This window comes from Natrix helvetica (genome assembly GCF_964273705.1).
Source record: "Natrix helvetica genome assembly, chromosome: 1".
In the NCBI taxonomy this organism is placed as follows: domain Eukaryota; kingdom Metazoa; phylum Chordata; class Lepidosauria; order Squamata; family Natricidae; genus Natrix; species Natrix helvetica.
In genome coordinates this window covers 339,660,380-339,776,668 of record NC_138548.1, presented here as the reverse complement: position 1 = coordinate 339,776,668, position 116,289 = coordinate 339,660,380, and the positions used below count along the sequence as shown (strand labels likewise).

General features: G+C 45.6%; 2 protein-coding genes across 15 annotated transcripts; one reads left to right on the top strand and one right to left on the bottom strand.

Annotated features, from left to right (window-relative positions):
- Nucleotides 1-2,319: 2,319 nt before the first annotated feature.
- LOC309383404 (zinc finger protein 18-like) lies at nucleotides 2,320-111,007 on the bottom strand (the record flags this gene model as incomplete). Of its 14 annotated transcripts, none has more annotated exons than XM_081935913.1 (8): nucleotides 110,773-111,007; nucleotides 90,680-91,108; nucleotides 90,186-90,300; nucleotides 89,988-90,055; nucleotides 80,630-80,759; nucleotides 28,644-31,889; nucleotides 21,793-21,883; nucleotides 19,259-19,497 (listed from the first exon to the last, which is right to left on the bottom strand). In XM_081935913.1, exons 1-7 carry the CDS (start codon nucleotides 110,971-110,973, stop codon nucleotides 21,876-21,878), a joined length of 4,197 nt encoding a protein of 1,398 aa, XP_081792039.1. In that variant the 5' UTR covers nucleotides 110,974-111,007. The 14 variants fall into 14 exon arrangements, with proteins under 14 accessions (XP_081792037.1, XP_081792036.1, XP_081792039.1 ...); XM_081935914.1 differs by lacking the exon at nucleotides 19,259-19,497 and adding an exon at nucleotides 19,649-19,762; XM_081935915.1 differs by lacking the exon at nucleotides 19,259-19,497 and adding an exon at nucleotides 20,919-21,458.
- Nucleotides 49,878-52,393, top strand: LOC309383423 (uncharacterized protein). The gene is made up of 2 exons (XM_081935959.1): nucleotides 49,878-50,028; nucleotides 51,104-52,393. The coding sequence occupies exon 2, from the start codon at nucleotides 51,212-51,214 to the stop codon at nucleotides 52,142-52,144; it is 933 nt and encodes a 310-aa protein (XP_081792085.1). The 5' UTR covers nucleotides 49,878-50,028; nucleotides 51,104-51,211; the 3' UTR covers nucleotides 52,145-52,393.
- Nucleotides 111,008-116,289: the final 5,282 nt, after the last annotated feature.

Here is a 116,289-nt window from a genome sequence, read left to right as displayed (position 1 = left end):
GAGGGAGGTGACACAAACCTAGGAGACATAAAACAAGACAGCAGGACAAAAGAAAACTGGGGAAGAACAACAAGGGGCAGAAAAGTTTTTAAACCTTGGTTGAAACCCGAATAAACTTCTCAATATAAGTGCAACTTTCAACTATTAAATTTCCTTGGTTGTTATATAATTATATTAGTCCTCCTGTTAAATGGAAAAAGGTTTCCTCTGCGGGTTCAGATTTCCCGGCTGGGAGAATGAATTTAGGATCGAAGCACGCTGCATTTGAAAGCAAGTTGTCTTTATTATTTCAGGAAAGCAAGACCGACAGGGATGTGGATCAGCGTTCCTGGGTGAGCTGACCCCGACATACAGAAAGTGTACATTTTTTTATACCATTTTCCTCTTTGAAGCCTTTTGTTTTCTTTGTACTATTGTTTTATCCAGTTTTTTGTGTGCCTTTGCTAATGGTTCTAATCTTGTCCTGAGTTTTGTCATTCCTCTGCCCTAAAGTGCTTCCCATGGGACAGGGATGAGCCCTAGTGTCTTCTACTGTATTTTCTATTTTTCCATCTTCGCCCCCGAGCTAATCAGTCTTTGTTGTCACTCTGACCTTCTCCTTCTCTTAAAGGTAGCTTCTTCCTGCACTTCCTAGGTCTTTTGTATTATTTGTACTCTGCAGCTATTTCTAATTGTCCTGATATCCTGGTAATTATTCTCAGGATGTTTCTTTTAGAATGTATGCTGGCTTTGTTATTCTAGTGACTTCTAGTTTGGCTATAGGCTGTACTGGTCTTCCTAATACAACACTGTCTTGGTGAAGTTCTCTTCCCACACTCCCTTGGACTATCTTGTGATCTCCTTGTTTCTCTTATCCACTTTCTATCTTGTCTTCCCTTGCATCTCCTTCATTCATCCATGCTACGCAGAATTTTCTTCTTATTTTAGGTAATTGTTATGTCTTGTGACAGGTCTTATCCCTTCTGGATTACCTCTATGACCCACAAATGCCTTTGAAGAGGCAAGAAAGAACCTGGACCAGCATGAGAAATGATACTGGGATTCATCAAGCCACAGATCATGAATAAACAGAGAAAAACCTTCCAAACACAAGACCAGAAGATTTTCCGATGGTTTGAAGAGTTTCCTCTGGATATGGAGTTGAGGGAAAAAAAGATTTATCTACAATTGCAAGAAAGAATGTAGATGAAAAGAAAAAAGGGGTAAAAAACAGAATTGAATAACCTCTCTGCTCCTTTCAGTCTCTTTATTGTACAGCTTCACCCAAAACTATTACTGACAACTGAGCTTCAAACCAACATGAGCCTCTCAAATCCTGAAATATGCTCCCTTCAAATCCTTCCACAAATCTTGTGTTAATACATTTTTAAAGCAACTAAAGAGTTTAATACACGAGTATAATACATAATTAGAACACAACCACACAAGCCCTCACCACTACAAAAGAGCAAAACATGGCCATAATGCTTGAAAAGAAAATTGCACAAGCACTTGGGGCACTTCTGGCTCCTTTTGTGTGAGAGGAATTGTTCATCCTTTCAGCTCTTCCCACACGCTCTACATTGATCTGCATGTCAGAATTCCCTCACATCATCAGGCCTTTGACTGAGTCATGTTCATTGTTTCTGCATAGATACCGGCTGACTCAGGTCTCAATTTTAACTATGTGGAGGATCCCAATTCTCCCAAATAATGCAATTTGATTATTTTTTTGATATTTCCCTTTTGGGCTTAGGGAAGCAGCATCTGTTAAATGTCTTAACATCTCCGTGAGAGCTATGAATAACTGGGGGAATAATGAGTTGGGGAATAGGAAGCTCATTTCTAAAAAATAAAATAAAATGAATGTATATACCATGGATTTCAAACTCCATGTGTCACGTGGCCATCATGTGACATATTGCAACAGTTTCCCTATTCCCAGAGCTGCCGTGGACGTGTCCTCCATGTAACACAACCAGCCCGTGATCCGCCAGTTTGACATTTCTATATATTGTATATATAGATACATTCAAAAATGTATAAATTATAATTATGACTCATGCCCATTGTTTCATTTTACATTACTAAAAACTCTTTTCAGGGTTAAGTCTGTAAATTTGAAATCCATTCATAGAATCCATTAAATCAATAATTAGCATAGATTCTCATCCAAATGTATCTTTGTTTTGGGGTTTCCCAGTCTATGAATTGTGTTATGGGAAATAAGACTATGGGGTCTACTGAAGCCCTCTCCAAACTCCATGCATATACCGTATTTTTTGGAGTATAAGAAGCACCTTTCCCCCCCCAAAAAAAGAGGGTGAAAATCTGGTGCATCTTATACTCCGAAAAATACAGTATATGGCTTCTCCCCTGTGTGGATCCTTTGATGGGATGTAAGTTTACTGCTTGTTCTGAAGTCCTTTCCACACTCCATGCATTTATATGGCTTCTCCCCTGTGTGGATCCTTTGATGGGTAATAAGGTTCCTCTTTTGGCTAAGGCCCTTTCCACACTCCATGCATTTATATGGCTTCTCACCTGTGTGGATCCTTTGATGGGATGTAAGTTTACTGCTTGTTCTGAAGCCCTTTCCACACTCCGTGCATTTATATGGCTTCTCCCCTGTGTGGATCCTTTGATGGGATGTAAGTTCACTGCGTCTTCTGAAGCCTTTTCCACACTCCATGCATGTATATGGCTTCTCCCCTGTGTGGATCCTTTGATGAGTAATAAGGTGACCGTTTTGGCTAAAGCCCTTTCCACACTCATTGCATTTATATGGCTTCTCCCCTGTGTGGATCCTTTGATGGAATGTAAGTTCACTGCTTCTTCTGAAGCCTTTTCCACACTCCATGCATTTATATGGCTTCTCCCCTGTGTGGATCCTTTGATGGCATGTAAGTTTACTGCTTGTTGTGAAGCCCTTTCCACACTCCATGCATTTATATGGCTTCTCCCCTGTGTGGATCCTTTGATGGCATGTAAGTTCACATCTTATTCTGAAGCTCTTTCCACACTCCATGCATTTATATGGCTTCTCCCCTGTGTGGATCCTTTGATGGGATGTAAGTTTACTGCTTGTTATGAAGCCCTTTCCACACTCCATGCATTTATATGGCTTCTCCCCTGTGTGGATCCTTTGATAGGATGTAAGTTCACTGCTTGTTTTGAAGCCCTTTCCACACTCCATGCATTTATATGGCTTCTCCCCTGTGTGGATCCTTTGATGGGTAATAAGGTGAATATTTTGGCTAAAGCCCTTTCCACACTCCATGCATTTATATGGCTTGTCCCTTCTGCATGTCCTTTTATAAATAGTCATGTTTCCACGTTCATTGCTTTTATTTGACTTCTCTCCCATGTGAAAACTTTCCTGTGACTCAAGAGACCAATTTTCTTGAGAACGTGTGAATATGCAACTGAAATTTTTTCTTTTTTCTTTGCATATATTGGCTCGTTCTTTGGCTTGTGATAGATAGGGTCCATTCACATCTAATGTCTCTCTGAAGATTCTTACACCTTTCTCAATATATTTCTTCTTTAGTTTTTCTTGTTGATCAATAAAGTCCTGCGTCTGAGCAACAATCGAAGAAGTTGAGCTTTCGTTATTCCAGTTATTTGATAGGTTTCTCTCCTGCCTTTGGAATTCTGTTTGAATTGTAGGTTTCTCCATTACATCTCCCTGTCTAAACACTTTGATTGGTTCTGCAGAGTCTTCATTGTAATTCTCATCATCACCTTTAAAGGGAAAGAGATATGAATGTGAGAGAAAGTTTGGGGGAAAAGATCACTCTGTCAGAAGTCATATTGATTGCCTTCAGGTATTGTCCCAAATTCTAATATATACTGCATATTTGTATCCTTATAATGGCATGGTATAGAAATGATAATATCTCTTATTGATGAGACATAAAACCTTTAAAAAAACATTGACATAATACTTGAATGATATGGAAGCATCTGGGCCAAAATAGTTGAAATCGTGTGATGAAGTTTGGCATTACCTCAAACTACGGAATTACTTTGTCACTAAATACAAAAACAAATTGGATAGGATACATCTAAGCAAAATGTCATAGGCCTATTTCCTTCCTAAGAGCAATAGAAAAACAGAACTTTCCCTTCTGCCTCTGAAGAGAAGAGATCAAGTTAGAAATGTTTTCATAAGACCTAGCTAATGGCATCTAACCAGAAAATGTCTTCCTGAACTCTCTGAGGGAGAGTAGGAAACCCTTACCAAGAGAGGCCACATTCTTATAATTCTCCAGCATGACTTCCCAATGCAGAGCTTTTTGGTGGGGATCCAGCTGAGCCCACTCCTCCTCTGAGAAATGAACAGCCACCTCCTCAAAGGGCAGAAGAACCTCCTGAAAGGGGAAAAATACAGAACAGGCCAAGGAAGAATTGCATGATCTTTCCTATTGTTTAGAAATTTCCAAAGCAAAGCTATGCACTAAGGTAAATGGCTATGCTTAGTAAGGATCCATGGTTTAGATGAGCAAATATAAAGAATAAGAAGCATTTGACTAAAGAAAGATTTTAGGGAGGTTCTATCAACTTGAATGATTCTGTAGGACTTTCACTGCCATTCAGGTTAAATAAGCCCTGTTTTCTTCTGGATCAATTGATCTAACAAACTCCCAGTCAGCCATCATCAAAATACTCTTTGTTGTGTATTGAATCGTTATTCACTTTCACTGCCTTGTTAACTCATTACCGAAGCGTTCCTAACCTCCTCCTGTTTGATACTTGTTGCGAAGCCTCCTGCCATAGACTTGCCTTGGCCTCTCCTGATTGGCCAAGACGCACCAGCCAGCCGGTGGGAGAATCCAGCCACCCGATTGGACTGCTGCCTGACAGCTCGAGTATAAAAGAGCTGTCAGCTGTCATTTGCTTCGCTGTTTGCCTTACTGAGTTTGCCGTGATTTTGAGCTGTTGTCTTTGCGTGAATAAAGGTTGTGTTAGCTTCAACCTGCCTTGCCTCAGTTCCTATCTGCCTCGTTCTCCCTACAGAACACTGGCGACGAAGGTGGGATACAGGTCTGAGGTATAGGACAAAGACAAGTCACTGCTGAGCTGATTCTAGTCACGAAGCGACGAGAGGTCGCTCTCCACTGAGAGGAAAAAAATTTTTTTTCTGCTGTCACTGCTTCTTTCCATCCTTTTCAGGATGGCTGCACAACCGGCATTCTCGGCTTTCAGCCCGGACACCGAATCCTGGGACACTTACCTCGAACGGTTTGAGTGTTTCCTGGAGGCAAACGATTTCACGGGTTTGTCCAGCAGCCATAAGAGGGGCTATTTCCTCAGCGCTTGTGGCCATGAAATGTTTGGCATAGCCCAGGCTCTAGCTGCCCCCTTGTCTGTGCACTCCATATCTTGGGAGACACTTCTAGAGAGACTTAAAAACCACTATTCCCCAACTCCCTCTCCTTTGGCCAGGCGCTATTCCTTCCGACAGAGGGTACAGAGAGAGGGCGAGTCAGTGTCGGATTACATGGCATACCTGAGAGCGGCAGCTTTCCACTGTGAGTTCCCTGTGCTGGACGATGCCCTCAGAGAACAGCTGGTCTGTGGCATTAGGGATCTCAGACTTCAGCGTCGTTTGCTGGTGCGAAAAGACCTAACATTACAAGCTGCTGTGGATGAAGCCACAGCTTATGAGTTATCCGACAAATCTACAGCAGAGATGCACAGATTTCTGCCTCCAGCAGGGGCCATTCTGTTCACTTTGATGAGATCGAGGCGTGCAGGCTCTCTGACATCGAGGAGGACGTCAGCCACCTGAATCTCTCCAGCCGGAAAAGCAAGCTGCAGAGAGACCTTTCCCCTCAGCCAGGTTGCCTCAGTTGTGGTGGGAACCACCCCAGAGAGAGCTGCAGGTTCAAAACCGCCTCCTGTCAACGCTGTGGCAGGAAAGGGCATTTGGCTAGGGTATGCAGGGCGGCTTTGCCAGCTAATTTTAGACCTCCTGAGGCCTCTTTTCAGAGGCAAGCCCCAAGGCAAGCTCCCTCACGCCGCCGAGACTATTTTGCTGGGGTTGACTGCCAGCAGCTGTCCGAATGGGCTGTAAGTCACTCTTCTACCTCTAAACCGGCTCAAAAAAAATTTCTGACTGTGCACATCGAGGGGAAGCCCTGTAAGATGGAGTTGGATACAGGGTCTTCAAAATCCCTCATCTCTTGGGCCTCCATCAAGCAACTCCTGCCCAGCCTTACTAAGGCTACCCTGAGGCGATGCCCAATTCGTCTCAGGGATTATCAAAAGCAGCAAATTCCGATCTTGGGCTGTGGCACGTTCCAGGTCGCCTGGAAGAACTTCGAGGGGCCTCTTCCGCTCATCATCGTCAATGGCCAGCTGCCCAGCCTCCTGGGGCTGGACTTGTTCTCCGCGCTAGGGCTCAACGTGTCCGGCGTTCACTCCCTGTCTACAGACCCATTTGCCGTGCTGACCAGCGAATTCGCAGACGTCTTCGACGACCGGCTGGGTAAATATACAGGGACACCCATCTCCTTTAATTTGGACCCCCAGGTGGCACCGATCCGCCTTAAGCCCAGACGGGTGCTTTTCGCCCTGAGGCCAAAAGTGGACACGGAATTGGATAAGCTGATAGCTCAGGGGGTGCTTGAGGCAGTGGACCATTCCCCTTGGGAGACCCCCATAGTCATTCCCATAAAGCAGGATGGTAGCATCAGGATCTGTGGGGACTTTAAGGCAACTGTCAATAGAGGGTTGCAGGCCAACCCCTACCCCGTGCCAGTGGTGCAACACCTGCTCGACTCCCTGGGTAGGGGCAATGTTTTTGCCAAATTAGATTTAGCTAAGGCTTACCAACAGCTCCCTGTGGACGAGGCCACAGCATTGGCCCAGACTATAGTCACCCACAGGGGAGCCTTCAAATGCAATAGGCTTCAATTTGGGATCTGCACTGCCCCAGGCATTTTTCAGAGCCTGATGGAATGGCTCCTCCACGGGCTGCCTGGGGTGGTGCCGTATTTTGATGACGTTTTGGTATCCGCAAAGGATCACACTGACCTCATCACCAAAATTAGGGCTGTTTTGCTGAGGTTCCGCCAGGCAGGGCTCAAGCTCAAACGGAGTAAATGCAAGCTGGGGGTGCCCAGCGTCGAATTCTTGGGATACCTGGTGGATGCTAAAGGCATCCATCCTACTCCTGCAAAGGTGGAGGCTATCAAAAAAGCCCCCACTCCCACATCCAAAGTAGAGCTCCAAGCTTTTCTAGGGCTCCTCAATATTTATGCCATTTTTATGCCTCACAAGGCTTCCTTAGCTGAGCCATTGCACAGATTCTTGGATTCCAAGACCCCCTGGCATTGGGGTCCCAAGGAAGCCCAGGCATTCAGGGCTGTGAAGGACGTGCTTACGTCCCAATCAATACAATACAATACAATAGTAGAGTTGGAAGGGACCTTGGAGATCTTCTAGTCCAACCCCCTGCCTAGGCAGGAAACCCTATACCGTTCCAGACAAATGGCTATCCAACATCTTCTTAAAGACTTCCAGTGTTGGGGCATTCACAACTTCTGGAGGCAAGCTGTTCCACTGATTAATTGTTCTAACTGTCAGGAAGTTTCTCCTCAGTTCTAAGTTGCTTCTCTCCTTGATTAGTTTCCACCCATTGCTTCTTGTTCTGTCCTCAGGTGCCTTGGAGAATAGCTTGACTCCCTCTTCTTTGTGGCAACCCCTGAGATATTGGAACACTGCTATCATGTCTCCCCTAGTCCTTCTTTCTCTTAAGCTAGACATACCTAGTTCCTGCAACCGTTCTTCATATGTTTTAGTCTCCAGTCCCCTAATCATCTTTGTTGCTCTTCTCTGCACTCTTTCTAGAGTCTCCACATCTTTTTTACATCGTGGCGACCAGAACTGAATGCAGTATTCCAAGTGTGGCCTTACCAAGGCATTATAAAGTGGTATTAACACTTCACATGATCTTGATTCTATCCCTCTGTTGATGCAGCCTAGAACTGTGTTGGCTTTTTTGGCAGCTGCTGCACACTGCTGGCTCATATTTAAATGATTGTCCACTAGAACTCCAAGATCCCTCTCACAGTTACTACTATTGAGCACGGTACCACCTATACTGTACCTGTGCATTCCGTTTTTGTTGCCTAAATGTAGAACCTTACTCTTTTCACCATTGAATTTCATTTTATTAGATAGTGCCCAATGTTCAAGTTTGTCAAGATCCTTCTGTATCTTAAGCCTATCTTCTGGAGTGTTGGCTATTCCTGCCAGCTTGGTGTCATCTGCAAATTTGATGAGTTCCCCATTTATTCCCTCATCCAAATCATTGATGAAGATGTTGAAGAGTACTGGGCCTAAAACAGAGCCTTGGGGTACTCCACTGCATAATTCCCTCCATGTAGATGCAGTTCCATTGAGGACTACACGTTGAGTGCGGTTGGTCAGCCAGTTACGAATCCATCTGGTGGTGATGCGGTCTAACCCACATTCTTCTACTTTATCTAGTAGTAGGTTATGGTCTACCTTATCAAAAGCCTTACTGAAGTCCAAGTAAACTATATCAACGGCATTCCTCTGGTCCACTAATTTTGTCACATTATCAAAGAATGCAATAAGATTAGTCTGGCATGATCTGTTTTTGACAAATCCATGTTGACTTTTGGCTATTACTTTGTTTGCTTCTAGGTGTTCGCAAATTCGTTGCTTGATTATTTTTTCCAGAATCTTTCCTTGTATTGAGGTGAGGCTGATAGGTCCTGGTGATTTGAACTCATCTAGGGTAGACAGGTGCTCACTTACCATTTTCTTCCCTATTTCAATTTGTGTTCCTAATCTGATTTTTGTGGTGCTGCTTTTGACAGGTTGGACTGTTTTATCCCTTTATGTAAAGACAGATGCAAAACATGAGTTAAATAGTTCTGCTTTCTCCCTGTTGCTTGTCACCTTCTTGCCACTTTCTCCTAGCAATGGACCAATTGTTTCCTTAACTTTTTTCTTGTTTTTAACATATTGGAAGAAGCTTTTTTTGTTAATTTTTACTTTTGTGGCAAGCCTTTCTTCATTGTGAGCCTTAGCTTTCCTCACTTCATCTTTACAGGCTCGGGCTGTTTGCTGCTATTCTGCCTTAGTTATGTCCCCCTCCTTCCACTTTTTATACTTACCTTTTTTGTCTTTCAGTTTGTCAGATAGTTCTTTATGCAGCCATGCTGGTTTCTTTTGGGAGCTGATATTTTTCTTCTTCATTCGTATTGTGCTAGACTGGGCTTTTGTAATCTCATTTTTCAAAATTTCCCAAGCTTCTTGAGTTGTTTTCCCCTTGAGGATTCTCATCCATGGAATTTTTCCCAAGCTCTCTCTAAGTTTATTGAAATTAGCTTTCTTAAAGTCCAAGACTCTAGTTTGGCTTTGTTCTACTACTTGTTTGTTCTACTACTTCTAATCACTTTGGCTTTGTTCTACTACTTCTAATCACTCTTAGTTCAGTATAGCGACCGCCTCCCTTTAATTTTGGCCTGCGATGCTTCGCCTTTTGGCATTGGGGCTGTCCTGAGCCACATTTTGCCAAACGGCTCGGAGGCTCCAATTGCTTACTATTCCCGCACTTTGTCAGCTGCGGAATACAATTATAGCCAGCTTGACAAGGAAGCCTTAGCCGCTGTCGCTGGCATCAAACGTTTTCATGATTATCTGTACGAGCGTTTTTTTCAGTTGGTCACTGACCACAAACCTCTTCTGGGTCTTTTAGCTGGGGACCGTCAGACTCCGCAAATCCTTTCCCCCAGAATGTCCAGATGGACTGTTTTCCTGGCAGCATATAACTACCAGCTGCTGTACAGACCGGGCAAGACCCTTGGGCACGCTGATGCCCTCAGTCGCTGCCCCTTGCCAGCTCCAGTGGTTGACCCAGCTCCCACTGCTTCTGTTCTTTTAGTGGAAGAATTGGCCATGCCAATTTCTGCTCAGGACATTGCTAAGCTGTCTGCTAAGGACCCGGTGCTATCCCAAGTGCTGGACTGGGTGCACAGGGGGTGGCCACAAGGGCCATTTAGGCAGGAGTTCCAGCCCTTCTCTGTTCGCCAGCATGAATTATCCGTCCTTGATGGATGTCTGCTGTGGGGAAACCGGGTGGTACCTTCCCCCAAGCTCAGGGCGCCAATTTTGAACTGCCTACACACCGCTCACCCAGGCATCGTGCGAAGCTATGTGTGGTGGCCCAAAATTGACCAGCAGATTGAGAACTGGGTTGCTGCCTGCCAGCAATGCCAGCAGTCAAGGCCAGCCCCCCCCATCAGTGCCAGTTAGGGAGTGGGACATGCCCTGTGCTCCTTGGGCACGAATCCATCTGGATCTCGCTGGCCCATTCCAAGGGCAGAATTTCTTAATTGTTGTTGATGCCTACTCGAAGTGGGTGGAGCTGGCACTCATGCCATCCACCACTTCAGAGGCTGTGATTAGGGCCTTAGAAAAACTATTTGCAACCCATGGGCTGCCTGATGTGGTGGTGTCCGACAACGGACCCCAATTCACATCAGCACCTTTCCAAATGTTCTTGAGACAGCTAGGTGTCAGGCATGCGACCACTGCTCCATTCCACCCAGCAGGGAATGGCCAGGCTGAAAGGACTGTCCGGTCTGCCAAAGAGGCGTTGAGCCGCCTGGGGCCAGGCAACTGGCATAACAAATTGTCCCAGTATCTCCTGGCACAGCACACAACGCCGTACCCAGTTACAAATCAGAGCCGTGCAGAGAGGCTCATGGGTCGCTGGCTCTGGACAACTCTGGACCGGCTGCTGCCCAGCTACATCCCAGAAAAGGCCCCATTCTCTCAGGACACAACTCGAGCCTTCCAAATTGGTGATCTGGTCTTTGCGCAGAACTATGGGTCTGACCCAAAGTGGCTCCCAGGGCACATAATTCAGTTGACTGGACCCTACTCTTACAGGGTCCAGCTCGACGATGGCAGAGAATGGCGCTGGCATGTCAACCAGCTATGTCGCAGATCGCCCGGCGCTCCAGACCTCCAGCCAGGACAAGCCCAATCCTGCCGTGGAGAACTAACCCAGTCTGACAGTTCCTTGGCACCAACGCCCATTGCCGCCTCTTCGCCTTCCCTACCTGAAAATCCCGTTGTTCCAGTGATGACTTCGATTCCAGTCGCCCCGGCCGCTCAGTCTCCAGTAGTTCCGCAGGCTCCACCAGCAGAGACTCCTACAATGACAGCTGTCCCAGAGCTGTGGCGCTCCGGGTGACTTAGACGTTGGCCTGCTTATCTTTCAGACTACGCATGGGCCAACTGGGAGGGGAGGGGTGTTGTGTATTGAATCGTTATTAACTTTCACTGCCTTGTTAACTCATTACCGAAGCGTTCCTAACCTCCTCCTGTTTGATACTTGTTGCGAAGCCTCCTGCCATAGACTTGCCTTGGCCTCTCCTGATTGGCCCAGACGCACCAGCCAGCCGGCGGGAAAATCCAGCCACCCGATTGGACTGCTGCCTGGCAGCTCGAGTATAAAAGAGCTGTCAGCTGTCATTTGCTTCGCTGTTTGCCTTACTGAGTTTGCCGTGATTTTGAGCTGTTGTCTTTGCGTGAATAAAGGTTGTGTTAGCTTCAACCTGCCTTGCCTCAGTTCCTATCTGCCTCGTTCTCCCTACAGAACACTCTTCCTTCTCAATCAATATATCTACCGACAATCAAAAGATCTTCAGGGACTTGAGAGAATCAAAACCCACCAATCAGTGATACTAACCCTTCAGAAGTGTGTCTGTAGGCAAAGGGATTTTTGTGGTGTTTTATGAAATGAGTTACAATACAATACAAAAGCAGAGTTGGAACGGACCTTGGTTGTCTTCCAGTCTAACCTCCTGCCTTGGCAGGAAAACCCTACACCATTTCAAACAAATGGCTATCCAACATCTTCTTAATGACTGCGTGTTGGGGCATTCACAACACATGGAAACAAGCTGTTCCACTGATTAATTGTTGTAACTGTCAGGAAATTTCTCCTCAGTTCTAAGTTGCTTCTCTCTTTGATCAGTTTCCACCCATTGCTTCTTGTTCTACCCTCAGGTGCCCTGGAGAAGAGTTTGATTCCCTCTTCTTTGTGGCAATGCCTGAGATATTGGAACACTGCTATCATGTCTCCCTTAGTCCTTCTTTTCATTAAACTAGATATACCCAGTTCCTGCAACCGTTCCTCGTATGTTTTAGCCTCCAGCCCCCTAATCATCTTTGTTGCTCTTCTCTGCACTCTTTCTAGAGTGTCCACATCTTTTTTATACCGTGGCGACCAAAACTGAATGCAGTATTCCAAGTGTGGCCTTTACCATTATAAAGTGCTATTAACACTTCCCATGATCTTGATTCTATCCCTCTGTTTATGCAGCCTAGAACTGTGTTGGCTTTTTTGGCAGCTGCTGCACACTGCTAGCTCATATTTAAATGGTTGTCGACTAGGATTCCAAGATCCTTCTCACAGTTACTACTATTGAGCAAGGTACCACCTATACTGTACCTGTGCATTTTGTTTTTCTTGCCTAAATGTAGAACCATCCTTTTTTTACCACTGAATTTCCTTTTGTTAGATAGTGCCCAATGTTCAAGTTTGTCAAGATCCTTCTGTATCTTTAGCCTATCTTCTGGAGTGTTGGCTATTCCTGCCATCTTGGTGTCATCTGAAAATTTGATGAGTTCCCCATTTATTCCCTCATCCAAATCATTGATGAAGATGTTGAAGAGTACTGGGCCCAAAACAGAGCCTTGGGGTACTCCACTGCATACTTCCCCCCATATAGATGCAGTTCCATTGAGGACTACACGTTGAGTGCGGTTGGTCAGCCAGTTACGAATCCATCTGGTGGTGATGCTGTTTAACCCACATTTTTCTACTTTGTCTAGTAGTAGGTTATGGTCTACTTTATCAAATGCCTTGCTGAAGTCCAAGTAAATTATATCGACAATATTCCTCTGGTCCACTAATTTTGTCATTTTGTGAAGAATGCAATAAGATTAGTCTGGCATGATCTGTTTTTGACAAACCCATGTTGGCTTTTGGCTATTACTTTGTTTACTTCTAGGTGTTTGCTAATTCATTGCTTGATTATCTTTTCCAGAATCTTTCCTTGTATTGAGGTGAGGCTGATAGGTCTATAGTTTCCTGGATCTCTTTTTTCCCCGTTTTTGAAGATGGGAACCATATCAGCTCTTTCCCAGTCCTCTGGCAGTTCCCCGGTGCTCCAGGATCTCTGAAAGATATAGTTCAGTGGTTCTGAGGTCTCGTCTGCCAGTTCCTTCAGAACCCTGGGGTGTAATCGGCCCGGTCCTGGTGATTTGAACTCGTCTAGGGTAGACAGGTGCTCACTTACCATTTTCTTCCCTATTTCAACTTGTGTTCCTAATCTGATTTTTGTGGTGCTGTTTTTGGTAGGTTGGATTGTTTTTTTTCTGATGCAAAAAATGAGTTAAATAGTTCAGCTTTCTCCCTGTTGCTTGTTACCTTCTTGCCACTTTCTCCCAACAATGGAACAACTGTTTCCTTAAGTTTTTTCTTGTTTTTAACATGTTGGAAGAAGCTTTTCTTTGTTATTTTTTTACTTTGTGGCAAGCCTTTCTTCATTGTGAGCCTTAGCTTTCCTCCCTTCATCTTTACAGGCATGGGCTATTTGCAGATATTCTGCCTTAGTTATGTCCCCCTCTTTCCATTTTTTATATTTATCCTTTTTGTCTTTCAATTTGTCAGATAGTTCTTTATGCAGCCATGCTGGTTTCTTTTGGGAGCTGTTATTTTTCTTCTTCATTGGTATTGTGCTAGACTGGGTTTTATAATCTCGTTTTTCAAAATTTCCCAAGCTTCTTGAATTGCATTCTCCTTGAGGGTTCTCATCTATGGAATCCTTCCCAAGCTCTCTCTCAGTTTATTGAAATTAGCTCTCTTAAAGTCTAATACTCTAATTTGACTTTGTTCTACTACTTGTTTTGCATAATGTTGAATTCCAGTATTGCCTGATCGCTTGCCCCCAAGGTTCCTGTAGCTTCAACACCTTCTATCATTTCCTCTCAGTGAGAATTAAGTCCAATATGGCTGATCCCCCTTGTTCTCTTCTCTACCTTTTGGGAAACAAAGTTGCCTGCTAGGTTTGTTAGGAACCTGTTGGATCTTCCACTTGGTGCAGAGTTTGTTTTCCAGTTGATTTCAGGGTAGTTAAAATCCACCATTACTATTGTGGAATGCTTCCTACATGCCTTAGTTAGCCGACTAGCAAAAGGTTCATCTACTTCCTCTGTTTGGTCGGGTAGCCTGTAGTATAGACCTATGGCAATGTCATCCCCCCCCCCCTTTAATGTTGACCCAAATGCATTCAAGATAGTTCTCAACATTGTTTTGCTCAATTTCTGTAGAGATGTAGTTATTTCGTGTATATAGTGTAACTCCACCTCCTCTTTTATTTGGTCTATTTCTTTTAAATAATTTAAATCCTTCTAGCTGTATGTTCCAATTGTGGGTTTCATCCCACCAGGTTTCTGTAATGGCAACAATATCATATCTGCCCTCATTTACTTGAATTTCTAATTCACCCTGTTTATTCCTCATACTCTGTGCATTGGTGCATAGACATTTGAGTCCATTTTGATTGACTCTCTGTTTACTGTCTACACAACCTGTGTTATGCCTGACTGCCCCTATTTTCTTGCCACTTGTATGATTCGTGCACATGGTATGGCACTCACTATGAAATGCTTGGTTTTGCTTGATGGCAGGACTGATAATCTTACCCGCACAAACATCTATGTAACATGCACTGATAATCCTATGAGTTTTAGGTTGCTGGGGACACAAATGTTCTGTATCAATCAATTCTCTCTCCCCGTTTAGTTTAAATGTTTATCCCGAAAATCTGTGAATTTAATGCCAAGTAACTCAGTCCCTTTCTTGGATGGGTGCAAACTATTTTTTTTGTACAGTTTTTCATTGAACCAGCTGCAGGCATCATGACTAATAAAGCCAAACCCTTTCCTTTTACACCGCTCCTTTAGCCACACATTAAATCTGCTACACCCGTGATGGCGAACCTATGGCACGCGTGCTACAAGTGGCACGTGGAGCCATTTGTCAGGGCACGCAAGGTGCTGAGTTCACCTTTTTAAAAGCTATTTTTCGCCTTCCCCAGGCTCCAGAGGCTTTATAGGAGCCTGGGGAGGGCGAAAAGAGCCCTCCCCCCGGAGGCTTCAGGGACCGTCCCTGAAGCCTTCGGAACGCTTAAAACCACCCTCCGAGCAACCCAGAAGTCACTTCCGGTTTGCTCGGAGGGTGGTTTTAAGCGCTCCGAAGGCTTCAGGGAAGCCTCTGGACAGTCCCTGAAGCCTCCGGAGGGCCTCCGGGGGGTCGGGTGAGGCTCTTTTCGCCCTCCCCAGGCTCCTATAAAGCCCCTGGAGCCTGGGGAGGGCAAAAAAAGCATGTAAAAATGGGGGTGGTCGCGCGTTTGCGCGCATGTGCACTGGGGTGGTCGCGCGTTTGCGCGCATGTGCACTGGGGTGGTCGCGCGTTGCATTATGGGTGCGGCACGCCCGCACTCGACCCCCCTGCGCTCCCCCCACTTGTGGCACGCGAGCCAAAAAAGGTTCGCCATCACTGTGCTACACGTTGGCCCTTCCCTTTTTCTTCCCTATATACTGGTATAACCTCTATATAGCATGTAACTTATGTTGCCCTAAGAAGGAGCAATCTTGTTCATCCCCAACACCTTCATGAAAGTGCTGGGAGAGCTCAACCAGGGATATATGAGTGGTTTGCCATCTACCTCCAGAGACTCTGCCCCCCCTCAGATTGCAAGGAAGCTGCTGGTATTGTGAGCCATTAGCTGTCATGTTAATAAGAAAATGGAGAACATTTTCTGAGGAAAACATTTCTTAGCCTTTGCAAAGGTGGATTGTTTGGCCTCCAAGTCCATGCACAAATCAGGGATTAATATTTACTTTGAAAGTGAAATTTATGTTTTCTTTCGGAACAATTTTTGCCTGGGGACATTTCTATATGACCACTGTCCTAGGATTTCATCTTAGAAATTAATCACATCCTTTTCTTATAAATGATGGCAAACATTCTTTTCAAAAATGGTAATTTACCAGTTTGAATATTTAAAGATTTTTGAGGATCCTTGCACAAATCCAACTCCAAGAATTACATAAAAGAAGGGCATCATGAAGAATTCTGTAAAACATTTTTTCTTGAAAAGCATGAATTCCGCGATTCCCAGAAAATACAACCTACCCCAATAATAAGACCTAGCATGAGACTCTATAGCTAATTCTACATATCATCACAGCAGCTAGAATACCATATGCGCAGAAATGGAAGAACAACACAACACCAAATTAGGATGAGATAGTAAGGAAGATCTTAGAATGTGCAGAGATGGATAAATTGACCAAGAAAATTCAAGGAAAGAAGGAAACAGAATACTATCTAATTTTGGAAAAATGATACTAGTGTTGGGTAGGCAATATATCTAAAAAACATAGTTTGTATTGTAGAAGAAGTAGGAATTAGTGATAAGAAGGTAGGAAAAGTAGGATTTACAGAAGTAGAAAAAGGTATTTATTCGTAGAAAAGCAATAAAGACTGTCTGATACAAATAGCCAAACATAGACTGATAAACAAAACAGTAAGAAGTAATAGGATGGTAAGTGGGGGGAAAATGTTTGTAAAAATTCAACAATAAAAATTCAACAACAATAAAAGGAACGGGAAGTTCCAATGTTACTTGTAAGTGTTGTGCATATATTTGTCAATGTGTATAACTGTTTATAATAAACATAATTTAAAAAAAGACCTAGCATGATTTTTCATGCTGCTCATAATATAAACCCTACCCCCCAAAATAAGTCCAAAGTCAGAGTGCCGTCAGGGAGGGTGGGGCAGTGGGCATGGCCATTATAGGAGATGGCAAGCACGTGTGCGGGGCCAGATGGTGTCTGGAAGCAAGTGCAGCCTGGGCGGGGGCAGGGGGTGGCATGTGATCCGTCCCACCATCTGTCTTTGCTTGGGCGGAGTGTGCAGTGGAGCTGGAGGACCAGGCTGGACAGTGGGGGCTGAGAATGCAGGTGCTACACCCTGGCGACACACCCAGCCCACCACTTGCCTCGCCTCATAGCAGTGGCGCGGCTAGGGGGAGAGAGGTACATGATCTGGCCTATCAAATGCGCCGTGTGGACGGTACCCCCTGCAGCCGTCCCGGTTGCTGTGAGTGGACAGCACATCGAAAACCAAAAGTGGACTTGCATGCTGCCTCTTGCACTGCGGAAGACGGGGAAACGCAGAGAAACGCCACCATCCCCTCGGGATAGAAGGACTTGCCCGGGCAGGATTTTCAGGATTTATTCATTTATTTCCCTTCCAAAACATGCAGGGGCAGCACTTGCAGCAGGCAGAGGAATGGAACCAACCCCTTCATGTCCAGCAGTTGCTGCAAGCACATTTCAGGCAGCTGCTGAAAGCCGAGTCCTGCTTTCCCCTTTTGACACACATGCCACTCCCTTGCAGCACCTGGCACGAGCGACTGTCCGTTCTGCTGCTGGGCTCACGGGAGCTTTTGGCCATCCTGGAAGCGCTGCTCTCGGCCACCCTCCTGGGTTGTTCCTGCCTGGTGCAGGGCGGCTCAGGCGGGACGTACGACCTCCAAAGTGCCCTACCACCGCTGGCCTGCCGGAGCCCCTATGCCAGCAGCCACTGCTGCAGCTACACTGCCTTATTCACTACTCACTACCACCTTTGGGCTCCTGAGTGCCTTCCTGCAGATCTACTGCAGGCACTGGGCTATGAGGAGTCTGGCCCTTTTTGGCCCAAGTGGGTGCTAGCTCTTCTGCTGGCAGTAGGAGGCGGGTGGGCGGTTCAGCTCCATCTACAGCATGGATCTGGAACAACTCACCCCGCAGCAGGCAGGAGCAGCCCAGCAGGAGGGCCGAAAGCACTGCTACCAGGAGGCCAGAAGCAGCACAGGCAGCTGCTTGCCAACCAGCAGCCAAAAGTGTCCAGGCAGCAGCAAGGCCAGCAAGCAGGGAAGGTGGAGGCCCAGGTGTGCCAAAAAGTCACCACCTCCCATACGTGAAAAAAAATAAGACGCCCCCAAAATTTAGCCTGATTGCTTACTTCGGGGCATAAGAGAATGTTAGACTGGCTCTTATTTTTGGGTAAACACAGCAATTAGCGAAAGAGTTTTCTTTTTAAAATACTAGTCTTAAAAAAAATTCCTAAAAAGAATCTCCAACCAAAAGCAGAGGGCAAAATGGCAGAAGACACTACATGTAGTTCTCGACTAATAACAGTTTTCAGTTTTTAGTGACTGTTCGAAATTACACAGCAGCGAAAAAGGTGACGTGGCCATTTTGCACACTTATGACTGCACTCCCTCTACATCCTCTGATTTCCTGAAGGAAATGGGGAAAAAAACCAAATCTAGTCAATGAATATTCTTCTCATACCTGAGCTGGAGGTTCAATCCTAGTTTCTGTTCCCCCAAAACAAAGAGTCCACTTCCTTCTATTCTTCCCTGTGAGGGAGACAGAATTTCAAAAAGCATAATGATTAGTAAGATGGGAGGAGTTATGCTATAGAGGAGACGACACAGACAAGATGAGAAAGTTAGGATTTATCAAAGGAGTGGAAGGACCTTATATTACCTCCTGAGGTGTCCTGAACTGGATCTCCCTGAGGGATCCCCCTGAAAGACAGTTCTTGAGGGAGATTTGACGGATGCCTCTTTCTCTCAGGATCTCTGATCTCCATTGCGAAGGACTTGAAACAGGAGAAAAGAATTAGGGTGGGAAGTAAGAAAGAAATTGCTGTGCAAAATCTTTCTTCTAGAATGGATAAGGGAACTATACAAAGATTAGTGAAGCATCTCCACATAGTGTGAATGCCAGGAAATAAATCTTTCATAAAACGATGTATCCTTCTACTTAATACTGATAAACTACCAAAGATATATAAAGGAATTTCAATTACGTGTTTGAAATGTAAATGTAAAAAAGGAATTTTTTACCAACTCTGCTGGACTTGTGACAAAGGAAAGAAATACCGGGGTAAGATGTATATTTCACCTGCAACTCAACCTGCTCCTTCTTCTCCTCCTCCGCCTGGCTCAGGAGGAAGCCTTCCACCAGGGCCACCGCCTGGGAGCTGGTCTCTGCTCCACACTCCCGCACCCAGCTCTCCATCTGCAGGGGCAGAAGGGCCAGGAACTGCTCCAGAACAACCAGGTCCAGCATCTGCGCTTTTGTGTGCTTTTCTGGTCTCAACCATTGACTACAAAAGAAGTGGAGTCAGCTGCAAAGTCCTCGGGGACCTTCATCCTCCTGATATTGGACGCTCCTGAAGTTCCAGGCCTGAACTTGTGAAACGATGGTTCCTTCTTCCAGCATCTTCTGCCCAGTTCTTGCCCAGATCTGCCCACAGATTCCAGACTGAGCACCGGAAGGGCCTTTTCCACTTCCCCCACTTGCTAAAGGAAGGCCAGCCATTCTCTCTCTGCCCTGTAACACAATTCAGAATTAGTCCAAGGAAAGTTGTGTATCTCCAAATGCTTTTTTCATTTCTTGAGAGAAATATCCATCTGGTTCAGTTCTAATACAGGAGGAAGGTGCTGGGAATAAAATGGAGGCTGGAGGCTGATTGGAAAGAAAGCAGAACCACCAACCACATGTCATTCTGGGACGGCTGACAAAATGGAGCTCAGAGTGGGTGGATTTTATACCTTCTGGATTCCTATGGGGTCATGTAGGGCTCATGGGTGGCACTCTATAGGCAAAAGGGGAAATGCAAATCCAAGGTGTTTGTCTGAAAAAAATACAATTTTTTCTAACGTCCACAAGTACAAGTTCTGGGAACAGATTCTCTTTCCATTCACATACATTGAATTTTTCTTTTTAAGATCTGAGCAGGACTGGAGCATTACAGAAGGCACTGGTGTTGCTGTCATATGACCATGCATGGTGGGCATTTCTAAGCTGGAGAACCTTTATAAAAAGTCTCCCATCTTTGTGATCTGCATTCTTACCATCTTGTACGTTTTCTCCCTTCCTTTGGGGACTTCTGCAAAATCTCCAAATGGCTATACGTTATGAAACCTTATGAAAATCCAGGGCAAAGAGAGGACCTTGTCAAGATTGAGAGCACTGCTCTAAAAACACGAAACCACAACCTGTGTTATGCCATTCATATACAGTATTCTTGGAAGGAATGTCCTTCTGGGTTCGGCTCCAAGTGGGGAAAAAGACACCGGAGACATGGAGGCTGCTTGGAAGAAGGTTTAATGGTGGACAAGACCACATGGCTTGAGTCCTGAACAGAAAAGGGGATCACATGCTTCCAGGTGAAGAAGAAGAAGAAGAGCGAGAGGAGGGGCTTGCTGGGCTTTTAATACTCTGTTCGGCCCCACCTCTTTGTTTCTTGTTCCTGTGTAAGAAATGTATTCTGATAGGGTGTCAGACTCCCATGGGGCCATGCAGGGGCAACTCTCTAGGCTGAGTCCAGGTTTGGTTGAGTTCTCAGATGCCATGTGGTGAGTTGGGTAAAGGGCTAATGCCTTGATTCCATCACCTGGAGCTGAAGGGGAGGGGTCTTTGTTATGTAAATACTCTGGCTTGGGCTTCTTAATGGCCCATTGACAAAAGAGGGTGGGTGGGCAGGAAGCTGCAGGAATTTACTTTATGTTTAAAACTTGTTTCTCCCTTTTTCACATTCAGGAAAATATAATATTCTGCCTTTTCAATATTTCCTAGGATATTTCATTTTTTCTAGGAGAGGAGTGGGCTTTAACTTCCTACAGTATCAAGGCAAAGCCCAACTTTGTCAACCTTTGGCTTAATTGTGTTGCGTATCTGAAGTTTCTGCCTGATCCAGTCTTTCTGAATGGATTACCAAATCTGCATTTCTAAAAGCTGGTCCCCTCAGTTTCCCCTTGGGGCAGGGAGACTGAGGCTGCCTTCTGCCTCCCTTAAGAGCATGTTTCTCCATCTCTCCCTTAGGGGAAATATAATATTCTGCTTCTTTTTAATATTTCCCCAAATTGTTCATTCTCCAGGGGAGGGGGGGTTGAGGGGTGGGCTTCCCACACATTCATAGCAATGTTCAGCTACCTAAAGTCCTCTTAGCCAAAGAAATAAGGTTGTCTCTAAAGAAGATGAACAAATGACCTCCATTTTCTGATTCTCTTACAGAAAAGAGAATATATTCAAACAGCCAGAAAGTTGTGGACTGGACCATTCATCAACACTCATCCCCACATATTGAGAAGTATTTACTCAGCTGGTAAAGTGATGACTTCCATCAAGAAGATTGAGTGTATTTGGCATTTTGGATCATTTCAATTTCTTTTTACTCACAAGGAGAGACTTGCTTTTTAAAAGTGTAGATCAAAGCATGAAACTTCAGTTCACATCAAATGAAATGCCGGTCAATTGACCCTGGCTTAGGATGCTGGTTTACTACTCTCCTAAAACAAATTAGAAAGGGAATCCAAACCTAGTTTAGTGTCATCCGGCACACAGTGAGAATGTAGGCATCATCTTCTGCCTCTCTTCCTTGCAAATATATTTCTTATTTCTTGCTTGAGATTTGCCATGCAAGCTCTCCCCCTACACAGGAGCTTTCACCAGGAAAGGGGGTGGAAAGGACTCTCTCCAGGTCCCCCCCCTTTCATTTCTGAGGATCTGGATTTATTCCCGAGGGGAGCATGCATGGTCTCTGCCTTCTCCCCATGCCTGTTACAATTATGGAAAAGGGCGGTTAAGCGGGAGGGAAACATACACACACAAACACACACTTACCTTTTCTACCTCTGGAAATTTAAGATTTTCTTTCTCCCTTTCTAAACTCCTGCGCAGCACACGTGGTTAAAGAAAGAGAGTCTCTAGTATCCTAGAAAGACAAAATCTGAATGACTTCACTGCCTTCCCAACTTCTAACCCAGGTTCAAATCTGAAGTGCCCCCCCTGGTGGATTTTCTTTGCACGGAAGGTGTTCATGCAAAGAGCGGAGAAATGGTGCATTTCCCATGGGGGGGAGGGCTGGTGGGGCTCCTTGATTGGGAAGATTTTGGCAATGTTATACTTCAGTAAAGAGAATTGTATTTAAAGTACTGGTATTAGGGGGAAACATTTTCCTAACAAGAATCTCATTTAAATCTGTTCCTGAGGAAGAAAGGAATAAATCAACCGAAACAAGGAAAAAGGAAAGATGACTGTACAATGTACCCCAGCTTGACTTTCCGAAAGAAAGAGAGAATACAAATCTAATAAATTTCCTTCTCTTGCGTGAGTTGGCACTTTGGCCACTTTTTCAGCTCTACCATATGGATGAGTCAACTTCTTCCTACCCTTCCTTATTAGGGAGACTTAGCAACAAAAATGTTGGGCTCAATCCAGGATTACCGATAATATGTACATCATCCGATTTCTTGTGGGAAAGGGAGATACTAATCTGGTCAGTGAATGTCCTTTTCAATGCTTTTTCAAGTATAGCAATATTTATCTAGCCAGGGCAATAGGAGAGCAAGCCCTTAAGACCTCAACCACACTCATCCCCATTGAAGTATTTTCTCAGATGGTAAATGGTGACTTCCACCTAAAATATTCAGTGTATTTGGCATTTAACAAATGAAGAAAATTCAGTCCACATCAAATGAAATGCCAGTCAAATGACTCTTTTTTCTTCTTCCTACACTCAGCCATACAAGTTCGCACAACATGCCCTGAACACAAACAGGTCAACAAAATTGAAATTTACTGATCGTTTGACTCCTGCCTATAGTACGTGTATGTATAGTATCTATTCTTTTGTAGATAAAATCACTATTTCTTACAAACATTGTTGTCCCCAATTTGGGTCTGAGCCTGGTGCTGAAGCCAATGATGGACGCCAGACACGAGGTGCAGGTTTTCTGTTTGCTTTTTATTGGAGTCCTCCAAGGAAAAGGGTTCCTAGTGAAAAGGCCAAGAACCAAGAACAAAGGATTAAGAAAGCTTTATACATTTTCGCTAAAGGAGAAGGCGGGACAAGTTGAAATAATAAGAAATATAGCATTCTTTGTGTTGTGTATTGAAGTGTTCCTAACTTTTGTCTAGCCTGATACTTGCTTGCGAACTCTCCTGCCATAGACTTGCCTTGGTCTCTCCAGATTAGCCAAGACGCACCAGCCAGCCGGCGGGAGAATCCAGCCACCCGACTGGACTATTGCCTGACAGCTCGACTATAAAAGAGCTGTCAGCTGTCACTTGCTTCGCTGTTTGCTTTACTGAGTTTGTCGTACTTCTGAGCTGTTGTCTTTGTGAAATAAAGGTTGTGTTAGCTTCAACCTGCCTTGCCTCAGTTCCTGTCTGCCTCGTTCTCCCTATAGAACACTGGCGACGAAGGTGGGATCAGGTCTGAGGTAAAGAACGAAGGCAAAGTCGCTGCTTGAGCTGATTCAAGTCACGAAGCGACGAGGCAAACGACTTCATGGGTTTGTCTAGCGGCCGTAAGAGGGGCTATTTCCTCAGCGCTTGTGGCCAAGAGATGTTTGGCACAGCCCAGGCTCTAGCTGCCCCTCTGTCAGTGCACTCCATACCTTGGGAGACTCTTTTAGAGAGACTGAAGAATCACTATTCCCCAACTCCCTCACCTTGGCTAGGCGCTATGCTTTCCCACAGAGTCCAGAGAGAGGGCGAATCAGTGTCGGATTACATGGCGTCCCTGAGAGCGGCGGCTCTCCACTGTGATTTCCCTGTGCTGGACGATGCCCTACGCGAACAGATGGTCTGTGGCATCAGAGACCCCAAACTTCGACGTCGTTTGCTGGCGCGGAAAGAGCTGACACTTCAGGCAGCTGTGGATGAAGCCACAGCATATGAGATGTCTGACAGATCCACAGCAGAGATGCAAAGATTTCTGCCTCCGGCCACCGAAGCCAGCAGAGGGCATGCCGTCCACTATGACGAGGTCGAGGCGGACGGGCTCTCTGACATCAAGGAGGACATTAGCCACCTAAACCTCTCCAGCCAAAAACGCAATCTGCAGAAGGACTTTTTACCTCAGCCAGGTTGCCTCAGTTGTGGCGGGAACCACGCCAGAAAGAATTGCAGGTTCAAAACTGCCACCTGTCAACGCTGTGGCAGAAAGGGACATGTGGCTAGCGTATGCAGGGCTGCCATGCCAGTTTCTTTCTGGCCTCCTGAAACCTCTTTCCAGAGGCAAGCCCCTAGGCAAGCTCCCTCACGCCGCCGGACTATTTTGCTGGTGCTGATTGCCAGCAGCTATCCGAATGGGCTGTTAGTCACTCATCACTATCTAAACCAACATAAAAAAAATTTCTGACTGTCCACATCGAGGGGAAGCCCTGTAAGATGGAGGTGGACACAGGGTCTTCCAAATCCCTTGTCTCCTGGGCCACCATTAAGCAGCTCCTGCCCAGGCTTACTAAGGCTACCCTGAGGCAAGGCCAAATTTGTCTTAGGGATTATCAAGGGCAGCAGATTCCTATCTTAGGCTGTGGCACGTTCCAGGTTGCTTGTCAAGACTTCGAGGGGCCTCTTCCGCTTTTCATCATTGACGGTCAGCTGCCCAGCCTCCTGGGGCTGGACTGGTTCTCTGCGCTGGGGCTCAACGTGTCCGGCATTCACTCCTTGGTTCCAGACCCATTTGCCGTGCTGACCAGCGAGTTCGCAGACGTGTTCGACGACCGGCTGGGGTCCAGCTCGACGATGGCAGAGAGTGGCGTTGGCACATCAACCAGCTACAAAGCAGATCGACCGGCGCTCCAGACCTTCAACCAGGGCAGGCCCAATCCTACCCTGGAGAACGAGCCCCACCAGACAACTTTCCAGCACCAGTGTCCAGCGTGGCCTTCTCGCCAACCCTATCTGAGAGTCCCGATGGTCCAGCGATGGCTCAGCTTCCAGTTGTTCCGGCCGCTTAGTCTCCAGCCATTCCGCAGGCTCAGCCAGCAGAGACTCCTCTAATGGCTGCCGCCCCAGAGCTACGACGCTCGGGCCGGCTCCGACGTCGGCCTGCGTATTTGTCAGACTACGCATGTGCCAACTGGGAGGGGAGGGGTGTTGTGTATTGAAACGTTCTTAACTTTTGCCTAGCCTGATACTTGCTTGTGAACTCTCCTGCCATAGACTTGCCTTGGCCTCTCCTGATTGGCCAAGACGTACCAGCCAGCCGGTGGGAGAATCCAGCCACCCGATTGGACTATTGCCTGACAGCTCGACTATAAAAGAGCTGTCAGCTGTCACTTGCTTCGCTGTTTGCTTTACTGAGTTTGGCGTATTTCTGAGCTGTTGTCTTTGTGAAATAAAGGTTGTGTTAGCTTCAACCTGCCTTGCCTCAGTTCCTGTCTGCCTCGTTCCCCCTATAGAACACTTTGTTGTTGCCACACACACACACACACACAATTACACTGTTCCTGATTTACTTTCAAGTGTGTGCCATGACCTTGCTTTAGCAGCCAGCCCATCAACATGATTCCTGTTATTGCTCCTGAGTTGTCTTATGTAGTAAAGCTGTGCGCACTCTGACAAAATATGGCCCCATTTTACCCCGGATGATATCTATCCTTCTGTCCAACTTGGATTTGGGATGGTGAAGGACACGATAGATGCAATGGTGGTGACGGGGATGGACTGGCTCAGGTCACTCTTCGTTTGGTGCTGCAGAGGACCGCAAACCGTGGGCCCTGAGCCTTCATCAGAGCCTACACAAATCATTCGAAAATGTGGTATGCGGTATCTCTTCTCTAAACTGCCGGTTTTCAAATTTGCAAGCTATTTATATGAAGTTTTTTATCCTTTTCTATGAAGCCTGGATTTTCTTCACATAAGGACAGTATGGAGAGTCTGTAAATTCCTCCACCATCTCCCTCTGGGAGCCTGGCTGGAGACTCTTAAGCTAATTACTGTAGTGGCAGGAGGTTTTTCGTTTTTTTTTAAAGTAACTGCAATCTGAGAGTTCTGTAAATTACCTCCACATCCCATCTGGGCAGCTGTCTGAAGAGCTTGAACTGATGAGCAGCAAGTGGATTTTTTTTTAAAAAACTGCAAATGGAGAGCTCTGTGAGGCTGATTGGAGGCAATTTAGTTCCTCCTTCAGCTGCACCGGAATCAGCTGATGGATGGCAGGAAGTCAGATCTTCATTCATTTAACAAGCCATTTGAGTCAATTAATGAATTTGATTTTAAGAGTTTGTAAAATTGAATCTGATTCATTTGACATTTTTTGAGGGCAGGCTCCATTAGGTTCGTACCTCAAGGAATACTTGTATTTCTATTTTTCCAGATTCACCCATCCTGCTCCTTTAATAAAACCTCCAGATCTACTCACATGGTCTCTTTTATTGGAGGATAGTTGGGTTTAGCTGCATGTCAAGCTGCACGCAGAATAAAATGTAATGAGGACAGAACAGACCTTATAAGATTCTAGGAAACTTTCATCTTTGAGAGGGATGTGTGCATGATTCAGAATTTAGGGTTTCTCCTACACTCCCTGGGTGGTCTTGCCCACCACTTTTTACCTAATTGCAATGTGGTTCTTATCAGAACTTAGGCTGCATAAAGGTGAAGAGGAAATCTGTCAGAAGCTACCATATTGAAATCAAATCTGATATTTTTCAATTTTTATTTGGTGTGCCTTGGAAGAGGGGTAGTCTTATACGGTGAGTATAGCCCAAACCCTATATTTGAACAGGAAAAGTAGAGGGTCGTCTTATACACAGGAAAATAGTGTAATTGCAACCTGGTTCTTATCAGAACTTGGGCTGCATAAAGGTGAAGAGGAAAATCATCAGAAGTGACTCCTCTGTGTTCAGGGAGGGAGGTGAAACAAACCTAGGAGACATAAAACAAGACAGCAGGACAATGTAGAATGTATGCTGGCTTTGTTATTCTAGTGACTTCTAGTTTGGCTGTAGGCTGTACTGGTCTTCCTAATACAACACTGTCTTGGTGAACTTCCCTTCCCACACTCCCTTGGACTATCTTGTAATCTCCTTGTTTCTCTTATCCACTTTCTATCTTGTCTTCCCTTGCATCTCCTTCATTCATCCATGCTACGCAGAATTCTTTTCTTCTTATTCTAGGTGATTGTTATGGCTTGTGACAGGTCTTATCCCTTCTGGATCACCTCTATGACCCACAAATGCCTTTGAGAGGCAAGAAAGAACCTGGACCAGCCTGAGCAAAGATACTGAGATTCATCAAGCCACAGATCGTGAATAAACAGAGAAAAACCTTCCAAACACAAGACCTGAAGATTTTCCGATGGTTTGAAGAGTTTCCTCTGGATATGGAGGTGAGGGGAAAAAAGAGATTTATCTACAATTGCAAGAAAGAATGTAGATGGAAAGAAAAAAGGAGTAAAAAAAAAAGAATTGAATTAACCTCTCTGCTCTTTTCAGTCTCTTTATTGTACAGCTTCACCCAAAACTATTACTGACAACTGAGCTTCAAACCAACATGAGCCTCTCAAATCCTGAAATATGCTCCCTCCAAATCCTTCCACAAATCTTGTGTTAATACATTTTTAAAGCAACTAAAGAGTTTAATACACGAGTATAATACATAATTAGAACACAACCACACAAGCCCTCACCACTACAAAAGAGCAAAACATGGCCATAATGCTTGAAAAGAAAATTGCACAAGCACTTGGGGCACTTCTGGCTCCTTTTGTGTGAGAGGAATTGTTCATCCTTTCAGCTCTTCCCACACGCTCTACATTGATCTGCATGTGAGAATTCCCTCATATCATGAGGCCTTTGACTGAGTCATGTTCATTGTTTCTGCATAGATACCGGCTGACTCAGGTCTCAGTTTTAACTATGTGGAGGATCCCAATTCTCCCAAATAATGCAATTTGATTATTTTTTTGATATTTCCCTTTTGGGCTTAGGGAAGCAGCATCTGTTAAATGTCTTAACATCCCTGTGAGAGCTATGAATAACTGGGGGAATAATGAGTTGTGGAATAGGAAGCTCAATTCTAAAAAATAAAATAAAATGAATGTATATACCACAGATTTCAAACTCCATGTGTCACGTGGCCATCATGTGGCATATTGCAACAGTTTCCCTATTCCCAGAGCTGGGGTGGGCGTGTCCTTCATGTAACACAACCAGCCCGAGGTCCGCCAGTTTGACATTTCTATATACTGTATATATAGATACATTCAAAAATGTATAAATTATAATTATGACTTATGCCCATTGTTTCTTTTTACATTACTAAAAACCCTTTTCAGAGTTCAGTCTGCAAATTTGAAATCCATTCATAGAACCCATTAAATCAATAATTAGCATAGATTCTCATCCAAATGTATCTTTGTTTTGGGGTTTCCCAGTCTATGAATCATGTTATGGGAAATAAGACTATGGGGTGTGCTAAAGCCTTTTCCACAATCCATGCATTTGCCGTATTTTTCGGAGTATAAAAAGCACCTTTCCCCCCTAAAAAAGACGGTGAAAATCTGGTGCGTCTTATACTCCGAAAAATACGGTATATGGCTTCTCCCCTGTGTGGATCCTTTGATGGGATGTAAGATTACTGCTTGTTCTGAAGCTCTTTCCACACTCCATGCATTTATGACTTCCTCCCTGTGTGGATCCTTTGATGGCACGTAAGTTTACTGCTTGTTCTGAAGCCCTTACCACACTCAATGCATTTATATGGCTTCTCCCCTGTGTGGATCCTTTGATGGGTAATAAGGTGTCTGTTTTGGGTAAAGTCCTTTCCACAATCCATGCATTTATATGGCTTCTCCCCTGTGTGGACACTTTGATGGGATGTAAGATCACGTCTTGCTCTGAAGCTCTTTTCACACTCCGTGCATTTATATGGCTTCTCCCCTGTGTGGATCCTTTGATGGGATGTAAGAATACTGCTGGTTCTGAAGCCCTTTCCACACTCCGTGCATTTATATGGCTTCTCCCCTGTGTGGATCCTTTGATGGGATGTAAGAATACTGCTGGTTCTGAAGCCCTTTCCACACTCCATGCATTTATACGGCTTTTCCCCTGTGTGGATCCTTTGATGGGATGTAAGTTTACAGCTTATTCTGAAGCTCTTTCCACACTCCATGCATTTATATGGCTTCTCCCCTGTGTGGATCCTTTGATGGGTAATAAGGTGTCTGTTTTGGGTAAAGTCCTTTTCACAATCCATGCATTTATATGGCTTCTCCCCTGTGTGGACACTTTGATGGGATGTAAGAATACTGCTGGTTCTGAAGCCCTTTCCACACTCCGTGCATTTATATGGCTTCTCCCCTGTGTGGATCCTTTGATGGGATGTAAGAATACTGCTGGTTCTGAAGCCCTTTCCACACTCCATGCATTTATACGGCTTTTCCCCTGTGTGGATCCTTTGATGGGATGTAAGTTTACAGCTTATTCTGAAGCTCTTTCCACACTCCATGCATTTATATGGCTTCTCCCCTGTGTGGATCCTTTGATGGGTAATAAGGTGTCTGTTTTGGGTAAAGTCCTTTCCACAATCCATGCATTTATATGGCTTCTCCCCTGTGTGGACACTTTGATGGGATGTAAGATCACGTCTTGCTCTGAAGCTCTTTTCACACTCCGTGCATTTATATGGCTTCTCCCCTGTGTGGATCCTTTGATGAGTAATAAGGTGACCGTTTTGGCTAAAGCCCTTTCCACACTCATTGCATTTATATGGCTTCTCCCCTGTGTGGATCCTTTGATGGGATGTAAGAATACTGCTGGTTCTGAAGCCCTTTCCACACTCCATGCATTTATACGGCTTTTCCCCTGTGTGGATCCTTTGATGGCGTGTAAGTTCACAGCTTATTCTGAAGCTCTTTCCACACTCCATGCATTTATATGGCTTCTCCCCTGTGTGGATCCTTTGATGGCATGTAAGATTTTCACTTGTTCTGAAGCTCTTTCCACACTCCATGCATTTATATGGCTTTTCCCCTGTGTGGATCCTTCGATGGGATGTAAGTTTACTGCTTGTTCTGAAGCCCTTTCCACACTCCGTGCATTTATATGGCTTCTCCCCTGTGTGGATCCTTTGATGGAATGTAAGTTTACAGCTTGTTCTGAAGCCCTTTCCACACTCCGTGCATTTATATGGCTTCTCCCCTGTGTGGATCCTTTGATGGGTAATAAGATGATTGTTTTGGCTAAAGCCCTTTCCACACTCCATGCATTTATGTGGCTTCTCCCCTGTGTGGATCCTTTCATGGGATGTAAGTTCACTGCTTGTTTTGAAACCCTTTCCACACTCCATGCATTTATATGGCTTTTCCCCTGTGTGGATCCTTTGATGGATAATAAGGGTGTTCTTTTGGCTAAAGTCCTTTCCACACTCCATGCATTTATATGGCTTCTCCCCTGTGTGGATCCTTTGATGGCATGTAAGATTTTCACTTGTTCTGAAGCTCTTTCCACACTCCATGCATTTATATGGCTTTTCCCCTGTGTGGATCCTTCGATGGGATGTAAGTTCACTGCTTGTTCTGAAGCCCTTTTCACATTCCATGCATTTATATGGTTTCTCCCCTGTGTGGATCCTTTGATGGGTAATAAGATGATTGTTTTGGCTAAAGCCCTTTCCACACTCCATGCATTTATATGGCTTCTCCCCTGTGTGGATCCTTTCATGGGATGTAAGTTCACTGCTTGTTTTGAAGCCCTTTTCACATTCCATGCATTTATATGGTTTCTCCCCTGTGTGGATCCTTTGATGGATAATAAGGGTGTTCTTTTGGCTAAAGTCCTTTCCACACTCCATGCATTTATATGGCTTCTCCCCTGTGTGGATCCTTTCATGGGATGTAAGTTCACTGCTTGTTTTGAAGCCCTTTTCACATTCCATGCATTTATATGGCTTTTCCCCTGTGTGGATCCTTTGATGGATAATAAGGGTGTTCTTTTGGCTAAAGTCCTTTCCACACTCCATGCATTTATATGGCTTCTCCCCTGTGTGGATCCTTTGATGGGATGTAAGTTTACTGCTTATTCTGAAGCTCTTTCCACACTCCATGAATTTATATGGCTTCTCCCCTGTGTGGATCCTTTGATGGGATGTAAGTTCACTGCTTGTTTTGAAACCCTTTCCACACTCCACGCATTTAAAAGGCTTCTCCCCTGTGTGGATCCTTTGATGGCATGTAAGATTTTCACTTGTTCTGAAGCCCTTTCCACACTCCATGCATTTATATGGCTTCTCCCCTGTGTGGATCCTTTGATGGCATGTAAGTTTACTGCTTGTTTTGAAACCCTTTCCACACTCCATGCATTTATACGGCTTCTCCCCTGTGTGGATCCTTTGATGGATAATAAGGGTGCTCTTTTGGCTAAAGCCCTTTCCACACTCCATGCATTTATATGGCTTCTCCCCTGTGTGGATCCTTTGATGGATAATAAGGGTGCTCTTTTGGCTAAAGCCCTTTCCACACTCCATGCATTTATATGGCTTGTCCCTTCTGCATGTCCTTTTATAAATAGTCTTGTTTCCATGTTCATTGCTTTTATTTGACTTCTCTCCCATGTGAAAACTTTCCTGTGACTCAAGAGACCAATTTTCTTGAGAACCTGTGAATATGCAACTGTAATTTTTTCTTTTTTCTTTGCATATATTGGCTCGTCCTTTGGCTTGTGATAGACAGGGTCCATTCACATCTAATGTCTCTCTGAAGATTCTTACACCTTTCTCAATATATTTCTTCTTTAGTTTTTCTTGTTGATCAATAAAGTCCTGCGTCTGAGCAACAATCGAAGAAGTTGAGCTTTCGATGTTCCAGTTATTTGATAGGTTTCTCTCCTGCCTTTGGAATTCTGTTTGAATTGGAGGTTTCTCCATTACATCTCCTTGACTAAACACTTTGATTGGTTCTGCAGAGTCTTCATTGTCATTCTCATCATCACCTTCAAAGGGAAAGAGAAATGAAAGTGAGAGAAAGGTTAGGGAAAAAGATCACTCTGTCAGAAGTCATATTGATTGCCTTCAGGTATTGTGCCAAATTCTAATATATAATGCATATTTGTATCCTTATAATGGCATGGTATAGAAATGATAATATCTCTATTGATGAGGCATAAAACCTCTAAAAAAACATTGACATAATACTTGAATAATATGGAAGCATCTGGGCCAAAATAGTTGAAATCGTGTGATGAAGTTTGGCATTACCTCAAACTACGGAATTACTTTGTCACTAAATACAAAAACAAATTGGATAGGATACATCTAAGCAAAATGCCATAGGCCTATTTCCTTCCTAGGACCAATAGAAAAACAGAACTTTCCCTTCTGCCTCTGAAGTAAAGAGATCAAGTTAGAAATGTTTTCATAAGACCTAGCTAATGTCATCTAACTACAAAATGTCTTCCTGAACTCTCTGAGGGAGAGTAGGAAACCCTTACCAAGAGAGGCCACATTCTTATAATTCTCCAGCATGACTTCCCAGTGCAGAGCTTTTTGGTGAGGATCCAGCTGAGACCACTCCTCCTCTGAGAAATAAACAGCCACTTCCTCAAAGGACAGAAGACCCTCCTAAAAGGAAAAAAAAATAATGAACAGGTGAAGGAAGAACTGCAGGATCTTTCCTATTGTTTAGAAATTTCCAAAGCAAAGCTATGCACTAAGTTAAGTGGCTATGTTTAGTAAGGATCAATGGTTTAGATGAGAAAATAGAAAGAATAAGAAGCATTTGACTAAAGAAAGATTTTAGGGAGGTTCTATCAACTTGAATGATTCAATAGGACTTTCAATGCCATTCAGGTTAAATAAGCCCTGTTTTCTTCTGGATCAATTGATCTAACAAACACCCAGTCAGCCATCATCAAAATACTCTTCCTTCTCGATCAATATATCTACCGACAATCAAAAGATCTTCAGAGTCTTGAGAGAATCAAAACCCACCAATCAGTGATACTAACCCTTCAGAAGTGTGTCTGTAGGCGAAGGGATTTTTGTAGTGTTTTATGAAATGAGTTACAAGAGCAGAGTTTGAAGGGACCTTGGTTGTCTTCTACTCTAACCCCCTGCCTAGGCAGGAAAACCCTACACCATTTCAAACAAATGGCTATCCAACATCTTCTTAATGACTGCGTGTTGGGGCATTCACAACATATGGAGACAAGCGGTTCCACTGATTAATTGTTGTAACTGTCAGGAAATTTCTCCTCAATTCTAAGTTGCTTCTCTCTTTGATCACTTTCCACCCATTGCTTATTGTTCTACCCTCAGGTGCCCTAGAGAAGAGTTTGACTCCCTCTTCTTTGTGGCAACCCCTGAGATATTGCAACACTGCTATCATGTCTCCCCTAGTCCTTCTTTTCATTAAACTAGACATACCCAGTTCCTGCAACCGTTTCTCGTATGTTTTAGCCTCCAGTCCCCTAATCATCTTTGTTGCTCTTCTCTGCACTCTTTCTAGAGTCTCCACATCTTTTCTACATCATGGCGACCAAAACTGAATGCAGTATTCCAAGTGTGGCTTTACCATTATAAAGTGCTATTAACACTTCACGTGATCTTGATTCTATCCCTCTGTTTATGCAGCCTAGAACTGTGTTGGTAAGTTACCACCTATACTGTACCTGTGCCTTTTGTTTTTCTTGCCTAAATGTAGAACCATACTTTTTTTTACCATTGAATTTCATTTTGTTAGGTAGTGCCCAATGTTCAGGTTTGTCAAGATCCTTTTGTATCTTAAGCCTATCTTCTGGAGCGTTGGCTATTACTGCCATCTTGGTGTCATCTGCAAATTTGATGAGTTCCCCATTTATTCCCATATCCAAATCATTGATGAAGATGTTGAAGAGTACTGGGCCCAAAACAGAGCCTTACGGTACTCCACTGCATACTTCCCCCCATGTAGATGCAATTCCATTGAGGACTACACGTTGAGTGCGGTTGGTCAGCCAGTTGCGAATCCATCTGGTGGTGATGCTGTTTAACCCACATTTTTCAACTTTGTCTAGTAGTAGGTTATGGTCTACTTTATCAAATGCCTTGCTGAAGTCTAAGTAAATTATATCGACAACATTCCTCTGGTCCACTAATTTTGTCACTTTGTGAAGAATGCAATAAGATTAGTCTGGCATGATCTGTTTTTGACAAACCCATGTTGGCTTTTGGCTATTACTTTGTTTACTTCTAGGTGTTTCCTAATTCATTGCTTGATTATCTTTTCCAGAATCTTCCCTTGTATTGAGGTATCCAGGTCTATAGTTTCCTGGATCTATTTTTTCCCCTTTTTTGAAGATGGGAACCATATCAGCTCTTTTCCAGTCCTCTGGCAGTTCCCCAGTGCTCCAGGATCTCTGAAAGATATAGTTCAGTGGTTCTGAGGTCTCGTCTGCCAGTTCCTTCAGAACCCTGGGGTGTAATCCATCCGGTGCTGGTGATTTGAACTCGTCTAGGGTAGACAGGTGCTCACTTACCATTTTCTTCCCTATTTTAACTTGTGTTCCTAATCTGATTTTTGTGGTGCTGTTTTTGGTAGGTTGGATTGTTTTTTCCCTTTGTGTAAAAATGAGTTAAATAGTTCTGCTTTCTCCCTGTTGCTTGTCACCTTCTTGCCACTTTCTCCCAACAATGGACCAATTGTTTCCTTAACTTTTTTCTTGTTTTTAACATGTTGGAAGAAGCTTTTTTGTAAACTCTCTTTCAGTTTATTGAAATTAGCTCTCTTAAAGTCCAATACTCTAGTTTGACTTTGTTCTACTACTTGTTTTGCATAATGTTGAATTCCAGTATTGCCTGATCGCTTGCCCCCAAGGTTCCTGTAGCTTCAACACCTTCTATCATTTCCTCTCAGTGAGAATTAAGTCCAATATGGCTGATCCCCCTTGTTCTCTTCTCTACCTTTTGGGAAACAAAGTTGCCTGCTAGGTTTGTTAGGAACCTGTTGGATCTTCCACTTGGTGCAGAGTTTGTTTTCCAGTTGATTTCAGGGTAGTTAAAATCCACCATTACTATTGTGGAATGCTTCCTACATGCCTTAGTTAGCCGACTAGCAAAAGGTTCATCTACTTCCTCTGTTTGGTCGGGTAGCCTGTAGTATAGACCTATGGCAATGTCATCCCCCCCCCTTTAATATTGACCCAAATGCATTCAAGATAGTTCTCAACATTGTTTTGCTCAATTTCTGTAGAGATGTAGTTATTTCTTGTATATAGTTCAACTCCACCTCCTCTTTTATTTGGTCTATTTCTTTTAAATAATTTAAATCCTTCTAGCTGTATGTTGCAATTGTGGGTTTCATCCCACCAAGTTTCTGTAATGGCAACAATATCATATCTGCCCTCATTTACTTGGATTTCTAATTCACCCTGTTTATTCCTCATACTCTGTGCATTGGTGCATAGACATTTGAGTCCAAGTAACTCAGTCCCTTTCTTGGATGGGTGTAAACTATTTCTTTTGTACAGATTTTCATTGAACCAGCTGCAGGCATCATGACTAATAAAGCCAAACCCTTCCCTTTTACACCACTCCTTTAGCCACACATTAAATCTGCTACACATTGGCCCTTCCCTTTTTCTTCCCTATATACTGGTATAACCTCTATATAGCATATAACTTATGTTGTCCTAAGAAGGAGCAATCTTGTTCATCCCCAACACCTTCGTGAAAGTGCTGGGAGAGCTCAACCAGGGATATGTGTGGTTTGCCATGTACATCCAGAGACTCTGCCCCTCCTCAGATTGCAAGGAAGCTGCTGGTATTGTGAGCCATTAGCTGTCATGTTAATAAGAAAATGGAGAACATTTTCTGAGGAAAACATTTCTTAGCCTTTGCAAAGCTGGATTGTTTGGCCTCCAAGTCCATGCACAAATCAGGGATTAATATTTACTTTGAAAGTGAAATTTATGTTTTCTTTCGGAACAATTTTTGTCTGGGGACATTTCTATATGACCACTGTCCTAGGATTTAATCTTAGAAATTAATCACATCCTTTTCTTATAAATGATGGCAAACATTCTTTTCAAAAATGGTATTTTACCAGTTTGAATATTTAAAGATTTTTGAGGATCCTTGCACAAATCCAACTCCAAGAATTACATAAAAGAAGGGCATCATGAAGAATTCTGGAAAACATTTTTTCTTGAAAAGCATGAATTCCGCGATTCCCAGGAAAATACAACCTACCCCAATAATAAGACCTAGCATGAGACTCTATAGCTAATTCTACATATCATCACAGCGGCTAGAATACCATATGCACAGAAATGGAAGAACAACACAATACCAAATAAGGATGAGACAATAAGGAAGATCTTAGAATGTGCAGAGATGGATAAATTGACCAAGGAAATTCAAGGAAAGAAGGAAACAGAATACTATCTAATTTTGGAAAAACGATACTGTTAGGAGTATACTCCTAGTGTTGGGCAGGCAATATATCTAAAAAACATAGTTTGTATTGTAGGAGAAGTAGGAATTAGTGATAAGAAGGTAGGAAAAGTAGGATTTACAGAAGTAGAAAAAGGTCCTGCTTTCCCCTTTTGACACACATGCCACTCCCTTGCAGCAACTGGCACGAGCGACTGTCCGTTCTGCTGCTGGCCTCATGGGAGCTTTTGGCCGTCCTGGAAGTGCTGCTCTCGGCCACCCTGCTGGGTTGTTCCTGCCTGGCGCAGGGCGGGTCAGGCGGAATGTACGACCTCCAAAGTGCCCTACCACCGCTGGCCTACCGGAGCCCCTATGCCAGCAGCCACTGGTGTAGCTACACTGCCTTATTCACTACTCACTACCACCTTTGGGCTCCTGAGTGCCTTCCTGCAGATCTACTGCAGGCACTGGGCTATGAGGTGTCTGGCCCTTTTTGGCCCAGGTGGGTGCTAGCTCTTCTGCTGGCAGTAGGAGGCGGGTGGGCGGTTCAGCTCCATCTACAGCATTGATCAGGAACAACTCACCCCGCAGCAGGCAGGAGCAGCCCAGCAGGAGGGCCGAAAGCACTGCTGCCAGGAGGCCAGAAGCAGCACAGGCAGCTGCTAGCCAACCAGCAGCCAAAAGTGTCCAGGCAGCAGCAAGGCCAGCAAGCAGGGAAGGTGGAGGCCCAGGTGTGCCGAAAAGTCACCACCTCCTGTACATGAAAAAAAATAAGACACCCCAAAAATTTAGCCTTAGTGCTTACTTCGAGGCTTAAGAGAATGTTAGACTGGGTCTTATTTTTGGGTAAACACGGCAATTAGTGAAAGAGTTTTCTTTTTAAAATACTAGTCTTAAAAAAAAATTCCTAAAAAGAATCTCCAACCAAAAGCAGAGGGCAAAATGGCAGAAGACACTACCTGTAGTTCTCGACTAATAACAGTTTTCAGTTTTTAGTGACTGTTCGAAATTACACAGCAGCGAAAAAAGAGACATGGCCATTTTTCACACTTATGACTGTACTCCCTCTACATCCTCTGATTTCCTGAGGGAAATGGGAAAAAAAACAAATCTAGTCAATGAATGTTCTTCTCATACCTGAGCTGGAGGTTCAATCCTAGTTTCTGTTCCCCCAAAACAAAGAGTCCACTTCCTCCTATTCTTCCCTGTGAGGGAGACAGAATTTCAAAAAGCATAATGATTAGTAAGATGGGAGGAGTTATGCTATAGAGAAGACGACACAGACAAGATGAGAAAGTTAGGATTTATCAAAGGAGTGGAAGGATCTTATATTACCTCCTGAGGTCTCCTGAATTGGATCTCCCTGAGGGATCCCCCTGAAGGACAGTTCTTGAGGGAGATTTGACGGATGCCTCTTTCTCTCAGGATCTCTGATCTCCATTGCGAAGGACTTGAAACAGGAGAAAATAATTCATGGACGTCACAAATCATGAAGTGGTTTCTTTCCCAGTGAACCCCACTGCAAATCACTCGGTGTCAATCAATTAGGCTGGGAAGTAAGAAAGAAATTGCTGTGCAAAATCTTTCTTCTAGAATGGATAAGGGAACTATACAAAGATTAGTGAAGCATCTCCATATAGTATGAATGCCAGGAAATAAATCTTTCCTAAAACGATGTATCCTTCTACTTAACGCTGATAAACTACCAAAGATATATAAAGGAATTTCAAATACGTGTTTGAAATGTAAACGTAAAAAAGGAAGTTTTTACCAACTCTGCTGGACTTGTGACAAAGGAAAGAAATACCGGGGTAAGATGGATATTTCACCTGCAACTCAACCTGCTCCTTCTTCTCCTCCTCCGCCTGGCTCAGGAGGAAGCCTTCCACCAGGGCCACCGCCTGGGAGCTGGTCTCTGCTCCACACTCTCGCACCCAGCTCTCCATCTGCAGGGGCAGAAGGGCCAGGAACTGCTCCAGAACAACCAGGTCCAGCATCTGCGCTTTTGTGTGTTTATCTGGTCTCAACCATTGACTACAAAAGAAGTGGAGTCGGCTGCAAAGTCCTCGGGGACCTTCATCCTCCTGATATTGGACGCTCCTGAAGTTCCAGGCCTGAACTTGTGAAACGATGGTTCCTTCTTCCAGCATCTTCTGCCCAGTTCTTGCCCAGATCTCCCCACAGATTCCAGACTGAGCACCGGAAGGGCCTTTTCCACTTCCCCCACTTGCTAAAGGAAGGCCAGCCATTCTCTCTCTGCCCTGTAACACAATTCAGAATTAGTGCAAGGAAAGTTTTGTATCTCCAAATGCTTTTTTCATTTCTTGAGAGAAATATCCATCTGGTTCAGTTCCAATACAGGAGGAAGGTGCTGGGAATAAAATGGAGGCTGGAGGCTGATTGGAAAGAAAGCAGAACGACCAACCACATGTCATTCTGGGACGGCTGACAAAATGGAGTTCAGAGTGGGTGGATTTTATACCTTCTGGATTCCTATGGGGTCACGTAGGGCTCATGGGTGGCACTCTATAGGCAAAAGGGGAAATGCAAATCAAAGGTGTTTGTCTGAAAAAGTACAATTTTTTCTAACGTCCACAAGTACAAGTTCTGGGAACAGATTCTCTTTCCATTCACATACATTGAATTTTTCTTTTTAAGATCTGAGCAGGACTGGGGCATTACAGAAGGCACTTGTGTTGCTGTCATATGACCATGCATGGTGGGCATTTCTAAGCTGGAGAACCTTTATAAAAAGTCTCCCATCTTTGTGAACTGGATTCTTACCATCCTGTACGTTTTCTCCCTTCCTTTGGGGACTTCTGCAAAATCTCCAAATGGCTATACGTTATGAAACCTTATGAAAACCCAGGGCAAAGAGAGGACCTTGTCAAGATTGAGACCACTGCTCTAAAAACACGAAACCACAACCTGTGTTATGCCATTCATATACAGTATTCTTGGAAGAAATGTCCTTCTGGGTTTGGCTCAAGTGGGGAAAAAGACACCGGAGACATGGAGGCTGCTTGGAAGAAGGTTTAATGGTGGACAAGACCACATGGCTTGAATCCTGAACAGAAAAGGGGATCACATGCTTCCAGGTGAAGAAGAAGAAGAGCGAGAGGAGGGGCTTGCTGGGCTTTTAATACTCTGTTCGGCCCCACCTCTTTGTTTCTTGTTCCTGTGTAAGAAATGTATTCTGATCGGGTGTCAGACTCCCATGGGGCCATGCAGGGGCAACTCTCTAGGCTGAGTCCAGGTTTGGTTGAGTTCTCAGATGCCATGTGGTGAGTTGGGTAAAGGGCTAATGCCTTGATTCCATCCCCTGGAGCTGAAGGGGAGGGGTCTTTGTTATGTAAATACACTGGTTTGGGCTTCTTAATGGCCCATTGACAAAAGAGGGTGGTAGGCAGGAAGCTGCAGGAATTTACTTTGTGTTTAAAACTTGTTTATCCCTTTTTTACATCCAGGAAAATATAATATTCTCTTAATAGAGAATATATTCAAACAGCCAGAAAGTTGTGGATTGGACCATTCATCAACACTCATCCCCACATATTGAGAAGTATTTACTCAGCTGCTAAAGTGATGACTTCCATCAAGAAGATTGAGTGTATTTGGCATTTTGGATCATTTCAATTTCTTTTTACTCACAAGGAGAGACTTGCTTTTTAAAAGTGTAGATCAAAGCATGAAACTTCAGTTCACATCAAATGAAATGCCAGTCAATTGACCCTGATTTAGGATGCTGGTTTACTTCCTAAAACAAATTAGAAAGTGAGTCCAAACCTAGTTTACTGTCGTCCAGCACACAGTGAGAATGTAGGCATAATCTTCTGCCTCTCTTCCTTGCAAATATATTTCTTATTTCCTGCTTGAGATTTGCCATGCAAGCTCTCCCCTACACAGGAGCTTTCACCAGGAAATGGGGTGAGAAGGACTCTCTCCAGGTCCCTCCCCACCACCTTCATTTCTGAGGATCTGGATTTATTCCCGAGGGGAGCATGCATGATCTCTGCTTTCTCCCCATGCCTGTTACAATCATGGAAAGGGGCGGTTAGACGGGAGGGAAACATACACACACACAAACACACACTTACCTTTTCTACCTCTGGAAATTTAAGATTTTCTTTCTGCCTTTCTAAACTCCTCCGCAGCACATGTGGTTAAAGAGAGAGAGTCTCTAGTATCCTAGAAAGGCAAAAACAGAATGATGTCACTTCCTTCCCAACTTGTAACCGGAGCTCAAATCTGAAGTGCCCCCCCTGGTGGATTTTCTGTGCACGGAAGGTGATCATGCAAAGAGCGGAGAAACGGTGCATTTCCCATGGGCGGGGAGGGGGGGGGAGAGGCGGGTGAGGCTCCTTGGTTGGGAAGATTTCGGCAATGTTATACTTCAGTAAAGAGAATTGTATTTAAAGTACTGGTATTAGGGGGAAGCATTTTCCTAACAAGAATCTCATTTAAATCTGTTGCTGAGGAAGAAAGGAATAAATCAATCGAAATAAAAAGGAAAATGGAAAGATGACTGTATAATGTACCCCAGCTTGACTTTCCGAAAGAAAGAGAGAATACAAATCTAATAAATTTCCTTCTCTTGCGTGAGTTGGAATTTTGGCCACTTTTTCAGCTCTACCATATGGATGAGTCAACTTCTTCCTACCCTTCCTTGTTAGGGAGACTTAGCAACAAAAATGTTGGGCTCAATCCAGGATTACCTATAATATATACATCATCCGATTTCTTGTGGGAAAGGGAGATACAAATCTAGTCAGTGAACGTCCTTTTCAATGCTTTTTCAAGTATAGCAATATTTATCTAGCCAGGGCAATAGGAGAACAAGCCCTTAAGACCTCAACCACACTCATCCCCATTGAAGTATTTTCTGAGATGGTAAATGGATGACTTCCACCTAAAATATTCAGTGTATTTGGCATTTAACAAATGAAGAAAATTCAGTCCACATCAAATGAAATGCCAGTCAACTGACTCTTTTTTACGATGCTCCATTTCTCTTTCTTCCTACACTCAGCCATTCAAGTTCTCACAACATGCCCGGAACACAAACAGGTCAACAAAATTGAAATTTACTGATCGTTTGACTCCTGCCTATAGTATGTGTATGTATAGTATCTATTCTTTTGTAGATAAGACCATTATTTCTTACAAACATTGTTGTCCCCAATTTGGGTCTGAGCCTGGTGCTGAAGCCAATGATGGATGCCAGCCCATCAACATGTTTGCTGTTATTGCTCCTGAGTTGTCTTATGTAGTAAAGCTGTGCGCACTCTGACAAAATATGAGACTGGGGTGAGGAGACAAGATGGCCACATATTAGCAGCTCCTGAAATAAAGTTCTGGCTTGTGACAGGCCTTATTCCTTCTGCCTTACCTCTATAACCCAAAAATGCCATTTAGATGGAAGAAAGAACCCGGACCAGTTCCAGCAATGATATTGGGATCCATCAATCCAAAGATCATGAATAAACAGAAAGTACAAATTCTCCTCCAACCACAAAACCTGAGGATTCCAACAGTTTGTAGAGTTTTCTTTGGATAGGGAAGTGACAATGCAAGAAAAAAGAGATTTAGCTTAAATTAGTGAATGTTGATAGAAAGAAAAAAGGGGATAAAAAAGAATTGAATTAACCTCTCTGCTCTTTTCAGTCTCTTTATTGTCCAGCTTGACCCAGAACTATTACGGACAATTGAATAAAAAGCTTCAAACCAACATGAGCCTGTCAAATCCTGAAATATTCCTCCAAATCCTTCCAAAAATCTTGTGTTAATACATTTAAAACAACTAAAGAGTTTAATACACGAGTATAATACATGACTAGAACAAAACCACCCAATTGATATTTAACTGATTTTATTTATATAAAATTTGGACTTCTTAGCCCTCACCACACTACAGAAGAGCAAAACATGGCCACAATGCTTGAAAAGAAAATAGTACAAGCACTTGGGGCGCTTCTGGCTCCTTTTGTGAGAGGAATTGTTCATCCTTTCAGCTCTTCCAACACGCTCTACATTGATCTGCATGTGACAATTCCCGCATATCTTCAGGCCTTTGACTGAATAATGTTCAATGTTTCTGCATAGATACCAGCTGACTCAGGTCTCAGTTCTACACTAGGGATGCAAATTTAACTATTGTGGAGGATCCCAATTCTATACCATGGGTGCAATTTGATTATTTTTTTGATATTTTCCTTTTGGGCTTAGGGAAGCAACATCTATATATACAGATACATTTTAAAAGTGTACAATTCATAATTATGATGACAAGTGCCCATTTTTTCTTTTTTCATTACCAAAAATCCTTTTCAGAGTTCAGTCTGTAAATTGTAAATTCATACATAGAATCCATTAAATCAATAATTAGCATACATTCTCATCCAAATTAATCATTGTTTGGGGATTCTGCAGTCTATGAATCGTGAAATGGGAAATTATGGTAGGTGCTGAAGCCCTTTCAACATTCCATGGATTTATGAGACTTCTCCCCTGTGTGGATCCTTTAATGGGTAATAAGGTGACTGTTTTCGCTAAAGCCCTTTCCACACTCCCAGCATTTATGTGGCTTCTCCCGTGTGGATCCTTTGATGGGATGTAAGTTTACTGATTATTCTGAAGCTCTTTCCACACTCCATGCATTTATATGGCTTCTCCCCTATGTGGATCCTTTGATGGCATGTAAGCTCACAGCTTGCTCTGAAGTCCTTTCCACACTCCATGCATTTATGTGGCTTCTCCCCTATGTGGATCCTTTGATGGCATGTAAGCTCACAGCTTGCTCTGAAGTCCTTTCCACACACCATGCATTTATGTGGCTTCTCCCGTGTGGATCCTTTGATGGGATGTAAGTTTACTGATTATTCTGAAGTCCTTTCCACACTGCATGCATTTATATGGCTTCTCCCCTGTGTGGATTCTTTGATGGGTAATAAGGTGACTGTTTTGGCTAAAGTCCTTTCCACACTCCATGCATTTATATGGCTTCTCCCCTGTGTGGATCCTTTGATGGCATGTAAGAACACTGCTTATTCTGAAGCTCTTTCCACACTCCATGCATTTATATGGCTTCTCACCTGTGTGGATCCTTTGATGGCATGTAAGCTCACAGCTTGCTCTGAAATCCTTTCCACACTCCATGCATTTATATGGCTTCTCTTCTGTGTGGATCCTTTGATGGCATGTAAGCTCACTGCTTGTTCTGAAGCCCTTTCCACACTCCATGCATTTATATGGCTTCTCCCCTGTGTGGATCCTTTGATGGGATGTAAGTTCACTGCGTCTTCTGAAGCCTTTTCCACACTCCATGCATGTATATGGCTTCTCCCCTGTGTGGATCCTTTGATGATATGTAAGTTCACATCTTATTCTGAAGCTCTTTCCACACTCCATGCATTTATATGGCTTCTCACCTGTGTGGATCCTTTGATGGCATGTAAGCTCACAGCTTGCTCTGAAATCCTTTCCACACTCCATGCATTTATATGGCTTCTCTTCTGTGTGGATCCTTTCATGGATAATAAGGTGACTTTTCTGGCTAAAGCTCTTTCCACACTCCATGCATTTATATGGCTTCTCCCCTGTGTGGATCCTTTGATGGGTAATAAGGTGACTGTTTTCGCTAAAGCCCTTTCCACACTCCAAGCATGTATATGATAGCTGAGGGGGGGCGGCCGCCATCTTACCAGTCGGCGGAGCGGGCGAGGGTTGGACGCGGCGGCTCTTTCTGCCGTCGGCGGGACCAGATTGGATATAAACACCATGGAAAAAGAAGACTAAGAATTCATCATGATTGGAGGCCTGTTCATTTATAATCATAAGGGAGAGGTTTTAATCTCCTGGGTTTACAGAGATGACATTGGGAGGGAGGAGCTTCCGGCAATGGCGGTCGCCTCTTGAGCTCCGGGAGACGCTATAGAGCTCCAACGGGGCAATGGGTGCTGTTTCCGGCCCCCATGCCACCGGAGGGTCGCGAGTCGGATTCATCGACCACCCAGGCTGGTTTCGGACGCATTTTGGTCCGCCAGGGTGGTCGCGGTGACCGAGGGGAGGTCACAGAAGATCGACGCAAGGCAGGAAGAGGCTGGGGGGTGCGAGCAGGAGCGGAATGGCGGCGACGTTACAGCGTTCAGCGTTTGGCGTGCGTGCCGGCGGAGGAGACAAGTGGAGCGACAGAGCGGCCGGCAGAGAGGCGAGGCAGCCGATTGGGAAAGGCTGAAAGAAGATCTGTTTGCAAAATGCCTTGCCTTGCCTCTGCCAAGGGCCTTGCCTTGCCAGGGCTTCTTGCTGAGGCTTTTATCATCCTCTGGCGGCTCCCGGTGACTCCTGGAGGCCGGCGCTGTTGGGAAGACACTGGAAGACCAACGCTTGGAACATTGGAACGTTGGGTGAGCACTGGGTGAGAGCCTGGACTACTGGACCCTTTAGGTGGGAGCCAGGACAGAGTGGGAGAGGATGGTGGTTATGGTGGCTGAGGGGGCCTGGATCATCTGAGGCCTCTGGAAGATCTGGCCTAGGGCCATGGACCGGGCCTATGACCATGGAGAGGCTGGAAGGCTGCCTAGGAGTATGGTTATTTGGAGCCAAGACTGCCCCCCCACCCACCCACCAAGGACCCTGAATCTCTGTTCCTGAGCTTATCCCCACCTAGGACCATCTAAGACAATGGAGGGTTATCACCAACTTTACTGCTGGGGCTATCACCCATTTTTTCTACCATCTTTTCTACCATTTCTACCATCATCGCCACATCCGTCTAATTTTATCATCTAGACATCTACTCCCCCCCCCCACTCATTACTGAAGAACTATCCAGGACAATGCCTCTTACCCCCCACATTGATATTGACTTATGGGACTAATGCCTTCTACCTCCCCCCATATTGACTTTTTTACCATCTACAGCACCTTAGCCCCTACTGGAATTTTGTCAATAATAACGTATTCGAGGTTAGACTTGCTCCGCCTGCGGGAGGCCCCTCTCTCGCAGGCTTGGCCCTTGGCTCTTTCAAGGGCCCGCCTCGAGGACGGGTTTGTGGACCCCGAGAGGTGCAGGAACCGGAAGCTAAGGGGATTTTTAGTGAAATGTTTTTTATCTTTTTTAGGGGGTCCCAGGGTGGGGGGGAGGGCTAATCAGACCGGGAGGAAAGCCAGCGCCGGACAGACAGGTGAGTCCAGGAAGGACGGGGATGCGGTGGAGGGGGGGAATATAAAGGTCACTAAAGCAGAGGGTTGTCCTATTACAACGGTCGCGGGGAGGAGGGGATGCGAGGACAGGATAAGATCCCAAGGTTGGGAGACTGCGGCTGCTGGTTACGCCCGGTCGCTTGTACCAACCCCTGCAGTCTAGGTGGACAGGTGCTACAGAGCCAGGGCCTGCGGCTGATGCTTTGCAATGCAAGGTCTGTCACCAACAAGGCCCCCCTCATTAATGAGTTGATCTCAGAGGGGGAGCTAGACCTTGCAGGGATAACGGAGACCTGGCTGGGCCACGAGGGTGGTTTACCCCTCGTGGAAATGTGCCCACCGGGTTTCCGTGCATTCCATCAGCCTCGGGCCCTGGGTAAGGGTGGTGGGGTGGCGGTGGTTATGCGGGAATGTTTAGAGCCGAGGGAGTTCACTGTCCCTCAGATACCCGGGTGTGAGTCCCTTGGTGTGAACTGGGGCCCAGGGAGGCAGTGGGGCTTGCTGATTGTATACTTGGCTCCTCGCTAAGCATCAGCAGCCCTGCCCGAGCTCCTCGAGCTAATCTCAGCGACGGCAGTTGAGACTCCCAGACTTTTGGTCATGGGGGACTTCAACTTGCCGTCAACGGGAGCGGCTTCCGAGGTGGCTTGGGAGTTCATGGCTTCCATGACGGCCATGGACCTGACCCAATTAGTGCAGGGCCCCACTCACGAAGGGGGCCACACACTGGACCTCATTTTTGTATCTGAACAGTGGACGAGTGATCTGGGAATAGGGGATTTAGTCATCACGCCCCTGTCATGGTCAGACCACTCATCCCTCCGGCTGGACTTCCCTGGCGCTATCCCCCACCGCGAGGAGGCGGAACCAGACTCTATAAACTGGTACCGCCCCAGGCACCTGATGGAATCTGATAGATTCCAGACGGAGCTTGGGCCAATACCTGTAGCCTTGTCCCGCTCCCGCTCCGAGGACCTAGTGACTGCCTGGAATAGGGCGACGACTGGGGCCTTGGACCGGGTTGCGCCTTTGCGACCTCTCCTGCGGCATCGACCCACCCGGGCTCCTTGGTTCACTGAGGAGCTTAGGGTGATGAAGCGCCACAGGAGACGTCTAGAGAGCAGGTGGAGGTCCTCACGCTCCGAATCTGACCGAACACAGGTAAGAACCTATTTGCGGACTTACCTTGTGGCAATAAGAGCGGCCAAATGTAGACATTGTGCTGCTCTTATTGCGTCCGCGGATAACCGCCCTGCCGCCCTGTTTAAGGTGACCCGCTCCCTTTTATCGCAGGGGGCGCGGGAGACACCCTTACAGGGTAGAGCAGAGGAGTTTGGGGAATATCTTCAGGACAAAATCGATCAGATCCGGAGCGGGTGGACCTCCGTCAGTGGACCAGACGAGCCGCCAACAGCGAGTCTTGAGAGACCATTCTGGGAGGAGTTTGACTCTGTTGCCCCCGAGGATTTGGACAGGTTGCGTGGACGGCTGCGACCCACCACATGTTTAACGGACCCGTGCCCCTCCTGGCTGGTACTGGCAGCCTGGGAGGTGACACGAGGCTGGCTCCTGGGCCTGGTGAACGCCTCATTGGGTGAGGGATACTTACCAACCGCCTTGAAAGAGGCGGTGGTGAGACCCTTGCTCAAGAGACCTTCGCTCGACCCAATGGAGCTAGCTAATTATCGTCCAGTCTCCAACCTCCCCTTCTTGGTGAAGGTTGTTGAGAATGTGGTGGCGCAGCAATTTCCACGACACCTAGACGAATCCGACTATCTAGACCCACGCCAGTCCGGCTTCCGACCCGGGCACAGCACTGAGACAGCCTTGGTCGCGTTGGTTGATGATCTCTGGAGGGCCAGAGATAGGGGTTGTTCCTCTATCCTGGTCCTATTAGACCTCTCGGCGGCTTTTGATACCATCGACCATGGTATCCTATTGCGCCGGTTGGAGGGGATGGGAGTCGGAGGCACCGTTTTGCGGTGGTTCGGCTCCTACCTCTCCGACCGGAAGCAATGTGTGTTGACAGGGGGGCAGAGGTCGTCCCTGAGGCCACTCACTTGTGGGGTGCCACAGGGGTCGGTCCTCTCGCCTCTCCTGTTCAACGCATATGTGAAGCCGCTGGGTGAGATCATCCGTGGTTTTGGGGTTGAGTACCATCTTTACGCTGATGATACTCAGCTGTACATTTCAACCCCAAACCACCCCAACGAGGCTGTCGAAGTGATGTCCCGGTGTTTGGAAGCCGTCGGGGTCTGGATGGGGGACAACAGACTCAAACTCAACCCCTCCAAGACCGAGTGGCTGTGGGTACCGGCACCTCGGTTCAGCCAGCTGACTCCATCGCTGGCCATAGGGGGCGAACAACTGTCCCCCGTGGAGCGGGCGTGCAATTTGGGCGTCCTCCTCGATGCCCGGCTGTCAATGGAGGACCATGTGGCAGCCGTGGCAAGGGGGGCGTTCCACCAGGTTCGCCTGGTGCGCCAATTGCGCCCCCTACTGGACCGGAGTGCCCTGCGCACGGTCACTCATGCGCTGGTGACGTCTCGCCTGGACTACTGCAATGCCCTCTACATGGGGCTTCCCTTGGGACGCATCCGGAGACTGCAGCTAGTTCAGAACGCAGCCGCGCGGGTTATTATGGGAAGTACACGTTACTCCCACGTAACACCTCTCCTGCGCGAGCTGCACTGGCTACCTGTGGCCTTTCGGGTGCGTTTCAAGGTATTGATCACCATCTTTAAAGCGCTCCATGGCATAGGACCTAGTTATCTGCAGGATCGCATCCTACCACACACGTCCCTGCGACCTATCTGCTCACACAGGGAGGGGCTCCTCCTGGTGCCGTCTGCTAGGCAATGCCAGCGGGCGACACCTAGGAGTAGATCCTTCTCTGTGATGGGCCCAACCCTCTGGAATGACCTCCCCCCAGACATTCGAACTACCACCGACCTCCGTTCCTTCCGGCAAAAGTTAAAGACTCACCTATTTCAATCAGCTGGCCTGGCACTTTCTTAGTTTTACCTCCCGGGGATTTATTGTATTTTAATTGGGTTTGGGGTTTTAATTGTGTTTTTAGGATTAGAATATATTTATTTCTTAGTACAGCCTATCTCCCCCTCCAAATGTATCTTAAATATATTTTATTATTATGACTGGTTTTATGTATTGACTGTACACCGCCCCGAGTCCCTTTCTGGGAGAGGGGCGGTCTAAAAATCTAAGAAATAATAATAATAAATAGTATATGGCTTCTCCCCTGAATGCATCCTTTGATGCCTTGTAAGTTTACTGCTTGTTCTGAAGCCCTTTCCACAATCCATGCATTTATATGGCTTCTCACTTCTTGATGTCCTTTTATTAACAGTCTTGTTTCTATGTTCATTGCATTTATTTTTCTTCTCTCCCATGTGAAAACTTTTCTGTGATTCAAGAGACCCATTTTCTTGAGAAGGTGTGAACATCCAACTGTATTTTTTTCCTTTGTCTTTGCCCATATTGGCTCCTCCTTTGGCTTGTGATGGACAGGGTCCATTTACATCTAATGTGTCTTTGAAGAGTCTCACACCTTTCTCAATATATTTGTTCTTTAGTTTTTCTTGTTGATCAATAAAGTCCTGCATCTGAGCAACAATAGAAGGAAATGACCTTTCCTTATTCCAGCTATTTGATAGGTTTCTCTCCTGCCTTTGGAATTCTGTTTGAATGGCAGGTTTCTCTATTACATCTCCTTTTCTGAACACTTTGATTGGTTCTGCAGAGTCTTTATTCTCATTCTCATCATTACCTTCAAAGGGAAAGAGAAATGAAAGTGAGAGAAAGGTTAGGGAAAAAGATCACTCTTTCTGAAGTCATATTAATTACCTTCAGGTATTGTGCCCAATTCTAACATATACTCCATATTTGTATCCTAATAATGGCATGGTATAGAAATGATAACATCTCTATTGATGAGCCATAAAACTTTGGAAAAGACATTAAGTCAAAAACCTGAATGGCAACTCTTGATAAGACTGATATGGAAGCATCTGGGCCAAAATAGTTGAAATCTGTGTGATGAAGTTTGGCATTACCTCAAAGGAAGGAATTACTTTGTCATAAAATGTTTAAATAGAAATATAAATTAGATAGGATATATCTAAGCAAAATGCCATAGACCTATTTCCTTCCTAGGAGCACTAGAAAAAAAGAACTTTCCCTTCTCCCTCTGAGGAGATCTATTTATAAATGTTTTCATAAGAACTAGCTAACTACAAAATGTCTTCCTGAACTCTCTGAGGGAGAATAGGAAATCCTTACCAAAAAAGGCCACATTCTTATAATTCTCCAGCATGACTTCCCAATGCAGAGCTTTTTGGTGAGGATCCAGCTGAGACCACTCCTCCTCTGAGAAATAAACAGCCACCTCCTCAAAGGGCAGAAGAACCTCCTGAAAGGGGAAAAAATACAGAACAGGCCTAGGAAGAACTGCAGGATCTTTCCTATTCTTTAGAAATTCCCAAAACAAAGCTATGCATTAAGGTAAGTGCTATGCTTAGTAAGGATCCATGGTTTAGATGAGAAAATAGAAAGAATAAGAAGCATTTGACTAAAGAAAGATTTTAGGCAGGTTTTATCAACTTGAATGATTCAGTAGGACTTTCAATGCCATTCAGGTTAAATACGCCCTGTTTCCTCCTGGATCAATTGATCTACCAAACAGCCAGCCAGACATCATCAAAATGCTCTTTCTTCTTGATCTATTCATCCACCCCCAATCAAAAGGCCCTCAGTGTCTTGAGAGAATAAAACCCACCACTAATTGATTCTAAGCCTTCAGAAATGTGTCTGTAAGTGAAGGGATTCTTTGTAGTATTTTATGAAATGACTTATGTTGTCCTAAGGAGGAGCAATCCTGTCCATCCTCAACACCTTGAGAGCTCAACCAGGGATGTGTGTGGTTTGCCATCTACCTCCAAAGAATCTGCCCCTCCTCAGATTGCAAGGAAGCTGCTGGTATTGTGATCTATTGGCTCCCATGTAAATAAGAACATTTTAAGGAAGACATTTCTTAGCCTTTGCAAAGCTGGATTGTTTGGCTTCCAAATCCAGGCACAAATCAGGGGATTAATATTTATTTTGCAAGTGAAAGTTATGTTTTTTCTTGGAGACATTTCTGTATGACCACTGTCCTGGAATTTTCATAATCTTAGCTTTTAATCACATCCTTTTCTTATCAACCATTGTAAACATTCTTTGCAATAATGGTAATTTGCCAGTTTGAATATTTAAATATTTTTGAGGATCCATGCACAAAACCAACTCAAAGAATTTTAAGTTTCTGGTATAATTCCCAATAAAAAAATCTCTGGTTTAAGATCTATGCCCCGCGCACTCCTGGTGGGCTCCCCTTTGATCGGGGGGGCACAGGACGCCCTGGAGGCTCCTGCCGAGGGGGCAGCGTAGCGGGGGACCCCCTGTGTCGGCGGCGGCCGGGGGGGGGGGGCCCTCCCCGCATACAAATTGCTGGCATTTTGGTTTTGTGACACTCAGAGAAATCTCCTGTTACACTTTATCCTGGACTTGGAACAAAGGATTTTATTGCTTTATTGCCTAGGTCCCTAACTATCTGGGCTTCCTGCCTCGCGATCTCTCTCAGCTAACCACCTTTCCAGTTGCTTCTTCTCTGTATTGATACCTCCATCTCCGAGCTCTGATTACTACAATGCCACCTAAAAGACCACCACCGGGGAAGCCGGGATTTGCAGGCTCTGCCCCAACATCCTCAACGTCCAGCCCCAGCGGACAACAGACACTAACTTCTTTGTTCCAGCCTAAGCCTTCTGAGGTGGACTTTCAACAGATGTTTCAACAACTCTTAAAGGGGCAGGAGGACTTAAAAAACCAATTGAAAGAAATGAACGAACAACTCAAAGAGAATAAAGACCGTGTGATCCAAAACTCCCAGAGGCTGGAACTTTTGGAGGAGGGGACGGCTGAGATGAGGAGAGAGGTGAAAGTGGTCCAGAAAGGAAATCAAGAACTTGAGAACCACCAGATAAAAACAGAATTTGAACGGATGTCTTTTTTTCTTAGATTTCAAAATGTAATTGAGGCTGATGATGAAGATTTGAGGGATATTATGACAAATTTATTGGCTGAATATATTAAAAAAGACAGACAACAGATGGGGTGGGACCTGGACCTGGTTTATAGAGTAAACTCAGCATATGCTAGAACACACAACGTTCCAAGGGAGGTACACATTAAATTTCTTAGAAAGACCACAAGAGACGAGATTCTGAGTGCACAAAGGGGACAAGCGTTAAAATACAAGGATAGAGAAATAGCCATTCTGAAACAGATCCCAAAGAAAGTTAGAGATAAAAGAAAAAACTACTCACACCTAGCGAAGAAATTATACCAGAAAGGGGTGTGGTTTAAATGGCTTTTTCCAGAAGGTATGTTAATATTCTGGGAGGACACGAGAGTTAGAATTAATACAACTATTGAGGCTGAGGCCTTTATGGAAAAAAATAAAGTCCTCCTGGATAAACCTGATGACACTACACCGGACATACAGGACACGGGAGGTGCCGGAGCTCTGCCAGGAGGGGGAGAAGAGGCAACACTGAGAAAACTCAGATCACAAAAATGAACTTGAAAATCTGTTTGATATAAAATGATTGAAATTATTTTAAGATAAAAGTTTATATGCTGACAAAATATTAATAAGTAACAACAATCTAATGTATTAACAAATGAAAGTTATGAGAATGGGGGGGAGGGCCATCTCCTGCATAATGTAACTGTCAAAATTTGTACTATATCCACTACCCCTTTCCTTGTATAGTCTTTTTAAAACCAATAAAAATTTTGTTTAAAAAAAAAAGAAAGAAAGAAAGGAATGATGAGAAAAGAGGAAGAGAAGACAGGGAGACAGAGGATACGTCGAAAGGTATCCTCTGTGGGTGATGTAATGATGTTCAATAGTATGATGAGAATAGCTGGAAATTGTAAACAGCTCCACACTTGAGCCAAAAAATAAGTTGGGGGGGCGTTAAATATAATTGCTATATATGTATACTTTTTTTAAAAAAGGAGGGTATGCAGATGAAACTCAAAAAATTAGAATATCGTGCAAAAGTTCATTTATTTCAGTAATGCAACTTAAAAGGTGAAACTAATATATGAGATAAGACTCATTACATGCAAAGCAAGATAGTTCAAGATGTGATTTGTCATAATTGTGATGATTATGGCGTATAGCTCATGAAAACCCCAAATCCATCATCTCAGAAAATTAGAATATTACATGCAATCAATAAAACAAGGATTGTACATAGAACAATATTGGACCTCGGAAAAGTATAAGCATGCACATGTACTCAATACTTGGTTTGGGCCCCTTTTGCAGTAATTACTGCCTCAATGCGGCATGGCATGGAAGCTATTAGCCTGTGGCACTGCTGAGGTGTTATGGAAGACCAGGATGCTTCAATAGCGGCCTTCAGCTCTTCTGCATTGTTCGGTCTCATGTCCCTCGACTTTCTCTTGGCAATGCCCCATAGATTCTCTATGGGGTTCAGGTCAGGTGAGTTTGCTGGCCAATCAAGCACAGTAATCACACGGTCATTGAATCAGGTTTTGGTGCTTTTGGCAGTGTGGGCAGCTGGAAAATGAAGTCAGCATCCCCATAAAGCTCGTCTGCGGAAAGAAGCCTGAAGTGCTCCAAAATCTCCTTGTAGACAGCTGCATTGAAATTTGTCTTAATGAAGCACAATGGTCCAAAGTCTTGTTCCTCTTTTCTAATGAGAGCAACTTTTACCAAAAGCAAAATCCTGGTTCAATGACCGTGGGATTACTGTGCTTGATTGGCCTCTCCATTCTTCCTCCATACTCTGGGTCCTTGGTTTCCAAATGAGATGCAAAAGGGCCCAAACCAAGTACTGAGTACATATGCATGCTTATACTTTTCAGAGGTCCAATATTGTTCTATGTACAATCCTTGTTTTATTGATTGCATGTAATATTCTAAATTTCTGAGATGGTGGATTTGGGGTGGAGAGGGTGGGGCTGGCGGGCTCGCCACCAACTGCAGTTGAAAAAAATACCATATTTCCCCAAAGAGAAGACAAGGTCTTATTTTCTTTTGACCCCCGAAAAAAGCTCTTGGCCTTATTTTCGGGGAGTTCTTAATATTTTTGAGGTGCATGAGGTGGAGAGCGTGGTCACCTCATGGCTGCTGCTGTGTTGCAATATTTTCGGGGAGAGCTTATTTTCGGGGAAGGGCTTATTTTACCTAATATGCTCAAAATCCCGATTGGGCTTATTATCTGGGGAGTCTTATTTTCAGGGGAAAAGGTTAAGACACGTCCGAAAATTAGCCTGAGTACTTATTTCGAGGCCTAAGAGAATATAAGACCGGATCTTATTTTCAGATAAACAAAGTAATTAGCGAAAGTGTGTTGTTTTTAGAATACTAGTCTTAAAAAGAATCTCCAACCAAAAGCAGAGGGCAAAATGGAAGACACTATTTGTAGTTCTCGACTAACAAACTAACTGTTCAAAGTTGCACAGCAGCAAAACTTAAGACTGTACTACCTATACAATCTACAGCCTCTGATTTCCTGAGGCAAATGGAAAAATAGAAATCTAGTAAATGAATGTTCTTCTCTTACCTGAGTTGGAGGTTCAATCCTAGTTTCTGCTCCCCCAAAACAAAGAGTCCACTTCCTTCTATTCTTCCCTGTGAGGGAGACAGAATTTCAAAAAGAATAATTCGTAAGATGGGAGGAGTTATGCTATAGAGAAGACGACCCAGAAAAGATGAGAAAATTAGGATTTATCAAAGGAGTGGAAGGACCTTATATTACCTCCTGAGGTGTCCTGATTTGGATCTCCCTGAGAGATCCCCCTGAAAGACAGTTCTTGAGGGAGATTTGACGGATGCCTCTTTGTCTCAGGATCTCTGATCTCCATTGCGAAGGACTTGAAACAGGAGAAAATAATTAATGGACATCGCAAATCATGAAGCGGTTTCTTTTCCAGTGAACCCCACTGCAAATCACTCGGTGTCAATCAATTAGCCTGGGAAGTAAGAAAGAAATTGCTGTGCAAAATCTTTCTTCTAGAATGGATAAGGGAACTATACAAAGATTAGTGAAGCATCTGCACATAGTATGAATGCCAGAAGACATCAAAATCCAAAGGAAAAGATGCCTAAACAAGGGGAAGACCTGTGGTTGAAGAGTTTAAAATTTGTGTTAAATTATAATTTAAAATAAATATTTCATAAAATGATGTATCCTTCTATTTAACACTGATAAACTACTAAAGATATATAAAGGAATTTCAATTACGTGTTTGAAAGGTAAATGTAAAAAAGGAACTTTTTACCAACTCTGCTGGACTTGTGACAAAGGAAAGAAATACCGGGGTAAGATTTATATTTCACCTGCAATTCAACCTGCTCCTTCTTCTCCTCCTCCGCCTGGCTCAGGAGGAAGCCTTCCACCAGGGCCACCGCCTGGGAGCTGGTCTCTGCTCCACACTCCCGCACCCAGCTCTCCATCTGCAGGGGCAGAAGGGCCAGGAACTGCTCCAGAACAACCAGGTCCAGCATCTGCGCTTTTGTGTGCTTTTCTGGTCTCAACCATTGACTACAAAAGAAGTGGAGTCGGCTGCAAAGTCCTCGGGGACCCTCATCCTCCTGATATTGGACGCTCCTGAAGTTCCAGGCCTGAACTTGTGAAACAATGGTTCCTTCTTCCAGCACCTTCTGCCCAGTTCTTGCCCAGATCTCCCCACGGATTCCAGACTGGGAATCGGAAGGGCCTTTTCCACTTCCCTCACTTGCTAAAGGAAGACCAGCCATTCTCTCTCTGCCCTGTAACACAATTCAGAATTAGTGCAAGGAAAGTTGTGTATCTCCAAATGCTTTTTTCATTTCTTGGAAGAAATATTCTTCTGGTTCAGTTCCAATACAGGAGGAAGGTGCTGGGAATAAAATGGAGGCTGGCGGCAGATTGGAAAGAAAGCAGAACGACCAACCACATGTCATTCTGGGACAGCTGACAAAATGGAGCTTAGAGTGGGTGGATTTTATACCTTCTGGATTCCTACGGGGTAATGTAGGGCTCATGGGTGGCACTTTATAAGCAAAAGGGGAAATGCAAATCCTAGGTGTTTGTCTGAAAAAATACAATTTTATCTAATGCCCACGAGTACAAGTTCTGGGAACAGATTCTCTTTCTATTCACATACATTGACATTTTGTTTTTAAGATCTGAGCAGGACTGGCACATTACAGAAGGCACTTGTGTTGCTGTCATATGACCATGCATGGTGGGCACTTATTGTTTTTTAAAACAAAATTTTATTGGTTTTTAAAACAAAATATTCAAGGAAAAGGGTAATGGATGAAGTACAAATTTTGACAGTTACATTATGCAGGAAATGGCCCTCCCCCCCCCATTCTCATAACTTTCATTTACTAATACATTGGTTTGTTATTACTTGGTACTATTTTGTCAGCAATAAACTTTTATCTTAGGATAGTTTCAATCATTTTATATCACACAGATTTTCAAGTTCATTTTTGTGATCTGAGTTTTCTCAATGTTGTCTCTTCTCCCCCTCCCGGCAGGGCTCCGGCACCTCCCGTGTCCTGTATGTCCGGTGTAGTGTCATTAGGTTTATCTAGGAGGACTTTATTTTTTTCCATAAAGGCCTCAGCCTCAGTGGTCGTGTTGATTCTAACTCTCGTGTCCTCCCAGAATATTAGCATACCTTCTGGCAACAGCCATCGAAACCACACCCCTTTCTGGTATAATTTATTTGCTAAGAGCGAATATTTTTTTCTTTTATCTCTAACTTTCTTTGGGGTCTGTTTCAAAATGGCTATTTCTCTTTCCTTATATTTTAATGTTTGCCCCCTTTGTGCACTCAGAATCTCGTCTCTTGTGGTCTTTCTAAGAAATTTGATGTGTACCTCCCTTGGAACATTGTGTGTTCTAGCATATGTTGAATTTACTCTATAAACCAGGTCCATGTCCTACCCCATCTGTTGTCTGTCTTTTCCAATAAATTCAGCCAATAAATTTGCCATAATGTCCCTCAAATTTTCATCATCAGCCTCAATTACATTTTGGAATCTAAGAAAGAAGGACATTCGTTTTTATCTGGTGGTTCTCCAATTCTTGGTTTCCTTTCTGCACTCCCTTCATCTCTCTTCTCATCTCAGCCGTCCCCTCCTCCAAAAGTTCCAGTCTCTGTGAGTTTTGGGTCACATGGTCTTTATTCTCTCTGATCTGCTCATTCATTTCTTTCAATTGATTTTTTAATTCCTCCTGCCCCTTTAAGAGTTGTTCAAACATCTGTTGGAAGTCCACCTCAGAGGGCTTGGGCTGGAACAAAGAAGTTAGTGTCTGTTGTCCACTGGGGCTGGATGTTGAGGATGTTGGGGTGGAGCCCGCAAATCCCGGCTTCCCCGGTGGTGGTCTTTTGGGTGGCATTGTGGTAATCAAAGCTCAAGGATGAAAATGTCAATACAGAGAAGAAGCAACTGGGGAAGTGGGTAGCCGAGAGAGATCAAGAGGCAGGGAGCCCAGACAAATAGGGACCTAGGTAATAAAGCAGTAAAGTCCTTTGTTCCAAGTCCAGGTGAAGATGTAACACGAGACTTCTCTGAGTGCCACGGAGACAAAGACAAAATGCCAGCAACTTCTGTAGGTGGAGTCAAATTTCAAAGTAGATAAAGACAACGGAAGTGTGCCATCTTGCCCTGCCAGCTCCGGGATCCAAAGGCAAAAGTTTTCAAAGTTTTCAAAATAAAACAGATCATCACCTCATTTCACAATTGCAGTAAAGGAAATCTGCTTTTTGCTACGAGGGTGATTCCATTCCAAGGCTCCCCCCCCTCCTCTTCTGGGGGCAGGGAGCAAAACAGTTTCAAGCCGCTTGTCCAAGGGGGGGCGGGAAATCCCCCTCCCTCCAATCACACTTCCCAGCCACAAATTGAAGATCTTTCCAAATAGCTGACAGTCTGTTTATTTTCATTCAGTCATCAAAGGGAACGGGGGGAATCTCCATTTCACCACACAGCAACTGCGTCCTTCGAATCTTAGGTTTCATCCGGCTGCCTCAACGCGAAGATGCCACGGCGCCTCCCTTCTTGCCTCTCGGTGCCTAGGGCGACGCAGGCCCCCCCCAGCCGCTGCCGACACAGGAGATCCCCCGCTACGCCGCCCCCTCGGCAGGAGCCCCTCCAGGGCATCCTGTGCCCCCCCCCGATCAAAGGGGAGCCCACCAGGAGTGCACGGGGCGAGCAGAGCCTGCCCGTCGCGAACTGCAGCCGGAACCGGAAGTCGCATGGTGGGCACTTCTAAGCTGGAGAACCTTTATAAAAAGTCTCCCATCTTTGTGATCTGGATTCTTACCATCCTGTACGTTTTCTTCTTTCCTTTGGGGACTTCTGCAAAATCTCCAAATGGCTATACGTTATGAAATGTTATGAAAAACCAGGGCAAAGAGAGGACCTTGTCAAGATTGAGACCACTGCTCTAAAAACACGAAACCACATCCTGTGTTATGCCATTCATATATCAAGGCAAAGCCCAACTTTGTCAACCTTGGTTTAATTGTGTTGCTTATCTGAAGTTTCTGCCTGATCCAGTCTTTCTGAATGGATTACCAAATCTGCATTTCTAAAAGCTCCCCCCCCTCCCCAGTTTCCCCTTGGGGCAGGGAGACTGAGGCTAGCCTCTGCCTCCCTTAAGAGCAAGATTCTCCATTTCTCCCTTTGGGGAAATATAATATTCTGCTTCTTTTTATTGTTCACATTTTATTGATTTTAAAAGTTTTACAGGGAAAAGGGATTATAGGGTTATAGAACATTTTGACAGCTACATCGTGCGGGGGGGAGGGAGAAGCCCCCCAGGTCTCACAACTTTTACAAACAAAAATAGAAAAATATCAACATTTACATAAGTATTAGCAGTTTTGAGTTTAACACAAAATCAACAGTATGTTTCAATCATTTGTTTTGTATCACTTCCATAAAGGTACATTGTAACAACAATTGCAATAATGTTTCAAATACTTTTTGTGATCTGAGTCTTCTAGTTGTCACATCCTCCCCCCACCCGTCCACTGGCAGAGCCTCAGCCCCTCCCTCCTTTGTTTCATGTGTAGCATCCCCCATTTCACCTAAGAGAGCACTGTGTTTTTTAGTGAAAGCCTCTACTTCCGCAACTGTGTTAATTCTAATTCTACTGCCCTCCCAAAAAATCAGCATGCCTTCTGGTAACAACCACCTAAACCAAACCCCATTATTGTATATATTTTTTTGCTAAGAAGGAATATTTCCTTCTGTTATCTCTTACTTTCTTTGGGATCTGTTTAAGAATGGTTATTTCTTTATCCTTATATTTTAATGGTCCTCCCCTTTTGAGCTCCTAGAACCTCATCTCTTGTAGTTTTTCTAAGAAATTTAACATGAACTTCCCTTGGAACATTGTGTGTTCTTGCATAGACTGAATTAACCCTATAGATCAGGTCAATATCCCACCAAAGCTGTTGTTTATCTCTGTTAATATATTCTGCTAGTATTGTGGTCATAATCTCCTTAAGATCTTCATTCTCAACTTCTGGCAAGTTTTGGAACCTAAGGAAAAAAGACATCCTTCCAAATTCCATTTTTAACATCTGGTTTCTAAATTCTACATTCCCCCTTTGGATTGTCTTCATCTCGTCTCTCATCCCAGCTGCACCCTCCTCCAGTACACCTATCCTTTGTTCATTCCGTGTGGTTTGCTGTTTCGTCTCTCTGAGCTGTTCATTTAAGTCCTGCAGTTGTTTTTTTGATTTCGTCCTGTCCCTTTAAGATGTCTTGAAGCATCTGATGAATAGACAAATCCTAAGAAACTCTCTTCAGAGGCTTTAGGTTGTAGAAAAGATCCCAGTTGTGACTGGTGAGCAATGGGGCTGGACGTGGAAGATGTTGGGGCCGATGAGGCCTTACCAGGCGGTAACTTCTTTGGGCCCATCATGAAGCTCAGAGATAGTTATTGTTCTATACAAAAAAATGGTGTCTGTGGGAGAGCACAGCCGGTAGGAATCACCAGATAAGCAAGTCCAAAGGGGAATAAATCGTCTGATACAAAACTGAAACAAATAGGTGGATCAAAATATTCCAAATCCAGGGGAAAAACGTATTTAAAGAGGCTCCTGGAGACCTCCGGGGTGGAAATTAGTTGAAAGCCATAAAGTTTTCCAAGGGAGGAGTCTCATTCATAAAGACAAAGAAGAAGGAGGAAGTGGCCATATTGGCTCAGCCAGTACAGGTGGTCAGGAAACAACAAAGTCAAAGTTCCCATAGATAGTTTAGAGAGGAATCACTTCAGCCATCCTTTCTCTCGCAGTTGCAGTCAAGAAAAAAACTTTTCGGATTCTACTTCCTGTTTCTGTGGACGACGGACATGCTGTCCGCCGCTCGCCATCCCAGTGGGCCCCGCCTAATCTACGGGGGGGGGCACAGGATGCCTTGCGGGGGCGTCCTGCCGAGGGGGCAGCTTGCTGGAGCCCCCTGGAGCAGCGGCAGCTGCAGGGGGGCTGCCAGCTTTGTCCTAGGCACTGGGAGGCTTTTGGGGGGCGCGCCTACCACGTGCGCTTTTGTCCGGAGGAGATCGGAAGAAAATGCTCCACTTGAAGGCAACAGCAGAAATGCGGTGAGGGGGGAACCCCCCCAGTGTCTTTCTTTTTACTTTCTTTGAACAACCAAGTAAATGAGGATTAGCAGTATCTTTAAGACTCTTTGATCTTTGCGAAGTGTTAAGATTGGAGAGGGGGGGTTGTTCTCCCCCTCCCCCTCTCGGAAAAGTGGCTCTACACGATCTCTCTCTCTCGGAGGAGAGAGGGAGAATTGGGGGGGGAAACCCTTTGATATTCACTTCTTTCAAGCAATGGGGTAATGATCCGTTTTAACAATTGCAGAAGAAAGAAAGTGAGCTGACCTAAAAAGCTATGAATGGAAACTTTCTAAATGACAATTCTCCGATCCCTGGGGAAGGCTGAGCCAAAATGGCGTTTCTTCCCCCGTTTCTGTTGTCGTTACAAATGAACTGTCGTCCCTGAAAAACTTTTTGGGCTGGAATTATAAAACCCGGGTGAACCCTAGAGGAATCTCCTTGTACAACTCTTCCTTGGATTGGGAAAAATTCACCTTAACCAGAGGGGAGCCGTATTGAAGATCAATATCCCACACTGGACTTTGCCTGTCTCTTGGCCCCCCCCCCCTGACAGCGTGCTCCTACAGACGCCATCTTTTCTGCTTAGACCTATAACTTTTTTTGAACTTTGAAATGCCTGCAAAAAAACCTCCACCCAAACCAGCGTTGGCTCCATCTTCTGCTGTCTCAAGCCCGGTTCCCCCGCAAACGCAATTAACCTCTTTTTTGCAACCAAAAGCTCCCGAGGGGGAACAGCAGTCTCAAGAAATGTTCCACCAAATGTTTCAGACACTCTTAAAGGGACAGGATGAAATAAAAAAGGAGCTGGCGGACTTAAAGGAAGAACTCAGACAGAATCAACAACAGACTTTACAAAATAGTCAAAAAATAAATGCTCTGGAGGAGGGTGCTGTGGGGGTGGGAGAAGAGATGAAGGCTTTACAAAAAAAATGTTGGATTTGAGAGTTACATGGAAAAAATGGAATTTGAAAGGATGTCTTTTCTTCTTAGATTTCAAAATATACCTGAAACAGAGGGTGAAGACATAAGAGAGACCATGATAACAATGCTAGCAGATTATATTAAAAGAGATAAACAGCAGCTAGGGTGGGATATTGACCTGATATATAGAATCAATTCAGCATATGCTAGAATACACAATGTTCCAAGGGAGGTACATGTTAAGTTTTTTAGAAAGACTACAAGAGATGAGATTCTAGGAGTTCAAAGGGGGGAACCTCTAAGATATAAGGACAAAGAAATAACCATTCTGAAACAGATACCAAAAAGAATAAGAGATAAGAGGAAGAAATTCTTCTTTCTAACTAAAAAGTTATATGAAAAAAATATCTGGTTTTGGTGGTTAATTCCAGAAGGCTTGTTGATTTTTTGGGAGGGGGGGTAGAGTGAGAATTAACACAGTGGTGGAGGCAGAAGCCTTCATGGGAAAACATAAGGACCTCCTAGGTGAAACAAGAGACGGCACACAAAACATGAAGGGGGGAGGAGCCTTGGCTCAGCCAACAGACAGGGGAGAGGAGACAGCAATGAAACTTAGGTCACAGAAATGAATTAAAAACATATCGCAATTGCTAATATAATGAAATGTAGAAGTGATATAAAGTATGGTTGAAGATGTCAAAGAATTGAGTAAAATAACTGCTAATATGAATGTAACAATGATATTTTGATATATATAAAATATGAAAGAGATGCAACATTCCGGGGAAGTACCACCTTCCGTATGATGTAGCTGTCAAAAATTTTCTCCCACATTTATGTACCCTTTCCCCCAAAATATTTGAAAAAAACCAATAAAACTTTTGTTATTAAAAAAAAGAAAAAAAACTCCCCCCCCCATTATTTAAGGGAAGTGAAAGTAGATTTTAAACTTTCTCTCTCCCCCATAAAAGGGAGAGATTTTCCAAATGCCGCTTTTCCAAGGGGGGTGGAATTTCCCCCCCCTCCAATCTGAACTCCTCCAAAGGTTGAAACAAAGTCCCCCCCCCAAAAGAAAACTGCAGAATAGTCAGAATAGTAAAGACAGTAAAAGACCTGGGGAGACCCCTCACCTCACCGTGCTTCAGCTGTTTCATTCAAATTAATTGTTTCCTTCCAGGCTGCGTTCGGCGAAGCGCACAGTGGCATTCCGGGCTCTCCCTACGCTCCCCGGCTCCTGGGGCAAAGCTGGAGACCCCCATGCGGCTGCTGCCGTTCCAGGGGGCTCCAGCAAGCCGCCCCTATGGCAGGGTGCCCCTCCAAGGCACCCTGTGCTCCCCCTAGACTTCAGAGGAGCCCACTGGCAGCGAAAAAGCGGACGCACGAGTCCGTCACCTTCGGCTGCCGGAAGTCGTCTCCATATATTCTGCTTCTTTTTAATATTCCCCCAAATAGTTCGTTCTCTGGGGGAGGGGGGGGGCTTCCCACACATTCATAAAATAAATAATTGAATTGGATTATGTTAATATTTGTATGATGGGAGACTTTAATGAAATTGTAGATCAGAATATGGGCTATTAAACACAAAAAACAACAAAAATAAATAGACTCTTCCTAAATCCTTTTTTAAAAAGACTGATGAAATAACTTAAAAGATATATGGAAAGAAAGAAACCCCACAAATAGACAATATACCTTCTACTCAAATAGACATTTATCATGGTCCAGATTAGATATGATATGGATCTCAAAGGAATTGATTTGTGATATACAGGAAATTGACATAGAAACAAGTACTTGGGCAGATCACAATCCAATGACAATTAAGTGGAAAGGACAAAGGAGAAGATCTAGATGGATTTTAAATAATACTATATTAAAAGAAAAGAATTTTGTACAGAAAATGGAGGAAGAATTGGCGATTTCTTCGAAGAAAATAAAAAAGAGGACACATCAATGCAGAATCTCTGGGATACAATGAAGACCTATGCCAGAGGCTTGATAATGGACTATACAAGAAAAAGAAATATTAAAAAAAGACAAGCTTTTAAAATACTGGATGATGACTACAAGAGACTTGAAAAAGAGTTACAGAAGGCCGCACAAAAAAAAGGATATTAAAGTAAAAATGGACACAACTAAACATAAAATGGGGCTAATGGAAAAGGAGGAATTAGCACAAAAAATTAGAAGTGCTAACAGAATTATTTTGAAAATGCAAATAAACCAGGGAGATGGCTAGCGTATAAATTGGAAAAAGAGAGAGAATCAAGAAAAATAATGCAACTAATAGATGACCAAGGCAAATTTGTTATGGAAACAGAGAGAAGAAAAAAATTATACAAGAATACTATGGGAAATTATATGAACAAGATAGAGGAGGAAAGAGTTAAACAATATGTGCAAAAAGCAAATTTACCCGAGATAACTAAAGCAACTGAAATGATGCTAGAAGGTAATATAACGATGATGGAATTAGTTGAAGTTCTTAAAAAACAAAACAATGGAAAAGCTCCAGGTCCAGATGGACTACCAGTGGAATTTTATAAAACTTTACAGGAATCGTTGTATCTCCCATTGTTAGAAGTTATGAACGAAGCCATGTTAAAGATGAAGATACCAAAATCTTGGTCAGAAGTTTATATAACACTGGTGCCAAAGGAGGACACCGACCCACAGCAAATTAAGAATTATAGACCAATTTCCCTGCTAAATTCAGATTATAAAATATTTGCCTCAATACTGGCAGAAAGACTGAAAAGATACTTAAATAACTTTGTTCATCCTGATCAAAATGGATTTCTGCCAAAGAGACATATTAAAGATAATATGATAATAATCCTGGACACTTTGGAATATCATGAGGCACATCCTGAAAAACAAATGGCGTTGATATTCTTGGATACTCAGAAGTTTTGATAATGTGAATTGGCGATTTATGTTGCTACAGTTGGAACAGATGGGCTTTGGCAAGAAATTTATTCAAACCATACAAACCATATACCACAAACAAACAGCAAAGATAATGATAAATGCACAATTGAGAGATTCCATTGATATTGGGAAAGGGACAAGACAAGGTTGCTCACTATCTCCCCTGTTGTTCGTGTTAACATTAGAAGTCTTAAACAGAAACATTAGAGAAGATAAAGACATAAAAGGAATGGAAATTTTAAAAGAAGAATATAAATTGCAAGCATTCACAGAGGAACTAATCTTCACTTTAGAGGATCCATTGGAAACCGCACCTAAATTGATAGAAAAAATAGAGGAATATGGAAAAGTAGCAGGTTTAAAAATAAATAAAGACAAAACAAAGATTTTGACAAAGAACATGCTAGCAAGACAAAAGGAAGCATTGGCGGAAGCTTTGAAGATTCAGGTCACGAACAAGGTTAAATATTTGGGGATATATTTGACAGCAAGATGTAGTACACTTAAAGAGAACAATTATTATAAACTTAAACAACAAATTACGACAGACCTGGCCAAATGGGAAAACTTACAACTATCGCTAATAGGGAGAATATCAACAATCAAGATGAATACACTACCCAGGATTTTATATTTGTTCCAGACAATTCCAATTAAATTAAGGAAAGATTTCTTTGAAGGCCTTAACAAAATAGTATTGAAGTACATTTGGCAGGGAAAGAAAGCGGGAATAAAACTTAAACTGTTACAAGATGCTAAAATAAGAGGAGGATTTGGCCTACCTAACTGGGAGTTATATTACCAGGCAACAAGCTTGATGTGGGTTAAGGAATGGATAACGTTAAGAAACTCTAGATTATTGACCTTAGAAGGTCATGATTTGTTGTTGGGTTGGCACGCTTTCTTATGGTATAAGGGAACTAAAACACAGGGGTATTTCAGAAGGCATTACATACGGGAGGCCTTGTTATTAAACTGAGAGAAGATTAAAAGGCAATATTATTTAAAAATCCCAGTCTGGTTATCAACTAGGGAAGCATTTTCATATTCAATAATATACAAAAAGGAACAAACAGTTAGATATGGTGAAATATTGAATGCTAAGGGTGAACTTAAATCTATGCAAGAATTAGAAGAACAAGATATAAGAATGAACTGGTTTTCATACACACAAATACATTCTAGATATGATAAAGATTTTAAAATAGGTTTTTGTGATAAAATGACTGACTTGGATAAAATTCTGACAGGTACTGATGAAAAGGTGATTTAAAAATTCTATGGATACTTATTAGAGGTTAAACTAGAAGAAGAACAAGTTAAAGAATCTATGATTGCTTGGGGGGGAAATTTTGGTCATAGAACTGATTTAGAGAAATGACAAAAATTATGGTCACAAAATTATAACATGACAATATCAACAGCATATAAAGAAAACTTGTATAAGACGTTTTACAGGTGGCACTTACCCCCGGCGAAAATAGCAAGAATGTTCAAGGACAAATCAGAGAAATGTTGGAAATGTCATAAGATACCGGGTTCATATTACAATATGTGGTGGACATGCGTAGAAGCTAAAAGATATTAGACTAAAATCCACATGGTTGGAAAAAATGACTCAGAAACATATAGACTTTAAACCTGAGATTTTTTTTATTGGGAATATTACCGGAAATATACAATAGAGACTTGAAATATTTGATTGTAAACGTGTTAACGGCAGCTAGAATTGTATTTGCAAAAAATTGGAAAAGTGAGAAAATACCAACGCAGGAGGAAGTTATTCATAAAATAATGGAAGGTGCTGAAATGAGTAAATTGACATTTGAAATTAGAGAAGAAGAAGATGAACAATTTTATATGGAATTTAGATAAAAAACATGTAAATGAAAAATGTTGGAGAATTTTTATAATATAAGAATAATAGAATAATACACATAACAATACAAAGGTATATGATCATTGAATAGATTTAGGATGATGCAATGAATTGTTATAATATAAATGAATCCAATACCTAGAATTTTTCGTTCAAACTGAAGGAATAATAATTATAGTCAAATAAATGATGTACAATGATAATAATGTATACATATATACTAGATTGATAATTTGTGATTTTATATAAAATTGAAAGTGAGGACTATGGAAATGATGCGCAAAACTCTGCAACCAAACGACATGCTGTATGTGATTGAAGAAGGTTCTATGTGTTATGTGTTGTCTGTCTTTGTCCAAAAAAGAAAAGAGAGAGAGAGAAGGAAAAGGAACAAGAAACAATATTCAACGATTTTTAGGTTTGCGGAAATACCACCCCAAGAAAATATATATTAAGAACTGGAAGAGACACCTGCAACAATAGAAAAAGAAAGGAAGAGAGGAGGAGAGGAAATGAGAGGAAAAGGAGGGAAGGAAGAGAGAGGTGAGGAGAGGAAGATGGAAGGGAGAAGGAGAGAGGGTAGGAAGGGGAGGGGGTAGAGAGAAGTAGGGGAGAGGTAAGGGAGGAAGGAAGGGGAAGGAGACGAGGAAAGAAGAAAGTAGAGAAGGGAGGGAGGAAGAGAAAGGAAGAGAGGGGGGGAGAGGAAGAGAAGGGAAGGAAGAGAGAGGTGAGGAGAGGAAGGTGGAAGGGAGAAGGAGAGAAAGAGAAAAGGAGAGAGGGTAGGAAGGGGAAGAGGAAGAGAGGAGGAGGGGAGAGGTAAGGGAAGACGGAAGGGAAAGGAGGAAGTAAGTAGAGAAGGGAAAAAAGAGAGAAGGTGGTGTCAAAACAGGTGAGGGATGGTAAACAAAACAACCCAAATGGAATATTATAATTCTATAAATGGAATGACAAATGTATAAGAACCATGAATGTAAAAAAAGAATAACTATGTGAATGTATACCTATAATTGTATATAGAGAACAAAACAAAAAATATTTTAAAAAATAGCATGTTTCTCCATTTCTCCCTTAGGGGAAATATAATATTCTGCTTCTTTTTAATATTTCTCCAAATAGTTCATTCTTGGGGGGGTGGGGGGTTGAGCTTCCCACACATTCATAGCAATGTTCACCTAGCCTTGGGAATACCTAAAGTCCTCTTAGTCAAAGAAATAATGTTGTCCTAAAGAAGATGAACAAATGACCTCTATTTTCTGATTCTCTTACAGAATAGAGAATATATTCAAACAGCCAGAAAGTTGTGGATTGGACCATTCATCAACACTCATCCCCACATATTGAGAAGTATTTACTCAGCTGGTAAAGTGATGACTTTCTTCAAGAAGATTGAGTGTATTTGGCATTTTGGATCATTTCAATTTCTTTTTACTCACAAGGAGAGACTTGCTTTTTAAAAGTGTAGATCAAAGCATGAAACTTCAGTTCACATCAAATGAAATGCCGGTCAATTGACCCTGGTTTAGGATGCTGGTTTACTACCTTCCTAAGACAAATTAGAAAGGGAGTCCAAACCTAGTTTAGTGTCATCCAACACACAGTGAGAATGTAGGCATCATCTTCTGCCTCTCTTCCTTGCAAATATATTTCTTATTTCCTGTTTGAGATTTGCCATGCAAGCTCTCCCCCTACACAGGAGCTTTCACCAGGAAAGGGGGTTGGAAGGACTCTCTCCAGGTTCCCCCCCCCCACTTTCATTTATGAGAATCTCGATTTATTCCCGAGGGCAGCATGCATGGCCTCTGCTTTCTCCCCATGTCTGTTACAATCATGGAAAGGGGCGGTTAGGCGGGAGGGAAACATACATACACAAAGACACACTTACCTTTTCTACCTCTGGAAATTTACGATTTTCTTTCTCCCTTTCTAAATTCCTGCGCAGCACACGTGGTTAAAGAGAGTCTAGTATCCTAGAAAGGCAAAAACTGAATGACGTTCCTGCCTTCCCAACTTGTAACCAGGGCTCAAAGCTGAAGTGCCCCCACTGGTGGATTTTCTGTGCACGGAAGGTGCTCATGCAAAGAGCGGAGAAATGGTGCATTTCCCATGGGGTGGGGCCTGGTGGGGCTCCTTGATTGGGAAGATTTTGGCAATGTTATACTTCAGTAAAGAGAATTGTATTTAAAGTACTGGTACTAGTCGGAAACATTTTCCTAACAAGAATCTCATTTACAATAATACAATACAATAGTAGAGTTGGAAGGGACCTTGGAGGTCTTCTAGTCCAACCCCCTGCCTAGGCAGGAAACCCTATACCGTTTCAGACAAATAGCTATCCAACATCTTCTTAAAGACTTCCAGTGTTGGGGCATTCACAACTTCTGGAGGCAAGCTGTTCCACTGATTAATTGTTCTCACTGTCAGGAAATTTCTCCTCAGTTCTAAGTTGCTTCTCTCCTTGATTAGTTTCCACCCATTGCTTCTTGTTCTACCCTCAGGTGCTTTGGAGAATAGTTTGACTCCCTCTTCTTTGTGGCAACCTCTGAGATATTGGAATAATGCTATCATGTCTCCCCTAGTCCTTCTTTCCCTTAAGCTAAACATACCCAGTTCCTGCAACCGTTCTTCATATGTTTTAGTCTCCAGTCCCCTAATCATCTTTGTTGCTCTTCTCTGCACTCTTTCTAGAGTCTCCACATCTTTTTTACATCGTGGCGACCAGAACTGAATGCAGTATTCCAAGTGTGGCCTTACCAAGGCATTATAAAGTGGTATTAACACTTCACGTGATCTTGATTCTAAATCTGTTCCTGAGGAAGAAAGGAATAAATCAACCGAAACAAGAAGGAAAAAGGAAAGATGACTGTACAATGTACCCCAGCTTGACTTTCCCGAAAGAAAGAGAGAATACAAATCTAATAAATTTCCTTCTCTTGCGTGAGTTGGAACTTTGGCCACTTTTTCAACTCTACCATATGGATGAGTCACGGAAGGTGCTCACGCAAAGAGCGGAGAAATGGTGCATTTCCCATGGGGGGGAGGAGAGGCTGGTGGGGCTCCTTGATTGGGAAGATTTCGGCAATGTTATACTTCAGTAAAGAGAATTGTATTTAAAGTACTGGTATTAGGGGGAAACATTTTCCTAACAAGAATCTCATTTAAATCTGTTGCTGAGGAAGAAAGGAATAAATCAACCAAAACAAGAAGGAAAAAGGAAAGATGACTGTACAAGCTTGACTTTCCGAAAGAAAGAGAGAATACAAATCTAATAAATTTCCTTCTCTTGCGTGAGTTAGATCTTTGGCCACTTTTTCAACTCTACCATATGGATGAGTCAACTTCTTCCTACCCTTCCTTGTTAGGGAGACTTAGCAACAAAAATGTTGGGCTCAATCCAGGACTACCGATAATATGTACATCATCCGATTTCCTGAGGGAAAGGGAGATACAAATCTGGTCAGTGAATGTCCTTTTCAATGCTTTTTCAAGTATAGCAATATTTATCTAGCCAGGGCAATAGGAGAACAAGCCCTTAAGACCTCAACCACACTCATCCCCATTGAAGTATTTTCTGAGATGGTAAATGGATGACTTCCACCTAGAATATTCAGTGCATTTGGCATTTAACAAATGAAGAAAATTCAGTCCACATCAAATGAAATGCCAGTCAACTGACTCATATTTACAGTGCTCCATTTCTCTTTCTTCCTACACTCAGCCATACAAGTTTGCACAAGATGTCCTGAACACAAACAGGTCAAATTTACTGATCGTTTGAATCCTGCCTATAGTACGTGTATGTATAGTATATATTCTTTTGTAGATAAAACCACTATTTTTTACAAACCATGTTTGCTGTTATTGCTCCTGAGTTGTCTTATGTAGTAAAGCTCTGCACACCCTGTCAAGGTATGAGCCTGGGGAGAGGAGACAAGATGGCCACACATTAGCAGCTCCTGAAATAAAGTTCTGGCTTGTGACAGGCTTTATTCCCTCTGCCTTACCTCTACAACCCAAAAATAACATTCACAGGGAAGAAAGAACCCGGACCAGTTTCAGCCATGATATTGGGGCCCATCAATCCACAGATCATGAATAAACAGAAATAAATAAGTATAATTCTTTTCCAACCAGAAAACCTGAGGATTCCAACAGTTTGTCTGGATAGGGAGGTGACAATGCAACAAAAAAGAGATTTAGCTTAAATTAGTGAAAGAAATAATGTTGATGGAAAGAGAAAGGGGGTTTATAAAGAATTGAATTAATTTCTCTGCTCTTTTCAGTCTCTTTATTGTCCAGCTTGACCCAAAACTATTTCTGACAATTGAATAAAAAGCTTCAAACCAACATGAGCCTCTCAAATCCTGAAATATTCCCCCTCCAAATCCTTCCACAAATCTTCATGTATTAATACATTTTAAAGCAGTTAAGGAGTTTAATACATGAATATAATACATAACCACACCATTGATATTTAATTTATTTTATTTAAATCCAATTTAGACTTCTTCTTAAGAAGAAGAGAGACAAACATGCCCCAAGTAAATTGTTTGAAGCTGATTCTACACATTTAACCATCACCCCACACTCTCAAACCAAGTGCACGCTGAGAAGCCAGACTCCATTTCCCTCAAAATTTGGAGAAGGCAAAGCAGCCACCTTAACCTGTAGAACATGGTTATCCAAGGATAAACCCACATCCCACACACAGAGCATCGTTGGTGAGATTTAAATTGATGTATACCGAGGTGGAAATGTTTGAGAGAAAGAACTTATTTTTGTCTTTTTTTAAAAAATATGTTCAATAAAATATTATTTTTTAAAAAATAAATTGCTTGTATTTATTGGTTGTTTAGCAGTAACTTAATACTCTCTATCTTGTATTTGTTCTCATTTTATGTATCCCTATTTTCCCTAGTTTCACCATATCCTGTTCTTTCAATAAAGCATTCAGATCTACACACACGGTCTGCTTTATTGGAGGATAGGTGAGTTTAACTGCGTCGAGCTGCACACAGACTAAGGTGCAGTGGGGACAGAACATAACTCCCCTGCCACTCCCTCTTCCTCTCCAGACATCTCACAAGGAAGAAGTTGGACTCGGAGGAAACTGCTTCCTGCAAAATTTCTCCTCCCCACTTCCACATGCAGCAGCGTCATCCACCGCCTCCTGCTTTGCGGAGAGGAGGCACCAGACAAGGAAATGCCAATGATGTCTGGGATTGGGAGAAGAACATCTCCTTTGACATGCTGTGCAAAGGCACACACAGATACACACACACACCATTCCAAGCTTGGAGACTTTCAGGAATATCTGACTTGGAAACTGCCAATCATGCCTGGGCTTGGGGAGAAGGCCCTCTCCTTCCTCTGTGGTTCAAAATACCCAAACCTGGAATGAAGTGTGTGTGTGTGTCTGTGTGAATGTGTCCACACGTATACATGCACACGCTTGGCTGCCAAGGGAGGCAAGGAGCTTGTGGGGCACCAAGTTGTCCCCATGTTGAGCTAGCCAGTATGACTTGATCCATCCTGACCTGGCTGTCCCAAGTCAGCTGAGCCCAGTGAGCAGCGTCCAGCCAAACATGTTGAGCCACCCATACTCACCTAGTCCCGAAGATCTGACTGTGACCACCCAGCCATACCTACCCAGCCATGCCCACCTGGCACTGAGTCATCATAATCTTACATACAACTGGAAATCAACCATAATGCTGATGAGGCCCTCAATAAATTGAGCTTGATAAACCTGCTTTAGAGAGATACAAAGCCAAAAGCTCTGTATATTTTCTGATGCTTCTATCACAGCAGTAGATGCTGTTGCCTACTTAAAAACAATAGATACTAAAGCACAATGTCACATTGGATTTGTTAGGGGCAAAACTGTGCACACTGTGCAGTATGGAACCTATCCCAAGAAATTCACTGTATGCTAAACTAAAGACTTATCCCTAGAGAGAGCTCCCTGAGGAAACGTGACCTGTTTCTCGAGCAAAATGGTCTTTTGGGAGTAGGTGGCTGCTGTAAGGAGAAAGATAGAAACAAGAGAAAAACCCTCCTGGCAATCATCACATTGCTTCTTTGATTGTGCTGCACTTTCACCATCAAGTCAAACATCAAGGATGACTATTTAGAGAAGAAGATGTAAGAACCTCTGGTTTGTGGATAGTTGGAGCTAAAAGAGGTGCGAGTATGTAATCTTCGGGTGTATTCCTTGTGGCAAGCTCCATTGTATGTTGCAAAAACAAAATATGGCTGATCTTCCAGCCAACAGACTCAGCACAAGTCCTTTCACCAACGTTGGCCTTGATGTCTTTGGACCCTGGTCTGTGACCACACATCACACTAGAGCGTGTCAAACAAACAGTGAGAGGTGGGCAACCCTATTCACCTGTATGTCCATTAGAACTGTCCACATTGAAGTTATTGAGTATGGACACTTCTAGCTTCATAAAGGCCCTCAGATGTTTTATTGCTATCTCAGGCCCTTTAAAAACATTAGTTCAGATAGAGGCACCAACTTTTGGGGGGCAGCGAAAGAGCTGCATGTTTCTTTGAATATTGACACCAAAAGCATAGAGCAGAGGTGTCAAAATCACCGGAACTGGACATTGGGGTGCTTAGATCTATCCCATGGTTCCACCCTGCAAATAACAAAAGACCGACCTGCGTTGCCTTTGCCAGCAAAAACAGAGCTCAAGAGGGCCACATGTTCAGGAGGAACACGGCCCTTACAAGCTCCGTTTTTGTGAGCAGAGAGTTGCTGGAGGCTGTCGCAGTCAAATGCAGAGCATGCAAGGGCCATGTGCGACTCTCCCTTATTTATTTATTTATTTTATTTATTATTCATGCTTCTAGACCGCCCCCTCTCCCAAAAAGGGACTCGGGGCGGTGTACAGTCCATGCCAAATATATCAAAATACAATAAAATTGAATATGTACAGTTAGAATGGAGGAGGTTAAAAATGGAATTAAAAGAACTGTACAAAGCAATATATATAAATATAGGATTTTGAACCCCTAAAACACACACAATAAGTTAAAAACAATACCCCTAAAATAACCAGTTAATACATTTGCCAGGAGGGACAGTTGTAATTATGCCAGGCCTGCTAATCGGAACAGGTGAGTCTTCAATTTTTGCCGGAAGGAGCGGAGGTCAGTAGTGGTTCTAATGTCGGGGGGGAGGTCATTCCAGAGGGTTGGGCCCATCACAGAGAAGGCCCTACTCCTTGGTGTCGCCCGTTGGCATTGCCTAGTGGACGGCACCAGGAGAAGTCCCTCTCTGTGTGAGCGAATTGGCCGCAGGGATGTATGTGGGAGGATGCGATCCCGCAAGTAACTAGGTCCCATGCCATGGAGCGCTTTAAAGATGGTAATCAGCACCTTGAAACGCACCTGAAAAACCACAGGCAGCCAGTGCAGCTCGCGCAGGAGAGGTGTTACGTGGGAGTACCTCGTACTCCCCATCACAGCCCGCGCGGCTGCGTTCTGAACTAACTGCAGTCTCCGGGCACGTCCCAAGGGCAGCCCCATTACTTTACTTTACTTTACTTTACTTTATTTCAAACTTTTATACCGCCCCCTCTCCCAAAAGGGATTCGGGGCGGTGTACAGTCAGATTAAAACACATAAATACATGGGAATAAATACAAACATAGTTAAATACTAAATACTTAAAAGAGGAGGCTGTAAAAAACTGTACCTAAAGTAAAGCAATTAAAACAATGTTTAAAAATAACCCCTAAAAATACCCAATTAAAAATATCTGCCAGGAGGTAAGATAAGACTATGAATGGGCCAAGCCGGCTAAATGGAACAGATGAGTCTTCAGTTTTTGTCGGAAGGAGCGGAAGTTGGTGGTTCTAATATCGGGGGGGGGGAGGTCATTCCAGAGGGTTGGGCCCATCACAGAGAAGGCTCTACTCCTAGGCGCCGCCCGTTGGCATTGCTTAGTGGACAGCACCAGGAGGTTTCCCTCCCTGTGAGAGCGAATTGGTCGCAGGGAAGTATGTGGTAGGATGCGATCCCGCAAGTAGCTAGGTCCTGTGCCATGGAGCGCTTTAAAGATGGTAATTAACACCTTGAAACGCACCCGAAAGACCACAGGCAGCCAGTGCAGCTCGCGCAGGAACGGTGTTACGTGGGAGTACCTAGTACTCCCCATAATAGCCCGCGCGGCTGCGTTCTGGACTAGCTGCAGTCTTCGGGCGCGTCCCAAGGGAAGCCCCATGTAGAGGGCGTTGCAGTAGTCCAGCCGAGACGTCACCAGTGCATGAGTGACCGTGCATAGGGCATCCCGGTCCAGTAGGGGGCGCAATTGGCGCACCAGGCGAACCTGGTGGAACGCCCCCCTTGCCACGGCTGCCACATGGTCATCCATTGACAGCCGGGCATCTAGGAGGACGCCCAAATTGCGCGCCCGTTCCACAGGGGGCAATTGCTCGCCCCCTATGGCCAGTGATGGTATCAACTGGCTGAACCGGGGTGCCAGTAGCCATAGCCACTCAGTCTTGGAGGGGTTGAGCTTGAGTCTGTTGTCCCCCATCCAGACCCCGACGGCTTCCAAACACCGGGTCATCACCTCGACAGCCTCGTTGGGGTGGTTTGGGGTGGAAATGTACAGCTGAGTATCATCAGCGTACAGATGATACTCCACCCCAAAACCACGGATGATCTCCCCCAGCGGCTTCACATATGCGTTGAACAGAAGGGGCGAGAGGACCGACCCCTGCGGCACTCCACAAGTGAGTGGCCTCAGGGTCGACCTCTGCCCCCCTGCCAACACACATTGCGTCCGGTCGGAGAGGTAGGAGCCGAACCACTGCAGAACGGTGCCTCCAACTCCCATCCCCCCCAGCCGGCGCAATAGGATACCATGGTCGATGGTATCAAAAGCCGCTGACAGATCTAATAGGACCAGGATAGAGGAACAACCCCTATCTCTGGCCCTCCAGAGATCATCAACCAACGCGACCAAGGCCGTCTCCGTGCTGTGTCCGGGCCGGAAGCCGGACTGGCGTGGGTCTAGATATTCGGATTCCTCAAGGTGTCGTGGAAACTGCTGTGCCACCACATTCTCTACAACCTTCGCTAAAAAGGGAAGGTTGGAGACTGGACGGTAATTAGCTAGCTCCATCAGGTCAAGGGAAGGCCTCTTGAGTAAGGGCCTCACCACCGCCTCTTTCAAGGCGGTAGGTAAGGACCCCTCGCCCAATGAGGCGTTCACCAAGCCCAGTAGCCAGCCTCGTGTCACTTCCCAGGATGCCAGTACCAACCAGGAGGGACACGGGTCCATTAAACATGTGGTCGGTCGCAGCCGTCCACGCAACCTGTCCAAATCCTCGGGGGCAACAGAATCAAACTCCTCCCAGAATGGTCTCACAAGACTCACTGTTGACGGCTCCTCTGGTCCACTGAAGGGGGCCCATCCGCTCCGGATCTGAGCGATTTTGTCCTGCAGATATTCCCCAAACTCCTCTGCTCTTCCCTCTAAAGGGGCTTCCCGCGTCCTGTGTGATAAGAGGGAGCGGGTCACCCGAAACAGGGCGGCAGGGCGGTTATCAGCGGACGCAATAAGAGTGGCACAATGTCTACGTTTGGCCACTCTTAATGCCACAAGGTAGGTCCGTGAATAGGCTCTTACCTGTGTTCGATCAGATTCGGAGCGTGAGGACCTCCACCTGCCCTCTAGGCGTCTCCTATGGCGCTTCATCACCCTCAGGTCCTTGGTAAACCAAGGAGCCTGGGTGGGTCATCGCCGCAGGAGAGGCCGCAAAGGCGCAACTCGGTCCAGGGCCCCAGCGTCCGCCCTATTCCAGGTGGCCACTAGGTTCTCGGAGCGAGAGCGGGTCAGGGCTACAGGGAATGGCCCAAGCTCCGTCTGGAACCTGTCCGGTTCCATCAGGCGCCTGGGGCGGTACCAACTTGGCCAGTTTGGTTCCGCCTCCTCGCAGTGGGGGGTAGCGCCAGGGAAGTCCAGCCGGAGATATGAGTGATCTGACCATGACAGGGGAGTGATGATTACATCCCCTCTTCCCAGATCACTCGTCCACTGTTCAGATACAAAAACAAGGTCCAGAGTGTGACCACCTTCGTGTGTGGGGCCCTGAATTAATTGGGTCAGGTCCATGGCTGTCATGGAAGCCATGAACTCCTGAGCTACCTCGGATGCTTCCCCCATCGACGGCAAGTTGAAATCCCCCATGACCACAAGCTTGGGGGTCTCAACTGCCGTTTCTGAGATCAGCTCGAGGAGCTCGGGCAGGGCTGCTGATGCATAGCGAGGAGCCAAGTATACAATCAGCAAGCCCCACTGCCTCCCTGGGCCCCATTTCACACCAAGGGACTCACACCCGGGTATCTGAGGTACAGTGAACTCCCTCGGCTCTAGACATTCCCGTATAACTACCGCCACCCCACCACCCTTACCCAGGGCCCGAGGCTGATGGAATGCACGGAAATCCGGTGGGCACATTTCCACGAGGGGTAAACCACCTTCGTGGCCCAACCAGGTCTCCGTTATCCCTGCAAGGTCCAGCTCCCCCGCTGAGATCAACTCATTGATGAGGGGGGCCTTGTTGGTCATGGACCTTGCATTGCAGAGCATCAGCCTCAGGCCCTGGCTCTGTAGTTCCTGACCACCTAGATTGCGGGGGTTGGTACAAACGACCGGGTGTATCCAACAACCATGGTCTCCCAACCGACGTTGAGAGGGGGGACTCCCACAGGCGGAGCAGGTCTAACCTCGAATAAGTAATCTTAAAAAACACGATGGGGTCAAAGATGTTGTAGATAATAAGTGGTCAGTCAAAAAAAAAGGGGGGGAGAGTGATCAAATGTCCAAGTGGTCTGAGTGGTGGAGAGATGGTCCAAAGGGTGGTAGCAACCTAGATGATCCTAGGTGGGTGAGAGTTCATAGAGAGTTCGTAGATAGTAATCTGGAGTTCTCCATTGGGTGGGGGGGCGATGTTCTTGGGGGCAGATGTTCTTGGCCTAGATGTCCCTCTGGCCTACCCATGGCCCTAATACAGGGCTTCCGGCGGCCTCCGGTGTTCTAGGCCGCCCCCAGCCGCCCCCAGCTTCCATTCCAGTCCAGCTCTCTCATGACTCCCACCCAAAATCCAGATGTTGCTGGCTCTCACCCAATGTCCTGATGATCCTGGCGTCCATGGCAGATCTTTCAACGGCTGCTGCTGGTGCCAGCGGGCCTGAGGACGTGGGAGCCGCCGGGAGATGTCCTAGCAGCGGCGTCGCTCCTCTCACTCTGCTCGCTGTCGCCGTCGCCATTGTCCGCCTCTTTTTCCTCTCCTACCAGCCACTCTCGCCAGCCTCTCTCCTTCCAACGTCGCTGCAGCCGCAGCCGCAGCCTCTTCCTCTCTGCTCGCCAGCCTCTCTCCTTCCAACTCCTTCTTCCCTCTCTCCTTCCACTCTCACCAGCCTCTCTCCTTCAAACGTCGCTGCAGCCGCAGCCGCAGCCTCTTCCTCTCTGCTCGCCAGCCTCTCTCCTTCCAACTCCTTCTTCCCTCTCTCCTTCCACTCTCGCCAGCCTCTCTCCTTCCAACGTCACTGCAGCCGCAGCCGCAGCCTTTTCCTCTCTGCTCAGCGTCGCCGCAGCTGTAGCCTCTCTCTCGCAACCTCACAACCTCACAGCCTCTCACTCCTCCCGCTCTCTGCATCGCTGCCGCTACCGCAACGCCACCATTACCATTGCCGGCTTCTTTCCCCACTCCGCACTCTGCCTTCTTTCCAGCCTTCCCTCCAGCCTCCCGACCCACCCTGGCGGACCCAAATGGGTCCAAAATGGGTCAGGGTGGTCGTGCTGCCTGACTCCCGGCCCTCAGATGGAACGAGGGCCGGTTCCATAAAAGTTCTTATCTGACAGTGATTTATTGCGCATGTCTTCACACATTCCAGAGACGAAGGAGAGAGAAAGAGAAAGCTACTGCTGAACTTTTGTCCGGCTGCCAAGTGGCAGACGGAACCTTTTCTTATCAACATGTAACAATTAGTTAGTTTTGTTTTATTTACTTTTATTATTTTCGTATTAAAGTTTGTTTATTAATTAGAATATGCTTCCCAAGACTATTTTTTTTTCTTCACATCTTAATGCATATGCTGTTGGAAATCAGCCTGATCCATAGACCTCATTTTTCTTCAGGGTGATTTTCCCCCTGACAATTTATGAGCTCCATTTTCACTGGCAGAGGGTTTCAGGAGGCCGTCACAGCCGAAAACGGAGCCCAGGAGGCCATTTTCGCTGGCAGACAGCTCAAGCCACAACAGCGATTGACTGAGGTCAAACAGAAACCTGATGCGGCCCTCAATGAAATAGAGTTTGACATCCCTGGTGTAGAAAGATATCTAAGTGATCAAAGCTGCACATGGAGTTTAAACCCAGTTCAGTCTTCATGGTCAAACAAGATCCGGTCATTTTGGCAGCCAGTGAAGCACCAAGTTTGTTTTTGGGTTTTTTGCTGCTCTACGTGACGCATTGCAACACTTTCCCTATTCGCGGGGGCTGGGGTGGCTGTGTCCAGCATGTGACACAACTAGCTCAGGAGTCTGACACTCCTATATACTGTATATACAGATACATTTAAAAAATGTATAAATCATAATTATAATGACAAGTGCCCATTGTTTCTTTTTTCATTTCTAAAAAACTTTTTCATAGTTCAGTCTGTAAATTGTAAATTCATACATAGAATCCATTAAATCAATAATTAGAATACATTCTCATCCAAATTAATCATTGTTTTGGGGATTCTGCAGTCTATGAATTGTGTTATGGGAAATAAGACTATGGGATGTGCTGAAGCCCTTTCCACATTCCATACATTTATAAGGCTTCTCCCCTGTATGGATCCTTTGATGGCATGTAAGCTCACTGCTTGCTTTGAAGCCCTTTCCACACTCCATGCATTTATATGGCTTCTCGCCTGTGTGGATCCTTTGATGGGTAATAAGATGATTGTTTTGGCTAAAGCCCTTTCCACACTCCATGCATTTATGTGGCTTCTCCCCTGTGTGGATCCTTTGATGGGATGTAAGTTGACTGATTATTCTGAAGTCCTTTCCACACTGCATGCATTTATATGGCTTCTCCCCTGTGTGGATTCTTTCATGGGTAATAAGGTGACTGTTTTGGCTAAAATCCTTTCCACACTCTAAGCATTTATATGGCTTCTCCCCTGTGTGGATCCTCTGATGGCATGTAAGAACACTGCTTATTCTGAAGCTCTTTCCACACTCCATGCATTTATATGGCTTCTCCCCTGTGTGGATCCTTTGATGGCATGTAAGCTCACAGCTTGCTCTGAAGTCCTTTCCACACTCCATGCATTTATATGGCTTCTCGCCTGTGTGGATCCTTTGATGGGTAATAAGGTGACTGTTTTGGCTAAAGCCCTTTCCACACTCCATGCATTTATATGGCTTCTCCCCTGTGTGGATCCTTTGATGGCATGTAAGCTCACTGCTTGCTCTGAAGTCCTTTCCACACTCCATGCATTTATATGGCTTCTCCCCTGTGTGGATCCTTTGATGGGTAATAAGGTGACTGTTTTCACTAAAGCCCTTTCCACACTCCCAGCATTTATATGGCTTCTCCCCTGTGTGGATCCTTTGATGCCTTGTAAGTATACTGCTTGTTTTGAAGTCCTTTCCACACTCCATGCATTTCTTTGGCTTCTCCCTTCTGTATATCCTTTTATTAACAGTCTTGTTTCCATGTTCATTGCATTTATTTTTCTTCTCTCCCACATGAAAACTATTCTGTGATTCCAGAGACCCATTTTCTTGAGAAAGTGTGAACATCCAACTGTATTTTTTTCCTTTGTCTTTGCCCATATTGGCTCCTCCTTTGGCTTGTGATGAACAGGGTCCATTTACATCTAATGTGTCTTTGAAGATTCTTACACCTTTCTCAATATATTTGTTCTTTAGTTTTTCTTGTTGATCAATAAAGTCCTGCATCTGAGCAACAATCGAAGGAGATGACCTTTCCTTATTCCAGTTATTTGACAGGTTCCTCTCCTGCCTTCGGAATACTGTTTGAATTGCAGGTTTCTCCATTACATCTCCTTCTCTAAACACTTTGATTGGTTCTGCAGAGTCTTCGTTGTAATTCTCATCATCACCTTTAAAGGGAAAGAGATATGAATGTGAGAGAAAGTTTGGGGGAAAAGATCACTCTGTCAGAAGTCATATTGATTGCCTTCAGGTATTGTCCCAAATTCTAATATATACTGCATATTTGTATCCTAATAATGGCATGGTATAGAAATGATTATATCTCTATTGATGAGCCATAAAAACTTGGAAAAGGCATTAAGTCAAAAAACCTGAATGGCAACTCTTGATAGGACTGATATGGATGCATTTGGGCCAAAATAGTCAAAATCTGTGTGATGAAGTTTGGCATTACCTCAAACCAAGGAATTATTATGTCATAAAATGTTTAAATAGAAATATAAATTAGATAGGATATATCTAAGCAAAATGCCATAGACCTATTTCCTTCCTAGGAGCACTAGAAAAAAAGAACTTTCCCTTTTCCCTTTGAAGATATCTATTTATAAATGTTTTCATAAGAACTAGCTAATGGCATCTAACTACAAAATGTCTCCCTGAACTCTCTGCCGGGAGAGTAGGAAACCCTTACCAAGAGAGGCCACATTCTTATAATTCTCCAGCATGACTTCCCAATACAGAGCTTTTTGGTGAGGATCCAACTGAGACCACTCCTCCTCTGAGAAATAAACAGCCACCTCCTCAAAGGACAGAAGAACCTCCTAAAGGGGGAAAAAATACAGAATAGACCAAGGAAGAACTGCACAATCTTTCCTATTGTTTAGAAATTTCCAAAGCAAAGCTATGCACTAAGGTAAGTGGCTATGCTTAGTAAGTATCCGTGATTTAGATGAGAAAATAGAAAGAATAAGAAGCATTTGACTAAAAAAAGATTTTAGGCAGGTTTTATCAACTTGAATGATTCTGTAGGACTTTCAGTGCGATTCAGGTTAAATAAGCCCCGTTTCCTCCTGGATCAATTGATCCAGCAAACATCCAGTCAGCCATCATCGAAATACTCTTCCTTCTCAATCAATATATCCACCCCCAATCAAAAGGCCCTCAGTGTCTTGAGAGAATCAAAACCCACCAATAACTGATACTAAGCCTCCAGAAGTGTGTCTGTAAGTGAAGGGATTCTTTGTAGTGTTCTATGAAATGACTTATGTTGTCCTAAGAAGGAGCAATCCTGTTCACCCTCAACACCTCCGTGGATTCCTGGATTCTGTTAGCATTGGGGCGGGGTGGGAGGAGTTGGGCTGTGAGACACACGTCCTACCTAAGACTTGCAACTACATCGTGTTCCTCACTGTTTTGTCCAGGGAAGTTGAACTCGCGAGATTTTTTTTTACAGGGTGCTTCCCTGGACAAAACAGCGAGAAACACAATGGAGCTGCAAGTCTTGGGTAGGACGCGTGTCTCGCAGCCCAACTCCTCCCACTCCGCCCCAATGCTAACAGAATCCAGGCTGCTTCCCTTCCCCACCATCTCTTTAGCGAGAGGGGTGGCAGGTGGGGTGGAGGAGAAGTGAGAGGTGTGGAGCGAGACGTGGCTTCTCTTGTCGTCTCTACTCCCCCCCTCGCCGGGCATGGCAGGCTTCCTCTGCAGCTTCCAAGCCAGGGCAGAGAGGAGGCAAAACGCTCACCCCTCGAGATGAATCAGATGCTTCACTTGAAAAGCTGCCCCATGCCAACCCAGGCTTCCTAACTCTCTCACTCCCCAGATTGTCCCCCTCGCAAAGAAAGCCCAACCCGATGCAGAGCGGTGACAGGACACATCAGAGCAGTGCCGGCCGGCCGCTCGGCTGGCGCAAATAGGACCCCCCCACCCCCGATAATAAGACCAGGGCCATATTTTGTGGGTCAAAATAAAATAAGACCCTGTCTTATTTTCGGGGAAACATGGTATGTGGAGAATATAAAGTAGAGGTATGTGATTTACTGTTTTATATGATAGTTAAACTAAGTTGCTAATTGATATTCTTCAACATCTTCATCAATGATTTGGATGAGGGAATAAATGGGGAACTCATCAAATTTGCAGATGATACCAAGCTGGCAGGAATAGCCAACACTCCAGAAGATAGGCTTAAGATACAGAAGGATCTTGACAAACTTGAACATTGGGCACTATCTAATAAAATGAAATTCAATGGTGAAAAGAGTAAGGTTCTACATTTAGGCAACAAAAATGGAATGCACAGGTACAGTATAGGTGATACCTTGCTCAGTAGTAGTAACTGTGAAAGGGATCTTGGAGTCCTAGTGGACAACCATTTAAATATGAGCCAGCAGTGTGCAGCAGCTGCCAAAAAAGCCAACACAGTTCTAGGCTGCATCAACAGAGGGACAGAATCAAGATCACGTGAAGTGTTAATACCACTTTATAATGCCTTGGTAAGGCCACACTTGGAATACTGCATTCAATTCTGGTCGCCACGATGTAAAAAAGATGTGGAGACTCTAGAAAGAGTGCAGAGAAGAGCAACAAAGATGATTAGGGGACTGGAGACTAAAACATATGAAGAACGGTTGCAGGAACTGGGTATGTTTAGCTTAAGAGAAAGAAGGACTAGGGGAGACATGATAGCATTGTTCCAATATCTCAGAGGTTGCCACAAAGAAGAGGGAGTCAAACTATTCTCCAAAGCACCTGAGGGTAAAACAAGAAGCAATGGGTGGAAACTAATCAAGGAGAGAAGCAACTTAGAACTGAGGAGAAATTTCCTGACAGTGAGAACAATTAATCAGTGGAACAGCTTGCCTCCAGAAGTTGTGAATGCCCCAACACTGGAAGTCTTTAAGAGGATGTTGGATAGCCATCTGTCTGAAACGGTATAGGGTTTCCTGCCTAGGCAGGGGGTTGGACTAGAAGACCTCCAAGGTCCCTTCCAACTCTACTATTGTATTGTATTGATATGAATATGATAATGAAAAGATAAACAATATAGGTTAAAATATATGAAATATGTATACATATAGTGTTAAGTTGGCACAAAGGCGATCGGAGTCGTGAGGAGAATTAACCAGTCTTTATTGAACACGAACAGACTCAACAAATATACAGGAGAGAATCAATGCAGGGTTCGTCTGACAGCTATTTATACGAAGCTGTCAGACGAACCAGCCAATCCCCAAGCCAGAGTTTCCCCGCTCTCATCCAGGTCGCGTCTTAGCCAATCAGACGCGACCTGGCTGTTGCTAGTGCAGATGCCGGCTGTCAGGGGGAATTCCCTGACGTCATCTGCATGGACACAAAACTCCTTCCCCCCCAGTGACTGCGCATGTGCAGACGACGCACAAACGTAGTCACGCAAATAGTCTGGGCGGCGCCGGACCCGCCCAGAACGCCTCAGTTCGACAGGAGGCGCCGGAGAGGAAGGTGGTGCCCGTTGAAGCTCCTCCCGCAAGGGAGTGGAGCTCCGGGCGCCATCTTGGAGGCCCACCTCTGACGGAGAACGACAAGGACCAGGTAGGCAGGGCCGAGGGGGCGCGGCCAAAGGCGGGCTTGAACGGGGAACTTCAGGGTAGGCCTGGCCTGACTCGGGGAAGGCCAGTTGGAAACCGGGAGGCTGACGCCTAACGGGCGGCACATCCTCAACAATGGACGGCCGGGAGGCGGCGTCTGAGGACAGGAAGGCCCTGGGCAGCTGGACCGGGTGATCAGTGACTGGTGGAAGGGCACCAGGAAACGAAACGTTGGAGGGCTCAGGCGCAGCGACATCAATGGCCGACCTGGCAGGGATGTTGTCGCTGTTGCAGGGCAGGCGGCGCCTCAATTGATCCAGGTGCCACCGCCATTCGGTCCCATCATGTAGCTGGACCCTGTAAGAACAGGGGCCGGTTATGGCGGTGATGGTGGCAGGCACCCACCTAACCGCCCCTGAGAATGCCTGATCCCATACAGAATCGCCCAGAAGGAAAGAACGGGGAGGGGGCCCCAGGTTGCCAGGCTGTTCACTTGAATAGAGTGGGTGCAACCTATCCAAGGTGGTCCGCAGGCGCCGGCCCATCAGCAGCTCAGCTGGAGACTTCCCGGTCAGGGGGCAAGGAGTGGCATGCTGTACCAAGAGGTAAGCAGCCACCCTTGATGGCCAGTCTGCCCCATCCATCCTGCCTAACGCCTCCTTGGCCGAACGGACCGCCCGTTCCGCCCGGCCATTACTAGCCGGATGGTATGGGGCGACTGGGGCATGGCGGATACCCTGAGAAGCCAGGAACAGCTGGAACGCGGTGGATGCAAATTGAGGCCCGTTATCAGAGACAATGACGTCCGGCAAGCCATGGGTGGCAAAAAGCCTAGTCAGTTCCCTGATCGTGGCCTCGGCTGTGGTGGACCTCATGAGGATGAGCTCCACCCAGCGCGAATATGCATCCACCACCACCATGAAGACCTGGCCTCTGAAGGGACCCGCGAAGTCCACGTGGAGGCGGGACCAAGGCCCACGGGGCAATTCCCATTCCCTAGGAGCGGCTGCCGGTGGTGCCGGTCGGGAATGTTGGCAGGGGGAGCAGCCGGCCACCCAGGCGGCTATCTCGTCATCAATGCGAGGCCACCAGACATAGCTGCGCGCCAGGCCTTTCATGCGCACTATGCCCGGGTGGCCCTCATGAAGGCGAGATAGCACCTGATGGCGCAGGCTGGGTGGAATGACCACCCTGTCACCCCACAGGAGGCACCCACTGTGAAGTGACAGCTCCAACTGCCTGGCCTTGAAGGGACGAAGGTGCTCTGGCACCGGTCCCTCAGGCCAGCCCCTTTGGACCCATAGCATGACCTGGGACAGGTCAGGGTCAGCCCTAGATTTCGAGGCCACCTCTCCGGAAGAGAGTGGCAGAGCCAAATCCGCTATGGCCAAAACCGACAGGCAAGGCACTGTCGGGGGGTCTGCAACGGGCAGGGGGCAGCGGCTGAGGGCATCAGCGTGCCCTATGTGCTTGCCCGGGCGGTAGAGCAGAGTGTAGCTGTATGCAGCTAGGAACTCTGTCCACCTAGTCATGTGCGGTGAAAGGATGGGAGGGGTCGGCTTGTTACCTGCCAAAAGCCCAAGGAATGGCTTATGGTCGGTGAACAAAGTAAAGTGCCGACCATAGAGGTAATCATGGAACCTCTTAATCCCTGACACTGCAGCCAGAGCCTCCTTGTCAATCTGGCTGTAGTTGCGTTCTGCAGAAGTCAGTGTCCGGGAATAAAAGGCTATGGGGGCCTCCGAGCCATTGGGCAGCACATGGCTCAGGACCGCCCCCAAACCCACGGGGGAGGCGTCACAAGCAAGAGTCAAAGGCAGCTTGTCCGAATATTGGACGAGGACTGCCTCTGACGTCAGCAAGTCTTTGACAGCCGTGAACGCATGCGCTTCGCGACTGCCCCAGCGCCAGGCTGCCGATCGGTCGAGCAACCGATGCAGCGGCTCGGCTAGTGACGCCTTATGCGGCAAAAATGGCGCGTAAAAGTTAAGCAAGCCAAGGAACGCCTGCAGCTCCGTCTTGGAGGCAGGCGTGGGGGCGTTCCTGATGGCTGCTACCTTGGAAGGGGTGGGGTGAATTCCCTGGGCATCAATTGTGAAGCCCAGGAAATCAACCCGGGGCACAGCAAATGAGCATTTGCTGCGCTTTAATTTTAAGCCCGCGCCCCTGAAACGCTCGAGGACCTTCACTAGTACTTCGATGAGGCCCGATCGGCTGCTGGCGGCGATCAGGACATCATCGAAGTACGGAACCACGCCAGGGAGCCCATGGAGCAGCCGCTCCATTAGGCTCTGGAAGATCCCCGGGGCTACAGAAACGCCGAATTGCAAGCGGGGGCAACGGAAAGCTCCACGGTGGGTGACGATGGTCTGCGCGGCTGCCGCCTCGTCATCCACCGGGAGCTGCTGGTAGGCCTGCGCCATATCCAGCTTCGCAAAGATGCAGCCCTGCCCCAAAGAGTGGAGCAAGTGCTGCACTACCGGAACTGGATAGGGGTTCGCCTGGAGGGCAAGGTTGATGGTGGATTTAAAGTCGGCGCAGAGGCAAATGGACCCATCCGCCTTAACTGGGATGACCAAAGGGGTCTCCCACTTGGAGTAATCCACCGGCTCCAAGACTCCCTGCGCGACGAGCTTGTCCAGCTCCGCATCAACCTTTGCCCTCAAGGTGAAAGGCACCCTACGGGCCTTCAGCCTAATGGGGGCAACCTGGGGGTCTAGGTTCAAGGAGATGGGCGTTCCCTTATACGCCCCCAGCTGCCCATCAAACACATCGGAGAACCTGGCAAGTACGTCGGCCACGTCAGGAGGCGTGGCCACCACTTGCCTTACCCCGTGCACTGATAGGCCAAGTGCCGGGAACCAGTCAAGGCCCAGGAGGGCCGGCAAAGGCTTTTCCACCACAAGGAGGGGAAGGCACCCCGAAAAGTCCCCGTACTCCACCCGCACCAGGTGACAAGCCAGGGTAGGAATTAGAGTCCCCTGGTAGTCCCGTAGGGTTGCGTCTGGGGAGGAGAGCTGGGTCTTTGAGATGCCTGGACAGAGGCGGGAGAACTCTGCCCACGACAAAAGGGATCGGGATGACCCCGAGTCCACCTCCATGGTGCAGGGGGAGCCCTCAATGAGGAGCGACGCCTTGATGCGCTCCGCACCTGCACCCATGTGGAAGGCCAACTCTGCGGGGTTGGCGTGGAAGTCAGCGTCCACGGCGTAGCAACCTCCGCGCGAAGGCTGCTGCTGCTGCTGCTGCTGCTGCTGCTGTCGTCCAGCACGGCTTCCAGGTCGCTGTTTGACGGCGGCTGTGGTCGGGACGTCATCTGGACGCTGTGGCAAGGGGAACTGCGCTCGGCAGACCTGGGCCAAATGTCCTTTCTTAAGGCAGCGGCGGCAAACCGCGGCCTTAAAGGGGCAACCCGAACGGTCGTGGTTGCCTCCACAGCCAAGGCAAGCGGTCACAGCTTCCCGGGCTTGCTGAGGGCCGCGTCTTCTGGAGGACTGGCCAATGCGCGCCACCGCTCCCTCCTCAGGGTAGTCAATAGGCAGGGGAACTAGTTCGTCTATCAGGCAAGTGCGGCCTGGCGGAGGCGGCAGGTTGAACATCTCCGCCATTGACTCGTCGGAGAGTTCAGCCGCCCTTGCCTGCTCAATGGCCCCAGTCAGTGTGATGTCCGCTTGTGACAGGAGCCGCCGGCGAAGGCGCAGATTTTTCACGCCGCTGACGAACTGCTCCGTGAGGTTGCGATCGAGGTCGGCAAACTCGCACCTCATCGCCGCTGTGCGAAGCGACTGGAGGAACTGGCTCACCGACTCCTCCGGCTTCTGGACACAGCGCCTGAAAGCGTAGTGCCTCGCCACCCAGGATGGTGTAGGGGCGTAGTGGCGCTGAAGACGCTCCGTTAATGTAGCCCAGTCCAGAGAGTGGACTGGCTGAGGGGCGGCTAGTGAGCGAGCGGCGCTAAACATTGGCGTGCCGCAACAGCTCAAGAAGAAGCTGCACTTCTCATCATCTGGCACATCGCGACGGCCGTTGGCTATCAGATAGCACTCGAAGCGCTCCAGGAACGCTTCCCATGTCTCGCCGTCGCAGCCAAAAGGAACGAATGTTGGCATCGCCGACATCGTCTCCTCAGGTTTCGGGCTAGGCTGGAAAGGAATGGGTCGCCGGTACGATTGTGCCAAGATGGAACGTTCGGTGGGTTAGCGGCTAGACCCTACCTTCGTCGCCAGTGTTAAGTTGGCACAAAGGCGATTGGAGTCGTGAGGAGAATTAACCAGTCTTTATTGAACACGAACAGACTCAACAAATATACAGGAGAGAATCAATGCAGGGTTCGTCTGACAGCTATTTATACGAAGCTGTCAGATGAACCAGCCAATCCCCAAGCCAGAGTTTCCCCGCTCTCAGCCAGGTCGCGTCTTAGCCAATCAGACGCGACCTGGCTGTTGCTAGTGCAGATGCCGGCTGTCAGGGGGAATTCCCTGACGTCATCTGCATGGACACAAAATATAGATCTTTTAAGAAAATGAATATAAGTGAGGTGCATATTGCTTGTCATTTTATATAGCAGATCAATGGAATTGAAATAAGCATTGAATAGCAAGGATTGTAATTAAAAGATAATTAAATGCAACCTAAGTAAAGATATGGAAAAATGGAGGGGGAAACTTGAAATATACTGTGTTTTTCGGAAAATAAGACATTTTCCCTTTAAAAAGAGGCTGAAAATCTGGGTGTGTCTTATACACTGAATACAGGATTTTTTACCTCCCGAAACCCTGCCCCCTTCACCAAAATTGCCGTGTAGAGCCTGTAGAAGGCTTTCAGAGAGCTCCTGGGGGCTGGAGAAGGCAGAAATGAGCAAAGAATGGGCCTGGCTTTGCTCAATTCCCCCCCCCCCCCAAAGCCCCCAGGATTACTCTATAAGCCTCCTAAAGGCTATGCGTGCAATTTTTTGACAAAAGATGGGCCCATTTACACAAAAAATGGGACATTTTTTGCTCATTTGGGGGGGACTCCAACCCCCAGGAGCCCTCTGCAAGCCCCCTAAAGGCTATTCATGCCTTTGCAGGGGGGGGGGAAATGGACCCTTTTCGCAAAAAACTGGCCGTGTGTGTGTGTGTGTGTGTGTGTGTGTGTGTGTGTTTGATAATATGAAATTGTATGTAAACTACAAATGGAGACTATGAGATGAGGTTTAAAAGCTTTGTTATTAAAAATAACCAATCTTTATTTAGAACATGTTATAAAGATATGGTGTTATTGGATGATTTTAGGAGGATTTAATAGAATGCCATTATATAGTTTTACTTTAAATTTAGAATGTTTCATATAAAAGGATATAAAAACAATTATAGTCAAATGAAGGTTGAGGTAGAATTTATATATATATATATATATATATATATATATATATATATATATATATATATATATATATATATATATATATATATATATTCAGTACAAATAAACACACACACACACACACACACACACACACACACACACACACACACACACACACACATATATATATATATATATATATATATATATATATATATATATATATATATATATATATTTTGATTTAAAAATATGTGATTTGATATGAATTGTAAGTGATGACTACGGAAGGGATGCATAGAAATTTTGTAACCAACAGACACACTTTCTATAATTTGTAATGGGAGATGGTTTTTTGTTTTTTGTTCTATCTGTTTGTGTTTGTTTAAAAATAAAAATATATATATTAAAAAAGAGCAAGCAGGGCAGGGCAGGTGGAGGCCAGGATGTGCTGAAAAGTTGGGCCACTGCATCTGAAGGCAAGCAGGTGGTGGGATGGAGAGGGCGGGGCTGGCAGGCACACCACCTCCTGTAGTTTAAAAAAATACCATATTTCCCCGAAAATAAGACAGGGACTTATTTTCTTTTGAACCCCGAAAAAAGCGTTTGGCCTTATTTTCAGGGAGGTCTTATTATTTTTGAAGTGCAGGAGGTGGAGAGTGTGGTCACCTCATGGTTGCTGCTGTGTTACAATATTTTCGGGGAGGGCTTATTTTACCTCATGCGCTCAAAATCCCGATTGGGATTATTATATGGGGAGGTCTTATTTTCAGGGAAACAGGGTAAGATACCTCTGAAAATTAGCCTGAGTGCTTATTTCGGGGCCTAAGACAATATAAGACTGGGTCTTTTTTTCAGATAAACAAGGTAATTAGAGAAAGTGTTTTGTTTTTAAGATACTAGTCCTAAAAAGAATCTCCAACCAAAAGCAGAGGGCAAAATGATAGAAGACATTACATGTACAATAGTTCTCGACTAAGAACAGTTTTTAGTGACTGTTCAAAGTTGCACAGCAGTGAAAAAAATGACATGCCCATTTTTCACACTTAAGACTGTACTACCTATACTATCTACTTCCTCTGATTTCCTGATGGAAATGGAAAATAGAAATCTAGTAAGTGATTGTTCTTCTCTTACCTGAGTTGGAGGTTCAATCCTAGTTTCTGTTCCCCCAAAACAAAGAGTCCACTTCCTCCTATTCTTCCCTGTGAGGGAGACAGAATTTCAAAAAGCATAATTATTAGTAAGATGGGAGGAGTTATACTATAGAGAAGACGAAACAGACAAGATGAGAAAGTTAGGATTTATCAAAGGAGTGGAAGGATCTTATATTACCTCCTGAGGTCTCCTGAATTGGATCTCCCTGAGGGATCCCCCTGAAGGACAGTTCTTGAGGGAGATTTGACGGATGCCTCTTTCTCTCAGGATCTCTGATCTCCATTGCGAAGGACTTGAAACAGGAGAAAATAATTAATGGACGTCACAAATCATGAAGCGGTTTCTTTCCCAGTGAACCCCACTGCAAATCACTCGGTGTCAATCAATTAGGCTGGGAAGTAAGAAAGAAATTGCTGTGCAAAATCTTTCTTCTAGAATGGATAAGGGAACTATACAAAGATTAGTGAAGCATCTCCACATAGTGTGAATGCCAGGAAATAAATCTTTCATAAAACGATGTATCCTTCTACTTAACGCTGATAAACTACCAAACATATATAAAGGAATTTCAAATACGTGTTTGAAATGTAAATGTAAAAAAGGAATTTTTTACCAACTCTGCTGGACTTGTGACAAAGGAAAGAAATACCGGGGTAAGATGTATATTTCACCTGCAACTCAACCTGCTCCTTCTTCTTCTCCGCCTGGCTCAGGAGGAAGCCTTCCATCAGGGCCACCGCCTGGGAGCTGGTCTCTGCTCCACACTCCCGCACCCAGCTCTCCATCTGCAGGGGCAGAAGGGCCAGGAACTGCTCCAGAACAACCAGGTCCAGCATCTGCGCTTTTGTGTGCTTTTCTGGTCTCAACCATTGACTACAAAAGAAGTGGAGTCGGCTGCAAAGTCCTCGGGGACCCTCATCCTCCTGATATTGGACGCTCCTGAAGTTCCAGGCCTGAACTTGTGAAACGATGGTTCCTTCTTCCAGCATCTTCCGTCCAGTTCTTGCCCAGATCTCCCCACAGATTCCAGACTGGGCATCGGAAGGGCCTTTTCCACTTCCCTCACTTGCTAAAGGAAGGCCAGCCATTCTCTCTCTGCCCTGTAACACAATTCAGAATTAGTGCAAGGAAAGTTGTGTATCTCCAAATGCTTTTTCATTTCTTGGAAGAAACATCCATCTGGTTCAGTTAGAAATACAGGAGGAAGGTGCTGGGAATAAAATGGAGGCTGGAGGCTGATTGGAAAGAAAGCAGAACCACCAACCACATTCTGGGACGGCTGACAAAATGGAGTTCAGAGTGGGTGGATTTTATACCTTCTGGATTCCTACAGGGTAATGTAGGGCTCATGGGTGGCACTCTATAGGCAAAAGGGGAAATGCAAATCCTAGGTCAGCGATGGCGAACCTTTTTTGGCTCGCGTGCCACAAGTGGGGGGACTGCGGGTGGGTCTTGTGCGGCGTGCCACACCCATAATGCAACACGCGATCCCCCAGTGTGCATGCGTGCACAACGAGCGCGCCCCCATTTTTATATGCTTTTTTTGCCCTCCCCAGGCTCCAGAGGCTTTATAGGAGCCTGGGGAGGGTGAAAAGAGCCTCCCCCGCCCCCTACCCCCGGACGCCCTCCGGAGGCTTCAGGGACCATCCGGAGGCTTCCCTGCAGCCTTCGGAACACTTAAAATGACCCTCCGAGCAACCCGGAAGTCATTTCTGGTTTGCTCGGAGGGTGGTGTTAAGCGTTCCGAAGGCTTCAGGGATGGCTCCGGACGGTCCCTGAAGCCTCCGGGGGGCATCTGGGGGGGCAGGGGAGGCTCTTTTCACCCTCCCCAGGCTCCTATAAAGCCCTCGCGTGCCCTGACAAATGGCTCCGCATGCCACTTGTGGCACGCGTGCCATAGGTTCGCCATCACTGTCCTAGGTGTTTGTCTGAAAAAATACAATTTTGTCTGACGTCCACAAGTACAAGTTCTGAGAACAGATTCTCTTTCCATTCACATACATTGACATTTTCTTTTTAAGATCAGAACACGACTGGAGCATTACAGAAGGCACTTGTGTTGCTGACATATGACCATGTATGGTGGGCATTTCTTAGCTGGAGAACCTATATAAAAAGTCTCCCATCTAGGTGATCTGGATTCTTACCATCCTGTACGTTTTCTTCCTTCCTTTGGGGACTTCTGCAAAATCTCCAAATAGCTATACGTTATGAAACGTTATGAAAAACTGGGGCAAAGAGAGGACCTTGTCAAGATTGAGACCACTGCTGTAAAAACACGAAACCATAACCTGTGTTATGCCATTCATATATCAAGGCAAAGCCCAACTTTGTTAACCTTTGGTTTAATTGTGTTGCTTATCTGAAGTTTCTGCCTGATCCAGTCTTTCTGAATGGATTACCAAATCTGCATTTCTAAAAGCTGCCCCCCTCAGTTTCCCCTTGGGGCAGGGAGACTGAGGCTGCCTTCTGCCTCCCTTAAGAGCATGTTTCTCCATCTCTCCCTTAGGAGAAATATAATATTCTGCTTCTTTTTAATATTTCCCCAAATAGTTCATTCTTGGGAAGGGGGGGTGATGAGCTTCCCACACATTCATAGCAATGTTCACCTAGCCTTGGGAATACCTAAAGTCCTCTTAGCCAAAGAAATAATGTTGTCCTAAAGAAGATGAACAAATGACCTCCATTTTCTGATTCTGTTACAGAATAGAGAATATTTTCAAACAACCAGAAAGTTGTGTATTGGACCATTCATCAACACTCATCCCCACATATTGAGAAGTATTTACTCAGCTGGTAAAGTGATGACTTCCATCAAGAAGATTGAGTGTATTTGGCATTTTGGATCATTTCAATTTCTTTTTACTCACAAGGAGAGACTTGCTTTTTAAAAGTGTAGATCAAAGTGAAGGAAGTGATATTAAGTTACTCTTTTATAAAATGTTAAAATATTGCTTTTGTATTCTTTTGCAAAGTTAAATGTATAAGCCATTATATTCTTGTCTAAAATGTGTAAAGTTACTGTGCTTTTGCTAACAACAAAATGTGTTAAGTAAACAGGGAAAAATAAACCTTTTTTTATTCCAAGCCTACATACAAGTTAGATAGCAAGCCATCTGTTCAGATGAAAGCATGGGTGGATTTCCGCTGGTATGCACCAGTCCGGGCGCACCGCATGGTGAAATTTAGCGTGCCTTTCCGTAACTGATCTTCCAGAGGCCCCGTACCGGAACGATCCCTAACTTGGCCTGTCCGCCCCCCCCCACTCGCTCCCCCACCCACCTGGCCAGTCACCGCTCACTCGCTCACCCCGTCTATCCGTACCAGGCTTGCCACGCCCACCCACTTCCTTTGCTAGAGTGGAGGATTGGGAGAAGCCCACGTGGTATGTGCTCCCTTCTCTTTGACAGCTGCATCGTTTCCAATGGGGGAAAGAAATCCATGCATTTTTCCTCCGAATGCATGGATTCCCCCACTCCCATCTCCATTGGAAACGAGGCTGCTATCAAAGAGAAGGAGGCGCATGCTACGTGGGCTTGTCCAACAGCCAAATCCTCGCCTCCTGTTCCTTCTTCAACTGTTGGACAAGCCCACGTGGCGCACTCTCCCTTCTCTTTGACAGCTGCCTCATTTCCAATGGGGGTGGAATCCATGCATTTTTCATTCCTCTTTATGGATTCCCCCTCATTGGAAATGAGGCAACTGTCAAAGAGAAGGAAGCACGGGCTTCTTTCACAGAAGGAACAGGAGCGGAGGACTGGCCTGCCCCACCAGGCTCCCCCAAGGCTCTCCGCCCCCCAGAAATAGTGGAGTCGAAGGAGGGTCCCACCCTGTCCTGGTATCCTCCTGGGAAGGGCTGGGGACTGCACTGGACCTCGTTCCAGCTGCCGCTTCTCTGTTGCCTTCTGTCATGGGAGCCACGCAGGGCAGCAGGTGCCTGCGCAATCTTGCCCGGCGCCTTTGGTGCCTGAAGCCCAGGGGGCAGGACCAAAGTTTTGGCACCCAGAGTTAGGGCATGTGGGAGGGGGCAAGTCCCACCGATCTCGGCTGGCCCAAGCAGCAACCGCTCCTTTGCCCGCAGCTCCAGGGCAGACGACGGCTGCCTCCCAGGCACAGCCTCCACCTGCCCGCTAGAGAAAGGCAAAGCCCCAGGAGAGGCAGGGCGGTCAGTTGTGCGGAATCGCAGCACAGAGGCAGGGAAGAAGATTGAGAGACATGGAGCCACAGACTCCCCCCTTTCCCCCTGCCCCATAGCTCGCCTCCTTGGGTGGGACCAGGCTGCGCACGGGATGAGTGGAGCTTATGACCAACTTCAAAGTGAATGGGGCTGTTTGTGAATAAATAGGACATAGAGGGATGCAAGGGAATGTGGAGGTAATCTAGTCCAACCCCTTCACAAGGCAGGAATCCTTACACTTCTTTCTCTTTGAGAGCTGTCAGTGGCAGACATGAGGGAAATGGTGTGTGTGTGTATGTGTGTGTGTAAGAGAGAGAGAGAGGGAGAGAGGGAGAGGGAGAGAGAGAGAGAAATAAAGAAAGATAGAAAGAGAAAGAGAGAGAGAGAAAGAAAAAGAAGGAAAGAGAAAGAAAGTTGGAGAGAGAGACACAAGAAGGAAGGAAGGAAGGAAGGAAGGAAGGAAGGAAGGAAAAGAAAGAAAGTGGGGGAGAGTCACAAGAAAGAAGGAAGGAAGGAAGAATGAAAGAAGAAGAGAAAGGAAGGAAAGAAAGAGGGAGAGAGAGACACAAGAAAGGAAGGAAGGGAGGGAGGAAGAAAAAGAAAGGAGGGAAAGAAAGTTGGAGAGACACAAGAAAGAAGGAAGGAAGAGAAAGAAAGAAAGAAAGTGGGGGAGAGGGACACAAGAAAAAGGAAAGAAAGGAAGAAAAAGAAAGGAAGAAAAGGAAGAAAGAGGGAGAAAGACCCACAAGAAAGAAGGAAGAAAAGAAGAAAGAAAGATAAAGAAAGAGAATTTATGAACACAATTGTGCCCAAAACTTTGATTGCTAAGCAAGAGCGTTGTTGAGTAAGTTTCATCACATTTTCCGTTGGCCACACCCACCTGGTCACGTGAACACCAAGCCACTCCCACCCAGTCACATGACCACCAAGCCACTCCCACAAAACAGACCACACCTACAGAATAGGTTCTAAAAGTTTTTGAAACCTACCACTGGACAAAAGGCACCAGAAAAACCAAATAGGGGCCTCTCAAGAAAATGTCAAGTTGACCCTTTAGAATATAGAATAACGAAAGAAACAATGTAAATGAATGAGCAGGAAGGGGGGAAGTTTCTTAGGAGTAGCATCTATAAAATGTATTGTTTGAATGCTATTCTTTGCTCTCCTTGTACTTGATCCATTTGGGAAGAGACTTGGAGGTCACCTTTGCAAACACTTTATTTTTCTGTAAATAAACCTTATTGAATTGTGAACCAGACTTGTCTCTGTGTTGTGAGGATTTAATAATTGGGTTTTTATCTCACAATCTTGGTGCCCAACGTGAGGCTTAAGGGCCTCATTTGGGAATATTACTCAGTTATTCTGGGGACGCGCTGGTTGATTTCAACTGCTTAGAGTTATCTGAGCCTGAACTTCCATTTGCGGGCCCCATGCCAGAAATAAATTGACAGTTCTGGTCTGCAATATCAAAAGGAACCAGAGGGAGTCAACAACTGAAACCCTAGGACCAGGCAACTCTGTGCACAAACCCCAAAGGAGGGAAACATGCAATGGTACCTGGGTGGTCAGGAGAGCAATTGTGAGAATTTTTTCTGTAACAGCAGTGTGTGTGTGCTGGACTGTATTCTGGGAACACTAGTGAGTCTAGGGCGAGTGTGGACCTGAAAGGTTGTGGTTCCTTACTCCCGCGAGGGGGAAGGCCAGCCTGAAGGGGACTGGTGGGTAGATTTGGAGTGGCCGTAAAATTGAGAACCTCAGGAAACCATAGTCAGCGAAACTCTCAAGAATGGGGGATAGTTGTTGTGTTAAACTTAGGGTTAAGTAATTTGGAACTACTGTTTGGAACCAGTGATCTAGGGGAAAAAATTTAGACTGTGTTAGCTCACTGAGACACATTACTTCTGAATGAGAGGGCCCGTGCCAGCCCCAAAGGAGTGGAAGGTGGAGTCTCACCAAGGAGACCCACTGAAGCTGAAGTATCAACGGACTTAATGGACTGGTGGACAATCATCCTACTGACAGGAGGGGTAATATTTGCACTCGGACTAATTTTTGTGTTTTTGTTATGTAGAGTAGAGTGGTTATCTATGCTCTTCCCTCAACTGAAGAAAACCACGATTGAACAAATTCCATTGCATGCCCGACCGAATGTGTTGGTTTTGTAATTGTACTTGTGGATGTTGTTATTGTTCTCATTGTATCGATTGTGTTTTGGGTGTTGGGTGTAAGATGTTTATACACCAATTAATCACTGGAAAATGGAACACAATATAAAGCTAGTGTCAACTCTCGTGTTGACATTCCATGCATACCGTCGGTGGAGCCGGATCTCAGATTACAGTAGCTGAGTTGAAATGGGTTTATCTATTGGGTAATGTGATTTATGACACAGACTGAAGGGAGGAAAGGAACAGGGGCAAAGTTCAGAAGCAGATAAAGAAAGCAAAGAAATGGCTGTGAATAAGAATTGCCTAATGAAGTATGCCTAATGAAGCTGTTAATAAATCACTGGTTTTTATATTACAATATTGTCTCGCTTATTATGAATCAGGCATCATTAGGAAACTTTACAGACAGCCATTTCTTGCTGTTAAATATCGAGGGTGCTGAGGGGGAACTCAGATGACCATGGCAAAAGGCCAGCTATCCAAAGAGAGCCGGAGTGCATCCTGACATCAGACATCAAAGCTGAGATGGGTGAAGCAAGAGGAGATGAGTATTCAACCTCTAAAAAACAGCTAAAGCTGAGCCCCCACCCTACCCCTATGCCCAGAAAAAGGGAAAAGCCCTAAGCAAGCTGGGAAGAGTGGAGGGGATGCTGGACTGGAATCAAGCCAGGCCCCCAAATCCCCAAATGGAGCCCCTGGGAAGTTCCATAGAGGAATTTGACCTGGTCACATTTCGTGAAGAAAGACCATTATGCATGCCAAAAGAGAGAGGAGGAACAGTGGATCCTCTTCAGGTGATGAGAAGCACACGGGAACGCAGCCCCCCTTCTCCACCCATTAGAAGGAAAATGAAGCCACTGCCTCTCCCACATAACAGGCAGTCTACCCAGGACAGACAATCTCCACCCTCCCTCTGAACTAGAACTGAGGAGTATCTTCACACATATCAAATGCAAGCTTATAGAGGCTGACAGGAGGAGGGAAGGGCACTGCTGATTGAACCGCCCCGATTCAAAGAAAAGTTTGCTGGGGACTCAAAGTTAGCCCTATTTCTTGACTCAGCTGAGATCCACCTGGGATGCTATGGACACCCCTATTCATCCCCCAGAGCCATAGTGAATACCATCGCAAGGGGACTAGAGGGCAAAGCAAGGGAATGGCTAGCAGCCCTCCAAAAGAGGAGCGCCCCCCCCCCAACTGAAGGCGTAGATGACTTCCTACGACTGCTAGAGGCCAGATTTGAGGAGGTAGAGGAGGACCTATATGTGGAAGATGAGGTCAGAGACCTAAAGCAGAGGGGCCTTCCCATCAAAGAGCACATCCGTGAATTTAGGAGAGTCATTGGAAGGCTACCCCCTTTACCAGAGCATTTGTTAGTGTATGTTTTCAGAACAAGTCTGGACCAGCAGATTGCCCAAGTAACTGCCTACCACGACATCCCAAACCGACTATCTGAGTGGTTCTGAGTAGCAATAAAAGTTGACGGCGGATTGCACGCTAACGACATTTGAAAGCCATCAAACACGAAAGAGAGAGGTCAAACCAGGTTTCAACGACCTGAAAACACGCAGCAACACAGTGGGCCGTGAAACCATCCCTCCCTCAAAGTCCACTGAAATGCTACAAATGCAGGGGGTGGGCCACACGGCATCCACGTGCACTACCCCAACCCCGATGCCGAGACCAGAGCCACTACCCAGGGCACAACTGGAACAGGGCCACAAACGGGCCACCCACGCATCCTTTTTCAAGCCCTAATAGACTCAGGCTGCACTAGATGCTTGAGCAACCTGACCAAAGTCCTGAAACTGGGGATCAGAGCAAAAAGACTGGCCCACCCAATCCGGTTCGAGCAGGTCAGTGGGTCCCTAATGGGGGAAGCCTATGCCACCCACCTGACTGAACCAGTAAGACTAGAGCTAGTGAATCACTGGGAAGTAATTCAATTCATAATAGCCCCCAAAATGACCGATGCAGTCATACTGGAACTCTCCTGGCTAGACAAGTGGGGACCAACCATCTGGTGGCAAGAGGGTACCTGCAGACTTATGACAGAAAAGGGGCTCCAATCCCTTTTCCGCCAGCAAGCAGAAACACCACCCAAGCAGGGAACCCCCCAAAAGAGCACACGAGAACATCTGGGAGCCACATCCGATGAAACCCAGAGACCGAACAGATCCCAGGGGAATATCAGGACTTCACAGAAGTATTCAGCAAGACCAAGTGCAACATTTGCCCCCCCCCCCCCCCGTGAGGCAATTTTTGCCATCGAAATCATCCCCGGCGCAAAACTACCCAAACCCAAACTGTACGCCATGACGCCTCAGGATATACAAGAAGTGTGCAAATACATAGACAAAAACCTAGCATGATGGTTCATCGAGCCAGCCAAGCCACGGGTTGTGGCGCCAGTCCTTTTCAAAGAGAAAAAAGATGGAACTATGAGACTGTGGGTCGACTTTAGAGGAATCAATGCGGTGTGCGTACACAACCTATACCTTCTCCCCCTCATGAAATACATGCAATCTCACTTGGCTAAGGGAAAAGTCTTCACCAAACTAGATCTCAGAGAGGCATACTATTGAATACGGATTAGGGAAGGAGATGAGTGGACAACAGTGTTCAACTGCCCCCTAGGGAGCTTCCAATTCAAAGTGATGTCTTTCGGACTACAGGGAGCCCCAGCAGTGTTCATGCAGTTAATAAACGAGGTGCTGCATGAGCACCTCTTCAAGGGGGTCCTTGTCTACCCAGATGACATCCTTATCTACACAGAGACTATGAATGACCACATACCCCTGGTCCAAAAGGTACTGGAAAAACCTCTGGGAGCCAACCTGTATGTCAAGCTATCAAAATGTGAATTCCACTGTGAACAACTATACTACCTGGGCTACTGAGTGTCAAATGAGGAAGTAGAGATGGAAGTAGAGAGCCCTAGGCTGGCAACCCCCTCGCACCTGCAGACAGCTACAAAGCTTCCTAGGGTTTGCGAACTTCTATAGGCAATTCATCCCCTCCTTTGCGAAGATTGCCAAACCCATGATAGACCTCTTAAAGACAGGGAGTCCAGGAACAAAACATCACCTGGGACAACCTCTACAGGGGGACCTAACTTGCCAAAGGGCATTCGAGACACTAAATGGAATGTTTACAAAGGAACCAGTGCTGAAGCATCCTGACCCCAAGCAACCCTTCATGATCCAAGCAGATGCCAGCGACAGGCACTGGGAGCGGTGCTACTCCAAAGAAACAATCCAAGGAAACTTACAACCCTGCATGACCAGCACGACCAACCAGCAGGCAACCTAACCACGAGACTCAGAACTGAACTGCTAGCAAACTTCTGGTTTCAAAACAACCAACACATTTTGACAAAAAGAGATGAATTTGCATGGAAGGGGATGAAACTCTATGTCCCAGAATCCCTACGCACCCTAATTCTCCAGAGGAGCCATGGACTACTGTAACGCTCTCTACATGGGGCTCCCCTTGAGATGTACCCGAAGGCTGCAACTTGTCCAGAATGCAGCCGCGCGGGCAGTTTTGGGAGCCGCTAGGTACTCCCATGTAACACCTCTCCTGTGCGGGCTGCACTGGCTACCTGTGGCCTTCCGGGTGCGTTTCAAGGTGTTGACTATCATCTTTAAAGTGCTCCATGGCACAGGACCTAGGTATTTGCGGGATCGCATCCTGCCCCATACATCCCTTCGGCCGATCCGCTCACACAGAGAGGGACTTCGGGTGCCGTCCACTAGGCTATGCCAGCGGGCGACGCCCAGGGGAAGGGCCTTCTCTGTGATGGGCCCGACCCTCTGGAATGACCTTCGCCCTGATATCAGAACAACTACAGATCTCCGCTCCTTCCGCAAGAAGCTAAAAACCCACCTGTTCAATTTAGCCGGCCTGGCCTAATTCCAACTTCCCACCCCATGCCTGTATTTTTAAACTCAATGGGCTGGTTTTAGGTCGTGTCTTAATTTTTTATAACTTGTACAGGGCTCTAGGTTTAATATGGTTTTAAGAGTATTTATTGTATACGGTTTTTTAATGTGGTTCCTGTACACCGCCCCGAGTCCCTTCGGGGAGAGGGGGCAGTCTATAAATCAAATAAACTTGAAACTTGAACGCCAAACCGGCAGGCCACTTTGGATTCCTAAAGATGTTACACTTAGCCCGGAGGCAGTTCTGGTGGCCCGAAATAAAGAAAGATGTGGACAGTTACATGAAAAGTTGCACCATCTGTGCCACAATGAAGAGGCAACCGGGAAACCCCTCCTGGACTGCTGCAACCAGTAGCAGAGCCAACGAGGCCGTGGGAGGAGATTGCACTGGACTTTATAGTAGAGTTGCTGAAAAGTGGGGGAAACACGGTGATTTGGACTGTAATAGACCTTTTCTCCAAACAGACACACTTCATATCATGTCAAGCAAAACCAAGCACTTAATAGTGAGTGCCATACCATGTGCATGAAACATACAAGTGGCAACAAAATAGGGGCAGTCAGGCATAACACAGGTTATGTAGACAGTAAACACAGGGTCAATCAAAATGGACTCAAATGTCTATACACGAATGCACAGAGTATGAGGAATAAACAGGGTGAATTAGAAATTCAAGTAAAAGAGGGCAAACATGATATTGTTGCCATTATAGAAACTTGGTGGGATGAAACCGAAAAATGGAACATACAGCTAGAAGGATTTAAATTATTTAAAAGAAATAGACCAAATAAAAGAGGAGGTGGAGTTGCACTATATATAAGAAATAACTACATCTCTACAGAAATAGAGCACAACAACGATGAGAACTATCTTGAATGCATTTGGGTCAATATTAAAGGTTGGGAGGGAAATGACATTCCCATAGGTCTATACTACAGTCCACCCAACCAAGCAGAGGAAGTAGATGAACTTTTTGCTTGTCAGCTAACTAACATATGTAGGAAGCACACCACAATAGTAATGGGGGATTTTAACTACCCTGTCATCAACTGGGAAACAAACTCTGCACCAAGTGGAAGATCCAACAGGTTCCTAACAAACCTAGCAGATAACTTTGTTTCCCAAAAAGTAGAGAAGGGAACAAGGAGATCAGTCATATTGGACTTAATTATTGCTAACAGAGAGGAAATGATAGAAGGTGTTGAAGCCACAGGAACCCTGGGGACAAGTGACTATGCAATATTGGATTTCAACATTATGCAAACACAAGTAGTAGAACAAAGTGAAACTAGAGTCTTGGACTTTAAGAGAGCTAATTTCAATAAGCTTAGAGAGACCTTGGGAAAAATTCCATGGATGAGAATCCTCAAGGGGAAAACAACTCAAGAAGCTTGGGAAATTTTGAAAAATGAGATTACAAAAGCCCAGTCTAGCACAATACCAACAAAGAAGAAAAATAACAACTCCCAAAAGAAACCAGCATGGCTGCATAAAGAACTCTCTGACAAATTGAAAGACAAAAAAGATAAGTATAAAAAGTGGAAAGGGGGGGAAATAACTAAGGCAGAATATCAACAAATAGCCCGAGCATGTAAAGATGAAGTGAGGAAAGCTAAGGCTTACAATGAAGAAAGGCTTGCCACAAAAGTAAAAAATAACAAAAAAAAAAAAAAGCTTCTTCCAACATGTTAAAAAAAAGAAAAAAGTTAAGGAAACAATTGGTTCATTGCTGGGAGAAAGTAGCAAGAAGGTGACAAGCAACAGGGAGAAAGCAGAATTATTTAACTCATGTTTTGCATCTGTCTTTACACAAAGGGATAAAACAGTCCAACCTATCAAAAACACCACCACAAAAATCAGATTAGGAACACAAGTTGAAATAGGAAAGAAAATGGTGAGCACCTGTCTACTCTAGACAAGTTCAAATCACCAGGATCAGATGGATTACACCCCCAGGGTTCTGAAGGAACTGGCACACAAGATCTCAGAACCATTGAACTATATCTTTCAGAGATCCTGGAGCACCGGGGAACTACCAGAGGACTGGCTGACCAACCGCACTCAACGTGCAGTCCTCAATGGAACTGCATCTACATGGAGGGATGTATGCAGTGGAGTACCCCAAGGCTCTGTTTTGGGCCCAGTACTCTTCAACATCTTCATCAATGATTTGGGTGAGAGAATAAATGGGGAACTCATCAAATGTGCAGATGACACCAAGATGGCAGGAATAGCCAACACTCCAGAAGATAGGCTTAAGATACAGAAGGATCTTGACAAACATGAACTTTGGGCACTATCTAATAAAATGAAATTCAATGGTGAAAAGAGTAAGGTTCTACATTTAGGCAACAAAAATGAAATGCACAGGTGGTACCTTGCTCAACAGTAGTAACTGTGAAAGGGATCTTGGAGTCCTAGTGGACAACCATTTAAATATGAGCCAGCAGTGTGCAGCAGCTGCCAAAAAAGCCAACACAGTTCTAGGCTGCATAAATAGAGGGATAGAATCAAGATCACGTGAAGTGTTAATACCACTTTATAATGCCTTGGTAAAGCCACACTTGGAATACTGTATTCAGTTTTGGTCACCACAATGTAGAAAAGATGTGGAGACTCTGGAGAGAGTGCAGAGAAGAGCAACAAAGATGATTAGGGGACTGGAGACTAAAATAGGAGGAGGAGCTTCCGGCGATGGCAGTCGCCTCCTGAAGCTCCAGAATACCACGGAGCCCAGCGATGGGCGAAAAGGTTATTTCCGACCCTCATTTCCATCTGAGGGTCGGAAGTCAGTTAGCATGACCACCCTGGCCCATTTTCGACCCATTTGGGTCCGCTAGGGTGAATCAGAAGACTGGAGGGAAGGATAAAGAGCGAACGGTCTGTGGAATGGGGGAGAGAGACCGGCATCGGAAATGGCGGCGTGTGTGGAAATGGCAACGTTCGGAGCGTTTTGGAGCGTGTGGAGCGTTGTGGAGCGTTTTTGAGAGAATGCTTAGAAAGAGGAATTGCGAGGAGAGGCTGGAAAGAAAGAGGCTGAGGCTGGAAAGAGGCTTGTGAGCTGGACGTTTGTGACTGCGTTTTGGAGTGTTTTGGAACGTGAGGCTCGAAGGGAAGAGGCTGAACGTGAGGCTGGAGGCTGGAGCGTTTTGGAACGTGAGGCTGGAGGCTGGAGCGTTTTGGAACGTGAGGCTGGAAGGGAAGAGGCTGTCCCACTGGTGAGGAAAGAGGTTGTGAGCTGGAAATGGCGATGTTTGTGACAGTCTTTTGGAGCGTTTTGGAACGTTTTGCAGAGAGCGACAGGAAGGAAGAAGGTGAGAACGGCTGGAAGGAGGAATGTGAGGTTGGAAGGAAAGAGACTGGTGAATGGGTGAACCGAGAGGATTGGAAGGAGCGAGCTGGTGAGCTGAGAGGTTTGGAAGGAGAGAAGGAGAGACTGGAAGGAAAGTGAGGAAAATGGAGAGAGAGGAAAAAGAAGGAGTTGGAAGGACACTGGAAGGTGAGAGGCTGGTTTCAACAGCAGCCGCTGAAAGAGCTGTCATGGATGCCAGTAACATCACTAGGACATTGGGACTATTTGGATTATACCCTAGACCATCTCTCCTCCACCCAGATCACCATTTGGTCATCTAAGAACTCTTCCCCCCCCCTTTCTTTTTTTCTATGACTGACCACTTACCATCTATAACATTTTGACCCCATCGTGTTTTTTAAGATTCTAAGATTAAGATTATTTATTCGAGGTTTGATCTGCTCCGCCTGCGGGAGAACCCCCTCTCGCAGGCATGGCCCTTGACGCTTGCAAGGGCCCGCCTTGATGACGGGTTTATAGACCCCGAGAGGTGGAAGAAACGGAGGCTCAGGGGTTTTTTAGTTAAATGTTTTTTAAAATCTTTTACGGGTTTAGGGGTTGGGGGGTGGGTGGGTCAGATCAGGAGCGATGACAGAGCCAGGTCACCAGGTGGGGTCACGAGCAGAAGGAGCGGAGAGGAGGAGGGGGGAGAGGATACCATTCCTATACAGGGCTCTCTGATTCCAACAGTCGTAGGGAGGGGCAGATACGAGGACAGATTAACAACTCGCAGTCGGTTGGGAGACCGTGGGTGCTGGTTACACCCGGTCGCTTGTACCAACCCCCGCGTTCTAGGTGGTCAGGATCTGCAGGCCCAGGGCCTGGGGCTGTTGTTATGCAATGCGTGGTCCGTTCTCAATAAGGCCCCCCTCATTCATGATCTAATTTTGGAGGGGGAGCCGGACCTCACGGGAATAACGGAAACCTGGTTGGGCCATGAGGGAGGTTTACCCCTCGTGGAAATGTGCCCACCAGGTTACCAAGCATTTCACCAGCCCCGGGCCCGGGGAAGGGGCGGTGGGGTAGCAGTGATTATCCGGGAGGACTTAGAGCCGAGGGAGTCCACTGTGCCACAGACGTCCGGATGTGAATCCCTTGTTGTGAAATGGGGCCCTGGGAGGCAGTTGGGCCTGCTGATAGTATACCTGGCTCCCCGCCATACATCAGCGACCCTGCCTGAGCTCCTCGAGCTGATCGCATCGGTGGCGGTTGAGACCCCCAAACTTCTAGTGATGGGGGATTTTAACCTGCCATCGGTGGGAGAAGCATCAGAGGGGGTTCGGGAGTTCATGGCTTCCATGATAGCCATGGACCTGACTCAAATGATTCAGGGCCCGACACATGAGGGAGGTCACACCTTGGACCTTGTTTTTGTCTCTGGCCAGTGGTTGAGTGATCTGGGAGGAGTGAATTTAACCATCACTCCTCTGTCATGGTCAGATCACTCACTCCTCCGACTTGACTTCCCTGGTGCTACCCCTCGCTGCGGGGAGGCGGAACCGGAAAACACTAGATGGTTCCGCCCCAGGCGCCTGATGGAACCAGATAGGTTCCAGACGGAGCTTGGGCCACCTCCTGCAGCCCTGACCCGCCCTCGGGTAGAGGACCTGGTGGCCGCGTGGAATAATGCGACTACCGGGGCCTTGAACCGGGTGGCGCCTTTGCGGCCTCTCCGGCGGCAACGATCCACCCTGGCTCCTTGGTTTACCGAGGAGCTAAGGGTGATGAAGCGCCGCAAGAGATGCCTAGAGAGTCGTTGGAGATCCTCCCGATCCGAATTTGACCGAGCACAGGTACGAGCCCATTTGAGGACATACCTAGTGGCATTGAGAACGGCCAAACGTCAATACTGTGCCGCTCTCATTGCATCCGCAGAGAACCGCCCTGCCGCCCTGTTTCGGGTGTCCCGCTCCCTTCTGTTTCAGAGGCCGCGGGAGGCCCCTTTACAGGGTAGGGCAGAGGAATTTGAGAAATATCTGCTGGATAAAGTCGCTCAAATCCGGAAGGATTGGGTCCCCTTCAGTGGCCCAGTCGAGACGCCAGTGGCGAGTCTTGAGAAACCTTTTTGGGAGGAGTTTGACTTGGTTGTCATCGAGGATTTGGACAGATTGCATGGACGACTGCGACCTACCACATGTTTATTGGACCCGTGCCCCTCCTGGCTTGTACTGGCATCCTGGGAGGTTACACGCGACTGGCTCCTGGGCCTAGTGAATGCTTCGTTGGTTGAGGGGTCTCTTCCGGCCGCCTTGAAAGAGGCAGTGGTGAGACCCTTGCTCAAGAAGCCTTCTCTGGACCCTACGGAGCTGGCCAATTATCGTCCTGTCTCCAACCTTCCCTTTTTGGCGAAGGTTGTAGAGAGTGTGGTGGCTTCTCAGTTCCCACGACATCTGGAGGAGAATGATTATCTAGACCCGCGCCAGTCCGGCTTTCGCCCCAGGCACAGCACAGAGACGGCCTTGGTCGCGTTGGTGGATGGTCTCTGGAGGGCCAGAGATAGGGGTTGTTCCTCTATCCTGGTCCTATTAGACCTCTCGGCGGCTTTTGATACCATCGACCATGGTATCCTGTTGCACCGACTGGAGGGGTTGGGGGTCTGGGGCACCGTTTTGCGATGGTTTGGCTCCTACCTCTCTGGCCAGACGCAACGTGTGTTGGCAGGGGAGCAGAGGTCGACCCTAAGCCCCCTTACCTGTGGGGTGCCACAGGAGTCGGTCCTCTCGCCACTCCTGTTCAACACATACATGAAGCCGCTGGGTGAGATCATCCGTGGTTTCGGGGTGGGATATCATCTGTACGCTGACGATACTCAGCTGTACATTTCCACCCCGAACCACCCCAACGAGGCCGTCGAAGTGATGTCCCGGTGTGTGGAAGCCGTACGGGTCTGGATGGATGACAACCGACTCAGGCTCAACCCTTCCAAGACGGAGTGGCTGTGGGTTCCGGCCCCCCGGTTCAACCAGTTAATCCCATCTCTGGCCATTGGGGGCATTCAACTCGCCCCCGTGGAGCGGACGCGCAATTTGGGCGTCCTCCTGGATGCCAGGCTGTCCATGGATGACCATGTGACAGCCGTGGCCAGGGGGGCATTCCACCAGGTTCGCCTGGTGCGCCAATTGCGCCCCCTATTGGACCGGGACGCCCTACGCACAGTCACCCACGCGCTGGTGACGTCTCGCCTGGACTACTGTAACGCTCTCTACATGGGGCTTCCCTTGAAATGCACTCGGAGACTGCAGTTGGTCCAGAATGCGGCCGCGCGGGTGATTATGGGGAGTACGAAGTACTCCCATGTGACACCTCTCCTGCGCGAGCTGCACTGGCTTTCTGTGGTCTATCGGGTGCATTTCAAGGTCTTGATTACGATCTTTAAAGCGCTCTATGGCTCAGGACCTAGTTACTTGCGGGATCGTATTCTGCCCCATACATCCCTGCGACCAATTTGCTCGCACAGAGAGGGACTCCTCCAGGTGCCGTCCACCAGACAGTGTCGAGGGGCGGCGCCTAGGAGTAGAGCCTTCTCTGTGGCGGGCCCAGCCCTATGGAATGACTTCCCTCCGGATATTAGGACGACGTCCGACCTCCGTTCCTTCAGAGTTAAGCTCAAGACCCACCTATTCCAAGTAGCTGGCCTGGCTCAACCATGATCCAACTATATCGCTCCTGACGGGTTTTTTATTAATGTAATTCAATAGAATTTATTTATCGGGGTTTTTAAATATTGTGACTTTTTAATTGTTTTAATTGTTAATTGTTTAATTGTTTTTTAGCTATTAGCCTACCTCCTCCTTGTATACGTTTTGTATACGTTTTATATACGTCCTTGTTATATGTATGTCCTGTCCAGATTTGTATTGTATTGTATTGTACTTTGTATTTTATTTGTTTTATTGTACGCCGCCCCGAGTCCTTCGGGAGAGGGCGCGGCTTAGAAATAAATATTCTATTCTATTCTATTCTATAAAACATATGAAGAAGGGTTGCAGGAACTGGGTATGTCTAGTTTAATAGAAAGAAGGACTAGGGGAGACATGATAGCAGTATTCCAATATCTCAGGGGTTGCCACAAAGAAGAGGGAGTCAAACTATTTTCCAAGGCACCTGAGGGTAGAACAAGAAGCAATGGGTGGAAACTAATCAGGGAGAGAAGCTGAGAACTTAGAATTGAGGAGATACTTCCTGACAGAATAATTAATCAGTGGAACAGCTTGTCTACAGAAGTTGTGAATGCCCCAACACTGGAAGTCTTTAAGAAGATGTTGGATAGCCATTTGTCTGAAATGGTATAGGGTTTCCTGCCTAGGCAGGGGGTTGGACTAGAAGACCTCCACGGTCCCTTCCAACTCTGCTATTGTATTGTATTTTATTGTGTATATCCTGCAGCAGACTACCCTCAGCTCACAAGCTGGCTAAACTGTTCCTGAAGCACATCTACCGCCTGGAGTACCTCGAAGAATTATGTCAGACAGATGGGTCCAGTTCATGGCAAAGTTCTGGAGGGAGTTCCTGTGGTCCATTGGGTCATCCCAGGGCCTTAGCTCGGCTTTTCACCTGAGCAAAAATGGGGGGGGGGCAGAGAGACTGAACGCTATGGCAGAGCAGTACCTGAGATGCTACGTGAACTATCAGCAGTTCAATTGGGCAGACCTTCTGTCTTTCGCTGAGGTCACGTACAATAATGCTGTTCACAGCAGCACAAGACTAACACCATTCAAAGTAGTAAGCAGCATGAACTTCGTCCCAATGCCTGAGTATCCAAGGGATCCTCCTTCCTCAGTCAGCTTGACTGACTGGATGTCAATGCTAAAAGCAACCTGGGAGAATGTAAAAAAAAAAACGCTAACTAGAGCAGCATAAACCTATAAGAAACAGGCAGATAAACACCGAGCTCTGCAATGACCATTCTTGGTAGGAGAGAAGGTTTACCTCTCCACCAAATATTTGAGTGGGACCATTCCCCATAGTAAAGATCATTAACTCAGTCTCAGTGCAACTGAAACTGCTTTGACTGCTAAGGAAGATACACCCATTATTCCATAATAGCCTCTTAAAACCCATGGTTGGATCCACTCTGAGACCCCTGCCCCGGGAGCCCCTAGGCCCTGTACTTATAGGGGGGCAAATCAGTTATGAGGTACAATACATCCTTGATTGGAGGTGGCACAGGATACAACTCCAATACTTAATCAAGTGGAAGGGCTACCCCTTGTCAGAGGCATCTTGGGTAAAGCATAGAAATATCCAGGCTGATCGCCTTATAGAAAGATTCCATGAAAAAAATCTAAATAAGCCTGGGGGGAGGACAAAACCTTGAATCCTATACTTATTTTACTCACAGAGGTTGCTTTTGAAAAATGAGGGGAGCCGGATGTCAACTCTTGTGTTGAAATTCCACGCAAATCGTCGGCAGAGCCGGATCTCAGATTACAGTAGCTGGGTTGAGATGGTTGTATCTATTGGAGAATGTGATTTATGACACAGACTGAAGGGAGGAAAGGAACAGGGGCAAAGTTCAAAAGCAGGTAAAGAAAGCAAAGAAATGGCTGCGAATAAGAATTGCCTAATGAAGTATGCCTAATGAAGCTGTTAATAAATCATTGGTTTTTGTATTATAATATTGGCTCGCTTATTATGAATCAGGCATCGTTAGGAAACTTTACAGCTAGCCCATGTTCTGGTCCAAACCTGAAAGGGGCTAACTTTACTTGGGGTAAATGATTGGCTTAGTGGGTGGTTTTCAAATTGGAAAGATTTAGCAAGATTTGCAATATTAGGATTCCTAGCTATCAGGTTTTTACCATGCTTGATTCCTCTTATACAAATGTTAATAAAAAGGACTATGAGCAGTAAGACCTTAATAACTACATCAGTAACAAATAGAAAGAAAGAACCTATGGTAATAATGAAAGTGGGGAAGCAGGGGATGGAGATGGAGAACTCTGAATGTAAAAAACTTGCTTCCATATGAAACTAAGAAGTTAGGACATTATGAATTATTGTAGATATAAAATAGGAAGTTACCGAGAAGAGAAAAAGTGATGATTGAAGGAAATGATATTAAGTTACTCTTTTATAAAATGTTAAAAGGTTGCTTTTGTATTCTTTTACTATGTTAAATGTATAAACCATTATATTCTTGCCTGAAATATGTAAAGTTACTGTTCTTTTGCTAACCACAAAATGTGTTAATTAAATAGAAAAAGATAAACCTTTTTTATTCCAAGCCTACATACAAGTTAGGTAGGAAGCCATCTGCTCAGACGAAAGGCACCAGAAAAACCAAATAAGAGATAGAGGCCTCTCAAGAAAACGTCAAGATGACCCTTTAGAATATAGAATAATGAAAGAAACGATGTAAATGAATAAGCAGGAAGGGGGGAAGTTTCTTAGGAGTATCGTCTATAAAATGTATTGTTTGAATGCTGTTCCTTGCCCTCCTTTTACTCGATCCACTTGGGAAGATACTTGGAGGCTGCCTTTGCAAACGCTTTTTATATTTCTGTAAATAAAACTTATTGAATTGTGAACCAGACTTGTCTCTGTGTTGTGAGGATTTAATAATTGGGTTTTTATCTCACAAAAGCATGAAACTTCCGTTCACATCAAATGAAATGCCAGTCAATTGACCCTGCTTTAGGGTGCTGGTTTACTACTTTCCTAAGAGAAATTAGAAAGGGGATCCAAATCTAGTTTAGTGTCATCCGGCACACAGTGAGAATGTAGGCATCATCTTCTGCCTCTCTTCCTTGCAAATATATTTCTTATTTCCTGCTTGAGATTTGCCATGCAAGCTCTACCCCTACACAGGAGCTTTCACCAGGAAAGGGGGTGGGAAGGACTCTCCAGTTTCCCCTTCCCCACTTTCATTTTTGAGAATCAGGATTTATTCCGGAGGGCAGGTCTCTGCTTTCCCCCAATGTCTGTTGCAATCATGGAAAAGGGAAACATGGGATCTAGGGGAGTTTCTCCCACTCCTAAAACAAAAAATTTGAACCTGGATGAGGACTAGGCATGTCTCTATTCCCCATTTATTAGAGTGAGAACCCGCTCTCTCCCTTTTGGTGAGAACAACACACACACACACTCACACCACACACACACACACACACACACACCTACCTTTTCCACCTCTGGATCTTTCAGATTTTCTTTCCGCCTTTCTAACTCCTGCACAGGACATGTGGTTAGAGAGAAAGAGAGTCTAGTGTCATAGAAAGGCAAAAACTGAATGACGTCACTGCCTTCCCAACTTGTAACAGGGGCCCAAAGCTGAAGTGCCCCCCCACAGGGGCGGATTTTCTGTGCATGGAAGGTGCTCATGTGGGTGGAGTGGACATGAGAGTGAGGAATATGAATTCTGATAAAACATTTTGTTTTGTCTTCATTTCTTTGCCTTGACAATTAAGAGCTTTGCTCATTTCCTGTCTCTCTCATTGAAGAGGGAGGGGGGAAGCGGGGGAGCTGTCTCAGAAAAAACTGTTTGTTCCTTTATTCTGCTCTGCAATAGGAAGGAGGGGGTGGCTGCACATTAACAACGAGACAAAAGTTAGCAACTTAAAACCACTAGCCAGGATATTAGGAACAAGAATAGCTGCTTATAAGAAAAAACACCCTCCCCAGGCTCCTGAGGCTTTCCTGAAGTCTGGGGAGGGCAAAAACGGCCAAGAGACAGAGAGAGGGAGGGAGATCGCATGCCACCTCCAATTAGCTCTCCAAGCTCGGCCTCTCAACAAGTCGCTGAGTTTCATATCCAATAATATACAAAAAGGAACAAACAGATATGGTGAAATACTGAATGCGGGGGGTGAACTTAAATCTATGCAAGAGCTGAAACAGGGAGGAATAGGAATGAATTGCTTTTCATATGTGCAAATACAATCTAGATATGACAAAGACCATAAAACGGAAGGTTTTTATGATAAAATGACTGAATTAGACAAAATTTTGACAGGTACTGATGAAAATGTAATTAAAAAATTATATGGACACTTACTAGAGGTTAGGTTGAAGGAAGAACAAGTTAAAGAAACTATGATAGCTTGGGGAAAAAATTTGGTCATGGGATTAAACTAGAGAAATGGCAGAAATTGTGGTCTCAAAATTATAAAATGACAATGTCAACAGCATATAAGGAAAATTTGTTTTACAGCTGGCATTTATCCCCAATGAGAATAGCAGGAATGTCCATGAACAAGTCAGAAAAGTGTTGGAAATGTCATCAGACACCGGGTTCATATTACCATATGTGGTTGACTTGCATAGAAGCTAAAAGATACTGGACTAAAATCCACACATGGTTGGAGAAAATGATACAAAAACACATAGACTTTAAACCAGAGATTTTTTTATTGGGGATTATACCAGAAACATACAATAAAGATTTGAAATATTTGATTGTAAATGTTTTAACGGCAGCTAGAATTGTATATGCAAAAAAAATGGAAGAACAAGAAAATACCAACGCAGGAGGAAATTATTCGAAAAATAATGGAATGTGCAGAAATGAGTAAATTGACATTTGAAATTAGAGAGCAAGAAGATGAACAATTTTATAACAATTTTATAAGATGAACAATTTTATATGGGACTTTTTCTATCAGTGGTTAGATAAAAAAACATAGAAATGAAAAAATTTGGAGAAGTTTTTTATATTGTAAGAATAATAGAATGAGATAGGTGATATCATAAAGACATATTATTAAATAGATTTATAATGATGTAATGAAATATTGGTATATATATGAATTGAATATTTAGAATACTTTATTTAAAATAAAGGAATAACAACTGTAGTTGAACATATGATGTACAATGATAACAACGTATCAATGTATTCTGCGATTTCAAATACTATTGAAAATGGTGATGCATAAGTATTCTTTCATATTGTAAGAACAATAGAATGAGATAGGTGATACTGAGGAGGAGGAGCCAAAGTCACGACGATACGACGTGCGATCTCAATGCTCTGAGCTCGCAGTTGACACTTTTGCCACTGGGTGGTCCAAATGGACCTAAACCGTGCCGCAGAGTATACAGTATTTACTTTTTACTTTACTTTACTAAGCGCTTATAGACCGCCCCCTCTCCCGAAAGGGACTCGGGGCGGTGTACAGTCCATATCAGAAATACAACATATAAACAATTAAAATTATTAAATAGATAAATAGATACGAAGGAGGATAAAAAGGTATAAAGAACTGTACAGCTGAGTAAATAATTTAAAACCCCAACAAATATCCCATAAAATTAAATTTAAAAAACAATTCCCCTAAAATACCAGATTAAAAATATGTTTGCCAGGAGGTAGCAGTTATGATTATGCCAGGCCAGCCAATCGGAACAGGTGTGTCTTCAATTTTTGTCGGAAGGAGCGGAAGTCGGTGGTGGTTCTAATGTCGGGGGGAAGGTCATTCCAGAGGGTTGGGCCCATCACAGAGAAGGCCCTACTCCTTGGCGCCGCCCGTTGGCATTGCCTAGTGGACGGTACTAGGCAATGGGTATTGTATTTGTAAGTAGAGTTCTTTGCAGAGATTGACCGTTGGCTTACCTGAATGGTCTTTCTCTAGGCGCTGCGGGAGTGTCCAAGCACGGGTTAACATCAGCTTGCTGCCCAAGGACTGAGTTCGAATTCTTGTAGCTCCGCCTCTTGCTCCCCTCAGAGGCTCAGTTTTAAAAAACGAAGGAGTGTCCAAAGGAACTGTCAATGCAATAGTCCAATCCAATGGAAAAACTACCCCGCGACCCCTGATAGGGTGGGGTTGGACACTCCCGCAGCGCCTAGAGAAAGACCATTCAGGTAAGCCAACGGTCATTCTCCTAGGCGCTGCTTGGAGTGTCCAAGCACGGGACATGCCAAAGCTATGATCCCCCAGGGAGGGAAGAACTGTTCACGGGCGCGGGACTAGCCACAACCCTCTGCAGAATTCTTCTCCCAAAGGCTGCCTCAGCCGAGGCAAAGGTGTCCAGTCTATAGTGCTTGACAAACGGTGACGGGCCTGACCACGTAGCAGCCCGGCAGATGTCCTCAATGGATGCTTGGGTGGCCCATGCAGCCGATGTAGCAGCACTTCTTGTCGAGTGTGCAGTGATACGAGGAGGCGCCGGCCTGCCCTGATGTTCGTAGGCCAGCTGGATACACACCCTTATCCAGCGCCCTACTGTAGCGGAGGTGACCTTCTTGCCCATGGTGGCAGGTTGAAAAGACACAAAGAGGGCCTCCGACTTGCGGAAAGGAGCTGTTCTTTTCATGTAGATCCGCAGGGCACGGCGGACGTCCAGGTTATGCCACTCACGTTCCCTGGAGTGCTTGGGATGCGGACAGAAGTCCGGGAGGATCACTTCCTGCGAGCGGTGGAAAACGCTGTTGATTTTTGGTACGAATGCCGGGTCCAGACGTAATATCACTCTGTCGGAGTGGATGACGCAAAGGTCCTCTCTGACTGACAATGCTGCCAGTTCAGAGATCCGGCGTGCCGAAGTGATGGCAATGAGGAATGTCGTCTTGAGGGTCAGGTGGCGTAGTCCAACTGTCCGAAGAGGTTCAAATGGTGGTCTGGACAGAGAACGTAGCACCACGGACAAGTCCCAGGTAGGATACCTGTGGATGGTAGGAGGAGACAGATTGGTGGCTCCTTTGAGGAAATTGCGCACCTGCGGGTGTTTGCTGAGGGGCAGGTGCGACTCGGTAGACAGGATGGAGGCCAAGGCGGCAGTCTGGCGTTTGAGAGTGTTGGGTGCCAGACCCCTGTCAAGACCGTCCTGCAAAAAGTCCACAACTTGGGGAACGGTGGCAGAAGTGGCAGAGATCTGGTGTTGAAGGCACCAGCTAGAGAAGGCCGACCAGGTAGCTTCATAAATTCTGACTGTTGATGGACGTTTGGATGCCTGGATGGTGTGGATCACCTTATCCGAATATGCGCTGAGCCTCAGGATCTCCCCTTCAAGTGCCACACGGCAAGTTTCAGCCACTGGGGTTCTGGGTGTTGGATTGCCCCTTGGCTGAGGGATATGCGGTCCTGAGGAATGCGCCAGGGACGAGACACTGAGAGACTGATCAGGTCAGCGAACCAGGATCTCCTCGGCCAGTGAGGAGCCACCAGCAGTATCTCCGCTCCCTCTGTCAGGATCTTCCCGATGACCTGTGGAATTAGCGGCAGGGGCAGGAAGGCGTACAGCAGGCCCAGAGGCCAGGGAGAGCGAAGAGCGTCCGTGCCTTCCGCCCCTGGGCACTGGAACCTCATGAAGTACCTGGGTAGCTGGGCATTGGCCAGAGACGCGAAGAGGTCGACGACTGGAAGGCCGAATCGCAGAGACAGCTGATGAAACAGTTCTGGATGAAGGCGCCACTCCGCGTTCTGCTGAGCCAGTCTGCAGTCGCGTTGTCCTCCCCCGAGATGTGGTCCGCCCGCAGGGACCTGAGGTGTCGTTCCGCCCACTGACCCAGGGATTCCGCATCCGTCATCAGAGCAAGGGATCGTGTGCCGCCCTGATGATTGATGTACGCTTTTGTGGCGATGTTGTCGGTCAGGACCAGCACATCCTTGTCCCTGACCAGCTGGAGGAAATGCCACAGGGCCAGTCTGGCAGCCCGGAGCTCTAGCCAGTTTATATTGTGGGCGAGCTCCGCTGGTGACCATCTGCCTTGGATCACCTGGTTATGAAGGTGCGCCCCCCACCCGAAGAGGCTGGCATCTGTCGTGATGACCAGGCGCTCCGGCTCCTTGAAGTAGGAGCCCTTCAGAAGAGCATCCGACTGCCACCACCGGAGGGAACAAATTACCTTGGGAGGGAGGCGTATCACCCTCTTGGAGTTGCTGGCCATGCGTCTCTGGAGGGGCAGCAGGAACCACTGGAGGTCCCTCGTGTGGAGTCGTGCCCATGGGACCACCGAAATGCAGGACACCAGCTTCCCTAGCAGTTGAGAGAGGGAAACTACCGTTGCTGACCTGGTGGACCGGATCTTCCGCACGAGGGATCTGATGCTGTCCACTCTCTCTTGTGTGAGGAAGACCTTGCAGGACTCCGAGTCGATGATGGTGCCGAGATGCTGGATCCTGTGGGTCGGGTTGAGATGGCTCTTGGCCAGGTTGACCGAGAAGCCGTGCTGTTGCAAGACCTGAATGGTGGTGTTGAGGTCTTGCTGCGCCTGTTCCCTGGATGACGAGTGGATCAGGATGTCGTCCAGGTAACACTCCAGCCTCACTGGAATAGAGCGCAGGTGAGCTGCGATGGCGGCCAGCAGTTTAGTGAAAGTGCGTGGGGCTGACGAGAGTCCAAAGGGAAGGGCTCTGTACTGAAAATGCTGGTTGGCAAACTGGAACCTCAGGAACCTGCGATGCGCCGTGTGAATTGGAACGTGCAGGTACGCCTCCTTCAGGTCTATCGAAGTCAAGAGGTCTCTCTGTCTGATGCAACCCAGGATGGTCTGCAGGGACTGCATCTTGAAGCGTTTGTATTCTAGATGCTTGTTGAGTCGCTTGAGGTCCAATATTGCCCGCACCCCTCCCGATGGCTTGGGGACTAGGAACAGGATGGAATAGAAGCCTGTGCCCTCCTGACCCTCGGGTACCCTTTCTATGGCCGCTATCTCTAAGAGGTGGTCTATCTCCACCCTCACTAGTTGGAGCTTGTGAG

Excerpts from the sequence above, each read along its gene's own strand:
- LOC309383423 (XM_081935959.1), top strand. The coding sequence starts at position 51,212 with ATGCCACCTAAAAGACCACCACCGGGGAAGCCGGGATTTGCAGGCTCT.